At 38.5% G+C, this 144,179-nt stretch overlaps 1 pseudogene; it reads left to right on the top strand.

The window, feature by feature from the left end:
* CARM1P1 (coactivator associated arginine methyltransferase 1 pseudogene 1) lies at nucleotides 31,749-141,591 on the top strand (annotated as a pseudogene).

Raw genomic sequence — 144,179 nt, 5'->3', positions numbered from 1 at the left:
AACAAAGGTGGCCCTATTTCTTGGAATTGGACTTCTGCTAGTTGAGTTAATTCCTGTTGAAAGTGAGCCGGGGGCCAGGCATGGTGGCTCACGCCTGTAATCCCAGCACTCTGGGAGGCCGAGGCGGGCGGATCGCAAGGTCAAACTGGATCAGGACATTCTCACTTCTTTGTGTAGTAATTTTTTAAGCCTTAATTTAGAGTTTTCTCCTGCAAGTCTCCTGGAACCCCTGCCCTCTTCTCCAGATCTGGGCAGGGGCTCTTTTTCTGTGCACACTCTCACCATAACGCTATTCATATCGCAACACTTGACTTGCAAGTTGAGGTTATGAACACCTTGAAGCACAACTTCTTCCTGCTCTGTGTTATCCTCTTAGTTAGCAGAGAATGGCACATTACGGGGCTCCATCAATGCTTGCAGAATTGAACTAATGCCTACAAGCATTCATTCCTGCTAATATTTGTGTAACATTATATAAGGACTAAAGATCAGCTTGAGAAAGGAAATTAAAATACCAGAATATACCTTAGAGAAAAACGAGTAAGGTGGGGCTCTGTTAATAGGTCCATTATGGAGAATAATTATTTCTTAATTTGTTACCCCTCCAGAGTAACTTAAGGGCTTGCAGAAATGAGAAATATTTTCCACAAAACTGCAAATATGGTAAAATTAGGGCTTATCTTAATCTACTTATACAAAGAATAGTGTCTAATAAATGAAGGGGATCTAAGTTTAAAAATTTGTATGATTTGATGATTAGCTGGTAAACACATCCAAAGTTACTATTAAGTAATTTTCTGTTTATTGCCAAATACTACTTTAAACCTATATTATATGTATGTGTGGCATATTTTTATGACCCTAAATGTGTATGCATACATACATGTATTTTAGGACTGACTATTTCAAAAGCTGAGGATCTACAGTCTGAAAAGCCTGGTCCTCACAAGATGTCACAGTGATAGAAACTAGGTTAGAAATATGTCAGAGAAGAGAAAATAGGATAAAGAAAATTTTGGCCTCTGTGATTTCAGAAAGTGGCTTTAGTATGTAGGTAGGTGGACACTCAGGGTCTCTCATCTGTGCACAAGTCTCAAGTTCTGAATTTATTAGAAAAATTTAACAGGTGAAGACAGTTAAGGAAAAAAACTTCATAGAAACAGGATAAAATGGCAATTTTGTGAGGATAGGGGCTGGGAGAATTGGGAGATGTTGGTCAAAGGACACAAAATTTGTTAGGAGGAAGTTCACGAGATCTATTACACATCATGGTGACCATAGTTTTAATGTATTCTATACTTGAAAATTACTAAGCGAGTAAATTTTCAGTGTTCTCACCACACTCACACATACACACAAATAATTATGTAAGGTAATGCATATATAAAATAGCTTGATTTAGCCATTCCACAACGTACATATATATCAAAAAATTATGTTTTACACCATATAGACAATGTTTACTTATCAATTAAAAAAAGAAAGATACTAATAGTTAAAGAGGCTATCAGGTCCAGTAAATATAATGTGCCACTAAAGTAAATGAATGTAAAATACGTACTAAGGGCAGTTTTCCTATAAAGAGTAAGATAGGAATTTCAATGATTTAATAAATTCATCATCAGTTGTCCCCCCACAAAAAAATAAGAAAAGTAAAAAGAAGAAAAAAGCAGGTGGTCAGTTCAGGAAAGCTCACAGCTCAAAATACAGCATGGCAGTTTTAACTAAAAGTGAGTTTGGAAGATATGTATATAGACCATACTATTTATGAACTTACACTCATGTTTTTGGGGAATCTGTGAATTTTTAGGGAAATGTGGGAAATCAAGAACACTCAGCCTTGATTTTCTCATTTTTGAGGATGCACTTACCAAATTCAGTGTCAAATACTTTCTAATAATTCCCTAGAGGGCAAAATCTTAAGGCCTTATGCATACATGAGATTCACTTTCTGTGGCTTTCCATTTAAAATAGTACTAAGTTATTATTACCACTTCAAGGCATATGAGATATATGCTATATTGCTCTTTCTTTTTTGTAGAAATAACTTTTTTTGTCTTTTCTTACTAAAGAACAATGCATGTTAATTACTGGAAAAATTTTCATATGGAGACAAGCGAGAAGATAAATCATAATTTTACCTACCAAGAAAAAAAAACCACACTTTTAAAGCTTCATTGGCATGCTTCCAGACACTTTTTTGAAATGTATATATTTTTTCCTTATAGAGTTGTGTAAAACATTTTATTGTTTCGAAATACATGAGGAACAACTATCTGTGTTAACATTTTTGGCAATTTCATGGTATTCCTTTATGTAGAAGAACTAAAATCTATTTAATTAATCCCCTATTGCTTGACATTTAAAATTTTCTAATTTTTCAAAAGTGCAAGCAGCACTGTGATGAATAGAATTGCAATTAAATCTTTCCACACAATCTATATTGTATTCTGAGGATAAACTCACCAAACTGAAATTACTAGGTCAAAGGGCATGATTATTTAAAAACTTTTTATATATATTACCAAATTACCCTTATAAAATATTATATCATTTACCCTCTTATTGTATGAGAATGCTATTTCTCTGCATCTTCACCTACTCTCACTAAAATACTGAAAAATATCTTTACAAATTTGGTAGACAAAAGCTGTTATGTAACTCTTCATGAGCCTTTAAAGATATTATCCTTTTGTCATGTATTACAGCCTATTTTCCAGCTTGCAATTTGTCTTAAGTTTGTGTGCTTTTTAGGAACATGTTGCCAAAGGTATTCGGTTCGTTTTTCATGGCTATTGCCTGTAGTATCATGCCTGGAAAATATATAGTTATTATACAGCCCAAGTCGATATAGCCATTTACCTACATGTTATGTTTTTATGGTTTCATTTTTTTCTTCAAATGAATCTTTAATCTACTGATACTTATTTTGGGGGAAAAGTAACAGGTAAATATGTAATTATTTTTATTTCTCAAATGTTTATCCAATTGTCTCAACACAATAATTGAACAAATAATGCCATCCCCACTTATTTGTGTTCTCTAAAGTTGAAAAGTAATTCAAATTATTTGAAAAATTTCATTGTGTTTTATAAAAACATACTGATCTAAATATTTAATCATCTTTTTGTGGCTGCAGTAAAAATGCAAGTGCTGTATCAGATCACATCCCTTAATGCCTTTTATAAAGGGACTTTTGATTCCTTTCTAAAGTGACAACGTGGAGCTAAATTATCATTTCACTGACAGTGGGGACCCTCTGAGATAGTCATCTTGTCACTCTTTCTTTAAACCTAGGATTTCTTGAAAACTTGCAAGGAAAGTTTTCCTGCATTAGAAGAGCACTAGAAAAACATTGCCTAGTTGCTCCCTAATTGTGAAAGAACAATGAAAATGTTCTACATTTTAAAATTCTAAATGGGTTATCTGTCTACTTAGTAACCACTTTGAAAAATGAAACATTAGCTGCTTTTGCACAGATTAAAAAAACCTTAGTGCTATTAAGGAAACCTGGAAATGCCTCCAAAGTCATTGATTATTATGATAGCAAGTGGAACATACAGCTAAACTCACTCAATAACTGATTAGATTGTTTCTTGTTTTGCCTTTATGCACACAAAAAAGCAAAAACATTAAATTATCTATTCCTCAAGGGTAATTGAAGCAGTCATTGAATTAAGCCTAATTTAATGGTGTTAGAAATTACTTTTGAATGGGACAGAGATTTACTCAAATGTCTAATAGCTTTAATAGTATTTCCAAGTGTATGTTCACTTCTTAGGGATTCTATTTTTCAAAAAGCAAAGGTGCTGAGAATATATACATATATGTTACAAAGGAATGAATTAGCATAAAACAATAAGAAAATAATATATGTGGTATGGTATAAAAAACAGGATAAACAACCCTCACTTTTGGATGGTTGGAACAGTTTTTTTTCAAACTTTCTTATTCATACACATCACCCTGGGATCTTGATATACATGTTCTGACTCAGTATCCGGGGTGGGGTCTGAGATCTACCTTTCCAGCAAGCTTCCATGTAATGTGACGCTAATGGTCATGGAGAACACTTTGAGCAAAAGTAAAGGAATTTCAACAAGGAATTCGAGTTCTTTTCAGCTCTATGATTGTAGATTTAATTAACAATAAGAGCTTCTTCATTTAGTTGTTGAAGAGATACCTTGGATCTAATTTTTCCAAATATATTTCTGTTTTAATTATCTATGCTAACATCTAGAATCTTGACCGTCAAACAAATTACCACCTGAAAGTAATAAGGAAGGTGATTGTGTGTTCTCAGATTTCTCCAGGTAGAAATGGGAAAGCTACAACATAGCCAACAGAACCTTGCTAGTGCTGAGCAATGAAAATGCAATTATAGCAAATCCAAGGACAATGTGTACAATCTCTTAGATTACGTAAAAAATGCCAGTCACTGTGGAGTATCTCTGCAGTAAGCTCCCTAAAGTACACATGAGCTGCTTCTGATTGGCCAAGAGTTTCAAAAGGCCTGACCATTCTTTGGTCTCTTCTCTAATCTATGGTAATCACTATTGGTGTGCGAAAGAGGGTTTGTGAGGGAAATCTGTGTGTATATAAACTGGTGGATGATTTTAGGTTTTTTTGAATAAGTGTTTTAAGGCAAATGAAAGCAACTAAAGAAAATTTTAACTTTGCAGATTTCCACTTGCAAGGAGTGGAAGACGTTAAAGTTCTAGCTCCAGATCTGCTGTGAACTAACGACACAGTCATAAAATCACTTTACTCCCTGAGCTTCAGGTCCAAATTTTAAATGAGAAAGTTGAAGGAGATGACCTCTGGTGTCTTATACAGCTTTAAAGTCAATGATTTCATGGAAAGAGCTTGGCATAAAACTTAAACTTGGGGCCGGGCGTGGTGGCTCATACCTGTAATCCCAGCACCTTGGGAGGCCGAGGTGGGCAGATCACCCTGATGTCAGGAGTTCAAGACCAGCCTGGCCAACATGGTGAAACCCCATCTTTACTAAAAATTACAAAAATTAGCCGGGCATGGTGGTGTGCACCTGTAATCCCAGCTACTCGGGAGGCTGAGACAGGAGAATTGCTTGAACCTGGAAGGTGGCTGTCACAGTGAGCCGAGATCATGCCACTGTACTCTAGCCTGCACGACAGAGTGAGACTCCATCTCAAAACACAAAAACAAAACAAAACAATAACAAAGAAACTTAAACTTTGGCCTTGAGCCTTTTGTTTTCATTAGGAATTAGTAGATTCCATATTTTGTGACCATATAGTTAACTTTCCAAGCCAAAAGTATTTTTTAAAAATTTCTGATTCTGAAAATTGTTTATATAGGTACAGCTTCCTTTCTTTTGGCAATGCCAATATAATTTTCATTCTTTTATAATGGATTTGTGTTTTATTCTCTGACTGCTTTCTGATTTTACCTTTGATTGGATATGCCAAAGTTTCACCGCAATGTATCTAAAGATTGAATTTATTTTCCTTATCCTGCTGGCAACTTATGCTCCTAGTTTATGATGAGTCCTATTTCCCATTAGGTTTGGAAAGTTCTTATCCATTATATTTGCAAGTATGACTCTTCCCCTATTATCTCTATTCTCTCCTCATATAGCTTACATTAGATGTGTATTAGATCTTCTTGCTCTGGCATCAGTCTTCTAACTGCTTTTATGGTTTCTGTCTCTTTCTTTCTCTCATGCATTCAAGAAGATTGCCTAAGTTGTGTTTACAGTTCATTAATTCAGCTTTGTCTAATCTGTTTCCATACTGTTTTACGGGTTAGAGTGGTGCTAGACTTTAAGTCCTCTACCTGAGCCTGGAGAATGACACTACAGAGCAAAGCCCCATGCACCATCATAAAAGAGTTGATAAGAGACATGCACGATAGTTTGAGAAGGTATAACCTACAGTGAATTGGAGTTCCAGAAGGAGAAAAGAAGAAAAAATGAGCCAAGGGCTATATATGAAGAGATAAAGAGCTAATAATTTTCAGTAACTTCTGAAAGGTGAATCTTTGACTCAATAGACCCAATGAATTCTAAGCAGAACAAACCAAAAAGATATAAACTCCAAGATATAATATAGCATAATCACAGAAACCAGAGATTAAAGGAAAGTAAAATAAGCCAGAGAGGAGAGAAAAGGCATGTGCACTTACGCACGTGTGCAGCAATGTATGTAACATGAGTTCATTGCAGTTTTTTTGTAATAGCAAGTGGTATGAAAAAAACCTGATACAGTCATATGAGGGAATACCATACAGCCATTGGAAAGGATGAAACACTGCTATATGTACTGACATGGAATAATTGCCAAGATATATTGTTACATTTAAAAAATTCAAGGTGCAGAACCCAGGATATGCTTTTTTTTTTTTTTTTTTTTTTTTTTTGAGACGGAGTCTCGCTCTGTCGCCCAGGCCGGACTGCGGACTGCAGTGGCGCAATCTCGGCTCCCTGCAAGCTCCGCTTCCCGGGTTCACGCCATTCTCCTGCCTCAGCCTCCCGAGTAGCTGGGACTACAGGCGCCCGCCACCGCGCCCGGCTAATTTTTTGTAGTTTTAGTAGAGACGGGGTTTCACCTTGTTAGCCAGGATGGTCTCGATCTCCTGACCTCATGATCCACCCGCCTCGGCCTCCCAAAGTGCTGGGATTACAGGCGTGAGCCACCGCGCCCGGCCCAGGATATGCTTTTTAAGATGATATACAGCAAGACATTGGATAGAGCGAATGTTAAACCCAATGTCAATATAGCCAAACATGGATTGGTATGTGTATAAAGTATCTCTAGAAGGGTACACAACTGGTAACAGTGGTCACCTTTGGAGAGAGGAATTGGAGACTGGGGGTCAAAAGCATGAGGGAGACTTACTTTCACTGCATATTCTTTTCTACCTTTTGAATTTTATGAAGCATTTATATATTCATCCTCTTGAATTAATAAATGAATAAGAAGCAAATAAGCTAATAAGCAAATTGCCTAATTTCCCTTTCCCCACAACAACCAAATCCTTCGCCTCTCCCTGTACCTACTCATCCTTTTTTTTTTTTTTAAAGAGGCCATGATACAGAGAGATATTATGGATCTTGGATACTCAAAACGGGGAAGGTGGAAGGGGTTAGGGATAGAAACTACATACTGGGTACAATGTGCACTACTTGGGTGACGGGTGCACTAAAATCTCAGATTTCACCACTATACAATTCATCCATGTAACCAAAAACCACTTGTGCCCCAAAAGCTATTGAAATGAAAAAAAAAAACAGTGATTTTTTTTAAAAAAGAGGTCATGCTGGAAATAAGTATGTAAAGAAACATCTCCTAAGAGGGCAGGGGTCTTCGTACTGAGGGAGAGGAAAGATTTCTTTGTAGCTTTGCCTCCCCTTCTGAAAATGTTTTCCAAAAAGTGAGGGTATAAAGCATACCATATTGCTGTGTCTTTATTTCTAATGAATGGTTCAATTCTTCCTGCCCCTGACAACATGAGCTAGACAGTTCTCTTTTTCCAAGCACATTTTTCAAATGGATGATTATCTGTGTGTATTCAGATGTACATAGTTTTACTGAAGGAGCCCGTGGTAAGTCCTTTCTGTAATGGCCAGCAGGTCTTTGTTGAACCCAGCACCAGGTAGGACTGGCTCAGGGCATGAAGTGAGTGAAACTATGCACTCTGCCCAGAAGTAGATCTCCCTCCTAGACTCTTCCTCACTGCCCAAATTTCTAATTAGTCTCTTCTTTGGGTTAGTGAAATGGGTTAAGACATAATAACTAAGTCTCTTTGTCACTTAAAATGAATGACTTGGTTGTATATGGGTTTGTCTTTCTCTGGACTGCTTTGTTGCCCAGCTCAAGATGGAACTATTTGCTTGAAGTTTGTATGGATGGTGATTAATGAAGTTGCAGAAAAACAGCCTACACAATTGTAGGTAGTGGCCTTGTCTTATTTACTAAATTGTGCATCTCTTAGTGTCAGGACGGAGCCATATCCATCTTAACATCGTCATTATCTAGCACAACCCTCATAGTAGATGTCTAATAAATGTCAAAGTACAATGAATTATTATGAATTATACAGTTGCACACTTCAAACAGATGGGAGACAATGTTGAGGACAAAAAGAGCATGCGATCTGGGGTCAACTAGATTTAGAGATGAATCTGGATTCCATAATTTGCCAGTTGTGAACTTAGGCAAGTTGCTTTATCACTTTTAGCTCCAATTTTCTCATCTGTAAAGTAACAGCAGCCTTGAAGAGTTATTATGAAAATTAATTAAATGAATATATATAAAGTGCTCAGCACATATTAGGCACCCCATCATTGGAGACTTTTGTTGCTGCTGACATTGCAATCACATTTTATTGTTGCTGACTGATGTGATTATTGTCATCATTATTTATATAATAAAATTGTAAGTGTCTGAATAGCATAGAGTGCTTTTACAGTGGACCCTAGGTGGCGGGGAAATTCTAAGTATGGCTTTTCATTTGGACTGAACTTATCTACAGGCATATCACAGTGATTATTGTGAAATCCTTTTCCATCATATCCTTAGAATTTTTTAAAATCTGTTTTATTTAATGGCTCTTTAAGCTTCTAGAGCCTACTCAACTTTAGGGCAGGCTGCAGCTATTGCTTTAAAAATGAAGAGATCCCATGGACAGAGAAGTCGTTAGGATATGGCTGAGATAGTACGTGCACATGGAACAAGCACAGTCTTTGGGGTAGACGAGACAGCCAGCTTCTAATACCAGTTTCTCTGGTTTGAGGAAAAGTATCTGAGTCTCATGAAGCTCAGTCCCCTAACTGTAATGTTGAAAGTTTTCCATGAATGTCTGGTTTTTTGGTCGTTATTAATTTATTCCTTGCTGCCTTTTAGTAAGGATTGAAAATGATTGCAAAGATGCATAAGAAGCAATACAGTAAAAAAATAAAAATAAAAAATAAGTGAAGAGGTTTGCTATGGGCTAACTGTTTGTATCCTAAAATTCATATATTTGAAACCTAACCCCCAGTGTGATGGTATAAGGAGGTAGGACCTTTGTGAAGTTATTACGTCATGAGGATGGAGCCCTCATGAATGTGATTAGTGCCCTATAAAAGAATCCAGAGAGTTCTCTCCTGCTTCTGCCACATGAAGACGTAGTAGAATGACAGCTCTCTGAACCAGGAGGCAGCCCTTCAACAAACACTGAGTCTGCCAATATCTTGTATTTGAACTTTCCAGCCTTCAGAATTCCGAGAAATAAATTTCTGTTGTTTATAGCCACACAGTGTATGCTACTTTGTTAAAGCAGCCTGAACTGACCAAGACAACGTTGGGAGGATTATTATTTATTAATAATAGTAATTTCCTGTCATCCTTTTGCTCACCAAATCCTTATTGAATGTAAAGTACAATAGTTGGGCCTGAGGCATATAAAGACAAAATAGCCAAAAAGGCAAATTGTAAAGACCTATCTAGCATTTCAAGCTAATCTCAATATTTGCCTTAATGGAAATATAAGCAGTTTGTCCTGATTTGAAATAAGATAACTCCACAGCATGAAAGCTGGAAATAGAGCTTCAGAAGATACAGAAGGCATGAATGAGTGGCATGAGGGTGAAAGGGATAAAGGGAATCTCTTAAGCCCGGACATGGATGTGGGAAGTGCTGGTTTATTTTGGAGGTGGTACACAGTTGGATAGGGCTAAAATGTGAGTTGGAGGTTGGGAAATCAGTCTGAGAAGGTAGGCTGCAGCCAGACCATGGAGGATCAACATGAACTCCCTTTTATAGACTAACATTTTCCAAAGATCTTTATATAATTTTAGTCCTGAGGAATGTTTTCTAATAAAGGGATTTTGTGGCTAATAAGTTGATCAAATATTGCATATCTGCCTCTTACAGAAACACATGTGATGTTAATAAGTGTTTCTAGGAAAGAAAACTATTTTCCTGGGCAATGGATTTGAAAATTCTGGATTCAATAATGTTAAACTGTTTTATTGGCTGTTTTAGGACTTCTCAGAGTCTTGATAGTCTACGATACATGGAAATACTAGTCCAAGAAACTCAATATGGATAACATTTCTACAGGCAAAGAGGTGCCATACAAGGATACTGAGCACTATCCTACCAGTAGAAACTGTGCTAGTATCTTCCATTTCATCCTCAAATGATCCTCTCAGCCCCCATGAAGGATTAAGAGACCTATTTTACTTTTGGGAAAACTGGGGCTCAGAGTGGTTGCATTTTTTACCAAATCCACATGGCTAGTCAGCGATGGATTTAAGCCCAGTATTTGAGCTTATGATGCTCTGTCCCTAACCCTCATAATATTTGCTCCACTCACTATCTCTGGGGACAATGTGGAGGATGAATGGGGCGCCAAAAAACTCAAGAAAGGAAAAATAAGAAAGGTAGGAGGATGCTTCAGCATGCAGCTGAGGAGTAATGAGGGCCTGAACCAGGGCAGTGGCCATAGGTGTGGTGAGAAGGGTGTGGCAAGAGTTGTGGGGTGATCCTGAGCTAGTGTGTGGGGCTCTCTCCTTTCCGTAATTGTCTCTGTGGGGCACTGTAAAGTGGTCGCTAGAATTGCTCTCACTCCGTCTTTAAGCTTTCACTCATGGCCTGGAATGGCCCTGCCTGAAGCCTTGCGGATCCTTGGCTTGATTAGTCAGTTGCATTCAACTTGATGTCCAGCACCACGTGACCTGGCTGCATTAAGCACTTCCTGCATTGCTCACATTTGAGGTTCTGCTTATTTGTTTCCTCTTCCTTCTCTCCCTGAGTGTGGTTTTATTGTCATTCATAATAAGAGCATGGAGAGTGCTCTTTGGATCTGACTCTGTGCACACTGCAGTGAAGTGATAAGTTTTTGGTTTAACTGCCTTGGAAGGATTCCTCTGGCAAATAATTTTCATCAGCATGAACCGAGCTGTATCACTTATTTATATGTCAATCAGATTTAATCTGCTCTCTCCTGAGATGCATGTGGGTCACGGATTCAGGAGTATCATGTGAATGCCTCCATTCTTACACACCAAAAGAGGTTTCTCTTTAATGTGACTAAGTTTATTGTTCAAATAGATATCCTGCTTTTAGAATAACTTGTTGATTTGAAATTCTAGCTATTCCACTACATTCTAACCTTCCCAATAAGATCACGCCAAATAAATGCTTTGAAAGACAGACGGAAACTCAGTTCTTTTAAGCTTTACTGAGGTATAATTGATATATGAAAAAAAATGCATGCATTTAATGTATACATTTTGATGAGTTTGAACATACGCATGTACCCACAATACCATCACCGCAATCAAGGTACTAAACATATCCATCACCTCCAAAAATTTCCTTCTGTTCCTGTGTGTGTTTGTTTCATTTTGTTGTTTGGGTAAACACTTAACACAAGATCTATCCTCTTAACATATTTTCAAAAGCACAATATCCTATTTTTAACTATAGGTACTATGTTGTACAACAGATCTCTAGGACATGTCTATCTTGCATAACTGGAACTTTATGCCCATTGAGCAACAATTTGCCATTCCTGCCTCCCCTCAGGCCCTGGTAACCATCATTCTATTCTCTGTTCACTGCTTCTGTGAGTTTGACCTATTTTAAATACCTCATGTAAGTTGAGTCATGCAGTATTTGTCCTTTTGTGACTGGCACATTTTACTTAGCATAATGGTCTCCAAGTTCACTGATGATGTTGCAAATACTAGGATGTTCTTCCTTTTGAAGGCTGAACAATATTCCATTGTATGCATATATCACATTTTCTTTATCCATTCATCCATCACTGGACATTTGGGAATTCATCTATTCATCTGTTGATGGACATTTGGAATCTCAAGTCTAAAGATGATTTTTACCCTATTGTGATTGTCAATGGAAATAACTTATAAAGCCAAAAACTATGGTCCACTCTTATTCAATACAAAAGTTCCGCCTGGGTCTGATGTTTTAAAGAATAGTCTTAGTGAAAAATATGGGGCTCTAATTTAAGATTTATAAATTACAATCTTGATTCAGATCATTAGCATTCTTTTTCTGTTGCTTTTAAATTTTACTCAATTGTAAATTTAATATATACTAATGGCATAAAATTTTCAAGATGCAGGAAAACTCCAAAGGATGAATAAAATATCACCACATGGTTATAATTACTTTTGATATTTTGTGTATATGCTACTGTAAAAAATACAAAAAGATTACCCTGCAAATATTTTGTCTTTTTTGTTTTATATTACAATATATTGTGAATATTTTCTCGTGATTATTTTTTAACTAAATATTTCCAATGGTTGAATGATATTGTTTCATGTGTAGACTGCCTTTATTTAATTAGTCTTCTATTTGAACACTTAGTTTGCCTCACATTTGCACTGTTATACACTTTGGTACAGCAAAATGTTTTATCAGACACTGTCACACATTACCATAATAATTTCTCTAGGACAAATTGCTATAGATTTGTGAAATCAAATGTTGTAAATACTGTTAAGATTTTTGACAGATATTAATAAATTGCCCTATAGATCAAGTTATAATGATAATACTCCCACTAATATTGTATGAAGGTGACAATTTCCTTGAATATTCACTAATTCGGTATATTAAACATGTTTAAAAGAGTTAAATTTACAGGAAGAAAACAACCCCATTAAAAAGTGGGCAAAGGACATGAACAGACACTTCTCAAAAGACATTCATGCAACCAACAAACTTGAAAAAAATCTCATCATCACTGATCATTAGAGAAATGCAAATCAAAACCACGATGAGATACCATCTCATGCCAGTCAGAATAGTGGTTATTAAAAAGTCAAGAAACAACAGATGCTGGCAAGGTTGTGCAGAAATAGGAACACTTTTGCAGTGTTCATGGTAATGTAAATTAGTTTAACCATTGTGGAAGACTGTGTGGTGATTCCTTAAAGATCTAGAAACAGAAATACCATTTGACCCAGCAATCCCATTACTGGGTATATACCCAAAGGAATAGAAATCATTCTGTTACAAAGATATATGCACATGTATGTTCATTGCAGCACTATTCACAATAGCAAAGACATGGAATCAACCCAAATGCCCATCAATGATAGACTGGATAAAGAAAATGTGGTACATATACACCATGTTATACTATACAGCCATAAAAATGAACAAGATCATGTCCTTTGCAGGGACAGGATGGAGCCAGAAACCCTTATCCCCAGCAAACTAACACAGGGACAGAAAACCAAACACCACATGTTCTCACTTATAAGTGGGAGTTGAACATGAGAGCACATGGACACAGGGAGGGAAACAACACACACTAGTATTTTTATATGGTTCACATGTTAACAGGCCAAATGTTATTCTTCCTTAGAAATTGCCTCATAATATTATTTATTCGGTTATTTGGGAGCTTTTTCTTGTTGATGTATACAAAACTTTTCATTTGTTAAGATAATTGTGAATACCTTTTATATAACTATTTCCCAAGATGTACATTTTCCTGATTTTTGTATTTTAAAAAGTTTAATTCTTTGTCAATTTTTCTTTATATATTTTGCTCCTGTATATACACTTAAGCCTTCTCTTTCCTAAAATGTGAGAAATATTTCTCTATAATCTGCCTTATTTCTAAAACGTCTACTTATTCTTTAAAAAGGCAATGTTTATTTGGGTTTAAGTTGTTAGGAAGGAATCTGTATCAGGTAGAATTCAGCTCAATTTCATATGAGAGGAAACTCCCAAATCACAATATCTTTAAAAATATTGAAGTGCAGTTTTCTCTCACATAAAATAAGTTCCGTAGTTAACCAGTCCAGTGTTGGCTTCAGGACATTTTTAGATACTGACCTACCCTTCAACTCGCTAGTCTAGTCTACCTTTCAGCTCCCACTCATATTAATGGCCATAAAATGGCTGATAGAGCTCCAGCCATCACATTTGCTTTTGAGACAGCAGAGTTAGAGAAAGGGGGAAGAAGGGTGGATTTCCTCCACTGAAAGAAAATTTCCCCTCTGCCACGAGACTAAATTTCTTTATTATTTATTAAAAAATCAATTCATCCTATATTGACTTGAAATGCCATTTTTATAAAATACTAAATTATTTGATACAGTTATTTCTGTTTTTATTTTCCCTCTGTTACATTAATCTCTCTGTCCACTAATGTACTGTTACAACACAACTTTTATTTATAATCTGTGATAATATTATATCTGGGTTTTTATTCATTTCACTCCTATACTCCAAAAAAAGAAATCCGTAGGTTTTTTTTGTTTTTTTCATCTGTTTACCTTCTGGAACAAAATTTAGAAGCATAGAAAAATTTCCTCACAAAAACATTGAACTTCTTGTTGGAATTACAGGTAACTTCTAGACTTTGCATTTATTTGTCTTTCATGCTTCACAGATTTTGTAGTTCTTTTCTGTTTATATGGTCTGGTCCTTCACATATCTTGCTAAGTTTATTTCTAATTGTTTTATAATTGTGCTGCTATTTAAAATAGAATTCTTTGAATTAAACTTTTTATAGCTTTGGGTTTTTTGCAGACATGTAGAACTGTTGAGTAATTTTATTTTGTAACCAGTTCCCCTTACCAGCGTGAATAAGCTTTAAGTTGATTCTCTTGATACTTTCAGATCCATGATCGAACCATCTCCTTTACAATACTTAAACCTTGTTATAGTTTGGATTTTTGTCCCCTCTAAATCTCATGTTAAAATTTGCTCCCCATTGTTAAAGGCAGGGCCTGGTGGAAGGGATTTAGATCATGGGGGCAGATCCCTCATGAATGGCTTGAAGTCATTCTCACAGGATTGAGTTCCTGCTCTTACTTCCCTTGAGATCTGATTGTTAAAATGCATGGCAACTCCTCCCCTCTCTCTCACTTTCTGCCATGTGATTTATGTACACCAGCTCCCCTTAGCCTTCTGCCATGAGCAGAAGGCACCTGAAGCCCTCACCAGAAACAGATGCTGGTGCTATGCTTGTACAGCCTGCAGAACTGTAAGCCAGATAAACCTCTGTTCAATATAAATTACCCAACCTCAGGTATTGCTTTATAGCAATACAAATGGGCTGAGACAGACTTCTTGTTTATTTTCATGCCTTATTACATTGGCTACAATGCTCAGCATAATGATCATTAGAAATTCTAAGAACAATGTAAATTAATAGAAATTTCTGCAACTTGTTGGTCTTATTTGTGACTTTAAATGAATTTCAAAGTTAAGTCCAATATTGATCTTTGGTTCAATACAAATATTTTTTTTAATAAAGATGTACCCTAAATCGCTTAAAGTTTATTTTTCAATAAAAAGCTGTTGTTTTTTTTCTTGTTCATTTATTTTTCTGCATTGATAAAATATTGTACATATTTTCCTTTGCCATGTTAATATGACACTAATATTAATGACTAGAGGAGCTGCTAAGAGTATGAGACCTGGAACCAGTCTGCCTAGGTTCAAATCCTGACTCAGTTTAGTTTGTTTGGGCTGCTATAACAAAATACCATAGACTAGGAAGTTTGTAAACAAGAGAAATTTACTTCTCACAGTTATGGAGACTGGAAGGTGCTGGCAGATTCAGTGTCTGGTGAGGGCTGGTTCCTCACAGACAACACCTTCTCACTGCATGCTCACATAACAGAAAGGGAAAACAAGCTCCCTTGTGCCTATTTTATAGGGCATTAATCCCATTCATGAGGGCTTTGCCCTGATAATAGAGTTACTTCCCAAAGGTCCCACCTCTTAATCCCATCAAATTTCGGGTTGTAATTTCAATATACAGATTTTGGAGAGACACAGACATTCAGACCATAGTACTATCATTTACAAGTTGTGTAACTGTGGTACTTCTCTTCATGCTGTCACAGGTACTTCACTTGTAAAGTGGGGATTAGAGTAATACCTACCTCAGGGTTGTTGGGAAGATTAGGTATTCATGTATGCATGAATAGGTCTTAGAACAGTGCCAGACAAATAATAAATGTGAGCATCATCATTATCATGACAACTTTTGTTGAACCTGGAGTAGCCCTATATTATCATACTGTACTATTATTTTATTTATCTTACCATTAGTAAAACCATAGTTATGGAAAAGTTAAATCATACTACCAAGGAAATAAAGTGAGTAAGTGCTCTAACCCAGATGCAAAGCTGTGTTGTCTCCATTTTGCCTCAATATTCCTAATGGGACTTAAGCTTTATTTTGGGAGTATCTTTGTCAAGTTTTATTATTGTATTACATTGGCTTTGTAAATGATTTAGGATACATTCCATCTTTTCCTTTGCTCTGAAGCTGTTTAAATAGAAGAGAAACTACCTCTTCCTCAAATGTTTGATAAAATATTGTTTGTGAAACCATCTAGCTTCGAAATTTTCTTGGACAAAATTCTATAGAGTCTTTCCATTTTTTTCCTCAGAACCCGGCCAAAAAGTCCTGATTTACACCCAGGGAACCAACCTGTAGAGAATGTGTGTTGGGTGTAAGGCATTGAGGTGGGGGCTGCTGACAAAAGGCCACGAATAAGACATCTGAAGGAGCTTATCAACTAAGAGGGTGATAAGACTGGTTCAGAAATAGAAGATAACAATGTATGGCAAGAAATGAATGTAATGAAAGTTATGCTTAATTCCTGGTGAGGTGATACTCATGGGCCAGAGTGATTCTCTACCTTTCAAGGTAGGGCTTAAAATGGGCTTTTAAGAGTAGCTAAGATTAAATAGAAAGGGGGATGTTTATACCTACTTATAAACAAAACACCACTTTGAAAACAGGATCCTAGAACTCATATACCGAGAAATTTGAAGCCCCTTTCTTTGTCCTCCTCCCCCATTGACCTTTTTATTTTTATTTTTATTTTTTTTTAACTTATCAAGGGAGGAGATACATAATGCAGAGCAATGGGAACAGACTTTGAAGCAACACGGACTGGGGTGAGCTGATACAGAGACTTAATAACCTAGGGTCCTAGGTTTCTATATGTAGAATGGGCATAAGAAACCTCACCTCATAATGTAGCTGTGAGGCACAAATGAGGTAAAGGATTTGAAAACACTCAACACAGGCAGTTAGCTGCTCAGTTCTCCTAGATTTCACCATGTTTACTATGAGCAATTGTTGTCAATCAAAATAGAAACATTAACTGTGGTAAATCAAAACCTTTTAAAATCCCTGCTCCAATCTCCCTATGCAGACCAATGTTTTAAGACTCATTACTCCATCTGCAAACCACACGGAACCACTTATTCCTGGACCTGTCACGTTCATTTGTGATACATTTATTCACTTATTCACTAGCCTATTATATAGACTGTTTCCCCATCTTCCTTATATTTCCTTTCTACTTGGCAAGCTCTTACATTTCTTCCAAGGCTCAGATTCAATGTAATGTCTCCTATGAGGAGTCTTCCAGGCAAAATTCATTGCTTGTTTTTCTGAGGTACCATAGCATTTTGAATACACCTCTTCTCCTTGCACTGTGCACTCTCTCAAGGCTGTGGCTACAGTTTATTTATTTTTGCACCTTTCCTTAGTGCCAATTGACAGTGTCTGGCCTATATCAGATGCTCATAAATGTTAGTTGCATGTGCATGTAAGAGTCAATCTCCAAATCAAGGTTGCAGATGTCTGCTTTCACCATATCTACTGTGGGGCAAAAACCAAAATGAATTTCTAGAACAGCTTTTGACTGTGAAGTTATTTTATGTCTTTTCATTGGCAACTCCCACTTTTTTTGTTAGTATAACTGGTGAATCTACATCAGAGCAACTCTCCTTGAGTGGGTGACTACAAGAGGATAGTTAATAATTTCTAGAACCACAAGGAGAAATCTGTTGATCTGACAAAAACTCTACTCAGACAAGATGTAGACTCTACAGTACTTGGTTATCTTAAAGAGACTTTCACAATGAAACTACATTTACATTTGAGAGAGGCAGCATTTCAGGAAAAGTAGAAAGAATTTCACATTCCTATGGAGAAATACACTTTTTCTAGATATATTATTATAATGGGGAAAACATTTTTTATACACTAATAGATCCAAACCACTTGCCAGTGTTAAAAAAGTCAACTAAAAATACCAAGTTTTTGATATTTTGTTATCTGTAATGCTCTTTTATTCTTTTTGTTTCTAATGTGGTTTAGGAAGCTAAAAAGGCTTCAGTGACTGTGTTGATTCACTTGTTTAATTCAATGAGCATTTAAAAATTATAGTCTATGTGCTCAAAACAGATATGTATTTGATAAGAAAGAGTTGGGATTGTAAAAAGAAAAAGATCTATTACTCCTTTTCCTGGAAGTGCTAGCAACAATGGACTGTCTGACACCTCATTGCTTTTCTGCCTTGAATTGCAGGGGAGTTGAAGAATTGCCAAGATGGGAGTTGTAAGTAAATTCGAGGGAGTAGTAGGCTCCTAGAGAAGTTGTTAGAGGCATGGCACACTATTGCACTCAATACAGAATGAAAAGTTACTTACTTCTGATTTGAAAATATTGCTTATAGAGGTGTTTAAAATTTCAGTGTGAACAGGGCAACTAAAGTCAATAATACTTTAAATGTACATTTTAAAATAACTCAAAGAGTATAACTGGATTGCTTGTAACACAAAGAATAAATACTTCAGGGGATGGATTCTCCATTTTCCATGATGTGATTATTGCTTGTTGCACGCCTGTATCAAAGTATCTCATGTATACCATAAATATATACACTTACCTTGAACCCATAAAAATTGTTGAAAATTAACATATAACAAACAAACAAAATTTGGCAGGAGTCAGTGCCTTTTTCAGACCCAGGGGTCAAAGCTCTGTAAAAATAAATAAATAAATAAAATAAAATTTCCGTGTGGCATCAGCTTCAGCATTTATTTCTTTTTCTTCTTTTTGCTTTGGTTATGTGTAGAGGGAAGGATGTGGAAGAAAGGAGGGAATGGTTAGGAAAAAATCTTAAGGCTGGCCTGGAGGCTAGAAAGATGAGCATAGCTTGCCTTTTTATTTTGTTTTATACGGTGAATAGGCCATGTGCATCTGAACTGGAGTGATGCTGATGTGGTTCCAGTCAACTAAACAATTCTGGGTCCTTTTTGTGTACCAGGTCCTGCAGGGGAATCAAAGATGAGGAGGACACAACTCCTGCCCTTGGGCAGACCAACGTCTTGCAAAATGTATAAGACTGGGGTACAAATGGGAGAATAAAATAACTGCTGTAAGAGAGGTGCAATGTGCTGTTGGTTTAGTGGAGTGAGGGAGATAACACATGCCAGTTGGGTGCAATCAAGAGCAGTTCCATGGAGATGGTGGCATTTAAAATGGACATTGATAAGTTAGGTAGAATTTTCATTGGCAGAAATGGGGTTTTATGTATCACTTTAGAAGTCCATTCTTCCCAGTTCATATCCCTACCACTACCATAATTATAAGTGCTTCTTGGAGAGCAGCTAGTAGTTGTTTTGTCTAGAATATGACATGTTAAGGGGGAAGGGAGTTGGCTGGGCAGAACCAGAAAAAGTGGCAGGTAGGGGGCATGGGTTACAATTCTAGGCGGGAGAGATTGTACTTTAATATTCAGTGGGGACCTTTGAATGTTTGAGGACAGCATTTCTGTAATTGCACCTGTGCTACGTTAATTGCAATCTGGCAGTTTGGCGTAGGATGAATTCATTTTCAATGGCAGGAGCAGATAGCAGTGGAGAGACTATCATGGTTGTCCAGTTGAGATGCAATGAGACCACAGAATGGACAACATCAAGGGATTCAAGCAAAATGTTCTTAGACCTTGCACCAAAAGCACAATCCATAAAGAGAAAAATTGTTAAGTTGAACCTTATCAAAATCAAAAAGTTTAGGTCTGTAAAAGATTTTATTAAAAATAATGAAAAGATGAGGTACAGAATCAGTAAAAACATTTGCAAGCCACATACCAGACAAAGGGCTAGTATCTAGGCTATGTGAAGAATTCTTAAAACTCAACAGTAAAAAACAAACAATCCAATTTGAAAATGGGTAAAAGACATGAACAGAGATTCACCAAAGAGCATATACAGGTGACAAATAGCCATATGAAAAGATGCTCAGCATCGTAAGTCATCAGGGAAATGCAAATTAAACCCACAATGAGATATCACTATACAACTATCAGGATGTCTAAAATAAAAAAACAGTGACAATACCAAATGTTTCTGAGAATATGGAGAAATTGGATCATTCATTCATTCATTCCCATTGCTGACGGGAATGTTATGTGGCACAGTCACAATGAAAAACAATTTGGTGATTTCTTATAAAACTGTAAGTGTGGTTACCACACAACCCAGCAATTGCACCCTCAGGTTTTTATCCCAGGAAAATGGAAACTTACGTTCACACAAACTTGTATATAAATGTTCACAGCAATTTTATTAGTATTAGCCCAAAATGGAAATGACCCAGATAAATGGTTCAGCATCTGAATGATTCCACAAACTGTGGTAAATCCACATCATGGAATACTACTCAGAAATGAAAAGGAACGAAATATTGATACATGCAACAACTTGGCTGAATCTCCAGGGAACTTTGATATGTGAAAAAAAGACAATACTAAAAGGTTATTTACTATATAACTCCACTTATATAACATTTTTGAAATGATCAATTTTTAGAAATAGAGAATAGTTTAGTGGTTGACAGAGGTTACAGAAGTAGGGTGGGGTGGGAAGGAGGTGGTTTAGTTATAAACGGACAACATAAAGGATACTTGTGAGTATCTTGACTGTTGTAGTGAATGCACAGATTTACACATGTGATAAAATACACACATACACATAGAGGCATGCATATATGATTACAAGTAAAACTGAAGACATTTGAATAAGATTGGTGGATAGTATAAATGTCAATAAACTGATCGTGATAGTATACTAAATGTTATCATTGCAAAATGCTAAATATTACCATTGCAAGACATTATCATTTGAGGAAACTAGGTGATATGTACACAGTAACTTCATATTTCTTTTGTACAGCTGCATATAAACTTACTGATCTCAATAACATTTTCAATTAAAGTGTAAATGCAAGTGGACTAAAGTTTTGATAGAATATTTTTTCCTCCAAATAGTAGAAGCTTTCATATAACACCTAGATAGGATTTGGTCATAGGCTAGATCTAGTAAATGTTAAAGGGAAGACATCGTTCTGCATGACAAATGAACGGAAGTGGCCCTGAGATAGAGACTAGCACTGGCTGACCCTCATTCTAGTCCTGCAATACATGGGTATTAACGATACATCTGTATTAACCAAGGGAAGTAATTTTATATCTTTGAGGCTCAGTTTCTCCATTTGTAAAATTGGGCTAGGTTGTCTGTAAGGGTCAAGTAGAGCTTTGACATTCCAGGATGGTAGGGCATATCTGGGACATCTTTTCTCTGTACCATACTCCAGCCAGCATCTGCCTGAGCAGCTTCTCTTTTCTTTTTTTAGCCGTTTCACCAGCACCCTTCCTCTGTTCTCAAGCACTTATCTTTGTTTTAACAAGTAACCTCTTACTTTTCTTCCCTGTTGCCCATCAGCCTTCTTCCCTTGCATAAGGTATTAAGGCATTAACCTACTAGAAAGGAGCTTATGTTTTAGACAGAAAAGGTTCTTAAAGAGTGGGAAGTCCTAAAAATGAATTTTAAATGGTAGAATTTTCAGGTAGAATTTCAGAATCCATTTGAGCATAATCATTTTGGCAGGGGATGTCTTCCCAGCTGCACCTATCTTTTGTGATCTTAGACAAGTTATACAAATGTATGTGAGTCTCAGTTTCTTTATCCGTAACATGGAGCTATTATGACTTACCTTCCATAAACTGTTTATATTATGTTCCCTTTATGGTATCTGTGACACAGAAGCATGCAAAAAACCAAAACGCTTGCAATTCCTTCTGCTTCTCTCTCAAGTGACTCTCAAATAATAGAGTGTCTGACAAGATTGTCTTTGCTAACTTGATGTTCAGTTATAATGACATCACTTTTATTTTTCCACTTACTCATTTTGAGGCTCTTTTTAACCACATTAAGTAAACATTTTCCTCAATGTCTCTCTCACTTTTCATCTAAGAACGTCAAGGTTTTACTTATTATGAGGGGCCAACCCTACTTTGGCCAACCCTACTTTCAAGCGTGAGAAAGCCAAAGGGCCTGATTCAAAATGGGTCGTTCACCAATTTTGACTGTCATTGCTACCAGTACTAGTGCTGTTGCTTTTGAAAGCTGATGCCCCACAGTCTCGCCTGCCTTTATCCAATTGTTATGGTTACCTGCAGTGGCAGATGGACTACCAAGCTGTTTTGTGCAGATGTTGAGACTGACGACCCCACATACACCAACAGGCTATGCAAATATTTATCGCTTATGTAATTTAGATCTCTGACAAGAGCAGGGCAGACCTCTCAAGCCGTTCTGAATGGCTTGAAAGGAAGCAAGGAAAGGAGACTGGCCTAGGTTTTTATTGTGGTCAGGAGGTTGGACCAGGGTGGAAGTTCCTGCACGTGGGCAGGGGATTGCCTATTTGAATCAGGAGGGATAATCTAGGCTTTCTTATCAGTTTACCTAGATGTGGGGCACAAGAGGCAGATGGAGGGGTGGGGCTTAGAAGCTGTCAGCTGACAAATATCAAAAACTGAAGACCCCTCATTTCCGCATGGCTATGCAGGGAATCTCTATGTGTGCACACTCAAGGTGATAACTCACTGGCTGGCACTCAGCTGCTCAGTACTATGCCTGGGTATCAGACATAAAGAAGCTTCCAGATTCAGCCAAACTGTGCCAGAATCAGAATACCGCCAAACCCCACAATCTGCTATTGAACCCACGCTCCTGGTCCAGACTCTCCCTTTCCTCATGGTGAATTTCTCAGTGGAGAATTCACTGGCTTTTCCTGTCAAAGGAATCTGCCCACCTTCGTGCAGCAAATCATTATGGTAATATAGCATTTCAAAAAGAATAGAGTCTGGGGGTTCAAGGCTTTTCTCTTCAAAATGCATCTTGACCTCTATGCAAACGCATCCACTTAGTTCTCTACCTTCTCTCCCTACACTTGTTAAGAATGTGGCCTCTGGAGTGAAGCTTCCTGGGTTTAAATCATGGATCCACTAGCAGCTGTGTAATCCCGGGCTGGGAGATTAATCTCTGGATACTTCAGATCCGCAGTCTATAAAAAAATGGAGTAACATTTCCCATTTAAGAGGGGTTTCAGGATTACATGAGATTATGTACATGAAGGGTCTTGCACTGTGTTTAGCATAAAGTAAGCACTAAGTAGATGTTATTTATTATTAATTTAAATTGTTGTTTCAAAATAACACATACATGTAATTAAAAATCAAATAGGACTTTAGAGCTTATAATGAAAAATGGAAGTTCTTTGAATCATCACTTCTCCTGAGTTCACTCCCTAGAGGCAACCATTTTTAGCTAAACTAGCTGTTTTCTTTTTTTCTAGTGTTGACTCCATTTTCTAAAGAATATGATGATATTTGTTGATTTATCAGTGTTGGACATTCCCTAATGACTCTGGTGGGTGAAAATTCAACACCCTCACAGAATCCTCATAGCCTCACTTCTCTTCCTGCCCCTTTCCAGTATGGTTTTATTGTAATATTTGTGCACTTATGCAGATATCCTTCATTGCAGCTGCGAAATTTCCTATCTTGCAAACATTTTTTGTTTAAAGCTTCGACCTGTGACATGGCTGTCATCAGGATACTTTCCATTATTCATTTCTCATACTGGATATTAGAGAAAAATCTTCTCTCTGTTTTTTCCACTTACTTCTCTGTATTGGTTATTATTACTGGGATGTTCTCCAGTAGTTTCCTAATAAAAGGTTCTTGGGAGGTAAACCATTTGAATTATTTTATGCCTGGAAATATATTATCCTACCTTTGCATGATTGATTGGCTAATTGGGTATAGAAAATTATTTTACCCTATGATTTTAAAGAAATTCTTCAATTTACCTCAAGCCTCCAGGGTCACTATAGAAGTCCGCTGTCACTCTATTTCATTTCTTTCATCTGTGCCCTATTTTCTTTTTTCTTTCTCTGGAGGCTTTTAGGATTTTAATTTTATCTCTGATGCTCTGAACTTCACAACAATTTGCCTTGGTATATGTAATTTTTCATTCACTGATCTAGATACTTGAGGAGTCTTTATCATATGGAGACATGTGTCCTTGATTTCTGAAAAATTCCTGGTTTCTTTGCTAAATTCTTCCCCTCTGCTTTGTCTGTTCATTCATTCTGAATGAATGAATGAACTTCTATTGGTTGAATAGTGGAACATCAAAAGTAAGTCTTTAATATTCTTCTCTTTTCTCTCATCTTTTTTTTTGTCATTTTTCTTCTTGTTCTATTACTTTTTAGGTGATTTTCTTGACTTACCATTTAATTCTTCTATTGAATGTTTTATTTCAGCTACATTTAAAAATTCACTGTTTTTCTTGTGCTTTGTTTCTTTTTCATAGCATTCTGTTGGTAGTTTATTAACACAATATTTTTTCCTGATTTCTTAGCTTCTAAAATGCTACCTGACACTTAGCAGGTGCTTAATAAACAACTGTTGAACGAAAAAGGCTTCTATATTAATTATATTAAATTTTCTCTACTGTTTTCTGTTTGATCCTGTCTCCTTGAAGTTCTGTTTCTGTTTTTGCTTTTCTTTTCATTTTGGAGGCTTTCCTCAAAGAGGTAGTATACTTTGGTTGATCATTCATTTTGATGTGAGGTTCTAAGAAGCAGTTTTGAAGTTTTGATTATTGGTATGACTTCTAGGCTTCACTGTAAGGTAATCTGGTGACTAACTGCCTGTACCAGATTTTTACTGCTGCTTAACAGACTACCCCAATCTTAGTGGCTTAAAATAATACCCCAATATTAGCTCACAGTTTCAGTACGTCAGAAGTCTAGCAAAATGTAGCTGAATTCTCTGCAGGGTTTCAGAAGGCTGAATTCAATGTTCTGGCTGGATTGAGCTCTAGTCTGGAGGTTCTGAGAAAAAAAAAAATCTGCTTCCCAGCTCATCTTGTGCTTAGCTGAATTCAGTTCCTTGTGATTATAAGACTGAAGTTCCATTTCCTTTCTGGGTGTTAGCTGGGGTTGCTCTCACCATCTAAAGGCCACCCACATTCCTTGTTCCCTCTGTCTTCAAGCCTGCAACAACATGCTGAATTCTTCTCATACTTGAAACCTCTGACTTCCTGTATTTAACCTATAGACTCAGATTTAAAGGACTCATGAGTTTACCTCAAACTCACCTAAATAATCTCCCAAACCAAACCAATAACAAAGCCAAACAACCATTTCAGTACTCGTAATTGGTGGCGATATTATTAGTATCTGTATTTTGAGATTGACATATGCTCTTTAAAAGCCCTCTTTCCATCTCTTGTGGTAATCTCATATTTGGCTCAACCTCTTGTCTCAACTCTAAAACCTCTTCCAAATCTTTCTTTTCTGGTTTATTTTTCCATTCTCTTCATTTCTCTTCTGCTATTAACTTTTGGCCCCTTTCAATCCATTTTCAGTTTTTCTTCACTATCATCACTTCAGCAAAAAAACAAACAAAAAAACCTAAAATCTAATCTTAGAAACAAAATTCTGCTTACTAGGTAGAGGAGTGAAAGAAGCTGTGAATATGCAATTTATTACTCTTTTTGTCACCTCTCATAAAAAACTGTGTAATATGATTAGTATTGATAGCTAATTTTAATATTAGGATTTTTGGGAGTTGAATCATGCATTATGGAAGTTTCTTTCTTTTTGGATTATGGAACAAATCTTTCTTTTCATTCATTTTCTGTGGTTGTTTATTAAAAATAATAACTGCACAGTTATCTATATACTTTAATCCATCTGTATAAGTACTGCCTATGTAATTATTTTTAGTTACCGATTTCTAGGAAATACAGTCATTAGGTAGACTAACTTCCTATTTCTAGATAGGGAAATATTAAAAGGGTCACTTAGCATAGAGTTTGCATCTATACCGTGTTATTAGGTAATGAATTCTGTTCTGTTTTGTGTAATAATTTATGAATAAAAATATTTTGTAGAACCCCTGTTCTAGACTTTGCCTGATATCTAATATTCTTGGTCAACTAGTGTTGTAGTTTTCCTATGAAGATTGGACTTTTGCATTTGTATAGGCTGAAAGGAAAGGAGTATATATTTAAAAAGTAGAGAAATGTTGGTTAAGAGAAGCAAGGACAATACTCTTGACCTTACCCCGTGGCATTTTCTGTGGTTACTCATCTGCACTTGTAAAATGAGTGAATCCTGGATTTCTTGGTGTGCCTTTGGAAGTTTTGTAAGATGAGACTGAGGGAGAGGGTAGAGTAAGGGGTCTGGAGTCACCATCATTATAATTTTCTTTGAGAGACCTCTGGGCAAATGTGATTTTTCATCAAGGCTCTGGGCTTTCCTGAAGCTGACTACGTTCTGTGCACATGGACTTTTTCTGCTTGTTCCTTTGCTGCTACTTGGCAGCTCAGGCCTTGCCCTTTGAAGAAGTAGCAGAGTGCTGCTGATGGAAGCAAAGTTCAAAAGTAAAATGATAGTAAATATACAGAGGCAGTCAGCCAATTGGGCCACCGAAAAGATGAAATGAGATGATTGTGAAAGGGAGTCAGAGTGTTCTGCAAATGTAGTTATTCATGGTTATTCATACTAGTAGCAGCAATAATAAAGTCATAGAAAGATAGTTGCCCTGAGCCTCAGCCTAAGGCACCTGGGAGAGAGTCCCCACCACTTCATTCTCCACCAGGGTTGTGGCGTGTCTTGTTGTTGGATTTATGTGTGTTCTGCAATAATTTTTAAATCATATTTCATTTTTCTAATGTAAATTTTTTAACTAAAGAAGATACATTTCTCATTTGATAATACATTTTCCCTTAAAATAGCTGCACTTTAATCTTGATTCCATTAGTTAACAGAAATCATTTAGAATGTTTGTTTTATGTATTAACCTGGTTAGTACAGGACAGAAAAAAATATATAACACAAGAAGTTATACGATTAGCAAAATACATGGGAAGGGGTTCGTTCTTAGGGAGAATTAAAAATGGGAATTAGGCCAGGCATGGTGGCTCACACCTGTATTCCCAGTACTTTGAGAGGTTGGGGTAGGCCGATCACTTGAGCCCAGGAGTTGGACAGCAGCCCGGGCAACATGGTGAAACCCCATCTCTGCCAAAAAAAAAAAAAAATTCAAAAACAATTAGCCAGGCAAGGCGATGTGTGCCTGTAGTCCCCGCTACTCAGGAGGCTGAGGTGGGAGGATGGCTTCAGCACAGGAATGGGAGGTGCAGTGAGCTGTGATCCTGCTACCACACTTCAGAATAATAGTAATATTGGATGCAGTAATTCCTTAATAAATATGTTTAAGTGAAGTACCAATGAATATCTAATAAATGAAAAAATTAAAAGAATGAGACTGGTGAAATGCCCTAAATGGTAGTTTGTTTTTTGTTTGATTGCTTTTTACCAAATGAAAATAGTTTTCTCATTTTTTTTTCTGATTGTAAAAATAAGTAGTCACTTAGAAATTTCAAACAAGACAGAACTGTATAGAAGGACAAATTAAAATGACCCCAAATCTCTCCATCAAGAGGGAACCACTGTTGACATTTTGGTCAGTATCTTTTTTATTATTACTATTATACTTTAAGTTCTGGGGTACATGTGCAGAACGTGCAGGTTTGTTACATAGGCAAACACGTGCCACGGTGGTTTGCTGCACCCATCAACCCGTCATCTACATTAGGTATTTCTCCTAATGATATCCCTTCCCTAGTCCCCCACCCCCTGACAGGCCCTGGTGTGTGATATTCCCCTCCCTGTGTCCATGTGTTTTCACTGTTCAAGTCCCACTTTGGTGAGTATCTTTTAAAACAGCTTTCTTTTCTTTTCTTTTTTTCCTTTTCGAGACAGAGTCTCGCTCTGTCGCCCAGGCTGGAGTTCAATCAATGGCTCGATCTCGGCTCACTGCAACCTCCGCCTCCCATATTCAAGCGATTTCCTGCCTCAGCCTCCCGAGTGGCTGGGACTACAGGCACCCACCATCATGTCCGGCTAATTTTTGTATTTTTATGGAGACAGGGTTTCGCCATGTTGGCCAGGCTGGTCTTGAACTCCTGATCTCAGGTGATCCGCCTGCCTCGGCCTCCCAAAATGCTGGGGTTACAGGTGTGAGCCACGGTGCCTGGCCTTAAACAGCTTTCTGTGAAGATAAACACAAAATTAAATTGTTACTAAGATAGATAAATGCTGTCTGCAACCTGAACATGGAGGTATACTGTATTCGGTTTAACCAACTGTGTTAAGTGATGGACTCAGCTTCTTTGAATTTTCTAGTAGTAAACAACTCTAAGAACATCCTTGAATATGCATCCATCCACACTCGAAAAAGTACAGCCTGGAAGAAATAATGATAAGTAGAATGTCTAGCAAAGAATATATAAATTTTAAATTTTGATTCATAAGGGCAGAATACATTCCAGAAATACAGAAATGTACAGTTCCAATAATAGTCATTCACTGTTTTCTTATATCCTCTCCAACATTTGATATTATCAATATATTTTTAAAATTTTAATGAGATAAAAAGACTTCATTTTTAAAATTTATTATTACTGAGATTGTTTTTTCACTGTTTTTGCTATTAGCATTTTTCTAGTTGCTAATGCCTCTTACTAACTTTTATTCTATTTTTATTTTTACTTTTTTGAGACAGGGTTTCATTCTCTTGCCGAGGCTGGAGGGCAGTGCCCAATCACAGCTCACTGCAGCCTCCACCTCCCAAGGCTCAGGTGATCCTCTCACCTCAGCCCCCACGGGCCACCACACTCAGTTATTTTTTGTATTTTTAGTAGAGATGGGGTTTCAATGTGTTGCCCAGGCTGGTCTTGAGCTCCTGGGCTCAAAAGATCCACCAGCCTTGGTCTCCCAAAGTGCTGGGATTACAGGAGTGAGCCACTGCACCCAGCCTCTTACTGACTTTTCAATAGGGATGCTTGCTTCTTATTTTTTAGAGCTAATCGCATATTGGGAATATTAAGTCTTTATACATGTTGAAAATATTTTCCCAGCTTATCACTGTTTTTCAATTTTGTTTAAAGTATTTAAATTTTTTTTACATAAGTATATTTTAAATTTTTGAGTAGTTACTTGTATTTCCTGGATTTTATGGCATGCTTGAAAATACCTTCTCCACCCATATGTTAACAGAGGACAGGGAGAGGTGAAAAAAGAGAATAATATATAGATAGACATTTTACAATTTATAAAGATAGGGAAAAAACTCAATTTATATTTTAATCAAATCACAACAAAACAAACAACTACAAAACAAAAATTCTGAGCCTTTCTGGATAAAGAAAATTGAACCAGATAAATTTTGAAGGTTTTTATCTCTTCTGGGATGGTACCAATACCTGGAGAAATGCTTTTACTGATTCAACAAATATCTGTTAAGTATCAGGCACTGTGCTTTAGTTTTGACTCAGAAAAAAAAGCATTGATTCTGAAAATAAAGTAAAATTACTACTGCCAGCAAAGAGCTTACAGACTACAATAGTCATGTATGTACAAGGCACAGCAGGAGCCTAGAACCCGCCTCCCTTCTTTATCTTATTCTACTTCTAAAACATAGGAGGAACAGTTGGCAAAATGCTAAAAATTCTAATTTCTTCAAAAATATTTCTTATGATTTCAAGAGAACATACTTAGAAGAGCCCCAAAGTCCCTTCTTCTGCATCTGCATCCACAGTTACTTCCCTGAGAGGAGGCAATGTTGCCTTTGAGACATTGACTGGGCTGTAATACTTAAACCTGTAATCATGTTTGATGCCAGGAAAATGTTTTCAAAACTCTGCACTATTTAACCAGCCAAGACATTTTGTGAAAAATATTTGTGAATGATTTCATCAAGAGATACTCGTTCACTTGAAGTAACAGATGAAAGCATTTGAAAATATTTGGTCATCTTAACTCTGTGTATGTGTGTGTGTGTTGAGTGTGTGAGAATGAAGGTGCATATGCTCATGTGTAGCAGTAGAATTTTACATATAATCATGTTTTGAAGTTAATACACTTTCTGTATTTGATTTTATAAGAAAGAATGAAAGGACATAAGAATCTATCTTGGCAGCCGGGCGCGGTGGCTCATGCCTGTAATCCCAGCACTTTGGGAGGCTGAGGCAGGTGGATCACCTGAGGTCAGGAGTTTGAGACCAGCCTGGCCAACATGGAGAAACCCTGTCTCTACTAAAAATACAAAAAAATTAGCTGGGTGTAGTGGTACATGCCTGTAATCCCAGCTACTTGGGAGACTGAGGCAGGAGAATCACTTGAACCTGGGAGGTGGAGGTTGTGGTGAGCCAAGATCGCGCCACCGCACTGCAGCCTGGGCAACAAGAGCAAAACTCTGTCTCAAAAGAAAAAAAAAAAAGAATCTATCTTAAAAATGAATGAAATAATAATAATCCCTTATTATTTTAATAGTTGTTTAGAAATTATTTTACCTTTATTATTCAGTCTTCACCAAAGCCTATGAAATAAGCACCAATATTTTCATTTTACATGATTGATTAAAAAATATGACTCAGTGTGATTAGGTAATTGAAGTTCAAAGGTAAAAGTAAAGCCCCAAGTTCATTGCTGTTTCCACCACACTACATCACACTATGCTAAATGCCTGTCTAACCTGTAAAAGGAGGTTTAGCAAGTTAGTTCTCAGCTATCTAAGCTCTGTCTTTATCATGATTTCATCGGCACATTGTGGTAGAAGGAACATGAACTTTGGAGTCAAATACTGTTCAGTTTAGCCTAAAGCTGCCTCCTTGTAAATTCAGCCTAAAGGTTTCTCTGGACATAGTGAATTGTAACGTAACGGGATGTGTGAACAGACTGTAATCTACTCTTGTACCAACCACCAAGTTTCAGCCAGTCACAGGCGACCAACTATTCAGATAAGACCAAAGCCAAGCTCGAATCAATCCAGCTGTTGATGCACCTCACTTCGTTCCTTTCTCTGTACATCACTTTGCTGTTTTCTGTCAGTAAATCCTGCCCAACCACATCACAGAGCCACAGTGGCTCTGAACCTATTCTAGTTTTGGAATTGTCTGATTTATGAAGGATTCCTTGCTTAATTAAACACTGTTGGATTTCATTTGTTTAAAGTTTTTCTTTTAACAATACCTAGGTTTGAATTCCAGTTCTGCCACTTACTAGCTGTGCATATTTGGGCCTAAACTCTCTGCCTTGCCTTCACTAGGAACCTTGGCAATGATAACACAATGGAGATTTGTTGTGATAGCTCTGGCAAATAACAGGTGATCGAGAATGTCTTTGAGACATAGACTGAACTCTCCTGGGATGCTGTCAAGAGACACACAATTGACTTGGGCAATGTAAGAATTGTGGGCAATGGGGCCCTGGACATATAGGCAAGAGCCAATAAATAGGAGTCAGTGTTGAGCTTTGCACTGATCCACATGCAGAGAATTGGTATTTGGCCATGATTAGATTTTTCTCATCTCTGATTCTCATATTCACATACGTCTAGGAGGCATTATATCAAGAAGACGGAAGTGGAATCTTGGGAACATGAGAGAAAAGTAGGAATGACACTTGTGAATACTTTTTACGAAGGCCAAAGTGAGTTTATCTAATCCTTTTTTTTTTTTTTTTTTTTTTTACTCTTTATAGCCAGTGGCGTCTGTGTCTTTAAATGCTTACTCAACAGAGACACTGAGTGTTGCTGTGTGTGGAAGGAGTCCATCTTGATGACTCTGGGGTACAGCAGTGCTTTACTGAAGGTTGAGTCTCATGCTGGTAAGTTTTGTGCATATCCAGGCCCTCTGTCTTATCCAAAGAAGAATCTCCTGATTCTTCTCACTTTCAGTGGTTACTGATTAGTTGGCTTTTGAAGCATGTTTCCTGATACCAGTCAATTCTCATGCATTGATGAAATGATTTTAAGCTGGTCTTGGTACTTACTTGATACCATAGCTAGAGAAAAATCAATCTTTTCCTAGAGTATGAGAATGTTTTTATTCTTTTATTATTATTATTATTATTATAATACTTTGAGTTTTAGGGTACATGTGCACAACGTGCAGGTTAGTTACATATGTATACATGTGCCATGCTGGTGTGCTGCACCCATTAACTCGTCATTTAGCATTAGGTATATATCCTAATGCTATCCCTCCCCCATCCCCCAACCCCACAACAGTCCCCTTCCTGTGTCCATGTGTTGTCATTCTTCAATTCCCATCTATGAGTGAGAACATGCGGTGTTTGGTTTTTTGTCCTTGCAATAGTTTACTGAGAATGATGATTTCCAATTTCATCCCTGTCCCTACAAAGGACATGAATTCATCATTTTTTATGGCTGCATAGTATTCCATGGTGTATATGTGCCACATTTTCTTAATCCAGTCTATCATTGTTGGACATTTGGCTTGGTTCCAAGTCTTTGCTATTGTGAATAGTGCCGCAATAAACATACGTGTGCATGTGTCTTTATAGCAGCATGATTTATAGTCCTTTGGGTATATACCCAGTAATGGGATGGCTGGGTCAAATGGTATTTCTAGTTCTAGATCCCTGAGGATTCGCCACACTGACTTCCACAATGGTTGAACTAGTTTACAGTCCCACCAACAGTGTAAAAGTGTTCCTATTTCTCCACATCCTCTCCAGCACCTGTTGTTTCCTGACTTTTTAATGATAGCCATTCTAACTGGTGTGAGATGGTATCTCATTGTGGTTTTGATTTGCATGTCTCCGATGGCCAGTGATGATGAGCATTTTTTCATGTGTCTTTTGGCTGCATAAATGTCTTCTTTTGAGAAGTGTCTGTTCATATCCTTTGCCCAGTTTTTGATGAGGTTATTTGTTTTTTTCTTGTAAATTTGTTTGAGTTCATTGTAGATTCTGGATATTAGCCCTTTGTCAGATGAGTAGGTTGCGAAAATTTTCTCCCATTTTGTAGGTTGCCTGTTCACTCTGATGGTAGTTTCTGTTGCTGTGCAGAAGCTCTTTAGTTTAATTAGATCCCATTTGTCAATTTTGGCTTTTGTTGCCATTGCTTTTGGTGTTTTAGACATGAAGCCCTTGCCCATGCGTATGTCCTGAATGGTAATGCCTAGGTTTTCTTCTAGGGTTTTTATGGTTTTAGGTCTAAGGTTTAAGTCTTCAATCCATCTTGAATTAATTTTTGTATAAGGTGTAAGGAAGGGATCCAGTTTCAGCTTTCTACATATGGCTAGCCAGTTTTCCCAGCACCATTTATTAAATAGGGAATCCTTTCCCCATTGCTTGTTTTTCTCAGGTTTGTCAAAGATCAGATAGTTGTAGATATGCGGCATTATTTCTGAGGGCTCTGTTCTGTTCCATGGATCTATATCTCTGTTTTGGTACCAGTACCATGCTGTTTTGGTTACTGTAGCCTTGTAGTATAGTTTGAAGTCAGGTAGCCTGATGCCTCCAGCTTTGTTCTTTTGGCTTAGGATTGACTTGGCGATGCAGGCTCTTTTTTGGTTCCATATGAACTTTAAAGTAGTTTTTTCCAGTTCTGTGAAGAAAGTCATTAGTAGCTTGATGGGGATGGCACTGAATCTATAAATTACCTTGGGCAGTATGGCCATTTTCACGATATTGATTCTTCCTATCCACGAGCATGGAATGTTCTTCCATTTGTTTGTATCCTCTTTTATTTCGTTGAGCAGTGGTTTGTAGTTCTCCTTGAAGAGGTCCTTCACATCCCTTGTAAGTTGGATTCCTAAGTATTTTATTCTCTTTGAAGCAATTGTGAATGGGAGTTCACTCATGATTTGGCTCTCTGTTTGTCTGTTATTGGTGTATAAGAATGGTTGTGATTTTTGTACATTGATTATGTATCCTGAGACTTTGCTGAAGTTGCTTATCAGCTTAAGGAGATTTTGGGCTGAGACAATGGGGTTTTCTAGATATACAATCATGTCATCTGCAAACAGGGACAATTCGACTTCCTCTTTTCCTAATTGAATAATGTTTTTATTCTTAGCCCTCCTTTTGGTCTTCCTTCATCCTAAGCTGCAGGAGAGACTACCAAAGGTTGTCCAGATCTTCACCACTGTTGTCAATTCTCCTTGAAGATGAGGTTGTTTGCAGAAATGCGACTTTCAGTTTGAGCGGTGGTCAGAATGATTTCATCCTGTTTTTGTCTTTGAATCATTTACTGAGCATTTTTTGACTCTGGGCAATAAAAATCAAGCAACAGAGAAGTAAATTAAAGTGTAACTAGAAGTATTTTAAGAAAGTACTGAACCACCCTCTGAAAGATTTCCAGCCTGATAAAGAAAATTAGAACTAACAGTGCCTTGGGTCAACCTTGGATGGTTGAGTGTCATTTCTTTAACTTAGATATAAGTTGTTCCATCTCACATATGGTGTTAATCCACATACAGTGTAAAATGCTAGCAATGGTATGGATTCTTCTCTGGTTAACTAAAATATCCAAGGCTCTTTTATTATTAACTACCTTGGGATAAAGAAGTTAAACTGATTTCTAAACTGACTCTGGAGTCAGCCAGAGTGAGGAACTTTCTTTATCATATATCTATCCATACATCTGTCTCTGAATCCATCAGTCTACCTTATCTTTAATCATGAATTTCAGAGTAAATTTTAATAGTCAGCATGTTTCACCCCCGTATATTGTGCATATCATTAATTAGAATTCAAAATTTGTTGATGATTTTTATTTGTTTCTATTGAGGTTAAATTTACAAATTGTCCATTGAAGTACACAAATCTTAAGACACTATCGTTCCTGAAAATTACCTCATGCCCTTTCCCAGTCATTCCCCACTGCCATTCTGCCAGGGGTAATCATCACTCTTCTGATATTTTTCCCACCATAGAGTAGCTTTGTCTTTTCTAGAACTTCCTATAAATGAAATAATTCAATATATACTCTCTTTATTAAGGTCACTCAGCATAGTGTTTTCAGGCTCGTCTGTGTTGTTACAAGTATTAGCAATTTGTTCATCTTTCTTGCTAAGTAGTAGTCACAATTTGTTTATTCTCATTTTGATGGATATTGAGGCTGTTTCCAGATTTTGTCTATTATGAATATGGCTGCTATAAATATTCTCATTCCAATATATTTCTATACATATTTTTTTCATTTCTCGAGTCAAAAATCTAAGAGTAAAATTCCTGGGTCATACAGTAAGTGCATGATGAGTTTTACAGGAAATAGCCAGAATTTTTTTTCCAAAGTGGTTATAGCATTTTACACTCCCAGCAACAAATAATGAATGAGAGTTCTGGTTGTTCCACGTTCTTGCTAAAATTTGCTCTTGCATGAGATATGAGTTATATCTCATTACAGTTTCAATTTCCATTTTCCTGATGTCTAATGATGTTAAGCACTTTTTCATGTGCTTATGAGTTCAAATTGTTTGCCTGTTACTAACTGGCTGTGTGTCCATAGAGTAGTTGTTCTGTATATATCCAGGATACCACGCTTGTATCAGATATGTAATTTATGGATGCTTTGTAGTTGCTTATTCATTACCATAATGTTGTCTTATGTTGAGCAGAAGTTTTAAAATTTGAAGTCTAATTAATCATTCTTCTTCTTTGTTTATTGCTCTCTGTGTCCTAAGAACCCTTTGCTACTTTCAGTACTAAATGATTTGTCCTATGTTTCCTTCTAGAAGTTTCCTAGCTTTAGCTTTTATATTTTAGGTATGTAATTCATCTAAATTATTTTTCATATGATATGAAGTATGAGGCCAAGAATTATTTTTAGTTCATACAGATATCCCGCTATTCTAATAATGTTTACTGAAAAGATATTTTCAAGTCAAATGACCATATAAAAGTCTTGAACTTTATTCTGTGCCTTTGATTATCCTTATACCAATATCGCATTGTCTGGATTACCTTTAAAGTAACTCTTGAGGTCAGATAGTCTATGTCCTTGAACTTAGTTCTTCTTTGACATGATTGTTCTGGATCTTTTGGTCCTTTGCATTTCTGTATCCATTTATAATTAAGTTGTCAATTTCTACAAAAATGCTTGATCCGATTATAATTGAGATTGATCAGTTTGGTGAGAATTGTACTTTTAACAATTTATTGAATGTATTGAGCAATTTATTGAAAAGGCAAAAGAGAGCAACTGTCCCTGACAGTTTCCAAATTATAGATAAAAGTCCAGTATGCTACCATGAAGTATAATATTTGTTGTATTTTTTTGTGGATGATCTTTCTCAGATTCAGGAAATTCCCTTCTATCCTTAGTTTGCAGAAAATTTTTATCATTATTAGGCATTGGATTTTGTCAAACTTTTTTAAAACTATTGATATGATAATATTCTATAACTTTGGTTAATTGCTTTGAATGATGTGCTTTGTGTAGAATTGATATTATTTGTCTGTTAAATGTTTGATAGAATCCACCTGTGAATTTATTGAGGCTTGAGATTTTATTCATGGGAATATTCATGGCAATTCTTTAATAGATATGGGGCTCTTCAGATTTTCTTCTTGTTTCAATTTGATATTTTATATCCTTTCATGGAATTTTCCATTTCATCAAAGATGTCAGATTCATTGGCAAAATTGTTCATAATTTGCATGTTATCCTTTTAATTTTGTAAGATTTGTAATAATTTCTGCTATTTGTTTTCTGATAGTTGTTATTAATGTTTCCTCTTTTTTTCTTTGATCAGCGTAGGTAGGGGTTTATCAATTTTATTAGTTTCTCAACAAATCAAATTTGGCTGTATTCGTTTCTCTATAGTTTTTCTATTTTTTATTTCATTGATTTCTAGTCTTATTTTTATTATTTTCTTCATTCTACATTCTTTGGGCTTGCTTTGCTCTTTTGTTACAGCTTCTTATAGTGAAAACCTAGGTCACTAACTTCATTCTTTTACTTTTTCTAATACAGTTTCTTAAAACCATTAGATTTCCACTAAGCATGGATTATCTATATAACCAAATTTTGGTATGTTGCATCATCATTATTATTCAGTTCAAAATATATACTACTTTCTATTGTAATTACTTCTTTGACCCCTGGGATAATGAGAAGTGGTTTAATTTCCATGTACTTGGGAATTTTTCGTATATTTTTTGGTTATCGAAGCTGGACATTCTAAATGTTGTGCGTCAAGTGTCTGGATTTTGTAACCTTCCTTTAAGGAATATTGAGGTTTGCTCAGGTAGGCAGATTACCTAGTATAGGTCAGCTTCATTATTCTGAGGCTTATTTTTAGTTGTGCTATGGCTAAGAAATCTTTATTCCAGGTCCAGTTTAGATATGCTACTAAAGTGTGAACAAACTGTGTTTTCTGATGTATGTCTGAAGTGTTCAACAAGGTCTTCTCACACTGACTTGTTGGAACTATAAACTTTCTCCATGTTATATTATCTCTGGCAATTGTTCAGCTTAGAAAAATTAGAGCTCCTTGAAGTTATTCTTTTCCCATAGAGGTTTTTGTCCACTTGCGGAAACTTACCATATATATGCGCTGCTTAGAATTTATCAAGCTAGAAACTCAAGGGGAGCCTTTTGTAGATATTTTGAGCTCCTTCTTGATATAACTCCTTTCTGTTTGACAATCCACTGTAGAAATTCCAGCAGCAGCTTCAGCCTCCCTGAATGCCATTCTTTGTATTTTTAACTCAGCAAGACCATTTTGCTCTATTTTGCTTCCCACACCCTACGCTGAAGTCTGGATAGTGCCTCAAGACAGAAAACCAAGTTAATCATAGCACTGACCTTATTGGTTTAGCTTCTTTTAAAGATCACAGTTTGGCATGGACTGTTCTCCATTGTGTGACAGCTATTGTTTCACATATTTTGCTTAGTTTTCTTATGGCAATGGGTGGGAAGGTATGGTAGCAGTTAATGTCATGATTATGAGTAGAAGTCCTCCATATTTCTTTGAAGAAAAAGAGATTCATACACTTAGAACCCTTTAGATTTGGATGAAAAGCCAGACTCGATCAACATTTCCATTCCTCTGTATTCTCATTCTGACACACATTCTTGCCCGTTCATGCAATTGAACAGAGTCAGAAACTTCTGCTCTCTGAGCCAGGCAAAACAGTCTTCAACTCAAAATATTTGCAAATGCTTCCTTCCAATTAATGATAGATCAGCCTTTTTGACTTCGATATTCCTATAATGTATGCAAATGACATGTTTCTATTATCTTCAGGAATCCTCCTGTGATCTTAAAGTGTGCCTCCAAAATACTGACTACTGATACATAGGGCTACCATTACAGACCATATCGAAAAGCCAATTTTTTTTGGATCAAGATTTGTGAAGAATCTGAGATTTTATCCTATTTGCAAGGTAACAAGTTACATTGCCTCTGTTTCATGGGTGCTGACAAAGGACATAGGGATCCTGGTTCAGAGATAAAGGCTTTATTACTCAGAGAAAGAGCATTAGCCAGAGTGTCAGCACATTGTCAGTTCTGTGAGCTCCAGTTCCCACAGGCAGATGCAGAGGCCAGGTGGTTACCTATAGATGTAGTCAGTTGCATTATAGGAGAGGACCACTGAACTTGGAGAACCTGCTATTTTATAGCAAGAAGTAAGAAAGCCTGCTGTTTATTCCAGAGGAAGATGTCACTTCATCCCTTGAGATTGCTTGCTGCATACATAACTCTGAGAAATAGCCCAGACAAAGAGTGGTCGAAGTCTTGCATTCTTGGCATACTCAGCAAGACAGGTATGAATCCCAGTATGAGACTGACAGAGAAACGTCTCCCAGCATTTTTGTTCCATGTGGAGGAGGGAAAAGATACTCTTACGTATAGACACAAACACTGAGACAATGGTAGTATAGGAAGCTTAATTCATACATCAGATCAAACTAGACACAAACACATACATGAACAATCTTTGTAGGAAATACAGACATGGTTGAGGCAATTTAGAATTTCCTCTACAGCTAAGATAAAATGATATTTGTAGTATAAGATATTCCATAGTATACCTCTCTTAATAATTCAATTGCGACAAGCCTCACACCTTGAAAAATTATGCCCCCACCAACCTGGTTATAGAGAAGTAGGTGCTTCAGTCATTCAAGATATCCTGAAAACTACAGAGAAACAACACTGAATGAGGATAAATACCAGCCTCAGGGCTTTTCACTTATTTGAGGGGACCAGATATCCATTAGATAAAAATAATTTAAGTAGGCTTGAGACAGAAATACAACCAGGTATTCGGATAGCAATAAACCGGAAATAATTTAGAAACAGACTCAGTGAGAGCAAAATCACTCTCTCGGTTCAGTTAGCTGCACCCCAGAAGCCAAGGAAGACAGGCCTAGTTATAAGGGGTTTGTAGGTTGTACTTCTTGGGCAGTGCAGCTTGGTTAGCCCTGGTGGATCAGTCCATGTGGACATCTTGGTGGGTCCTTTATGTTAAAAGTCAAAAAAATAAAAAACATTTTTTTAATACTGAGTTTTATCTGCAACAGTAAAACATATATGAAGGAATTCTGCCTTCACAACAAATGGCTCCCAGATAAAGAGAGCCATGTTTACTTATATTTATAGGTCAAATATAACATCTTGCAATCCTGATTGGATTACATTTGGGTCAGTTTTAATAAAAGCAAGAAATTCCTATCTTCGGTAATGAAAATCAGGATAAGCCTTATCTCAGGATGTGACTTGGAAGGTCCCAGATGGCCCAGATCCCAGGTGGCAGTGGATCTTGATTGTCATTTGTCAGCCTGGGTGTTGACAGAAGGCTGTCTACTTATATCACTGCCTATCAGATACAATCACTGAGTTTTCAAGATGTGTGCTGATTTCCTGGAATAAGAGGATGTGGAGTTTGAAATGCAAGGCTTTTGTTTTATATTTAGAAATGAGTGAACAGCTGCCAAGTATCTGTAACTTGGGTAAAAAATAAATCCACCTTCACTGGGGGGTTGACCTGTGTTGATAATTAGGAGGCACTACTAGGAAAGAAATGATCAAATATACAAATATGACAGTGTGAGGACTATTTCTTCCCTCTCTTCCTTCTTCAGAATTGTGACTCAGTGATTTCCAAGCCTGATTTGGTCATATGTCAGATAATCTCCAGTAATCTCAAATACTGGTATGAAATCCTAAAAATAAAATATATTTTAATTCAGTGTATTTTGGAAGCAGTGGGAATATTTAATGAGTGTCATAAAAAAAAAAAAAGAGTCTCACTCTGTCACCCAGGCTGGAGTGCAATGGCACAATCTCGCTCAGTGCAACCACTGCCTCCCGGGTTCAAGTGGTTCTCGTGCCTCAGTCTCCTGAGTAGCTGGGATTACGGGCGCGTGCCACCACACCCAGCTAATTTTTGTGTTTTTAGTAGAGATGGGGTTTTATCATGTAGTCCAAACTGGTCTTGAACTCCTGATCTCAGGTGATCCACTTGCCTTGGCCTCCTAAATTGCTGGGATTATAGGTGTGAGCCACCGCACCTGGCCAAGTGTCAAAAATTTTTTTAAGTTTTTTTTTTTTAAAGTTTAATTAATGGACTTACAGTAATATCTGTGAAGCATTGACTATGTACTTACAAGATATCTGCAAGGTTAATTCTTGTTCATCTATCCATTCATCCAGTCATTCAACAAATACTTATTGAGAGTCAGTTATGTGCCAAGTACTTCTTTATGTGCTGAAGATACAGCACTGAAGAAATAGAAGTTCTTACAATTACAAAGCTGACATTTTCAGGAAGGGACACAGACAATAAGCAAATAAACATATAGTGGGTTACGTGCGATAAGTGTGGAAAAGACAAACCAGAATAAGAAACAGAGAATAGCTGGGAATTAAGTCAATGTACTACATATAGGTAATTTTGGAGGGGGTAGCCTCATAATAAGATGACATCTGAGTAGAAAACTACAATGGGGATGGGGAGGAGCCGTGTGCATCTGTGCTAAGGGTGGTCCAGACAGAGGGAGCAGAACTACAAGGCCCTTGAAGCAAGATGTGTTCAAAGGATGGAGGAGAAGGCAGGAGACAGGATCAGATTGCTAGAGGCCTGGTCAGGTGAGACACTAGGGACCATAATGAGGACTTTAGCTATGTTTTGAGGGAGATGAGAAGCTTTGGAGAACTTGTAGCAGGGGCTTGACATGGTCTGGGAATGATATCATTTTTATATACTTTTTAAAGGTACGCATTTATACCCTCTCTCACTGTAATTCTCATAGCAGACCCATGAGGTTGGTATATTTCATTATTCCCATTTTTCAGCAAAGACACTAAGGCTCACAAATATTAAGAAAATTGCCTAGGTGACAAAAATAAAATACAAGGCCCCTTCTCTTTCTATGTCCTCCAGACTTCCCCTTCACCTTTCATTGCATTGGCTGCTGCCGTCTAACGTAGAAAACTCATGTCATTATATGGGATGATATCAAGAACATGGGAAAACCAACTTTTATCAACGTTTCACTAACTGTCAAAAACAAATAGAGACACCGGCAGACTTCATTCTGGGGACTTATGAGTCATGGAAAGGTTTCTTCAGGAATTTGAAAAATTTTCAAACTTACAGAACAGTTACATAAACATAACAGAGAACTTATGAATACCCTTTAAATAGATTCATTAATGTGTAGTGTTTTGTCACATTGGGTTTATCTCTTTCTCTGTATGTGTGTGTGCACATATATAATCACATAATTTTATTTCTGAACCTTTTGAGAATAATTTGCATATGACACATTCCTTTACCCTTTGTACTTCATTGGGCATTGCCTGTGAATAAGAATATTCTCTTACGTAACCATAGTAGAGTTATCAAATTCAGGAATTTAACATTTATATAATATTTGCTTGATCTATAGCCCATAGTCCAATTTCATAAATGGTCCCAATTTATGCCTTTATAGCATATTTTTCCCTCTCCATTACTGGATCTGGCCCAGGACCAAGTCTTGCATTTAGTTGTCATGTTTCTTTAGTCTCCTTTAATTTGAAACAGTTCTTCAGCCTTTTCTTTCTTTTATGACATGGATATATTCAAAGAATATGGACCAGTTATGTTATAGAATATTCCCCATTTGTGTTTCTTTTCTGGTTTCCTCATGAAAAGATTAGTTTACACATCCCCAGGCAGAAAACTACCCAAGTTCTATTGTGTCCTTCTCAGGATATCACATCAGGGAGCACCAAAGCCCATCTACCCCTCATTGGTTTTGATCACCAGATCAGGATGTTTTCCAGTTCCTCCACTGCAAAGTTACTCTTCTTTCCCTGTTAGCCATAACTCATAAGCAATCTGTGCAAAAGCACTTTGAGATCCCACAAATATCCTGTTCCTCATCATATAGCCTCCTACCTCAAATTTAGTATCCGATTGTTATCCATTGCTTTGGAAAGACAGTTGATCTTTTTGTGTGTTAGCCTTGTATCCTGCAACCTTGCTAAGTCACTTAGTTCTTATATGATTTTTTGGATAGATTCCTAGAAGTTTCTACATAAGTGGTTATATCAGCTGTGATTAGAGACAGTTTTACTTTCTTCCTATCCTGTCTGTATGTCTCGCCTTCCTTCCTTTTTTTTCTTTTTTTTTTTTTTGCCTTATTGCATCAGCTAGGTGCTCTAGTACAATGTACAATGTTGTATAGAAGAGAGTGAGCATCCTTGCCTCTTTCATGAACTCGAGAGTATTTACTTTCCCTCGTGTTAGCTGTAGGTTTTTTTTAAAATAGATGCCCTTTATTAAGCTGAGAAAGGTCTATTATATTTCTAATTTGCCGAGAGTTTCTACTTTGAATGTATGTTTCATGAAATGCTTTTTCTGAATCTACAGAGATGATTATATCATTTTTATTTTAGTCTGTTAATATATGGATTTTTCAATGCTAAAACAACCTTGAATTTCTGAGTTAAACCTCATTGTCATGATGTATGACCCTTTTAACATATTGCTAGATGAAGTTTGCTAGAATTTTATAAATGATTTTTGTGTCTGTGTTTATTTGGTATTGCTTTGTAGTTTTCTTAATGCCTTTGTGGGGCTTGGGTATCAGAGTAATATTGGCCTTATAAAATGAGCTGGGACATGCTCCCTAATCTTTGGGGAACTGTATAGAATTGGTGTCATTTCTTCAAATATCTCATGTTTTATATTGATAATAGGTCTTATCTTTTTATTTTCTTGATTAGCCTAACAAGAGGCTTATCAATTTTGTTGATCTTTTCAATGAAACAGCTTTTGGTTTCATTCATTTTTCTCTATTTTGTCCATTTTCTATCTTATTGATTCTTTCTCTCATCTTTGTTATTTTCTTTTCTCTGATTACTTTGTTTCTCTGATTACACTTCTCTAACTTAAGCTTAGATTGTTAAATTCTTTCCTTTGTTGTAATGCACTCCTTTAATGCTGGACATTTCTTTCCACACTCTGCTCTAGCAACATCTCATAAATTTGGGTATGTTGTGGTTTCCTTGCTATACAGTTCAATATATTTTCTAATTTTTATTGTTATTTTCTCTTTGACCTATGGATTTATTTTTTGATCCATGGATTATTTGGGGATGTTTAATTTCCAATCATTTGGGGATTTTCCAGATATCTCTTGGTTATGATTTCTAGTTGAATTCTTTCTTGATCTGGGAAAATGCTCTGTACGATATTAATGGTTTCACATTTGTTGGAGTCTGTTTTATGGCCCACAATATGGTCCATGTTGGTGAATGTTCCATGAGCACTTAAAAAGAATGTGTGTTTTGTTCTTGTTGGGTGGCGTTTTCTCTAAATATCAGTTGGGTCAAGTTGGTTGATCCCTAATGGTTCTTGGTCTACTTGTTCTATTAATTATTGAGGGAGGAGAATTGGAATTACAAGCTATAACTGTTTATGTTTTATGTCCCTTTTCCATATCATAGATGATATTTCATTGAGTATATGTGAAGTTATGCTTCAGACGATTACAAAAGAAGGCAAAAAGTAAAAACTCCAACTTTCTACCAGCTGTTTTTCAATTTTTTTCTTCTAGCAGCTGTTTTTCAATTTTTTTCTCTTATAGGGAAAACTCATACTTCATTTAAACCCAGCTGGAGCATGACTGCTGTATGCCTCTCTGCTCTCAGTATTTATTATAGCAACCATCTTCTCTGGTCCCTGTTTCCTGCTGAGCAAGTGCACAAAATATGCGTTCTACTGAAAGATTTATGGGTAAAATAACATGATGTCTGGAATTAGCTTTAAAATGTACAGCAAAAAAAAAAATTCCCCAAAAGGCACGGCAGTACAGATGAATTAAGATGAAAAAAATCTTAACAAATTTTAAATCTTGGGAATAGGATTCTGTATATTAATCTAACTGTGTACATTTGAGATTTTTCATAACAAAAGTTGAAAAAACTCATAATGCTTGAAAAGTTCACAAAAACATGACTTGGGGTATGAGGAGCTACAAAGAAAGGATGTCACTCATCTACAAGTTGATTAATCTGCTGGTCGTCTAAAGTGTAATGATCAAAAGTATTGGAGCTGCCTTGAAATACTCTCTTAACAATTACAGTAGCAAGAGCAGGAGGCTGGGGTGGCTGACTAGTGGAACTTGAGAATCTTTATAGTTTGCAATTTGCTGCATGTGACTATTAGCTTCCAGGTGAAGTAGAACATAGTTATTTGTTATAGGACACACTGTGCTCAGCATTAACATTTGTATCCCCCTCTTTCTTCTTCAAAATGCATTCAAATCTCTCAGCTCTCTTAGGAGCATGAAAGGAATAAATATCATTTAATAAATTAAAACAAAAGAAAATGTTCTGGCAGCGTGCCGTGGCTCACGCCTTTGATCCCAGCACTCTGAGAAGCCAAGATGGGAGAATTGCTTGAGGCTGGGAGTTTGAGACCAGCCTGGGCAACACAGGCAGACCCTGACTCTACCAAAAAAAAAAAATTAAAAGTGATCCGGGCATAGTGGTAGTCCCCTATGCCCCAAATATAATGTGTATAGATATTACATATATTATATATTTTACATATATAATAAATTATTTATATTATATATTATACATTTTATGTATATAATAAATTATTTATATTATATATTATATATGTTAAATATATAATATATTATTTATATTATATATTATATATAACATATAATATATATTATTTATATTATATATTATATGTAACATATAATATATATTATTTACATTATATATTATATGTAACATATATAATATATATTATTTACATTATATATTATATGTAACATATAATATATATTATTTACATTATATATTACATGTAACATATATTATATATTATTTACATTATATATTACATGTAACATATAATATATATTATTTACATTATATATTACATGTAACATATATAATATATATTATTTATATTATATATTATATGTAACATATTATATATTATTCATATTATATATTATACATAACATTATATATTATTTATATTATATATTATATAACATATTTTATATATAAAAATAACATATATAATATAACATATATGTTATATATGTTATATATATTATATATGTATATGTAACATATATAATATATGTTATATATGTAACATATATAATATATGTTATATATGTTACATATATAAATTACATATGGGGCATAGGGGAATACCATTATGCCTAGCTGATTTTTAATTTCATATATATATATATATAGAGAGAGAGAGAGAGAGACCGACAGACAGACACAGAGACAGACAGACAGACAGACAGACAGAGACAGAGTCTCACTCTGTTGCCCAGGCTGGAGTGCAATAGTGTGATCTCGTCTCACTGCAACCACCACCTCCGGGGCACAGGTGATTCTCCTGCCTCAGCCTCCTGAGTAACTGGGATTACAGGCACCTGCCACCACACGTGGCTAATTTTTGTATACTTAGTAGAAATGGGGGCTTTACCATGTTGGCCAAGCTGGTTTCGAACTCCTGACCTAAGCGATCCGCCCACCTCAGCCTCCCAAAGTGCTGGGATTACAGGTGTGAGCCACTGCACCTGGCTGGCAATATATTTTACAATTAAAAAAAAAAAAAAATATATATATATATATATATATATATATATATATACACACACACATATATATATATGTATGTCTTTTGATCTGACTTCTAGGAATTTAACCTAAACATATTCATAAATGAGCAAAATGAAATTTAAGAAACTATTAACATTAAATCATTATTCGTAATAGCAATATACTGAAAACAACAAAAGTGTTCATCTTCAGGCGATGGGTGGTTTGGAATACCATACAGCTATTTTAAAAATTTTTACTTATGAAAAGAACTTCTAGTTCAATTAAAATTTTCTGTTCTTGGCTAAAATTAAAGCAAGTTTATTACGAAAGCAAAGGAATAATAAAAAAAGTCTAATCCATAGGCAGAGCAGCGGCATGAGCTGCTTGACTGAGTATACTTATAGTTACTTCTTGAGTATATGCTAAACGGGGTGGATTATTCATGAGTTTTCTGGGAAAGGGGTGGATATTTCCTGGAACTGAGGGTCCTTCTCTTTTTTAGACTTAACTAGGGGAAACTGTTTATACTGTCTGTTACTCAGTTTAAGAAATATTTATTCAGTGTTTAGAACTCCCAGCCCTTCAGGTACTGTGCTGGGTGCTAAGGATGTAATATTTTATTTTATTGATTTTCCATTTTTTGAGCACTTTGTCACCAGATAAGTGCCTCCCACAACTCTCTCAACTTCTCTTTGTAAGAGAAACCTCCCTATGCTTCCCAGATAAGGTAGTGATACCTCCAAACCAGTTTGATTCATGGAATCTCAGGAGAGTATATTGCATCCTATGGTCCCACTGACCATGTATGAAGAGGCAGTGTGCTATATTAAACCCACCTCGGGGAAGGAAACTCTTTATTAATAATTTATTGATGAGACAATATATTGTTTGTCCACTTATAGAATTTCCATATTGGGAAATTTCCATATTGTGCCCTCCAATGTAGCTTTTTACAACCCTCCCTCCTTTCTAAAGATACACATACTTGGCCTTCTTCACCTATTTATGGCACCTGTGTGACCGTGAAGGACTTGAGTATGCCACCCCTTTCCAGGGTAGACCATGGAAGAACAGGCAAGGACTAATCGGTGTGCTCAAGGACTATCATAGTCCACATGGCACCTTGTCCAAATTGGGGAGAAAAAACCCAACCTTCCTTAAGACAGGTTTTTTCTTTCATCTGTCATAAAGTTATGATATACTGATTTTGTTAGAAAAATGAATTCACTGCCATTTGCTAAAGAATTTATAATAAATAAATCTATGATGCTTTTGATAAAAAAAAAACATGGTCCCAGGGTTGTGCAATGCACATCCTGCACAACTGTACATGGCTGTCTTGTATATTTAAATTAAGTATGGTCTGTATTTCATAAGGAAACTTATGGAAAACTTACAGGCTTTCCTGGGCATTCCATTAAGTGATCTGAGTTTGGAGCAGATCATTAAAAGAACAAGGAAGATCACAGAGTGACAGTAAGATCACCCTTATCTCATTTTCTCTTTGGTTAAGAGAAAACACCTTGTTCTTTCTAACAGGCAGCTTTTCAGCTCAAACTCTGTTCTGGACCAGTCTTGGGGGTAGGAGGAGCAAAATCCAGGGAGGAATGGTTGAATGGGAGAAGGAAACCAAAGTGGAGGAGATTTTTGAGAGGTAATGTCAAGGAGGTGAAGAGTTTTTTCCATTTGGTTTGTGGCCGCTAGACCTTCTTGCCCATACAGAACTGACCCTGGGAAGCTGTTCTTTCTGGGCCTGAAAATGACTTCTCTCATTAGTGATTAATGTTACCTATTCAGGGGTCTTAAGAGAGATGGCCCTTCGACTTTCATGTTCTCAGCTCAACATTCATTTATTCCTTTTCTATTTTTTCTTTATTCATCTTTTTCCTTTTATTTATACAATAACTGTTTTTGAGCACCTACTAAGAAAAGGCACTATTACAGATCCCTGTTCTCATGGACAGACCATGTTCTAAATAGAGCTTCTGCCCAAGCAGCTGCTTCAGAGAACCCCTCTCAACTGAAGATACATTTTAGTTTGTTCCGATTCCATGTTAAAGTTTATTTTTCATTATTATATTTGAGATAAAAATAAGGCTAATATATCACTGTTAGCATTTTGGTTTAATTATTTTCAGCATTTTTGTTTTGTATCCATTTTTGAATAGTTGTGATCATTATTTAAATGTTATTTTATATTCACCATCTTCATTTAATGCTCTATAATAAGCATATTTTCATGTTTGTTAGACTTTATGACTTCAAAAATATATAAATAATAGTCCACATGAGAATTCCTGTAATTTGCTTAACCAATCGCCTGTAGTAGAACATTTAAATAGTTTCTGCTTTTTTCTATCATAAATAATATTTTTTCTATTATAATTAGTAGTAGCAACTTTGAAAATTATAAATAAATAGACGTCTTTGGGAGGGGTAGCTTTTGGATGGTTTCATTCAGATCAATCCTAAGAGGTTGGACAACTCTGCCAAAGGATATGAACTTTTTGTTTTTTGCTCTGCTACATGCTGCCAAATTGCTTCCCAAAACACATGTTCTGTTTTGTGATTTATGATGATTCCAGCAGTGTTTGAAAGTATCATTTCACTGAAACCTCATAAAAATTGGACATTGGAAGTTTTTAAATACTGCCTAATTCAGTTGTTCTGAAAAAAAAATAAGTAGATCCTTTAAATTTGTATTTCTTTATATTCTATTGATGTGAAACTGAGGAGGATTTTGTTAACATACCAGAATTTGATCTTGGGACACTGGGTGGCATCATCTCTCTGCCATCGTGAAACCATCTACTCAGGCAGTGGCGGTCATCAGAGCTGTTCATGGGCATTCATTCTTGTCTCCTTCTTCTAGTCACATGATGAGATTACACTTCCCTACTCCCTCAAGTTAGGCGCGGACATATGGCTTGCTTTGTCTAATGAGTGTGAGTGAGAGCAACGTGTCACTTCTGGCTGAAGATTTTACACATCATTGTGAGAATCACCATGTTCCTGTTTTCTTGCGTCCATGATCCCAGGCACTTTCTAGCCTGGGTTTTTGGGTGAGGATAACATGAAGCAAAGGCCCTACAGTGGTCTGTGATGGACAGGCAGAATAACTGAGAAGTAAATTTGTTCTAGGCCACTGAGATTTGAAGATTGTGTGTTACAAAGCACAGCCACCTGTCCTGACTGATTTGGCCAACATGAACAGTTCAGTTGCCTGCATTGCCGTGCCACAGCACTAGGGTGCCAGGCCATTGCAACACTACAGAGCACTGCAGCAGATCTTGGAGTCAGGTGCTTTTCCAAACAAGGAAAGAGTTCAGCGGTATTTATGTATAATCCATTCAATTCCAAGCAACAAAGTGGGTGACAACACTATGCCATCTGCCAGCTCAAATTATTTTTGTCATCTCAGATTAAAAATTCTGTTTTAATATTCAGCAGGGAAATGACTTAATGCTGGTTGGCTGCGGGCAACTTTTTAAAAATGGCTTTTCTTTTACAACAGGCCCATAAAAGCTAATAAAAAGAGCCAGCATGTATTGATCATTCATTATGCTTCAGGGGCCATGCCAAGCATCCTGCCAACATAATCCCCTTCATTTCTTTTCAAAAGGTCATGGGGTCAGTGCTATAATCATTGCTGGTTTACAGATGAAGAGGGAGGCTCAGAGTCAGTATCTCTTGTCAAGGTCATTTGATGGTTAATGGAAGTGCCAGGATTTGAACAAAGCCACTTGTAATTCCAGGGGCTGTGTAGCAGCCACTGCACAATAGGGGACACACTGGTTCTTCTGAAGCTTTCTCAAGGCCTCTTGTGTGGCCCATTTGATTCTGCCAGGTTGTTGTCCTTTGCTGCTATCTTCTTTCCCTATTTCCTGCCTTTGCTACATTGGCACCAAGACTTTTATCCTATGCATGATTTCATCCATCCAACACTCACCAAACGGACACCATGCAGATGCTAGAGACACAAAAATCAATAGAACCTAGTTCCTGCCCTCTAGGAGCTTACACTCCAACCAACAGAAATACAACATAAGCCATAAATGCAAGCCGCAGAAGTACATGTTAAAATAACCAAAAGAAACAGGTGACCTTCCTTTAACTAATATATTTCATTTAACCCAGTATCTCTAAAGTGTTATCATTTAAATATGAAAGCAGTATAGAAAATTATTAATGAGACATTTTACATTGTTTTTCTTTTTACTATGTTTTTGAAATCTAGTACATTTTATTTTGTACTTGACACCCCATGTGAATTTTGACTAGCCCCATTTCAAGGGCTCCGTCACCTCCTGTGACTACTGGCTATCGTAGTGCTCAGTGCAGGTCTTGAGGGAAAGATAAAGGCATAGATGGTTATTTCAAAGTAATGGGGAGAGTGATGGGACAGAAGTCCAGCGGGCATTGTGAGACCACAGCAAAGGGACACTTAGCCCAACCTGGAACTCCAGGGAAGCTTCCAGAGGAAGACACCTGGGCTGAGTAAAAGCAGAATGAGGCTCAGTCATGAAGGGCCTTGTAGGAGGAGCCAAGGAGTATGATTTTCTGTGCATGACCCTCTTCAGCTTTACAGTGTTCTTCCATGTACACTAGGACATTTGGGAAGAGCAGCGGCCCTCAAAGTAGGCATTTGTGGTGACCAAGACTGCTAGTTGTCTCCCCGTTCTATTCTCTCCTTCCACACTAACAGAAGTCCTATATTTTTAGGTGTGGCAATGGGTGGAGTTAAAAATCTGCACCTCCCAGTGAGCCTTGCAAGTAAAGACAGTAGCTAAAGTTGGGTAGGGTTTCTGCAAAATTTCCTTAACACAGGCTAACTCAGAGAAAAGGTATGTCATTTCTTCATTGCCTCTTCCTGCTGCTTGCTGCCGGGAATGTAGACATGATTTCCAGAGCTGCAGCAGTCACTTTGTGACTTCCAGGCACTCTCAGATGGAAAGTGTGCTCTAAGCACATCGGAGAAGTATGCCTTTGCCTTGTCCTTCCTTGTGTCTGCATAACTGTGGAACTGCTGAACTGTCTAATTCTGGACTTCTGTTATGAGAGAGAAAAATAAATTACTAATTCATTTAATCTACTATAATTTTGGGGAGCTTTTTGTTGTTATATGCATACAAATCTAATCTTGACTCATATACAATACATAACTCACAAATGAGCTAATATTAACTATATTAACTCATTTTATAGGGAAGTTCATAATATTAACTATCTTAGCTCATTTTGCAGGGAAGTTCACCAAAAATCTGAAAAATTAAGTGACCAAACAATAATCATACAAGGAGTAGTAGTGTCAGAGGTAAAACTCAAGCCTGGGGCTTCTGGTCCCCAAAGCCTGTGTTTTACTTATTGTACCATTTTGTTTTCCAAGGAGGTGGTTTCTGCTACTCTCTTCCCTCTATTACTGCACATTTTCAGGATAGCTGTGCAGAACAGTGGCTGTAGAGTACCAGATCACCATGAGTTACCCTCCTGTATGGAGCATCTGGTATGAACTAGTGTAGTGGCCACTTTGTCCCAGCCCCTACTAGGACATGCGTGGCCTTTGGCTTGACCATCGGCAGGAGGTCCATAAAATATCGGGGCAATCATGCGACCATCTCTTCCCCTTACCTGAGCCCCCAAACCCTGGCCTTCAGGGTTCCCTTCTGCTTCCACTGGGTTCTCTTGGCTGAGCAGAGAGAAGGTTCAACTGAGCCCTTCTCATCCTGCAGGTACTGGATTGTGCAGGCACCTGGCTTGTACCTCTCTCTCCCTTCCTGCTATCTGCCTCCTGGCTATGGCATTCCTCAATTACCATCCCTAGCACAGGGTGATAATACTCAAATCTGTCAATTCTGCAACTTGTCAGCTGCTCTACAGAGGGCTTGGTGGGAAAGGAGGTTGCTGACTCAAAGCTAAACGTAATTTTATATCATCTGCAGAACTCAGTCAACCGCAAGACACATATTGCTTGCAAGTTGACCACATCAGTCAATGGTTTATTGAGCATCTTCATTGACCTTCAGAACTACCATTAGCTCTATCCTCGCTGCCAAGAAATGGCCTGAGCCAACTGCCTGGTGCTGCCTGCCTCACTGGTTTCAGGTGCGGTCAGGCTGTAGCCATGGCCTTTGGGATAGGATGTAAGTAAGCTGTCCTGGCACTCATCACTCCAGGATTTCTCTAGCCTTGCATGTCAATCTGTCTTCACTTTTGGACAGAGGAGCATGTCTGCCTCTTAGTGCGTCTGGACCTAGAGCAGGGATGAAAATTTTTTTTCTGTAAAGGGTCAGACAGTAAATACTTTAGGCTCCATGGGCCATGGGCTTAGTTGCAACCACTCAGCTCTGTCATTGTAGCATGAAAGCAGCCATAGACAATATGCGTAGAAATGAATGTGGCTGTGCTACCGTAACACTTTATTTATGGACACTGAAATTTGAATTTCATATGATTTTCATTTGTCACAAAATATTATTCTTACTTTGATTTTTTAAACCATGTAAAAAACATGAAAACTATTCTTGACTAATATGCTATACAGAAAGAGACAAGGGGCTGGATTTGGCCTGTGGGCTGTAATTTGCCAATCCCTGATCTAGAAGCAGAGGAATATGGTGGTTAAAAGGGATGGCCTTTTGCAAAGCCTGTGGATGTCTGCAATCAGCTGTGTAACTTAACGTCTGCTGCCTCATCTTTCTAATCTTCAGTGTCCTCATTTGTGAGATGGGGACAGTTCCAATACATAGTACAGAGGGCTACTGGTTGATTAAATGAGATAATCCAGCTACTCTGGAGGATCTCCTGAGCCCAGGAGTTCAAGGCTGCAGTGAGCTGTGATTCTGCCACTGCACTGCAGCCTCGGTGACAGAGCAAGACCCTGTCTCAAAAAAAAAAAAAAAAAGAAAAGAAAAAAGAAAAAGATGTATATCACTCAGGACACTGTGAGGCTCCACTATGGGCCCAGTGGTGAGCGAGGCACTCTAGGAGATCAAAAAATGAACCAGACACAGCTGCACACTCCCCAGGAACGTGGTGTCTAGTAGGGAGGTGGCCGTGTGCCCCAATAATTGTCACGCATGGCAGAGTGAGCTTGTCTGCAAGAGAGGCACAGCAGTGACAATTTGTCATCTCACTGTGTGCAGTACTGCTTCCTAGGGTTTTGGAATGCTCAGGGTGTTTGCTCAAAGAGACAGCAGACCCACCTGGGACTGCCACACAAGCTCAGTCCTTGCACTTCTGCTAATCTCCTACAGCCCACAACTGTGCTGCAGCATTCTCAATCCAGCATCACCATTACCTTTGCCAGCACCCCTTGCCCTTTCATCTGCTCACAGTCCCTTGGCAGCCACAGGGGTAGAACTTCCACTTTCCATCGTTTGTAATGTAGTCCAGTTCAGCTTATGGCAGATAGCACCTTGTCACTGATGAATTTCTATTAAATAGAAGGTATTCTAATAAAATATATATAGTTTTTTGATAAGTCATTTACAAGCGAGGTGAGAAATATGGTAATCTATGTTTTTATGTGTTAGCATTATTTTAACTTCTACTTAGAAATGAATCATACCCTTACCTCTTTCTGTAAGATAACTTATTTCACCCAATCTGGCCACCAACCAGAATCCTAACGGGGCTATCACCTGGGGACCACCTAGACTTTGTTCCTGTCTTTAGTTATAGAATTTTTAAGCTCAGCCCTTAAAGACGAAGATAACAAAGTGACTTCTTGTAAATTACTGGAACCTCCATATGGTTTTAATAGCATACAGTTCTCCAAATTGTTTTCTGTTATATTACGTATAAATCATAGGACATACTTCTGAGACTAAAATAATAAAAAGTGATATTCAGATGCTAACAGCTAATCTCACTTCCAGAAAGAATTGATAAATCCTATAACAACAGTACTGATAAATTCAGTTTGTTTGTCTCCTGAAGTCTTCCTGGATCAACATTACCCACGAATTCTTTCATGTGCTGTCTGCTCATGTCCTGTGCTGTTGCATGCCCCATTCACCTCTCAGGATCTTGAATCAGGGATTTTATAACAATCGCAGAGCTTTTTTATGTGTCTTCGACTGTAGTTACTCAAGTTCATGCTTTTAAAGTAGTGATCTCTCCACTCTTCCTTTTTGCAAACCCTTTAGGAGAGTTCTTTTCTTCCAATACACTTTTAAAATGCTGCTGCAGCTACCAGTTACCTTGGGAATTACTTCTCTCATTTTTGCACTGTTACAGTTTCTTTCTGCTCTGTCCACTCTTTGATCTGCCTTCTGCTGTGATGGCAGGAAGGGTTTTTGAGGTTATTCTAGGATGTTGAAGTATGAAAGGAGCTTCCAAGTTGGGTATGACATGAAAAGCTTGTCTGCACAGGGCTGCTGTGTAACATAGTTCCAAGGAACACTATTCTCTTCATAGCCTATGTGAGTGTTGTAAACTGGAGTTGTACAGTGCACAATCTGTATGGTGATATCCAGCTGCCCTGGGATCCCAAGGGACAGGACTCATTTGAGACCATGATGAGTACTCTGTATTCTATTGGCTTACTCATGAAGAAAAAGGAGGAAGAGGAAGAGGAGGAGGAGGAGGATGCAGATAAAGAGGATAAAAGAATAGCAGTACTTTGATGGAGCTTCTTTTGTGCTAGGCACTCCGCCAAGCGCTTTATATATATATATATGTGATGGTTAATATTGAGTGTCAACTTGATTGGATTGAAGGATGCAAAGTATTGTTCCTGGGTGTGTCTGTGAGGCTGTTGCCAAAGAAGATTAACATCTGAGTCAGTAGACTGGGAGAGGCAGACCCACCCTCATTCTGGGTGGGCACCATCCAATCAGCCGACAGCATAAAAGCAGGCATGGAAAGAGCAGACTTGCTGAGTCTTCGGGCCTCCATCCTTCTCCCATGCTGAATGCATCCTGCCTTCAAACATCGGACTCCAAGTTATTCAGCTTTTGGACTCTTGGGCTTACACCAGTGATTTGCCAGGGGCTCTTGGACCTTCGACCACAGACTGAAGGCTGCACTGTCAGCTTCCCTACTTTTGAGGTTTTGGGATTCAGACAGGCTTCCTTGCCCCTCAATTTGCAGACAGCCTATTGCAGACACAATCACAATCACCTTGTGATTGTGTGAGTCAATAAAATCTCCTTCATGTATACATCTATCCTATTAGTCCTGTCTCTCTACAGAACCTTTACTAATACAATATATTAAATTTTAATTACTAAATAGGTGGCTGGTTGTGGTGGCTCACACCTGTATTCCAGCCCTTTGGGAGGCTGAGGTGGGAGAATCACTTCAGCTCAGGAGTTTGAGATCAGCCTGGGCAACATAATGAGACCTCATCTCTACTAAAAAATAAAAAATAAAAATAATTAGCTGGGTGTGATGGCACATGCCTGTAATCCCAGCTACTCTGGAAGCTGAGGCAGGAGGATTGCTTGAGCACAGGAGGCCAAGGTTGCAATGGGCCCTGATGGTGCCACTGCACTCCAGCCTGGATGACAAAATGAGACTCCTGTCTCAATAAATAAACTAATTAATTAATTAATAGGGGATTTTTTTCTTATTCATCATGGGAATGATTGGTTTTCTGGAGTACACCAGTTACTGACCTTGGTAATGGTGAGCAAGCCAGAAACAGGCTTCCTTCCCTCATGTAGGCTGCAACCTAATGAATTTTGATGGAAGTGATCATAAAGTCAGCTATGCTATTCATGGCAGGACCAAAGTTCAGCACAAAGAAAACTGCTAAAATTGCCATCAGAACCTTCTCAAAAACCCACACAGGCTACCAGTTGCGTAAAATGACAAATCCAACCTTACATTTAACATTACATCACCAACTGGGCTTTCTGTTTAGCCTTTATTTTTTTCTGTAACTCTGCATCTCAGTTCTTTCACACTGGAAAATCAGGCTACACCTTTGCCTGCATAGGAACTCCAAATTTCCCCGCTGGAAGCTTTGCCTCAAGTCCTTGTCCCCCTTCCTCCTTTCTGCCTACCCAAATGTCTCCTTCTTCCTTTGGTTCACAGTTCACCTCCTCTAAGCAGCCTTCCCTGATGGAACACACAGAGCTCCGTCCCCTGGATCTTTGAATACAAATTATTCTAAAAACATTTTGTGTGTAACAATGTATTGCTTTGCAGTAGTTCTCGTGTGTGTCCGTTTCTTCTGTCTCTCTCTCTCTCTCTCCTCTCTCTCTCCTCGTCACATATTCCTTGATGGGGGAAGTCTCATTTCTAATTTTGTTTGTAGCCATCCTCCATATCCCCTACTCCTGTGCCTAGCACACAGCAGGTGATCAATAAATCTTTTTAATAAGGAGCTGACTCACCGCCAGCACTCTGGCCCCCTTGGCTCAGGTTGTTCTGAGGCATGCAGCCTTCCAAGAAAAGCTGGCTTTCTTGGCTTCCTTCCATAGTGCTGGTATGAATTTCAATGCTAGATCTTCAAAGAAAAAACTCAGAAAGGGCCATCCTACCCTGGGGTAATTGTGAAAGAAACAGATCCCCAGTAGAGACCTGGGGGCCAGTTGGATAAAATTCACACTTATGTCCATTTTCCTTTATCAAAATGAAACAGAATTTCCAACCTAAATTAACACTCTTTTAAGTTCTTACTATATGATATCTATATGGGTGTGTGCATGCACACATGTACTCATGTATAAATAGGTATTAACATATAACACATGTACATATAGTATGTATGCATGTGGATTTTATCTATCTGTCTACCTAGCAAGAGAGAAAGAGAGAGAGAGTCTGAGCTCTCTGCCTCTGCACTGAATACTTCTATACTACACCTCTTAGAATTAATTTATGTATTTGTTTGTGTGTGTTGTGTGTGTGTGTACATGTGTATATGTACCTGTGTATAGGCAACACAGGGAGCAATTTAAGGTGCAGTATTTTATAAACATGGTGTTCTTGTTGCTTTACGGTGATAAATCACACATTGTATAATTGATAGATACCTGCTTTATAAGTACAGGAGGAGTTCAGCTAGAGTATTTTTCATAAATTTCTGGCAACACTTTACCAGCCCAGAATAATAGATAACTAGTTTTCAAATAATTATCTCCAAAGAAAAAACGTCTGCAGTTACACAGAGAAATTTTCACTGTCTTGATTTTGTAAACTTTGGGATCAGAAAACCTTTCCCTGTCTAGCCAATCTTTCTGGTTGGAGCTGAAGCCACTTCCCTGTTAGTTACGTTACATGAATATGTTACATCTTAATTTTGTGTGTATCTTTTCTTCTCAGCCATCGTCAACTGATTCACTAACAGCTTATTCCGAGGTAGAACATGCCCCTCAGTGTTGTCCTAGGTTTCAGAATTTCCCACTTTCTGGAATGCAGATATTGGTGCTGGAATGAACAGTGGCCTGGCTGGTTTGTCTCAGAGCAAACTGTGTCTGTAGTTCTCTTCCATCTGTATGATGGAGATCGTAATATCTCTTGGCAATGGGGATTGGATTAAGTGGCACTATGAATGTGAAAATGGTACTAAATGGAGCACTTCCTGAGTGCGTGTTTGCTTTTGACCCTGGCTGAGACTGGCAGCAGGAAGTATCTCCTCTCCACTCCCGATTGTTCTTTTGTGTTTCCCCTTGTGCTCCTTTCCCCCAGCCTCCTCCTCTTCACTTTGGTTCCTGGGCAGCTGCTACTGTGAAGACAGTGCAGCTCCCATCTGCTTTCAGCATATGGGACCAAGGCTGTTGCTTCCAAAGTCCTCATGTTTGCTGTTCAGAGCAGGGTGGGTTATTGTGTGGAAAGTGAGGCAGAAAAATTGCAGCATGATTTAATCAGTCTCTGTTAAAGCTTCATGTAGTATTGATGGGATTAATTGATCAGTCTTTCTACCTATCTGTTCATCTATCCATCCGTCCATTCATCCATCTATCCATCCATGTATCCATCTCCTAACTTTTACCACAGAAAGTTTGAGTTTCCTCACACATCTCTATAGTAAAATATAAACAGATAAAGTTCAAAATTAGAGAACATATAGAAAGCACAGAAGTCTGAGGCCAAGAGCAAATTAAAACACAGATCTGCATATTAGAGGACTCGTAAGTATTACTGCCAACCCATGATTTTGACTCTGGGCATCTTGACATTCAAGCAAAAGGGGAAACACTGTGAATTTACATGATCTCCAGAGTCCATAAAAGATAGAGCAGTGGCAGGAGGGCAGAATATGTCAAACAAAGCTTCTTTTGGCATTTGGATCTGAAGAAAATTTTTATATGGGTTCCCAATAGGACTTGGAATATGCCTTCATACCAGAGTGTCAAGGAATCTAGACTCAACAGTCACTCAATAGCTACATTCTCAATAAGATTTAGAATATCCCTTTTTATCAAAGTATCAAAAAATTATAGATTTGACACTCATTCTAGAGCTGGATTGCAGTTAAAGCTGAAGGTAAGCCGTATATATACAAAGATCTGCTGGTTGTGGTTATAAAAATATTGAATGATAACCAATATCCCTGGATTGAATCCTCCTGGCTTTCAGTCCATGTTATCCCCTCTTCTGTGTAAGGAAAGTGCAGATGGATGTCAACCAGGAAGCACTAATTTAACTATTGCTGGATCTATTAGTTGCTTGTCATAGAGTAGATGGTTGATCACTTTGTTAGGGAAGGATGATAAAGCGGTGGGTGGCATAGGCATCCTCTCTGAGTGGAATCACTCTTCAATGTAGATGCCATACTCCAGGATCCCATGGATCATTAGTAATTATACAGGAAGGGTGGGGAAATGAATGGTTTGAGAAAAACTCGTTTTCATAGCTGAAATCAGTCAACAGTACCATATTCATATAAAAATATGTTGTTTGGGAATGATAGTGACTGACTCACCAGAACTTATCTGATAGCTCTAGATTTAAGTTTGAACCTGCCCTAATGAGTGTCTGCACAAAATGACCAAATAAGGTCATTGCCAAGAAACACAACTACTTCTCATACACATTTAAAATAAAACCGTCAATTGATTGAAATAAGCATACAATACTATGTTTGGCTATCATTTTTCTTAGTTTTTATGATTTTGTGGTGCTCAAAAATAGAAGGGAAGTACTTGATATTTTAAGTTGCAGACTTTTTGTCCATGAAGTTTTGTAATGGGGCCTTGAGTATATGGGAAGCACAGACTCAAATGCCTATGCAGCCCAAGCAAGTCATGGAAATGCATGAAGAGGGCTGGTTGCAAAGAAGAGAGAATGGGGCAACTATGGCAACTGGAGGTCTCATGTCCATTCAAAAGGTTGCAGTAGCTACTTCCCTCATGTCGGTTGTTGCTACACAGTAATTCAGACCCCTGTGTGCCCTGTCATACTATTTAAGGTAGAAATCCTTGTTTCCTGTGACATTCTTCTGACTTTTAAAACACATCATGGCCAAATTAAATATTCCTACAGACCAGATTTAGCCTCTGCTCATTTTGCACCCAGTTGACTATCAATATAAATATGAAAGAGAAAACAAGATAAAAGCAAAGAGATTGAGCTAAGAAGACAGATGCACATCACGCTTTTAGCCAATTATAGATTCACTTCACTGAGAACTACCGTGGGTACATTTTGCTCTCTAAAAGAATGAATACAAGATGAATTTCTTAAATAGGATTAGGTAGCACAACCATGCCGAATTATTGTTAAATGCGTGTTAGAATGGGAAGAGAGCTAGATCTTAAAAATCGCATGGCAAAACTAACAAAGCAGTTACTTGTCATCCAAAGTGGTCTTTTTAAATTTGAAATCTCAAGTCTTCCAGGTACAAAATACTTTCTTTCCTCTGTCTTGTACCAGCTATAGCATTTCTCAACTGAGTTTGTAAGTGTTTTTGTCTGATTCATTTATGGATAATATATAAAGGGAAAGCCCAGAGAGATTTTGAAGTCTACGTATTATGCAAAGTTTCCTCTTGGCAAAATAAAGTGCCCCAAGCATTATGTAGTGAAGGTACAGACTGCTGTTTCAGTTTTTTAAACTGAATGCTATATAGGATTACACTAATGCTTCTCCAAAGTTATTTGTTAGGGGAATGGAGGGAGTATGGCATAAGCAATCATGAAAATGTTCATTTCAGTTGTCAAATGTCATTTTTTAAACAGTGTAAATCTAATCAAATTGGAAATGTGCCTGTATGCCACCTGTTTGGTGTTTACCTGTGCTGCTTTACTTGCTGGGAGGCATGCAGAGGCCTCAGGAGGCTATGAGAACTAATTGAATAATAGCTCATGCTACAACATAAATAAATTAGTCCCTCTGTGAATACATGTTAAATGCTCCAGAAGGTGCATTCTGGCCTTACGTAGTGAATGAAGGTACCATTTATCTTTCTATAAGTCTGGTGACCTTCAAATGACTAGGAGGTTGTCTGAAATTCCATCTTCATCCCAAGTAATATTAATATGGGGTGGTCTTCACTGGATTGGTTAAAGCACAGTGGTAGAAATAGGCCTAATTGCAAATAGACTGATTCACCTCTAGCGTTCAGAAAAGCATGGTGCAGATTTTAAAAGCACATGAAATGAGTAAGACATTAAAATATATAAAATTTTTAGTAAAAACAAATGAAAATAATACACTCTCAGCAAACTCTAGTGTCTGGCAATGACCCAGGAAAAAAATACATTATTGTAAATTGGGGGAATTTCTGTTTTAATCAAAGCTACCTATACAAAGTAGCTCAAGTCAAAAAGAAAAAGTTATCGAAGTGAAGTGTCTCCTGGAATGTAAGGCATTCAGGCCCAGACAGTGTCTTGGTACCATGGTGGGGAAGGAGGTATATCGTCTCCAGCTTTCAAGTATTGCATGGTCTCCTCATAATCATCTTTCTGTTTCCCCATCTCTCTCAGTTGTGAGTGGCTACCTCCCCCAAAATTACATGAACTTATAGGCAGGACGACTCAAATCATTTCTCATCCAAATCATGAATCTTTTGAATATGAAAGGCAGTAGGATTGATTATTTCTCCAGGACAGCAGGTATAAACTGAGATGTTCCGGGTGAACCAAGACATAGGATTGCCTGACTACCACCAACAACATTAGAGCTTCAGAACCTGTCCCTCTTTGGTTACAGTGCCTTAGTCTTTTGCTTCAGGCTGAGTTACCCTCTGGTCAACAGCTCATTCTTAATCTACTGGTTGGCTATGGGGTCCAATGGTGTAAGCAGAACATCAGAAGCTTGGAGCAGGGCCAGCTATTCTTAGTGAGTGTGGACAGAGAAACAGTGCTGGCAACTGTGGCAGTGTCAGAGACTCAACATGTTATATGACCAGAAATTTTCCACCAATTGGCTTGTAGTAGCCTGTCACAACAACCACCGGCTGCTGGAAGCAAAATCGGGGTTTAAGCTAATGCAAGCTTCAAGATTTCAGAAGCTGATGAGCTGAGTGGGTGTTTTCCATGACTCACCTTCCTCCCATTTGCCCCTGAAGCATGCAGATTTTCTCAGTCCTGTTTCCTTTCTTTTAGCTTAGTCTACAATGTTTCTACCTGTTTTTCAGTAGTAGTTAACTGTGATTTTGCTTACCTTTAATATATGCTCCTTTCTTCGGATAATGGAAGCCCAGTCTTCCTTTTGGGTTAGATAAGGCTGGCTCAAGGCTAGTCCATTGGCATTGATCCCCTGGCCACAGAAATGGATTCAGAGATGGGTCTTTAATTGAACGTGGTTCAACAAGACTCAATATGGGGCTTTTGTTGGAACACTTTGGAGGGACTGAGGTTGCTGAGCTTGTAGCAGTGTTGTTTTAGAGTTGCTGGTAATCATCTTGTTCTATGAGGGGGAAGCCTGCCTAACGGGGAGGCAAAAACAGAGAAATGCAGAGCAAGAAAACAAGAAAAAACGAAAAAGAGCAAGAGAGTGACAGCACACACAAGTGAGAGAACAAGTCCTAACAACAGCACAGGAGAGCTTGAAAATAACTATTCTTGAAAATGGAACTTTAATCCTGTATTTTTCGGTTTTTTGAGCCATAAAGCTCCTATTCAAGTTATACGTAGTTGAGTTTTCCACCACTTGTTAATAAAAGAGTTTTCACAGATATACCTTAGAATCTTGGTTCTGTTCTGGTTCAGTCAATTATTCCTCTATTTAAGGTTGACCTCCTGTTCCATCTGTTTATTGGAGACCATGAAGTTCTTACATCTTGAGCCTTCTTTGTTGATGGGTAGAGCATCAGGGCAAGTCTACCAGGATTCTACAGGGATTAGGGATCTCACTCAATGTTCAAACAAATGAACAAACTGCCCTTGCCTTTATAAATGTTTAACATTACTATTTTACTAATGTTTAGGTCACTACTTGTCATCTCAATAAGTGTTCTTTGGTTTTGAAGATATGCATGAAGATCATCTCTGATTTGAAAAAACATGATCTCAATTGTTTTGCCATAAGATTCTTGACAGTTAAAGACTTGACTAATACACAAAATACTCCCAACAATAGTCCTACCCAGTGCTTTGCACCAATCTTTTGGTTGGACAAAAATAGTGTTAGGTTAGTGTTACACAACTTATGAACTGTAGGCTTGGTTGTTAATTGTAAGGCTTTGAGTGAAGAGGAAACCCAAATAATATATTCAGTTTCTTAGAACTTATAAGTAACTTTGTTTTAAGAGAGTTTGATTCGATGGCTGCTTTTGCTGACAAATTCTTTTTAAAGAGGAGAAAAAAGCACTAAAAGGGGGAAATTAGCTTGAAGTTTGATGAAGCTGTGCATTTTTCTAGTTTTTTCATGTATCAGTAGGAAAATACAGTGTCTTATAATAATGCTATTTATGTTGGGCACTCAGAGAATCTGCTTTATATCTAAACGCTTTTTGCTACTTTACTAAGTAAACAAACCCTTGTATAAAGTGTAAGAAGGGCCACCCGTATGTTGAATTTCACTCAGCAGCAGAGTCCCCTGTCTATATATACATTTGGAACGTATTCATTTTCCTATACTACTTCAACTCTTACCACCTGAGATATCTGTGCCTTTCTCTGGAAAAACACACACAGCATATCTGTATAGGAAAATTCCTAAAATTTGGTTTATGTTTATCTAACTTTGAGAGTTGGGATGAAGAAGGTGTGGGAACTGTCTTATGCAAATATGTCCCTATCCATTGAAAAAAAGAGAAGCAAAAATATATTGTCATATTTAGGAGTTTAGGTAATAAATGGATTTTGACTTGAAAAATATAATGGATCAGATAATTTGGTTTTGCTACTGAGACACTAACTCAAAGAACTTTATGATTAGACTTTTTAAGTAAATAGATGGAGCCCAAATATTTAAGTTTACACACCTATGATTAGGGAAGAAATAAGTAAATGAGAAAATAAACTCCTTATCCTGAAGTAATTGCTTTAGAAGACGTGAACCAGTCAAGAGGTAGAAGTCGAAATGGATCAAAAAAGGAGAAAGAGGATGAGGAGGAAAAATAAAGAGAAGAATAAAAAAGGAGAAAGAGGACGAGGAGGAAAAATAAAGAGAGAGAAGAATAAAAAAGGAGGAGGAGGAGGAAAAGAAGAAAAAGGAGTAGGAAGAAGAAGAAAAGAAGAGATGAGGAAGAAGAAGAGGTAGAAGAAGAAGGAGAGGAGCAGAAGCAGGAGAAAAGGAAGAAGAAGGAGAAGGAAGAGGAAAGGAAGCAAGAAAAAGAAAGAATGCTTTCATTAATTCATTTACTTACGCATTCAATGATATTTATTGCATACTTACTATGTGCCAGGTATCATAACTTGATCTAGGATTTGATGGTGAATGAATCTTTGTACTCTCTAAATCTTTTAAGCTTACATTCCATGGAGCAAGATAGAAAAAACTAAGTAACTAGACAAAATAGTAATTATTATCCTATATGTTATACGAAGAACTAATAAGAGGCAGACACAGAGAAAAAGACAAGTATTCCAGCTGTAGATATCACATCCATCCTGCTTGAATGATGTTCTGAGTGTAATTCCACTTCTCTCAGCACTGACCAGGTCAGGAGATCGAGACCATCCTGGTAAACACGTTGAAACCCCGTCTCTACTAAAAATACAAAAACAAAATTAGCCGGGCCTGGTGGCGGACGCCTGTAGTCCCAGCTGCTCGGGAGGCTGAGGTGGGAGGATGGTGTGAACCCAGGAGGCAGAGCTTGCAGTGAGCCGAGATCACACCACTGCACTCCAGCCTGGGTGACAGAGCAAGACTCCGTCTCAAAAAAAAAAAAAAAAAAAAAAAAATGGGGGAAGAAGAATTAAATGAAGCAAGTGGTTAGTGTTGCTCTCTTCTTTGTACACTGATTAAAATGGTATCTTTTTCTTCCTTGAGTGTCCAGTAAAGAGAGCTTAATTGGGGAAGCTCAATCTGATGGACTAGAGAGAACTGAAATGAGCTGTCGGCAAATTCTTCCAGATAGCCCAGAATCAGTTTTGCAGCAATGTCTAGAGTTTGACATTATTTTATAAAAATCCACACCATGACTATTCTATTGTCAGTTGTATATTTTCTGGTATAATGTTGGGACATGTGGCCAGAACAGCTGGGGTAGTCAGACAGGTATTACCCTTTCCTGGCACGGAAAGAAGCTAGTGTCTTGGTAAATAATCTCTTTGTATGGAAAGCACCACAGACAGTGTGACTTGTAAATAGCAGCTATTTAAGAGAAGCAAGCAAACAAAAACAGATCCCTTCAATCTGGTCTTTTAGGAGTAGCAGAACAGAAAGAAAATGGTACATCTGAGTAGTCTGTATTGATTCGTGAGTAGAAATACATACTAAAATTGAAAAGTAATGGTTTGTTATGAAGAAGCCTAAATCAAGCCTGAGAAGGGAAGGAAAGTAATTGGAATCATGGCTGTAGCATGGAGCTGCTATGTCCTTGGTAAAATATCTACATGACAGAGAAAATTACATTTGTGTATTTGTGATCAAAAAAATTACAAGACACAATGGTTTACAGCCTGAGAGCTTATAATAGTAGTTCCACCAGGTCATTCCTTTTAGAAACAGTGTGGGTAGATGTGTCCTTTGAAAGGAGTTCTCATTTTACTCATGATGTGTGCTCTAGGCATAGGAACTGGGCTTTTACGAATAACTGAGGGCAGTTCCCCATCCTTATATACTCAGCCCACTGCCCTCAGGCTTCTAGACAATATCCCCATAGGGACCTCTTTATTCCAGAGCAGCAATTCTAATCCATGTCTTCCCACCTCTCTACCCTGAGCAGCTGAAGGAGCCACTGTGCAAATGTGGACATCCATTTTGACTTTCTTATACTCTAAATAGCTGGCCTTTCTTCCCTCTCCTCTGGTAAACATTCCAGCTCTACAGAATTAACAGCGTTTTTCAAACAAATGGTACCTGCAGATCAAAAGCCTCCTCCACATCAAAAAAAAAAAAGAAAAAAAAAAAGCACTCCTTGCCAAAATCTTCTCCAAAGGCAAAATTACCTGCTGGATTTAAAGAGCCCTTCACTTCTCTTACCCCAAATTCTGTCCGCCAGTTTGGAGAACTGAGGAGGAGAGGAGGATAGGCTATTACTGCTCCTTTCCTTTTGGGTTCTCCAAAGTCGCTGAGGAGAGGGGAGAAATCAACAATTAAGTTTCTTTTCCTTTTTACAGAGGTTTTTTTATTTATTAATTTTTTTGACTCTTTACACACCATGTGGAAACATAGACACTTTTCTTTATTTATACACATTTATTTAACCATTAAAATAAAAGTGAGGGTAAATTGTGAAAAAACAAAAACAAAAACAAAAACCTTTTGACAGAATTCCCCACGGGGAGGAATTAGCTGATGATGGTTCCTGGACTTGCCAGGATATTCCTGATTTTCTAAATCCCATCAATCCCATAAATACATCTTAAACTTGTCAAACAAGAGGCTGTGATTTTCGGTTTGTTAAATGTGGCCCCTGTATTAAGATTATAAATAGCTGTGACTATAGTGTCTGCCGTGGACTGAATTGTGTCCCGTCCAGATTCACATGTTGAAATCCTAACCCCAGTGTGGCTGTATTTGGAGTAAGGAAGCAATTAAGTTTAAACGAGGTCATGAGGTGGAGCCTTGGTTCTGCAGAATTCACGTCCTTATAAAAAGAGACATCAGAGAGCTCAATAGCTTGCTGTCTCTGCCATGTGAGGATGCAGTGGAAAAGGCAGAAAACTGCAAGCCAGAAAGGGAACCCTTGCCAGGAACCTAACCATCTGGCACCTTGACCTTGGACTTCCCAGTCTCCAAAACTTTGAGAAAATAAATTTCTGTTGTTTAAGCCACCCAATCTGTGGCATTTTATTATGGCAGCCTAAGCAGACTAACATTGTTAATAATATAATAAAATTGGATTTTTAAAATATCAAACACAATAGAACTGACACATCCAGCTCAGTACTTACTTTGTAGGCTATTTATGTATTGCATGGATGCTCGTGTAACACAAAACTTTGTTGGAGCTTCTCTTTTACATTTTCTTTTTGGAGATAATTGGCGAGCCATACAAGACCAGCTGTGTAACTTTATAGTCAAAATCTTGTTTTTTAACCAAAAATGATATTTTTCAACTTGCCATATATCCTACTAACTTAATTGGGCAGCCATTATTTTGGGTTGTATTAAGGTCTCAAATTTCCCCCAAAGGATAGAGACTTGCAACTGTTGAGAATATTCAAAAGATTATTTGTTAAACAAATTAATTTACCGTAGGCTTTGAAAGCCCAAACAACAGAGACTCAAAGAACTCACAGATGGGTGACAAAAACCACTGCTGGCAATCTCTGAGAACTCAGAGAGAATTGGAGAGGTGCCAGGAAACTAGAGCTGGGTAAATATTGTCCAATATCTTTTTAAAAGAGAAAAACGCAAATATAGGAAATTGTAGCTTAACAGACTTGATATTTTTGACTCCCAATCAAATTTTATAAGCAAATAGTTGGGTCCAGAATTTAAGGGAACATAGTCAAAAAACATTGTTGAAATTAAGATAAATTAAGTTCTACTTAGTCTCTGATGTTGCCTCTGAGAACAAATTGGAGAAATGAGCAAAATGACATGACAATTAAAGAGCTTTGAAGCTTTATGTGTAGTTGAGTGAATCTCTATGAAAAGTGTTGACACAGAATAAAGCTGACAGTATATTGTTAATAGTGAAAAAGCAGGTTGTAAACCAATGGAGTACAATACTATTGTTGTATATATTATAGAGATAGATGTGAAAATGTAAAGAAAAATTCCTGGGAAAATCCCAAAATGTTATCAGTGATTATATCTGGGAATTATTTTTCCTTTTTGACTTTTCTGCATTTCTAAATTTTATACGGTTAAGTAAGAGACAAATTTTTTCAATTGCAAAAGAAAATGGTTAAGGCCGGGTGTGGTGGCTCACACCTGTAATCCCAGCACTTTGGGAGGCTGAGAAGGATGGATCATTTGAGGTCAGGAGTTCAAGACCAGCCTGTCCAACATGGTGAAACCCTGTCTCTACTAAAAATACAAAAATTAGCCAGGCGGTAGTGGCACACAGCCATAATCCCAGCTACTTGGGAGGCCGAAGCAGGAGAATTGCTTGAACCTAGGAGGCAGAGGTTGTGGTGAGCTGAGATCGTGCCACTGCACTCCAGTCTGGGGGACAGAGTGAGACTGTATCTCAAAAAAAAAAAAAAAAAAAAAAAAATAGAAAAGAAAAGGTCAAAAGAAAAAATATAATGGGAGAACAGAAATATCAACCAATACATTGATTTTTATGTGTAGGAAGATGCTGTGAAGAAATGGCATTGCTTTTACTGTAATAGGATATTCTTACTATATGAATGTTGCCATACTTTATTGGCTGAAACTCTCTTGTTACCAGAATCACCGGGAATACAGATTCTGGGTTTTATCATTCTGATACAATAGACTTGGAGTGAGGCTTGGAAATTTAGCCACAGGGAATTGGTCAAATTATGGCACATTACTGAGTTGAAATCATATATCCATTAGCAGTGAGGTGGAGAAGACTACTTAATGGCCTAGGACGTTATTCATAGCATCTTAAATAAAAAGTGCTGGTTATAAAATAATACAATGTAATTTTATAAGTAAGAGGCATTTTTACATACACACAAACGTACCCAGAATGTTAAGCATAATTAGTCACTTGTATAATGGAATTATTCTTTTTATTGTATTCTTTTTGATTTGTGGCATTTTTCTAAATTTTTTATACTTTTCATTTGTTGGTTTTGTAGTTATTTTTAAACCATCATTTGCATCCTTTCCTTTATAGGGATATAACTGCAAAAGATAGAGTTGAGAGAAATTTTATAATGAAGATACATTTTTAACCAAAGAATCCTTCTGTTTTCATTTAAAAAAATCCACATGGAAACATTAGCTAGGTGAGGTTAATTATTTGGGATGAGCCCTTACAAATTGGTGAAATAGTGATTGTTCAGGGTATACTGTAAATTTAATCCTGATCTACATTTCCACCTAGAACTGCTCCCTTTATCCCTTTCCGGGTCCTTTGGAGGAGATGGCATTCCCCTGTGCAGGAGGGGCAGTGGTTATATGTGTTTGCATGTTTATTTTTCAACAAGGTCTTTTTTTCAAACTATCTGTCCTTACATGGGATGGACCCAGGGCCTTACAGGGCTGCTTCTCAAATTAAATAGTTTCACCAAGTTCATTAGTCATTTTTCCAAATGTATTGAATTTACATTTCAGACTTATTTATTGGGATGGCTGCTACATTAGCACTGTGTTCTAGAGACTAGCGATAAATGAGGCTTAAACTTCTGCTACGGTTTAAGTGTCACCTGCAAAACTCATATTAAAAGTTAATTGCCATTGTGACAGTATTAATAAGTGTGACTTTGGCTAGGCATGGTGGCTCATGCCTATAAACCCAGCACTTTGGGAAACCGAGGTGGGTGGATCATCTGAGGTCAGGAGTTCAAGACCAGCCTGGCCAACATGGTGAAAACCCATCTCTACTAAAAACACAAAAATTAGCTGGGCATGGTGGCAGGTGCTTGTAATCCCAGCTACTTGGGAGGCTGAGGCAGGAGAATTGCTTGAAACCAGGAGGTGGAGGTTGCAGTGAGCTGAGATGGTGCCATTGCACTCTACCCTGAGTGACAAGAGTGAACTTCGACTCAAAAAAATAAATTAAAAAAAGAAGTATGACTTTTAAGAAGTGAGTAAGCCATGAGGGCTCCACTCGCATGAAATGGTTAATGTCAATAGAGTGGGTTGTTATAAAAGTGGCCCTCTCTGTCTCTTGCTCTTGCACTTGCTTGCCCTCTGCCTTCTGCCGTGGTAAGACACAGCAAGAAGGTCCTCACCAGATGTAGTTCCTCAGCCTTGGACTTCCCAGACTCCAGAACTGTAAGAAATTAACTACTCTTCTTTATAAATTACCCAGTCTGTGGTATTCTGATATAGCAACACAAAATGGACTAAGACACCCCCTAAACAGTTTCCCAAAAACTTGATTTAGGTAGAGAAATGGAGATTTTTTTAAAAAAACTATAAGTTCAGTATAACATGAATGATGATGGTAAGCTTAGAACATGAGGTTGGAGGGATATTTGTCATCCTTGGCTCCACGGGAGAATTTACTCTGGAGGCTTTTTTAAAAATAGAGATGCCTTGTCTCTACCACTAGAACATTTAATTACTAGATGTAGGGTGAGGGCCCATTATCCATAGGTTAAAAACACTTCCCAGGTGATTCGGATCTAGAGCTGAGTTTGAGATCCACTCTATTACAGCAACTAATTTTGTCTGTGATGTTCCAGAATATAGCAGTGAAGAAATGCTAGTTGAATAGAATCTGGGAGGATGAATAGAAGTTTGACATCAAAAGATAATCTAACAGAAAAAAATAGGGGGATTCAAAATCAAGATGCCTGGCCAGGACTGGGTTGATGTGGGAATTTGTAAGTGTTCAGCATGGTGGAAGCATGGAGGTCACAGGGCAGGTCTCATGTGTGCAGGAAGAGAGCACAGAGAGGGTTCTGGAAAGTGCGTACAGGTTACTGGACAAGATCATCTAGAACGCTAGGTTGGGTCTAGAATGTGAGGGGCCAGAGCTTATCATGAACCAAGAGTGTGTGGGCATTAGGGATCCAGCCAAGGCTATAATATAAGGGAGAGACCGGGTCACAGTGCCTGTGGTGGAGTGGAAAGAGGCCACAGACAGTAGAGACTGCTGGGCAGTATTCAGGAGACATCTCTGAGGCAGAAGTCACAGGAACTGGCCACTGTGAACACTGTGTTGTCTATCAGCAATATCACTTCTGGAATTTTTTGAGCTTTCACTTCTATATTCTTTCCTCAAATGACAGAGCATTTCTTTGTGTTCACATATTCCCAGTTATTTTACCTTTTCTCTATAAATCTAGATAATACTAAATGAGAGAGAAAAAACTGTCATGACAATAGAATGAGATTAGATGAATGTATATATAAAATATATGTGTGTATATGTACGTATATATTCTATTTTTTTGTATTCACATATATGTTTTTTTTTCTTATCATCAACAATCACCTTCCCTAGAGCACTTTCTGAGTATAAATCTGTGAGCTTTGTTAAGCACAGCACTGGGAGAATTTCTGGAGCCCAGTCTCTGCCTGTGTTTCTTTGTGCTCTCTCACTTGACATTTCTGAATGCAAATATGTCTGACAAGTGTAAATAAGGGTGTCACAGCTCGGAATAGTACCCATTTCCGCCTTGCCATCTCTTATCATGTATGTGTTCAGGGATGAATGTGCCATTTTCATCTTCTAATATTTTCACAGTTAGAATTTTTTACAGAGTGCAATGGTGAGCTCTATGGTTTCCAAGGTGAAGAAATGGATCTACTTTTTATCCTTGCAGAATTCAGTGCATTTGCAAATACTTTGAAAATATGCCAAAATAAAAAAAAGGAATACTCAGCGTTCAGCCAGTGGACCGAAGCAGCGTCTGTTGCACAGTACTTCCAGGTCAGGAGGGTGATCCTGGGTGGAATAAACTGATTTGTTTCAAGGTGTGCCTCTGAACACATCGAGGCAGGGTGGGTGGAGAGGAGATAATTTCTATTCTATTGCAGTGGTTCTCAAAATGTGGTCACCAGGCCAGCAGCATCAGCCTTACATAGATTTAAATCCCCATTCTGCCACTTATTACATTGTCAGGACTTGGGCAAGTTGCTGGATCTTTCTGAGCCTCAGCTTCCTCATCTGAGGAACATAATTCACCTGATTGTCATGATGCTTTAATTTAATTAGATGAGACTGTGAAGCACTTAGCATGGTACCTGGCCCATAGAAAGCTCCACAAAATGGTGGCAATTACAACAATAATATTTCTTACCAGCGTTCAGCGCTGGATTTATATGCACCAGATCACCCAACTGGCTTGCCTCTGTTTCCATCAGGATTACCACAATCATTGCCTTCTGCCCCACTTCCACCTCCACCAGGATTTCTATCCAAGTTCTGTTTTCCTGTCGAGGCTAATGGGGCTCATCAGGGCAGGCCATCCCTTTTGGTCCTGGCTATTTTCTCTCTTGCCTCTTTTCTTTTTTTTTTTTTTGACAGAGTCTCGCTCTCTTGCCTAGGCTGGATCACACTTGTGTGATTATAGCTCACTGCAGCCTCCAACTCTTGGGCTCAAGTGATCCTCCTACTTTAACCTCCCGAAGTTCTGGGATTGCAGGTGTCAACCATCCCAACTTGTCTATTATTCTCAATATGTGCTCTCTCACAACCTCTGATTTAGGAAGGGACCTTGAGTACTTATCTCATCAATACCTAGGTCCAAATCTATTGAATCTATGTAGTCAGAAGTCTGGGATCTACTTAGAATTCTATGCTTTACATATAGGGCCAACGTGGCCAGGTCACTATGTCTCTCAGAGCCTCAGCTTCTCTGTTTGTGAAAGATCATGCCTTCCCTGACCAAAGTGCCTGTCAGAACCAGATGCTCATGATCGTGCTGACTTTGTGGGTTGTTTACTCCCCCTCTTTTCTCTTTCCCTTATAGTTTTATGGCTGCATTTCTCAACAGCAGAACATGATGCAAGATTTTGTGAGGACAGCCACTTACCACAGAGCCGTCCTCCAGAATCACATTGACTTTAGAGACAAGGTAATGCCGGCAGCAGGTTATGAATCTCATGCATTTCAGAAACGTTTTCAAGACCAGAATCAAAATGAAGCTTTAGTAGAATTACCATATGACCCAGCAATTCCCCTCCTAGCTATACACCCAAAAGAATTGAAACAGGCATTCAAACAAATACTTGTGCACAAATGTTCATAACAGCGCTATTCAAAATAGCCAGAAAGTGGAAACAATCCAAATGCCCATCAACTGAAGAATATATAAGCAAAATGTGGTATATTTACACATGGAGTATTATGACTATTATTCACATTTGTATTATTCATAAGAAGGGATGCAGTGCTGATACATGCATCACCATGGGTGAACCCCCAAAAAAATGCTAAGTGAAAGAAGTCAGTCACAAAAGGTCATGTGATTCCATTTATGCGAAGCATCAGAGTAGATAAATTTATAGAGATGGAAAGTGCACTAGTGGTGTGGCTGCCAGGGTTGAGGGAGGAAGGGAAGTAGGAAGTGACTGCTTAACGGGGACGGAGCTTCCTTTTGGGGTGATAAAAATATCTTATAACCAGATAAAGGTAATGGTCGCCCAATGTAATGAACGTCTGAAATGACGCCATACTGTATACTTTAAAATAGTTAATGGTTAATTGGATGTTATGTGAATTCATCTCACTAAAATTATTAACCTTTGAGTGCCAGGAACTCGAGAGACTGAATGCACTGTTTTGGTGCATCGAACAGTTTAGGAGCTTTATTGCTACATAATAAATAGCTCTTCATGAGACACTCTATTTCAATTTTTTCATAGACTCCACAAGTACATGCGTTTATTTCCTTAATGAAATGGATATGAATGATGAATGGTTGCCAGCACATTATACACCTGTTGTCCAGGGTTATTCTACCTGTTAAAGAGACAAACTGTTCAGAACACTCAACAGCTTATCTCTCAGGCAACAGTACTAGTCCAAAGACTCGGCAGTATGGGATCTAGTTTCATATTTTCTCCTTAACTAGCTGTGTGATCTTAGGCAAAATGCTGAAGTTCTCTCAGCCTCACAGTCTAGTCTACTGACATAACAATTGTAGATCCATGGTCCTTTAGCTTTGCAGCATTACTTCCCAGGGAGGTTGTTGTAGAATATTGAAATAATTATTCCAATAATCATGCCTCCCTGTATCCACACATACATAGTCATGTAGCTGCTTCTCTCATCAAGAGCATTCTAATTTTTTGGCCCTTATCTCTGTGCTGGCTTTGTGACTTGCTTTGACCAATAGAATATGACAGTGGTGATGTTGTGTGAGTTCCAGAGCCTAGGCCCTAATGAGCCTTATAGCTTTTGCTCTCCATTTCTTGGAACCCAGTGATTACCATACTGTGAAGGAGTCTAGCCTGCTAGAGTTCAGAGGTCACAGGGAGAACTGAAGCACCTCAGCCAACAGCCATCACCAACAACTGCCAGACCTGTGAGCGAGGCCATCTTGGGTCTTCCAGTCCAACCCACCCTCCTGCCGGATGCAGAGGAATGAACAAATCCAAGCAAGACCAGGAGAGAAACTGCCCAGCCCTCCCACAGAATTGAGAGAATTCATAAATTGTTCCTGGTTTAAGTCACTAAATATTCTTGCATCTTTCCCTCTGTTTTCACTAACTATTGTTGCATAACAGTAGTTATAGTTGTATACAATACAATTATACAACCGCATACAAGTATATACAACTGTACAGTATTATTATACAACAATATTTAATGAAAACAGAGGGAAAGATGCATGAAAGGTAGTGATAAATAGGCCCCCAGCCAGAAGCTGGTTTGCACATGGCTTTCTATTCTTTGTCATGTCCATTCTGCTATTGAGCCCATCAGTGAAGTTTTTATTTTGGTTATCATATTTTTCAGTGCCAAAATTTCCATTGGGCACTTTGTTATATCATCTGTTTCTTGGCTGACACTTTCTATTTTCCATTGGTTTTAGTGGTATTCATGATTGCCGGTTGGAACTTTTTAAATAATAGCTGCTTTAAAAGTCTTTGTCAGATTGTTCTGACCTCTATGTCATGGCAGTGTTAGTTTCAGCTGATTATCTTTTCCCATAGGAATTGAGGTTTTCCCATTTCTTCTTGATTGGGTTCGGGCTGCAAGTTCCTTCCCCATAGTTGGTCTTCTGAGGGCTATGTTTCCTATGTCAGTTCATTTTTCAAAGCCTTGGCGGTGCTATTTGGATCTGTCCTCTGTGTATGTCACCCAGTGGTCAGCCTGGCACCTGGGCAGAGTTCTCAAAGTTTTGGTATGCTAATTAGTACCAGATCCATGCATGCACCGGCTGAGGATGACCCCAGGAACTTATAAAAGAAACTGTATGGAGCTGCTTTGCCAAGCTCCTTCCTCTCTGTGATACTTTTTGGTTCCCTGTGACCACTTTTCAGTCTCTTGCCAACAAGTTTACTCTGCCATGTACTTCCACGACTTTGCCTGCATATTGGCCAAGCAGAGAGAGACCAAGAGAGAAAAAAAAGCACTGGGGGTCAGCCCAGGCTTGGGAATGACAGCTCCACTGAATGGGGAGAAAGGTTTCCTTCCCTTATAGTTTTGGTTAATGCAGGCTGATGTTGCCAATACCACAAGATTCTTGGGGACGGGAGTGTGGAAGAAGGAAGGAAAGGGAAGGGAAATAGAGGGAAGAGAGGAGGGGGAGAAGAGAGCAACACAGAGAATTTTCACACCCTGACTATTAGAAATTTACTTTTCTGCTGCTAAAGCCAGAACTACAGGGTGTCTCAGGAGCTCTCTTTGTACCCTGGTGCTCATTTCTGGTGTGTTGACTTTAGGCCAGGGTTTACTGGGGGAAGAAAGGAGTTAACTCACTGTTGGTTGGGTAATATTTCAAATCCCAGTCTTATTTCCTGATATGGTTTGGCTGTGTCCCTACCCAAATCTCATCTTGAATTGTAGTTCCCATAATCCCCACATGTCCTGGGAGGGACCCAGTGGAGGTAATTTAATCATGAGGTGGCTACCCTCATGCTGTTCTTGGGATAGTGAATGAATTTTCATGAGCTGTGATGGTTTTATAAGAGGCTTTTCCCCTTTTGCTCGGCACTTCTCCTTCCTGTCATCATGTGAAGAAGGATGTGTTTGCTTCCCCTTCTGCCATGATTACAAGTTTCCTGAGGCCTCCCCAGCCATGTGGAATTGTGAGTCAATTAAACCTCTTTCCTTTGTAAATTACCCAGTCTCAGGTAGGTCTTTAGTAGCAGCGTGAGAACGGACTAATGCATTTCCTAATCTGCCTGACGTTCTTAACTCTTCGGAGTCCTCAAGTAGTTGCTCTAGGCATTCTGTCCAGGTGTTACAGCTGTATTCAATTCAGTGCGAGAGAGAGAGAGAGAGAGAGAGAGAGAGAGAGAGAGAGAGAAAGAGAGAAAGAGAGAAAGAGAGGGTGAAGTGGGCCTTGTCCAACCCACCTAGGACTGGACTCTATCTAAAAGCCACCTCTGTGTGCTCTGATGGGTGAGAGTAATGGGTAAAAGGCAAAGGTGAGACCAGAAATGGCGGGGTTTAGCCAAAGAGTCTTATATATCATATGTCTTGAGGTGCCCAGCAAACAACCTTACTTTGCCAGTGGGACAAGCCTGTTAACAGTTACGAAGTAAACATTCCCAGTGAAGAGGATCTGCTAGGATAGATGGGCAGGATGAAGACAAAGGAGAAAAACTAGTTCATTTTTGAGCTTATCTGGCCTTTAAGGTTGTAAGTAAGCAATCTTGTCAACCTAAGGTAGGTTTTTTCCGATTAAAATAAAATTTAGCTCTGAATTGCTGATTTCTTCTTCACGGTTTGAGCATGTTTCCTGGAGGTATTAGTTTTATTTAGGGAATATTCTCTTTCTGTATAGGGACTTAGTTTTAATCTACAATCTATTTTCTATGTTATCTATGATCTATTTTAAATTCTGGTTACAATTTTAAAGACCACTCCCTAAACTACTAATGACACTGATAACTTACATTATAAAAGTCTTTCACAGACTTTTCACATGGATCGTATCACTTGGCCATTTCATTTTTGTATCTTTTCATCTATAACAATGAAGATATTGGGCTAGATTATCTTTAAGGTCACTCCCAGCTCTAACTTCCTTTGATTTTACAAAATACCCTTTCCCTGCCTGCCTGAAATAGTTTCATCTGCCAATGAAATGAAATAGGCATCCATCTGTTAGGGGTTATGAAGGTGATAATTAATCACATGGTTGATAATTAATTATATCCCTTTCCTTCTTTGAGTTCTGAACCAATTTAGAAATAGACACAGATGTCATGAAGAAATCACAATATCAATGTTATTGTTGCTGTTTGGAGAACAGGGTTCAGACCTATTGCCAAATGCAGTTTCCTAAATCTTCTGCTCCGAAACCGAACTTTTCCACTCACTTACATGCTGAACTACTGGTCTCCCAAACAAGTCCAGAGCCTGCCCCATAAGGTTCTCACATGGGGGACTCAAGGGCACACACTTGGTTTGGAGTGGGCAGGCCGACCCCTCCCAAGCGCATGCACTATGCTTGCTCCATCCTATTTCCCAATGTCACCATCAAGGTGAATCATTCCTGCTAAGGGGAAAAAAGAGGGAGGGTAAATGACCACTCTTAATTCCATTACTGCCCTCTCCTGGGAGTAAATATTTCCTCCATTCTGAAAATGAATGAGAAAACTGACCCACTTTAGTGTCCCGGGAATCCTCTGGTTCTGAACAAACCAGGATGGTTGGGACCCCTCACTCCAAATCCACCAAATCCATCGCAAATGCAAAATCTTTTTTAGTCCTTTTTTTGTTTGCTTACATCATACTGAAGAGCATTCTGGAATAACGCCTGGGGGTCTGTGGAGGATGCTCCTTTTTCACTAAATCCTTGTGTTCTTCCTCATTGAAATTGACTATTTAAAAGGGCATTGAAATTGACTGCCTAAAAGCACAGGGGTTTAGAATGATCAATAACAATAGTTATTATTTATTGAGGAGCTTAGTATGGGCAAGCACCATGCTAAGGGCTTTCCACACACCGTTTCTTTTAATCTTCATCACAACTTTATGAGATAAATACTAATATTATTGCCCTTTTACAGATGAGAGAATAAGGGCCCAGGAAGGTTGATAGTTTACCTGATTTTATACAACTAGAAATAAAAAGGCCAGAATAAGACCCACTTAGTCTAACTTTGGAGCCTGTACACATAATCCCTGAAAGGCATTGCCCATGGGAAGGTTGGCTAAAATTGCTAAGGGAGATTTTTGTTGCTCCAGGCCTAAGGATGGGATAAAAACATTTTGGTTACTTAAACATTCCCATGAATACATGAGGTTGCCTTGCACAATGGTTACATTCATGAGTTCTGGAGCCGGAGAGCTGAGTGGAAACTCCTGCTTGACCACTTACCATATACCTGCCATAGACCTTTGTCCTGTTTGTCTTGAGATCTTGGGCAGGTTGTCTACAGTTTCTGGGCTTTGGCTTCTTTGTCTATAAAAGTAGGAAAATGATAAGAGTAGTAGCTACTTTCTAGAGCTCTTACAAGTTCAAGATGATATAGTGTCTATGAACTCTGTATTAGCAAGGATTATTATTATTGATGGTCACGGGTTTCCACCTCTGCTATAACTTTAAAGCTTCCAAATCTTGATTTTTCATTCTGCCTCCTCCATGTAGTTTTAATGAAAATCATTTCTTGGCCAGAGCACACTGCTGGCTGAGAACTCCATTTGGAATCCTTCCAGGAAACTGACCCCACTAGAATCCAACCCATCTCCCCTTCTTGGAGTTTCTGTTAATTGCCATCTGGCTATTTTTAGTTTCTTTAAGTGTGCACTGGGCACAAGCAGGGAAAGTCCATCCTGCTGAGGGTTTGGGGCTGTGTGAGCTGTGGGGTTTTAATTTGAAAATGTTTTGACACTTCATTTGTCAGGGCACCAGTTGCTGGAAACTTGTGAGAGTGAGCAGGAGCTGAGAGCTTATTATTTTTTAAAATCAGTGTTTTCACAGAGGAGAGAATCCCCAGTTGCAACAGCTGCTTAGTGCCTCCAAATGTGAGTTTGGCTTAGGCAGAAGGGATTTAGGGATTTGAAAGCTTAAAAGAAAACATAAATAACAACAAACATGGAAAGCAACCTGTTCAGACTGTCAGCTGATATTCAGATTTGCAGAGCCTGAGCTTTGGTTCTTCTGATGTGAGTTTTCTTTGGTGTGGGCTTATCATCAGTTTGGTCAAAGGCCTTTGAGTCCATTTCTAATCCTGTTCTGAAATGATCCCTCACTTTAACACACCGCACACACTAATGAGGCCTGACCTTCATCACTGACTGGAATAAAGGCTATAGCCTAGATCTGCCGCATAGGGCTGTCTGTAAGTGCTTGCTTCCCTCCATTTCTACTGACCCTCTACTTCTTGACCAGCATAGATGTTAACCCTGTGGTGGCAGAATCCTTGTTCAGAGCCTGTGGGTAGGAGTAGAAAGAAAAGGAAATTACTTATGATTCCTGCTAGGGGCTTCACATATCCTATCTAATTTCATCTTTGTGTGTTAGTCAAGGTTCTTAGTTGCCAGCATCAGAAACTAATTCTATTAATTTAAGGTGGGGTGAGAGGATTTCTTTAAATGTTACAGGAACATCAGAAAATGAGTCTTAGAAGCTAAGTATCTGGAATAATTTTCAAAATCGTGTTGCAGAATTGATCTCAGGAAGACAGCAATGCAGCCAGACATAGACACTGCAACGTGCACAGCTTTCACTAAATACCAATCTTGAGTGTTGTCCTAAGAACTTTCCCTCTGATGCTCTAGGGTCTGGAGGTTACTGTGACCTCACCATAGTGGACTCCATGTAGTCCCTACATCTTCACCGTCTGAGCTCCCATGCAAAGCACGTCTTCCTGGCAGAGCCTGGGTCATGCTTGTGCTTTAGCTGACACCTTCGCTTCCCTAGCAAGAGGCTGGTGCTGCCTTAGAATGTGGGGCATTCCCCAAACATAGGAAGGGAGTTCTGATGCTGAGAGGCACCAAAGAATGGCAAATGCCCACTGCGCTGTACAACAAACAAATGCAATACATATTGTTAGGCTAATAGTATAGACAAAGAGATTGGAGCTACAGAAAGTTAACTAACTTGCTTTAGCATAAACAACTGCTATGTGGCAGAGCTACATACAAACTCAGTTCTGTCTGTATGCAAAGCCTGTACTGCAGGGTGATTTTAGGGGTGACAGAAAGTCATTTGTTTTGTGTTCTAGGTTGATAAACTGACATTTCGCTATGTGATTTTTGGAATGTGAGGGGAGCAGGCTGTGATGGTAAAAAACAGTATCTGCTTACATATATATATATATATATAATTTTTTTCTATAGCTTGGGATTTTAAGTCTGATTCAGTTTTCCAGGGCTACCATAACAAATTACCACAAAGTCAGTAGCTAAGCGCAACTGAAATTTGTTCTCTCATTGTTCTGGAGGCTAGAAGTCTGAAATCAAGATGTCTGCAGGGCCATGCTCCCTCTTAAGGCTTTAGGAGAGGATCCTTCCTTACCTCTTCCTGGCTTCTGCTGGTTGCTGGCAGTCTTTGGTGCTCCTTGGCTTATAGATGCATCATTCCAAGTGCTGCCTCTGTGGTTACATGGCATTCTCCCAGTACGTGTTTCTGTGTAAATTTCTCTCCTCTCATAGTGACACCAGCCATATGGGATTTAGGGCCCACCCTAATTCATTACAACCTTATCTTAACTTGATTACATCTGTAAAGACCCTATTTCCACATAAGGTCACATTCACAGGTTCTGGATAGACATGAATTTTGGGGAGGTAGACACTATTCAGTGCAGTATAGAGACTAGTTTCATTAAGTTAGATATCACAATAACTCATTTCTGAGACTAATTCTCTGTAATAAAGGTAAAGAGAAAGTGATAGAAAATGAGTCTAGGTTTAACTGATCTCTTTGGTCCCTTAAGCCCAAAGGGGACCCTCTGAACAGATCTTCTGCCTGTGAGTGAAGCAGGAGTATATCTGTGCCAGCATCCTGAGCTTGAGTAGATTTGCTTCCTGAAAGGTTACTAGAGAAAGATGCCAGAGTCAGCAAAAGGAAATGCTTTCATTTGGTATGAAAGCAAAGTGCAGCTCTCCAGGAGAGCCAAGAAGACTGTGAATAAGCATTGGTCACAGACTGATTTTTAGGGTAATTGTGAAAAAGGAAGCTGAGGGCTTTAGGGTACAATGCAATAGGTGGCTTTCTAACCAAGATATGTGCACTCAAAGCACATCTCTGGTCCTTTCAAGATGGCGACATGTGACCTTGATCTTTTTGAGGTTAATTTTAAATTGCGGTAAAAACACTTAACCACATGGTGGCTGGAAAAATTTAGTAAGCAACTTCTTGGAGAGTCTCAGCACAGCTCTGGAATGCTGCCACACAACTGGGGAATCAGAATCAGAAATCATGAAATCATCGGACCCTCAAAGATACAGCTTATCCAGGCTTGTGAGTCAGGGCTATGCTGCTGTAACAATCAACTCCTAAATGTCAGCAGCTTAATCCAACAGAGCTTTATTTCTCTAATCTGTATCATTCTCACTCCAGGACCCAGGCTGATGGAACAGCCTCCATGAAAAGCGCTACTAGTTCCTGTTGTAGAGGAAAGGAGGACCTAGCAAATCACACAGCTAGTTCTTAAATCTTCCACCTGAAAATGGCCAGTGTTACTTATAACTACATTACGTTGGCCAAAGCAAGTCATATGGTCACTCCTAATTTCAACAAAGCAGGGAAATGCAAATCTACATCTACCCATAAGAAGAAACAGAAATATTTGGTAAATGGCACTATATATTACCTTTGCAAACTCATTAAGGTAGGGACAGGTTGATAAGGTGATATTCTCAGTGCACCAGCTGTGCGTGGGAGGGGGTTAGAAAAAAGAGGGACTTGATGGATTAATACTTCACTTATAGGATTTCATTGAAATTAACTTCTGCCTGGTGGATTGCCTAGCCACTGAACACAAAGCATTTTAGAAAGTTCCTAGAGTTGAATTTCCAACACTTTCACTCTTCCTCTAAGACAGTGCCATGAAGTGCCAATTTGGGGCAACTACTGACTTTCTAAAGGCTTATATAGAAGGCTCTGTATGACATAGTAATATCTAATATAGATGACTTTGTTTTAATGTCTGCTTGCAGGCTAAGAATGTAAGAAAATAAAGAGGATAAAATCATTAAAAAGCAGTTCAGTTGGATGAAGCAACCAACTAATAAGCTCTTTAAAATATTGTATTTTCATCCCTTGGTATCCATGGGAGGTTGGTTCTAGGATACACACATACCCCCCAAATTAAAATTTGTGGGTGCTCAAGTTTCTTGTATAAAATGGCATGATATTTGCATACAATCTATGCACATCCTCCTGTATGCTTTAAATCATCTCTAGATTAATATCTAATACAGTGTAAATGCTATATGAATAATTTTTACTGTATTTTTATTTGTATTATTTTAATTGTTGTATGGTTATTTTTATGGGGTGTTTTGTTTTTAATATTTTTGATGTATTGGTTGAATCCTTGGATGCAGAACTCACAGATGCTGAGGGCTGAGTGTGCTAGACCCTGGTCTTTTTTTGGCACTGAACCAGAAAAATTCTGATGAATTTACAGCTTCTGCCTAAATCCTCTTTTCACTTAATTTCCTGAGTCTGTAGTATTGGCATGTCCACTTTAACTTCAGAGTGGTGGCTTAGCTTTGGAATTGAGAAGTTCCAGAAACCCAGAAAAAGACAGAATCACAGGGAAACGTCAATAAACGTGTTGATTTTCCTGTAACTACCGCCAATTTCTTAGCCTAGATTCCCTAAATTGCAGAGCACGAGGCAAAGACTTCTGGGCTGGCACTTTATCAGGGAGTATTAATCTCAGGAAAACAGGAGTAGGAGAAAGGAGAGTGAGGCAGAGAAGGAGGGAGAGCAAGTGGAAGGCAGTACATTACTGAGCAGGCCACAGCTTTATGAAAAACTGATTGCTTGGTGTCATAGGACATCTTCAAAGGGGCAACATGAAGCTACTTCATCCTCAAATAGTTCTTCCAAGGGGAGAAAGGGAAAATGATTTATTCATTAGCTGCCATCTCCCATTGGTCAAAGTATTCCCTCACTGGGTATTAACTCCCTTACACTTCAAGGGTACACATGCATGAGCATCAAGTAGGTGCTGCAGTGCTTTCTCTGCCTTGACAGAAACAAGGGAATTCCACTATAGGAAGCACATGGCACAAACAAATTGTGCACTGTTTTTTGTGCTAATGAACGATATGAGGACCTAGAAGAAACCATTGCAACAAGTTCCTCAGGCAGTAGTGAATATAGCAGCAACAGCAGCAGCAGCAGCAGCATCAGCAATAAAACCCAGCTCCAGGATTCAAAGATCAGTGCAAGCAATTTCTAGGACCCCTCTGCTACATAGCAAGGCAAGCGTTCTCTTCTGGCATGAGGCAAAACCAGAAGGCATTATAACCAGCCACTCAAACCAGGAACCTAGGAGTCAATCTATACTTTTAGTCTCCTTTCAAATCTAAATCCCTTAGATTCAATGGTCTCAGCATTTCTGCAACCTTTCCACTTCTCCTGTCCCACAGCAAGTCCCTAGTTCTCATTCTTATTGTGTCTTTCCTGGAGTATTGCAAAAGTTTTGCAACTACTTTTCCTGCTTGTACCAGTTAAGATATCTTTGACTCGAAATAGGAAAAATCCTGACTCAAATTGGCTAAAACAGTCAAAGGTAATGCGACTTCATGGTGTTTTAATCCATGAAGTCACATTACCTTTGACTGTTTTAACCAATTACTTTGAGCTTTGAGCATCACATCCGAATTTAACCACATTCAGGAAATAGGAGGCATCTTTTCTGTCTCTTTAAGAGGGAGGAAATCTTTCCCAAGAAGTCTTTCTCAGTAGACTCATAAAGAAAGTCATATCACATCCCCAAGCCTAAACCCATCACTGGCAAGAGGAATAGAACCACTTATGATTGCCCTAAACCAATCAAGATCCCCTCCCTGGATCTGCAGATGGTTAACCACATACAGGAGGGTAAATAATAAAACTGAAGTTCTGATTGGAAGGAGGAAGGGAGAGGGGACTGATGCTGGTTAGGAATTACTAGGTTCTGTTACCTTTGATGTTGTGGCCCTCCAATCCATGCCATTAGTATGATGTTGCTGAAATGCAACTATGACATAATCCTATGAAATAATACTTCTATTTAAAACTTCCTGATGATTCTTCTTTGCTGAAGAATCAAGCCAAGTCTTGCACAAAAGACTATTTATGATCAAGCATCTGCCAGTTTCTCCAGATTTTGCTCTTGCCATGTTCATGTCTTAACCATGCCCCACTTCTACCTCTAATACTCACATCATGCTCCTGATGCAATTTACTGCCTTCCTTATGCAACTGGCTCTATCATTCTTAGATGCCTTTGTCCACACTTCCTGGAGCTCCTGCATTTCCCATCATTTAAATGGCACAATATTGACTCACTTTTCAATTTCCAGTACCCAGGTCACCTCAATGAAATCTTTCCAGACCCTGCGGTAAAGTAGCCTCTTTGTCCTTCTGCTCACACTGTGCCCTTATATAATTCTGTTATTGCCACTGTAGCACATGATTGTACTTCTTTATTAATGCCTATTCCTCCTCCCAGACAGTCCTGCTCTATTCATCTTTGCATTCTCAGCACCTGGCAGTGCTTGGCACATTGGTCAATGAATGAAGGAGTGTTTAAGGATCTAGAGCTGAGTGATCATGCCCAGGTCTAAAGCAGGGTTAATTGTGAGGAGATAAGCTAAGCATGATCACATGTTTTGAATATTCCCTAATTAGAGAGGAAAATAGTTACAGAACTGGTAGAAGGGTGGTTAAAAGGTTGGTAATAAGTTTTTCTGTCCTCTGCCAGAAGACCAAGCAAAATGTGCTCATAAGCATTAATTCTGCATTATTTAAATACAGGCAACCCTCTGGGTGCAAGCAAGTTTCACTGCACAGCAGATGTAGAGTTCTGTCTTAGGAGGAGCTATCACTGCAGAATTTTCCTGCCATAATGAAAGTGCTAAGTATCTGAACAAGATTTAAGTCCAAGCTGCAAAGGCCATAAGAGGATGTCTTCTGTAGTCCTTGAGATGCTTTGGACATTTTCTTCTCTGATAAAAGCTGGAGTAGGAGATGCGATGCACTGCAAAAGTCTGTGCAGCCTCCTCTTTCTGTTACTGCCCAGAAGTTGCTCAGTTAACCTGTCAGTCCATAGTTCGGATATTGGAAGATCTGGATACTGGATGCAGTCTATGGGGGTTGGCAACCTGTGGCAGCCAACAGTGATGATGAAGCACATGATACTGGGCACGAGCCTGAGCCACATGTGGTTTTGGGCTGTCTAGTGAGCTGACTAAAGATGGAATAAAATGAGGGCAGGAAGGAGTGATGGCTGTGGAAGTAGGACACAGAACGTAGGAATATAAGGCATACAACAATAACAGGTATAGCAATTCAGAGCAGCCACTGATGTGCTCAAAAAATAAAGAAGAATTAGTAAATGATAACTGATGTCACTTGAGGAACCAATTGTGGGATAATCAAAACCTTCATATTTGAAGACAATTATAAAAAGCTGGAGTGAAAAATAAGACTAAATGTGGCCAGTATTACTCTAGTCTGAATAGAACAAATAATAATTTAGAATTGAAGTTGAGACAACGATAGACTGGATTAAGAAAATGTGGCACCTATACACCATGGAATACTATGCAGCCATAAAAAATGATGGGTTCATGTCCTTTGTAGGGACATGGATGAAACTGGAAATCATCATTCTCAGCAAACTATCGCAAGGACAAAAAACCAAACACTGCATGTTCTCACTCATAGGTGGGAATTGAACAACGAGAACACATGGACACAGGAAGGGGGACATCACACTCTGGGGACTGTTGTGGGGTGGGGGGAGGGGGGAGGGATAGCATTAGGAGATATACCTAATGCTAAATGACGAGTTAATGGGTGCAGTACACCAACATGGCACATGTATATACATGTAACAAACCTGCGCATTGTGCACATGTACCCTAAAACTTAAAGTATAATAATAATAAAATAAAATAAAAAAAGAATTGAAGTTGAGAGAGTGGCTAATAGTTTAGGACTCAACTTAGATAATTTAAAAAATCTCATCTCTGATTCTCAGCCTCCTTATCTACAAAATGGAGAAAATAATAATTGTTATCACAAGTTTAAAAGGTAATGCCTACACAGTACTAAACAGGCATAGCATATAATAAGTATACAAGAAGTGGTAGATACAATAGGTCCTCCATATTCGTGTGCTCTGTTTCTGTGGGTTCTACGTCATGGATACAGCCAACTGTGGAACAAAAATACTTGGAAAAAAGATGGGTGGTTGTGTCTGTACTGAACATGTATGGACACTTTTTTCTTGTCATTATTCCCTAAACAATATAGTACAACAACTATTTACATAGCACTTACATTGCACTAGGTATCCCTTTATAAGTAATCTAGAGACTCAAGGTATTCAGGAGGATGTGCATATGTCATATGCAAATACCACACTATTTTATATAAGGGACTTGAGCATCCAAGGATTTGGGTATCCAAGGGGATTCCTGGAACAAATTCCCCATGTATACCAACAGATGACTGTATTTATTTTTGCTCTTTTATTCAAGGGTAATTTTGTTTCATGCTTTCATAAGGATCTATATATTCCTTGTTAATTTTAACCTACTAAATCCAAATGAATAGTTTTGAATCTACTTGGAGCTATGTAAGCCCTGTCCAAGTACTTTGCAGGATTTCTTTGCCCAGGAAGCCACAAGAACATGTAATTAAAATAATCCGGAAAGCAAAACGATAACTCTTTCTCTCTAATATTTTTAAAACTTTTCTTACCAATAAATTCCCAGGACATTTGGCCACGATTACATGGACCAGTTGTTGACTTTTCCCAGTTAGTCCTGCCAGGGATTTCATACTATTTTCGGGTGCCACTATGTATAAGCCAAAAAAGAGCCATATCTACCATCACTGCCTGTGTATCCAACAGGGAGCTGAGGATGAATTCCCTCTCTAGAAGGTAATTGTCCACAAGACGTAACTGGATGGTAATATAGGGAGAATATGGCAAGGTCAAAAGAAAGTCATCCTTTGAAAGATTCTTAATTTAACTAGGTTGGAGAGGACTTATGCTGGTATAAGGTGGCTTCTCAGCAAGGTAACAGATTTTTACCATATTTTCTGGATCATGAATCTGTCCTCTATTTGTGGTAGTGAGGGATATTTTCATACCTCAGTTTGTTCAATAAAGATTTAGTGAGTGTCTCTACTGTGCACAAGATCCTGTACTACATTCAGATTCAATAGTGAGAAACAGATGGGGTCTCTCCTTTAATGAAGATTACTATCCAGGAGAGAGAGCAGATATTAATCAAATAATCACTCATTACATGAAAAATTATAATTCTGGTGAATTTATGAAGAAAGAGTATGAAGAGATGCTGATAAGAAAGTATACAACAGGAGGACCTAGCATGGTAGGACAGCAAAGACCAGGGGAGATGTTTGTGACTTAGCCAAGACAACATCTCCCCACCTCCTTGCACCTACATGCGTGGCCAATGGAATGTAAGAGGAAGTGATTTGGGAGGCCGAGGCGGGCGGATCACGAGGTCAGGAGATCGAGACCATCCCGGCTAAAACGGTGAAACCCCGTCTCTACTAAAAATACAAAAAATTAGCCGGGCGTAGTGGCGGGCGCCTGTAGTCCCAGCTACTTGGGAGGCTGAGGCAGGAGAATGGCGTGAACCCGGGAGGCGGAGCTTGCAGTGAGCCGAGATCCCGCCACTGCACTCCAGCCTGGGCGACAGAGCGAGACTCCGTCTCAAAAAAAAAAAAAAAAAAAAAAAAGAGGAAGTGATGAGTGTCACTTCTGGGCCAAGGTGGTTAATGGTCCAGCATACTTTCCCTACACTGATGATTAAAAGATGGAGGTGTTTGTGACATTAAGGATGAGTTGGTTTAACAGCCAGGGTCCCTGCAGGAGAGAGACAGCACACATGACAGGGTGTATTAGGGTCCTCTGAGAGGGAGAGAGCTAATTGGAAATATATCCATATCTATATCTATATAATCTACCTATGTATCTATGCATCTATCTATCTATGTATCTATCTATCTAAAAGGGAGTTTATTAAGTATTAACTTACATGATCACAAGGTCCCACAACAGGCTCTCTGCAAGCTGAGGGGCAAGGAGAGCCAGTCTGAGTCCCAAAACTGAAGAACTTGGAGTCTGATGTCCAAGGGCAGGAAGCATCCAGCACAGGAGAAAGACGTAGGCTGGGGGGCTAGGCCAGTCTCTCCTTTTCAAGTTTTTCTGGCTACTTTATATTTGCTGGAAGCTGATTAGATTGTGCCTACCAGATTAGGGGTGAATCCACCTTCACCAGACCACTGACTCAAATGTTAATATCTTTTGGCAACACCCACACAAACACACCCAGGATGAATACTTTGTATTCTTCAAGCAAGTTCACACTCAGTATTAACCATCACACAGGGTGTTTTATGAGAGTTAAAAATAACATGACTATTTACAAAGATGTAGGCAGAGTTAGGAGAATAAAGAAGGGGTAGTGAAGCACTCTGTTACCAGCAAGAATGTGGACCTGTTATTCTATCTGGACCTAAAGGTATTTACTGGAAATGTGACATAATATCAGAGCTGTAAGACATGGGAGTCCAACAGGAACTGTGACTTCAGTAAAGTCACAATCCATGGAGACACAGAAGAAAGGGAGCCAAAAGAATAAATAATCTGACCTCACTGTCCTCACCCCCTCTGATCTCCTATTGTCATTTCTCTTGACGTATCCCAACTAGAATCCAGTGGCAAGGAAGCCCATTGTAACAGTCTATATAGATCAGGCTCCTGCCAAAGACCAGGATGAGAAGAGTGGAGGATAGATCTGGAGAAGCAAATAGAAAATATCCAGCACAATAGTCACTGAGTAGGTGAAAGAAAATGACCGCAGACTGAAAGCAGATGGTGCGTAATGGAGAGCATAGCAAGCAAAAGGAACAGTATGTACTAAGGCCTGTGGCAGGAATGAGCCTAAAGTCTTCTAAGAAGGCCTGTGTTCAGGCAGGAAGACCTGGCAGAAGGCTACCTCAGCTCGTCAGAAGGGTGATCGTGTTCCAATGATAGTCAAGGAAGAAGAGTAGAGATCATGAAGATCAAGAGTGAAAAGTGTCAGATGCATGGGGTGATTTGGAGGCCAAGAAATAAGAAAGAGGCCCGAATGCAGAAGACATGGAAGGTTGAGTGAAACATCATAGGCTGTGAATCTTGAATAAGGCAAGGGCATCCTGAGCTCAACCTCTTTGGGTGCTGCCTTGTGATGCAAGAGCATTCCCGGAGTCCAAATGTTAGACAAAAGTCATAGGCCTTTTCCAAAGATATTTCAAAGTGATGTTGGAATTAAAAGACTGCTATCTTGGGCCATCCCATTCAGCCATTTAGGCAACAAGTATTTATTAATGGTTTTTATATTTCCTACTGTGCTCACTAGGTTCTGAGAGGTGATGTGATTCCTGTCTTTGGTAAGCTCACAGGCTAAGCAGGAAAGACAACCATGTAAAGAACTACTTGTCATATCCTGTGATAAGTGCTGTTAGAGAGTGACATGCAAAGGTGCCAGAGGGCCCAGCCTACCCTGACTGGGGAATCAGGCATCCCTGAGATATGAGATTTGAGCTAGGTCTTGAAGGGTGTTTCCCAGGTAGAAAAATGAGAGGAGGGAATGTTATCTAGGGGAAATGTATTGATCAATGGATGCCAACTACTACTAAAATGATCCCCAAATCTCAGCTGTTTATCATAATAAAATTTATTTCTTGCTCATGACATGTCCAGTGTGTTCTGAGTGGCTCTTCCCAAAGTGGTGATCCAGAGATTCAGGCTGTTTTCATCTTCAGTGCAGGGAATGTATGCTGGAACTTTAACCACCTTGGTCCAGAAGTGACACTCATCATTTTGCCTCACATTCCACTGGCCACGCATGTAGATGCAAAGGGGTGGAGAGATGTAGTCTTGGGTAGGCAGCTGCTTCCTGGCAGCTGCATTCTGAGAGAGCGTGAACATTTGGTATGGGGTAATGGCTCCCACTGCCACAGAGAATTGCTCATGAGGGAGCACAGAATGAAGTAAAGGGACATGATTCCTGGCCCAGGGTGTGTGTGGAAGAAGGGAGAGAAGTACAAAAGAAGAGGCCAGAAAGGTCAGTCATTACTGGATGGCTCAGGACTAAGGACAACGTACCAGAGAGACCTTCTCCTTCTTCTCCTCCAGATGTGTGGAACTATTAGAAGTGTGACATGGCCAGATATGCATCTCTTCACAGTCCACTCATTTCTTTTTTTTTTTTTTCTGCACAAAAAGAGAGCAAGAGTGGTGCAAAGAGCTAAACACTGGATTTTCATCCCAATTCTGCCAATGCTACCTACTTGGGCTGGCTACTTAGTATCTCTGAGCCTCAGCTTATCAATAAAATGGGCACAAAACTATATGTACTCTGTATTCCCGAGAGGCATGAGGATCTGATAGATAATGTCAGGCAAACATCCTTTGGAAACTGTAAACTGCTCTACATATACAAGGATATTTAGTTACTCTATTTTGCCTCTGACTGAGGGGAGATATTTTTTCCCAGAGCATGAAAGTATAACTTAATGTCTGCCAAGTTCCTGAAATATATCCACTTCTGTGATGATCTACCAATGGTAGAATAAGAAATGAGCTCAATATTATCTCTATAAGAACAAATAAATACAATTAGATGCAGCTCCAATGCTTCCTAAGGTGCTATGTAAGAAAGCATAATGGAATAATGTTAATGACTTTTCTTCTTCCACAGTCTTGGAAACCACAGGTGGAAAGGGCTGAGGTGGTGTATTTCCATTAGAGCCTAAATATTTGCTTTGACTATTAGTTTTTTTTTTTTCACACAGAATTTATCCTTGGTCCTCCAAGGCTTTGTTTTCCAAAGTTGCATGGCTTATGTAGAGAAGGGGAAATGTCCCTCTACCTCCTCACTGTCTCTTCCCATTGCATGACTGAAAATTTACTTGTCAAGATTTTTTAATATCCACATAAGTGGGCAGCAGATGGACTTATCTGGACAGTGCTAGCAAAGGATTGGATTCTTTTTCAAGGCCTAACTCTGTTTTGAAATAGCCAAATGATTAAAGTTACTTTGGCTTGCATTTTTAGAAAATTTTCTCAACTTATGATTTGTCACTACTTCTCTAGATATGGCCTGGGTCTGTTGAAGTATCTTTTTACCAAATGGACCAATTTTCCAAAAGCCTAACCACATAAGGCTCCCTCCCATCTCTGTCTCTTTTTCTTTCTCCCTGTTTCCTTTCCCCCATCTCTCTGCTAATGGTAAGATGTTCCTTTAGTTTTTAGTCTGCAGCATCACGAGAACTGGAAAACACTGCTCTAAGATGTGCTTCGTGCCATTTTAATAAATTAGATAAAGAACTTCATTTACACATTCCAGGGCACCTGTTCCCAGAGCATCCAGGTGCAATTTCCATTGTCTCTTAACTTTGCATCCATACCTTGGGCTGAACTTGAAATCTAGGGTGTTGTACTTTTAATTGAAGAAAGTTCTAGAAAGTTTCTTCTGAATGTAGTACATTTTTCTTTGGGACCATGGATTGCATTCTCCAACTTAACAGCCTCCATTTCTTAAATGGCAGTTGTGAGCGTTCTTGTAACAGACCATGGCCACATGAAGATGATGTATTTCCTGGGGAGGATGAGGAAAAGAGAATACTAAAATTTCTAAAAGTATAGACAGCCTGATAGCCAATTTTGGAGTCTGGATGACATTTTAAATTGGTAATGCTCCTAATTACCCAAACCCTAGGAAACTGTATGGAATACAGCCACAGCTCTAGATTAATATAAGTGAGCACTGTGAACCCATTACTAACAGCATGTTATCTTAGAATAATGGCACAGTATCTGTGTCATCACAGTGTGATATTGCAGTTAAAATGCGCACACACACACACACACACACACACCCCTTAATATTTCTTGTTTTTTGGCAAATTTTTCCTGCTATAATTTTTTTAACTTTTCTAAATTTTCCAACAGAACATATTACTTTGTTTCCTTGTCAACCATTGTCTAATTGGTATTGCCGTGTTGAAATGTCAGTTTTATAGAAGATGAATGTCAGCAAGCAATGTATTATAATACAAAACATGAGCATGAAGGCAGACATGTTCAGAGTCAACTCTTAGCCTCCCTATTTATTGCCAGCTGAACTTGAGGTGATTGTTCGATGTCTCCGATTTTCAGGGTTTATTTTTTTTCCTATTACATCGGCATAATAATGTTGTCTATTCATATTGTTATTGTGAGGAGGTAAAGCCAAGGAAAATGTCTTGTTCAAAGCTAGTGCCAAAAGATGCTGAGACTAAAAGGCATCAATGCGACAGAAATACAGTAACTTGAAATTTCAATGATCAGGCTGAGATTCAGGCCTTAGCTCCAGCAGTGCTTGCGGAGGGGGGTTGACCACATACCATCCACCCCTTGCATGCAGGGTTAAGTGTTGGCCTTTTTATGCCAGTAAATGGTGGTTTTCTTGATCTAAGATCCAGGTCTGAACACAGAGAGTGGAAGACAAATTTCGTCACTTCACTACCTTCATCTGCTCCTACCCTCCATAGAAACCTCCCCAGCTTTATGGAGAGGGCCTGGTATAAAAGCGCACCCTTCATTTTTGAATTTTTCAAGACTATCTTCAGTGATTTCTAAACCTAGGTATATCATTCCAAAAGTTATTTGCCACAGTTTTCATTTGTTCATGCTGATAGAATTGGTGGAGCAAGCCCATTTGTGACACTACTTCTCTTGGCCCTAAGCATCCTCAAAGCAATCCATGTTACAAAGAAACTATAATAATAGCAATAATTTGTGAAACACCAATTATGTGCCAAGTGCTTTGCATACTTTCATATTATTTAATCTCTATATCCAATTCTAAGAGTGTTTGTTATTAACCCCATTTAACATGTGAGAAAAACAAGTCTCACAAAGATTCATAACCTTGCCAAGGTAACGCCACTAGAAACATCAAAGCTAGTGTTATTATAATAAGTCTGACCTCAACACCCAAAGCTGGCTTTGTGCCAGTAAGCCAAGCCCTTGTTTGTGTTTTCACACTTTTTTTTTTTTTTTTGTCTTCTTTCCTTTTAGGTGGTTCTAGATGTTGGTTGTGGATCAGGAATCCTGTCATTTTTTGCTGTACAGGCTGGAGCTAGGACAGTTTATGCAGTTGAAGCCAGTTCAGTACAGTAGCACAGTATGCTGAGGTAAGTGGTTGTATTTTTTTTTTTTTTTTTTTTTTTTGAGACGGAGTCTGGCTCTGTCACCCAGGCTGGAGTGCAGTGGCGTGATCTAGGCTCACTGCAAGTTCCACCTCCTGGGTTCATGCCATTCTCCTGCCTCAGCCTCCCGAGTAGCTGGGACTACAGGGGCCCATCACCACGCCCGGCTAATTTTTTGTATTTTTTTTTTTTTTTTTAGTAGAGACAGCGTTTCACTGTGTTAGCCAGGATGGTCGCGATCTCCTGACCTCGTGATCCACCCGCCTCAGCCTCCCAGAGTGCTGGGATTACAGGCGTGAGCCACGGTGCCTGGCCAGTGGTTGTATTTTTAAGGCAATTACCAAGTGGGTCTTTAGTATACCTCAGGGTACCCAGTGATGGAGTCTTCCAGGTAGGTCATTTAGAATAATTTATTTTATTTAACCAGTGATATGGTTTGGCTATGTCTCCACCCCAATCTCATCTTGAATTGTAGTTCCCTTTATTGCCATGTGTTGTAGGAGGGACCCGGTGGGAGATAACTGAATCATGGGAGCAGTTTTCTCCATACTGTTTCATGGTAGTGAATAAGTCTCACAAGAGCTGATGATTTTATAACGGGAAACCCCTTTTGCTTGGCTCTCGTTCTCTCTTGTCTGCCACCATGTAAGACATGCCTTTTGCCTTCCACCATGATTGTGAGGCCTCCCCAGCTACATGGAACTGTGAGTCCATTAAACCTCTTTATCTTTATAAATTATGCAGTCTTAGGTATGTCTTTATCAGCAGTGTGAAAATGGACTAATAAAACCAGTTTCTAATTTTTGCTGTATTGGAATGTTACTGCCAATCAAGCCTGATTTCCCTGTAGTGATTGATATGAAAAAATTAATTTTTTTAATTGTCAGGATACTGAAATTGTAGCAAAACCTTCTCCCTTCCCATCCACTGGGTGGCAGATGGTGCTGGGGCAGAGGAAGGGAGACATGAATGTTTTCTTTAATTATCTGGGTGAGGAGTAATGTTTCACTGCAGCTAGATTTATTTTTTTCTTTTTAAGTGCTGTAATGACAATAGCTACACCATTCACTTTAAATTTTGCTTTTGGTTTAAGGGGCTGTTGCTACATGGTTGTAGTAAGAGGAAGAGACAGGTGTCTGTGTTTCGAGGAGCTTTTTAAGATTTCAGGTTCTGACTGGAGGAGAGGGAGAAGATTTGTTTTAAATGTAGTGCTCTATTATCATTCTGAAATGTGTACAAATATTATAAAATAAATCAAAGTCAAGAGTCAGGTAATAATGGCTTTCAGTAATATTTGGATGTAATAATAACCCAATCAAACTGCAGAAATTGGTTATGTGTGCACCCGTGTGAACAGGGTAATGTGCTTGTCATTCATACCTGGAGGAGGCCTGAATTTTAATGAGGGATAGGATGACAGATAGAGAGAAAAGCTTGGCTGCTGCTTCAGATGAGCATCATGAAACCCTCCTCCAGGCCCGGACAACTGGTACCTCTGAGTGATGGTTGGTTTTGACGTAAGTGAGCAAACAGGAACCAAGAGACAAGTAGACAACTCTGGCATGTTTGGAGGGAAAGATTGTCAGAGCCTAATGGATGGGTAGGTTGTTGTATTCTCTTTTCTGCTTCCAGCAAGTCCTGAAGAAAATATTTTCAGTTATTTGTTTCTTTACTAGTTCTTAAATGTCATTTTTATTAAATATTGACGACACTGCAAACAATATTTGTAAACATATATAGTGTAAAGAATAGCAATACAATGAATGTGTGCCTACTTCCTGTTTTAAGAAATAGACCATTAGCATTTTCTTTAAAGGCCCATGTACCTTGTCCTGATCGCATTACTTTTTTGCCCTGAACAGAGGTAGTCACTACTGTGAATTTTTGTTTATTGTTCTCTTATTCTTTATACTTTTACCACATATATTTCTATTCCTAAAAACATATCACTTATGAACTTTCCATGAATGGGCTCATAATGTATGCATTCTCCTGCAATTTGCTTTTTTTTCACCCAACATCGTGTTCCTGAGGGCCATATTTGTTGATGCATACGGCTGTTGTTTACACATTTTCAGTGCTGTAGAGTGTCTCGTGATATGATATGCCTCAAGTTGTTAGTCCTGTTGGCAGACTTTGGATGGCTTCCATTATAAAAGTATTATTATGAATATTTTTGAACACAGTCTCCACTGCGTCTTTGCTGAAGTTTCTCAGGCATACACAGGAGTGGAATTGTTGGATCCTAGGGTGTGCATACCTTCGACTTTGCTATATAATGCCAAATTGTTTTCCAAAGTGGCTGTGCCAATTTTTATTCCCTCCCGCAGTATATGGGTGCCATCGTTCCATGTCTTTGTTAGCACTTTGATATTGTCAGACTTTGAAATTTTTGCCAATCTAGTGGTTATGACAGGATCTTTGTGGTTTTGTTTTTTCCACTTGCTTATGACTTTGAACATATTTGCAAGTATTTTGGCCATTTGTGCTTTCTCTTCAGTAAAATGCCTATTCAGGCTTTTGACAATTTTTCTTTTGAATTGTTTGTCTAATTCTAATTTATTTGTAGGAACGAATTCTATTTTCTAGATATTAATCCTATGTCAGTTATGTATGTAGCAAATATCTTCTCCCAGTTTGTACCTTACATTTTCACTGTCCTAATGGCCCTAGTAAGCTTTAGATAGAGAGGTCTAAAAAAGAATAGAGAAGAGGAGGATAAAAATATGTAGAGAGAACTTCATAGATAACAACGCCTCTGCTTAGATATTAGTAGATTTTAAAATGAATTTTTAAGGTGAGGGGTTGTTTAGGACTTTGTTTTAGGTGCTGCTTATTCATTTATTCATATCTTTACTCAATTGCACTCTACATTTCTGTTGTTGGGCAATACAGGAGAAACAGTAATAATCAAGGTCTCTTCCTATATTCAAAGAGATTTGATTTTTAATAAGGTATTGATCCTGTTGTATCTTATACAAGAGACCAAAAAATAAAATAAAAGAGTGGCGTAAATAATTTGGGAGTTTTCTTTCCTTCATATAGTTTGTTTTTCATATATTTTAAAGTGGTTGGAGATACTTTAGTTACTTTTAAAACCTTAAACATCTAATATCCTTGGATATGGTACTTTAAGGAAAAAGAGGAAGGAATTAGCTAGAGATATTCTCACCTTTCTGAGCCATAATCCTGTCTCCAGCCATAGCAGGTGCAAGTACACTGTGACTGTGCCTGTGAATAGCCACTGTACTCCAGCGTCAGCAGCATAGCAAATCCCTATCTCTAATAAGCAAATAAATAAATAAAAATAGCTCAAAGACTACTCAAATTCCCTTTACCTAGATTCACCTATTGTTTACATTTCACCCCGTTTGCTTTATCTTTTGTTCTAGTTTGTCTTCCCACCACATGCAAACATACATTAATATTAATGTGTATACAGATATGTATATGATCACACACGTTTATGAACATATACACACATTTATATGAACATGAATGTATATATGAAAAATACACACATGTATATGAACACATGAGCACACGTGTATGTATATGAACACACATGTAAGTATATGAACATATATACATGTATGTATATGAAAACATACATATATGTCCAGAGATATAGAGACACACGCTTTTTCTATGGGTCAGTTATATATATCATAGCCATAGCCCTTTATCATTAAGCATTTCAGTGTGTATTTCCTAAAAACGAGGCTTTTCTCTTATATAACCAAAAGAGAATTTGATTTAAAGCTGAAAAAGAAGCTATATGATGACTTGCTCATTGAGTCTTTCAGTTTTGGTGGTAAAAGGTGTTTGGGGTGGTCCCAGCATGAGCAGGGAGACTGTCACCATGGTGCTGAGGTGAAAGGAGTCTATACTTAACTGCCTCTTCCCTTCCCTTACCTAGTATTTCTAGGAAGGCTTGATTTTTTGGGTAGGGGCAGTGGGGGGACGGAGTCTTGCTCTTTCACCCAGGTTGGAGTGCAGTGGTGCGATCTTGGCTCACTGCAAACTCTGCCTCCCAGGTTCAAGCGATTCTCCTGCCTCAGTCTCCTGGAGGCTTGATTTTTAAAACATTAAAACCAAAGTTCTAATGAATTCCAAAGCATCATAGTTTATCTTTGGTTTTAGCTTCTGTAGAGGATGTGTGTGTTACAGTAATCTTTCTTTTCTATGTACAACTGGGGCAGGTTGGGGACAGGGGTGGCTTTCCAAATGCTGTCAGGGACTGCCGGGAGCCCTTGAAATCCTCGCTCGCAAGTCTGTTTTGCTCCCGAGGCTTCCCCTGCATGTGGTCCTGAGAACAGGCTGGTTAAAAATGTATTCGGCACCAAGGATGATTAGAATCTTCTCAAAGTGTGGATTTAACAACAGACTGGTCCCTCCTGAAATCCATGGCCTCTACTCTGCCCATCACTCCTGCGTGGGTGTCATGAGATGCTCCCCAGGGACCAAGACCCTTTCACCTTGTGGAGGACGATCTGTACCAGCTCGTGGTTTTTGCTTCTCACACCAACACTCATCTGTACAGTTTGTGGGTGGCAAAATGCGACTGTGAACAGCACGGAAAAGAATTTTACTCTAAGAATAGGCTGATCTAGCAGCACAGCACACAGTGCATGGTGCTCCTTTCGACCTTTTCATTATTTGGTAATTGAACCAGCAGACATTTAATTCTTTTCTCTGGAGTCTTCATTAAATTTCTCGGAAAAGATAAAATTGCAACAAGAAAGAAAAATGTACAAATTTAACTACCATCTCCTGTCCCTGGATTCTTCTTCACACACCAGCCTTCTAGGCTTTAAGTAAATAAAATATTTTCAAATTGCATTGAATTCAACTTCAGTTTCACTTAGTAGAACAGCCTGATTTTGTAAGGGTTGGTCCTTGGTAGGCAGGCTGATGCCAACGACTTCTTATCTATACGGTATGCATGTACATGTTTTTGCAGGAGTGGTCACAAGGTTGGCAAGGTGTGGCTACGTGCTCTCACTGTGGGTCCCATGTGACATTTCTGGGTCAGTAAAAAGATACCATTCCTGTTTAAGGAACAGGGCAGGACTAAAGGTCTCCCGTGGGTCTCCAAGCTGTGAAACTTCCCACCTCAAGCTGGAAGCTATCTCTTGCTCCTTTTTTCCTTTTCTTATATACAAAACATAAAGCAAAGTCCCCGAGATTATAGAGACCAAATGGAAAAGAAGTAAGCATTCATCAAATCTATACAAGTATAAAATCGAGAAAAGGGAATTCCTTAATTTAAATTTATACACAGATAGATGTTACATCTCTCTACCTAAATGAGAAACTCCTTTAAGGGCCACCAGGATAATAGAAATTAAAGTGAGTGATTATTACTAGATTTTTGCGCTGCAATCAACTTAAACTTACAACAAAGTTCTCTGGGACTCAGATTTAACAATGTTCAGAATCATTATTGGGCCACTTTATAATTAGACATCACTAGTACACAGATCCTAGATATGCCTCATTAGAATGATTTTTAAGGGTCAGACCAAGTGTTTCCAGATCATGGGGTGGTGGAAGTAAAGGCATATGGAAATGGAGCTGTTGTGACATTCCCTCTGTAAAGCAGCTCATCATCTTAAGCTGCTCTGTGCAATATGGTAACCATCACACACGTGTGGCTATTTAAATATAAATTAATTAACAATAAAATTTAAATTCCTAGCTGGGTGTAGTTGCTCACGCCTATAATCTCAGCACTCTGGGAGGCTAAGGCGGGTGGATCACTTTAGGTCAGGCATTTGAGACCATCCTGGCCAACATGGCAAAACCTTTTCTCTACTATAAATACAAAAAATCAGGCGGATTGCCTGAGGTCAGGAGGTCGAGACCAATCTGGCCAACGTGGTAAAACCCTGTCTGCACTAAAAATACAAAAAATTAGCTGGATGTGGTGGCATGTGCCTGCAATCCCAGCTACTTGGGAGGCTGAGGCAGGGGAATTGCTTGAATTAGGGAGGTGGAGGTTACAGTGACCCGAGATCATGCCACTGTACTCCAGCCTGGGTGCAGAGTGAGACTCCACCTCAAAAAAAAAAAAAAATAGCTATGTATGGTGGCAAGCACTTGTAGTCCCAGCTACTCGGGAGACTGAGGCATGAGAATCACTTGAACCCAGGAAGTAGGGGTTGCAGTGAGCCGAGATCACACCACTGCCCTCCAGTCTGGGCAACAAAGTGAGACTAAAATAAAATAAAAATGAAAGTAAAAAATTAAATTCCTTAGTCACCATAGCATTTCTAGTGCTCAGTAGCCACAAGTAGCTATTGGTTATTGCATTGGACAGGAAAGATGTAGAATACGTTTCCATTGGCACAGAAAGTTCTACTGGGCAGCAGTGATGGAGACCAGGAGTAGCCAAACTTCACCTTTCTGGCATGTGATGGCCAGGATGATGGCTGTGTTCACTGCGAGGAATTGGTAGCTGTGGCCAGATTGGTCTGGCTTGACTTTAGGTGAGGCAGGCATCCAACAATCCTTGTTGCTGTGGACACTGTTTGTCTTCTCATTTATACGTAAGATCTGTCACAGAGCAGCTTCTCTAGGAAACAGACTCAACGTGGAGGTTTGTAAGCAGGAAGCATATTGGGAAGAGCTCTCAGGAGCCTCACTTCTGGGGAAGTGAAGGAAGCAGGATAGATTGGCTGAGGGGGGAGTTAAGCTGCAATATAGTCATACTAAAGTACTCAGCCAATCGCACAGGGAGTTCTTGAGCTGGGGTGGCCCTTCAGAGTTGAACCACCTTGAGGTGGGGGACTTTATGTTCCACATTTTTTTAATGCACACACACTGAGGAAGAAGTGTGACCTTGGGTAAGGTGGCTCTCCTGGGCAGCACTTAGAACATGACTCACCGAGAGCCATCATCTGCCAATGTTCCCAGCAGTTGGGGAAATGGGTGCCTTGGTCCAGAAGCAAGGATTTGTCTGGTATGCCACAGCATGTGCTTCAAGATCCAGGATTCTGACTTTGGGCTACCAAAAGGAAGCTGATAGAGGATAAAGAAAAAGTGACAGTAAATCAAAGGAAAAGAGTTAGAATGAGGGAGCCAGCAGGATGATACCAAAAGCTTAGGAAAAGCCACAAGGCGACAGGTTGTGAGTCCTTTAGTTGTAAGCAAAAGCTTTCTAGAAATTGAATACATCACCTGATCCAATGTAGTCTGTATTATTCTAAGCCCTGGGAGGACATAGAGCACACAGCTTAAAATCCAGTTGGTTTTCAAACAAATAAAATTCCTGACACACAGTGAATGCCAAGTGCCCATGAATGGCAGAGATGAAACATGGCATGTCTACACAATGAACCATTCCCGTGAGCTGGGGTGGTTAGGGAATCCTTCAGAAAAGATATGTGACTTCAATTAGATCCTGAAAGATGAGAAGAAATTAAATGTTCCTCTTTTCATTTTTCACATCTTACTGCCAGCAATGAGATTTTTGAAAATGCTTAGGTTCCCATGGGGTTCCCCATCTTAAATGTGTTGATAATGTCTTCATAAATGCTTTGAAGGCCAATTATTGGAAAGGTACTTCTCATTTTCAATCTTGAACACTAGAAAAAGCATATACTTTGAAGTTTTTCTGTATGAATTTATCCTGATTTCAACTCTTTGAGCTAGGGTTTTTCTCCAATTTCTTAAGTGTCTCCAATTGCTAACTTCTCCTTCCTCCTCACTCTCCCACAGACACCAAATGCCTGAGTCACAAGATTCCATCCAGCCTGTCAACACTTTTTATTTTTGCACTGACAATGAAGTTAAAAGGTGGCAATAAGGAATCTGTTAAGGAAACAATAATAAGCATTTGGCAGAGCTGAAGTTTTTGAGTTTTGAAAGCATTTCCACATCTATAAACTCATAGATCTTCAGGAAGAGTCTGTGTGGTGCTTGGAGCAAACAATACCATCCCCACATTACAGTTAAGAAAGAACCTCAGAGAAGATAGCCATGAAGGTGGGACGTGACTTGTGAAAACAATTCCTTGCTGCTTCCTTCTAGAATGTTCAGGTAAGCAGGAACTGGTGATTCCCTTGAAAGTGAAGAAGTGAATGTGTTTGACTAGCACCTACCCCTGTAGATTGTTCATTCAGGAAGCAAGAGAAAAACCATCTTTCACTTAGCAAGCAACCTATTGTGAAGCACTTAAACATGGAGACAGTTCTACTACCCAAAGAGGAATCCTGCTCCATTTGCAAATTCAGCTAGTAACACATTTAGAGGAGGAGTTAAAGTAATCCATGTGGAATGTCCCCGTTTGCCACAAAGCCTCATCCAAGAAATAAAGAGCCTTCTCATAGCTAGATTGGGGATTGATGAGGAAAGAAGACGACATGGGAGAGAATATCCATGTGTCCTCATCTCACTTGACATTCACATCCCTGTAGGGTAGATCCTAAATACCTTTGCAAGGATTCAAATTGAGGGTGGGTTCTGGAATCAGACAGTGTGAGGTTATATCCCTGCCCCTATGACCTAATGGCTGTGTGACCTTGACAAATGTATTATGTTTCCTATTGCTGCTGTAAAAAATTAATGCAAACAGTAGCTTAAAAAAATACAGTTGTATTACTTTACAACTCTGGAGGTCAGAAGTCAGAAATGGGTCTCATGTGGCGAAAATGAAGATGTTGCAGAAATCTGTTCTTTCTGGACGCTGTAGGGGAGAATCAGCTTCTTGCCTTTTCCAGCCTTTAGAGGTTGCCCACATTACTTGGATTGTGGCTACATCACTCTGACTTTTGCTTCCATTATCATATCTCCTTCTCTGATTATGACCCTCCTGCCTCCCTCTTACAAGGACTCTTGTGACTGTTTTGGACCCTTCTAGATAATCTAAGGTAATCTCCCCATTTCACCATTTTTAGTAACATCTGCAAAGTCCCTTTGATAGGTAATATAACAATTCACAGTTTTCAGGCATCAGGATGTGGGCATCTTTGGGAAACCATTATTTTGCCTACTACACAAGTTACTTGACCTTTCCCAACCTTGTTTTTTTTAACCTATAAAACTGTAGATAACAATAGTCCCTCATAAAGATATTATAAGGTTTGAATAAGAAAACCCATATAAAATTAGCACAGTGCCTGCCATTCTCTAGCTAGTGCTATTATTGTCATCACAGTTATCATCGACATTATTATGGGGCCTCATTTCATCCATATCTCTGTATAAATTAACCAAACAAACATCATGGAAGGGGGATCACTAGGCAACAGTGGGGAGGACAGGGCCAGGCAGGGCACATTTTTTTCAAGAGCATGTTGTTTCAATTGCATGTTGAAATGTCCTTTGTCACTGCTTTTTAAAACCCAGACATTACAGATGCTGAGGATGTACTTGTTTCCCAACTCTTCTTATAGGATCTAAAGACTTGGCAGGGCAGTGTCTTGAGCAGCTCTCTGGTATCCGATTCTCAGGAGAAATTCACAGTTGTTCCTAAGTTCTTTCTCCACTTACTTCTTCCCTTGCTCACCCCAGTCTACTCACTTCTCTTTGGTTGGTCTCAGTATTGGCAACTGTTCAGAAGGAACACAGCTCTTTAGCATCAGGGAGCAATACAATGGCTCTCAAAGAGGTGCACTACAATCCCCTGAGGGGCTTTTAAAACACAGATTGCTGGGGCCCATCCCTAGAGTGTCTGACTCATTAAGTATGGGGAGTCACTTGAAAATTTGCAGGTCTGATAATGATCCTTCTGGGATCACACTTTGAGAACCACTAGGATTATATAACATTGAAACTGAAACAACCCCTAAAAGTGATTTACCACAGTGCTATTGAAAGATGCACCAAGAAGTCCCTTCTGGGACTAAGTTAGAGAGGTAAGGGAGCTTGAACTTCAACAGCAAGCCTACCTCCCCAAAAACCTCTATCATGAGAACAACACCCCTTCTATCTGTTTTACTTATTGGGCTTCTGGATTAACTTTTGCTTGCAGAAGGAGATCAAGAAAAACTTTAGAAGCTGAGACCCGATTTCCTCAATTAACAGAGGGAGCCTAGAGAAGTTAAGTGGTTTGTCCAAACCCACAGTTGGTTTTCCTTTTTCTATAGTATCAGTGCCCCCAATATTCACTATTGAAACTTAATCTCCATTGTGATGGTATTAAGAGGTGGGGAAGACCTTTTAGGCAGTGATCAAGTCATGAGGGGTCTGCCTTTATGAATGTATTTGCACCCTAGAAAAGGGCTGGGGATAACTAGTTTAGGGTGTTCCCTTTTGCCCTTTCATTTCTTTGATGCATGAGGACGCTGTTCATCCCCTTTTGCCCCTATCCATCCCTTCCACCATACGAGGACACCTAGACAGAGCTATCTTTGTAAAATGGGCCTTCACCAGACACCAAACCTGCAGCACCTGGATCTTGGACTCCCCAGACTCCAGAACTGGGAGCAATAAGTTTCTTTATACTCAGTTTCAGGTATTTTGTATAAGCAGCACAAACAGACTAAGACACCTCTGCCAAGGGAAGTTGTTCTTGTTTCCAACATTGACATACCTGTCATTTCAGTATTTAAACCACAATTCAAGAAACTTCCTTAGCTCACTTTGTAGCTTCTGAAATCTACTTTTCTTAAGCCAAAGTCTTTCTCTTAGCCACCTACCTTCTTCTTTTAGTTCTCTCCTTACCCATCTGCTCCTAGAAGCCACTATTGTGCATTGCTGTCATGGGGCCCTATTTAAGGACCCATTTCATTCTAGGCATTAGAGGAGAGAAGCAGCGTGTTTAGAGAAAATACTTGTTGATCTAAAGCATTTTTCTACTGCAGCAGCCACACATTCTAGGGGGATTGTGATTAGGCCACATGTTTTCTTGGCAAGAAAAGAAGGAACGTTGGGACGGACTATAATTTAAGTACACTAAATAATTGATATGGCTTCAATGACTGGAGGAATACTAAGGTCCTTGGTCTCACACCAATTTAGATAAAACAACACAACACGGATACACATGGAGTGGTTTCAAGGAGCAGAGAGTTTATTAGGCAAGAAGAAGGAAGGAAGAAGAAAACAGCTCCCCTGTACAGAGACAGAGAGAGGGGAGACTCGAGTAAAGAGAAACCTCATGTGCGGTGGAAAAGTGATTGCTTATACTGGGATGCTGTAGGAGGCGGTGTCTGGTTTGCACAGGGCCCAGGGTATTGGTTTTGATGAGGTGTGTCATTTATGTAGCCTGTGAAAAACCTGGCCCTCCTACCTTACCCTTTTAATGTGCAAATATGAGTCGCCATGATGTTCTGAACACACGGTGTTATTTGGAGGTGGCCATGACTCCTTGGCACACCTGGTGACAAGAAGGAGGCAGGAATCGCCATATTGGGTGGACCATTTCTAATGGCCATGATTTGCATATCAAATCTTGCCAGCCTGGCCCTTCAAGCCATTTTCTGTTAGAAAATAAATGGTTTGGGGATTGCTTTTATTAAAAGGAAAAGCCTTTATAAGAACTCCTTTTGCCCTTTCTATCTGCCTAAAAATTATTTCTTAATAATTCCTGTATTATAATGAAACTAAAAAGCGTTCAGATGGTTGATCACTAATTATTGCTAACAATGTCTTGGAACTCTTTTCACCCTAGCAGGGAACTGGCCTCACATCCCCTCAACTTTTCCTTTTCCAGCTGGGTACCTCAAGAGTTTTATCCTATATGTACAAGGTGCTGCAAGAGAGAGAAAAACAGGATCAGTGAGTTTGGGTGTATGAGACTTTTCAAGACTAGATCAACATCTGAAAAGCAAAATCAGTCAAATCAACAGGTTGGCACCTGCACAATGCCAAGTAATCACGTTGACTCCATATTTTCCACGGAATTGATGAACCCTCTTTTGCTCTGGGCTGATGGTTTTGCCATCATGTAGCCACAGATTGGTGTCCAATCTTGCTCTTTTATCTACTGCAGCTGAGAAAATGATAACTGGTTTTGCCACCTGGGTCACTTTTTAATGATCTGAAAGACCACAAGGAGCCAGCATTTCTTTTGTGCAGTTCCTCATTCAACAACCTAATAGCTATCTGAAAAGCGCTTTCTTGAAAAGAAAAAAGTCTCTTCCTCTCAGGCAGAAGCAATAATACCGCATGATTCTCTGATTAAACTATCACACTGCGCATATTACAGGGCATCTGACCTGCTTGAAACTGACTTACTGCTGAGGTTTCTTGGTATTTGCACTGTTGTTTTTCTGCCAACAAGCCGTCAAATGACAGATGAGTGTCCCTAAACTTTAGTGTGAATGGCAAGTAAAGTGCCCAAGAAACTGCTGGGGCCCAGCTGCCTCCTGGGCAATGCTGGAAGGGGAAATGTGTTTTTCTTCAGGGGCACCCTCTGTGCAAATGAACTTCAATCACAGGTGAAACCAAAGCTGTCACTACAGGGTGCAACTCTGGAGCAAAAACACGCTGCATAGTCTCCTCACTACCCCAGCGGACAGGCAGCCTCTGCCAGCACCTACCACAGTTAGAAGTAAAACCAAGAAAATCATTCTTTCTCCTCCCTAAACTCCTTAAAAATATAATATTTTAAACTCTAAAACCTTCATGCTGTAGTATCTGAAAAAACAAATTCGTAAGTGCTGTGGTAGCTGGCACTTAAGGCAGTGACCTGGACATTACTGCGTATATCTCCAAGGGTTTTGTTGTGTGTCATGACCAGTGAACATTTGGGGCGATCCTGCCAATATATATATAGTGATTTATTTTGGAAGCTGTATGTGTATTACCGTATTCACACTTTATGTATGTTAGAAACATTCTCCAAAGTTAAAATGTTGAGATGCCACTGTATACCCACAAATGGCTAAAATTTAAAAGAATGACAATAAGCAAGTAGACAAGGATGTGGGGCCAGTGGAAGCCTCATATATTGCTGGTAGAAATAGAAAATGACACACTTTCAAAAACAACTGGGCGGTTTCTCACAAAATTAAACACCCACTCCCCTATGACCCAGCAATTCTACTCCTTTGTGTTTCCCTAAGAGAAATGAACATTTATGTCCACACAAAGATTTGTACTTGAAAACATGGAAACAACCGAAATGCCTATTAACAAATGAAAGAATAAATCAGTTGTGGTGAATCTAAACAATGGAATATTGTTAAGCAACAAAAGTGAACTATCTATGCACATAACAATATAGATGAATCTTAAAAACATGATGCCAGTTGAAAGAAGCGTATATTGTATGGGAATCATTTGTATTAAATTCTAAAACAGGGAAAACTAATCCACAGGGACAGAAAGCAGATCAGTGGTGGCTGAGGGATGGTGGATGGGTAAAGGGGGGTGGGATGAACTGTGAAGAGGCACGTAGGAAGTTTGAGGGGGACAGGTATTTTCTATATCTTGATTGTGGTGGTGGTTACATGGATATATATATAGTTATTAAAACATTGAACTATACACTTAAAATTAGTGTTTCATTATATGTAAATCATACCTCATAAACATGATTTGAAAAAACAAAAGCAAACTTCTGGTCAACATGTACTTCTAGTCATCCATGTTGTAGCCTGTGTCAGTATTAGTGCAATAATGTACAAAATTAAAGGATTTAAAGAGGGAGAAAATATAAGAATAAAATGACAATATTTTAAAAATCTATAGATTTCACTAATGGCACACAAAAACCTATAGTGTTATGTAATTTAACATATTGATCGACTGGTGATATTATGATTTAAAGATCTGGTTGCATGTTAAGTTTATTTTGACACTTGGTTATAAGGGCTGTTGCAGCTGTTAAAAAACAAACATCAGATATACAAATTCAAATGGAAGAAAAGTAAAATAGTTTGAGCTAAGTAAATAATAATATTCACTTTTCAACCCATCCACCATTATGCAAAGCATGTGAAATTCAGTTAATACATTTCTCTTTGCCCTGATGTCAGTCAGAAGCTCTTACAAATGAATCAGGATATGTGGCATTTTTACATTTTTAAGAAATAGATTTAAAATTATTTATTCTTTTGGAAGATTGTTTTAAGTTATAAAATTATATTGCCAAGTTTTTAAAATTTGCAGATATAAGGTTTTTATATCATTTTTAGCAACAAAACCGTATAACAGTGAAATATTCCAATGAGCCACTTTCAAAATGTTCTTTCCACAGCATGAGGTTTCTTTTGAAAAATAGTTCCTCTTGCATTCATTACTAAAAAATCATCATTTCAGAATGGCAAAAGAAGTTTATTTTTTCAAAAATACTTCCTGGATGGGATAATTTTGACAGCTACTTGTCATTACAGAAACTTTCAACTCTTATCTTTAACAAGAAAATTCCATGATTGATTTGTAAGTGGAGCAACTCTCCTAAATACTTTGCTGTTAAACAGCCAGTAAAGGCCCATTCCTGAAAAGATTTTCAAGGACATCTACACATTATTCCAAAGTACTGTAAACAGTCTACTATCTCTTAAAGGCCATTTTTTTCAGCATTCTTGTTGTGATAAAGCACACACACCATAAAATTTACCATCTTAACCATTTTTAAGTGTACAGTTCGGTGATAATTACTACATTCATGTTGTTATGCAACCATCACCACCATCCATCCACAGAACTTTTTTCATCTCGCAAAATGAAACCTCTCTGTCCATTAAACAGTAAGTCACTATTCCTCTTCCTCTCAGCCCCTAGTAACGACTGTCTCTATAATTTTGACTACTGTAGGTACTTCATATATGTGGTATCATACAGTATTTTTCTTTTTGTGATTAATTTATTTCACTTAGAATAATGTTCTCAAAGTTCATCCATGTTGTAGCATGTGTCAGAATTTCCTTGCTTTTTAAGGCTAAGCAATAATCCATTTTAGGTATATGCCACGTTTTGCCTGTTCATGCATCTGTTGGTGAACACTTAGGTTGCATCTTAGTCCATTTTATGCTGCTGAGGTACTTTCTGCTCAACATATGGAGACTAGGTAATTTATAAAGGACAAATTTATTTCTCATAGGCCTGGAGTCTGGTAAGTCCAAGATAAAGGTGCCAGTCAGTCTGGTTGTCTGGTGAAGGCTACATCCTCTGGAGGGGAGAAACACTTGTGTTCTCACATGGTGGAAGGCAGGTGGAAGGACAAATGAGCTGAATACTGTGTGAAATCTCTTTTATAAAGGCCTTAATCCCATTCACAAGGGAAAGGTCCTCATGGCCTAATCACCTTGTAAAGGGCCCGCCTGTTAATACCATCCCAACTGAATTATAGAGGGCACACATTCAAGTCATAGCAGGTTTTTTCACTGTTTCACCTATATGAATAATGCTGCTATGAACATGGGGGTACAAATATATCTTCAAGATTGTGCTTTCAGTTCTTTTGGGCATATACTCAGATATGGAATTGCTGGATCATATGGTAATTCTACATTTAACTTTTTGAGGAACTGCCATATTGCCTTCAACAACAGCTGTATCATTCCCACCAACAGTGCTCAAGGGTTCCAATTTTCCCACATCTTCACCAATACTTGTTATTTTCTTTTTTATATATATCCATTTTAATTGTGGTTTTGATTTGAATTTCTCTAATGACTGGTAATGTTGAGCATCTTTTTATATGCTTAGTTGCCATTCATATATCTTCTTGGGAGAAATGTCTATTCAAGTCCCTTGCCTTTGCTGAATATGTTCATTAGTTTTAACAGTTTTTTGTAGAATACTTAAGATTTCTACATAGAAAGTCATATTTCCTGTGAACAGAGATCATTTTGCTTTTTTATTTCCAACTTGGATGTCTTTTGTTTCTTTTTATTGCCAAATTACTTGTTAGGACTTCTAGTACTATATAGAATAGAAATGATGAAAATGGGCATCCTTGCCCTGTTCCTTGTCTTAGAAGAAAACCTTTCCATCTTTCACCATTAAGTATGATGTTTGCTATGGGATGTTGATATATGGCTTCCATTATGCTGAGGCACTTTCCTTCTATTCCTGTTTTCTTGAGTGTTTTTATCATAAAAGAGTGTTGAATTTTGTCAAATATTGTTTCTGCATCAATTGAGATGATCACGTGGGTTTTCTCCCTTTTATTCTTTTATAATAATATGGTGAATTATTATACATTGATCAGTTTTCTTATGTTGAACCACCCTTCCATTCAAGGAATAAATCTCACTTGGTTGTGGTGTATAGTACTTTTAATATGCTGGTGAATTTTGTTTGCTAGTATTTTGTGTTGTTGTATCAGACCAGGATCAATGTTCATGATACTGGTTTATTTTTCTTGTTTTATTTTCTTGTGGTTTCTTTGTCAGGCTTTGGCATTCAGATAATAGTAGCTTCATAAACTGTGTTATGAAGTGTTTCCTCCTCTTCAGTGTTTTGGAAAACTTTGAGAAAGATTGCTGTTAGTTCACTAGTGAAGCCATCTGGTCCAGGGCACATTTTTGTTCAACGATTTTTTATTGCTAATTCAATCTCCTAACTAGTTACAGGTCTACTCAGATTTTCTATTCCTTCATGATTCTGTCCTTGTAGGTTTTATGTTTGTAGGAATTTGTCTATTTCATCTAGGTTATCCAATTTGTTGCCATATGTTTGCTCATAGTATTCTCTTATAATACTTTATATTTCTATAAATTCAGTAGTAATATACCAATTTCATTTCTGATTATAATAACTTGAGACTTCTCCTTTTCTTTTTCTTAGTCAGCGTGATGGTTATTATTGAGTGTCAACTTGATTGGATTGAAGGATGCAAAGTATTGTTCCTGGGTGTGTCTGTGAGGGTGTTGCCAAAAGAGATTAACATTTGAGTCAGTGCGGTGGGAAAGGCAGACTCACCCTCAATTTAGGTGGGCACTTTAGTCAGCTGCCAGCATGGCTAGAATAAAGCAGGCAGAAGAAATTGGAAAGAGCAGACTTGCTGAGTCTTCTGGCCTTCATCTTTCTCCCATGCTGGATGCTTCCTGCCCTCGAACATTGGACTCCAAGTTCTTCAGCTTTTGGACTCTTGGACTTACACCAGTGGTTTGCCAGGGTTCTCAGGCCTTTCGCCACTGAAGGCTGTACTGTCAGCATCCATATTTTTGAGGTTTGGGGACTCAGACTGGCTTCCTTGACAGCCTATTGTGGGACTTCACCTTGTGATTATGTGAGTCAATATTCTTTAATAAACTCCCCATCATATATACATCTATCCTATTAGTCCTGTCCCTAATAGGATAGATGCTATTGCTCTCCAGACTGGGTGACAGAGTGAGACCCTGTCTTAAAAATAATTCTCTCTTCGGCTTTGATTTTCCACAGCTTGATTATAATGTGTCTCAGTGTGGGTTTCTTTGAGTTCATCTTATTTGGAGATGAACCCTGACTAATACAGTCAGTCTAGATAACAATTTGTCAATTTTGTTTATCTTTTTAAAGAATCAAATTTTTTATTTTGTTGATTGTCCTCTATTGTTTTCCTATTATCTATTTCATTTATCTCTGCTGTAATCTTTATTGTTTTTTATTTTATTTTTATTTTTTGCTAGCTTTAAGGCTAGTCCTTCTTTTTCTAGTTCCTTGTCATTAAGGTAGGTTGTTGATTTGAGATTTTGATTGTTTTTAATGTAAGAATATATAGCTATAAATTTTCCATCAGCATTGGTTTCACTGTATTTCATAAGTTTTGGTATGTCGTGTTTTCATTTTCTTTCAACTCTGATTGTTTTCTGCTTTTCCTTCTGACTTTTTAAAAATCCATTGGTTGTTTAAGATGGTGTTCTTCAATTTGCTCAAATTTGTGATTTTCTTGTTTTCCTTTGATTATTGATTTCTAACTTTGTATCATTGTGGTTGGAGAAGAAGCTTTGTATAATATCTCTATTTTTAAATGTTTGAGACTTAATTTGTGACATAACATCTGATGTATACTGGAGAATGTCTCATCTCCACTAAAGAATAATATGTATTCTGTTGGTGGGTAGAGTGTTCTGTATATGTATGTTAGAGCTAGTTGGATTATTGTGTTGTTCAAATGCTCTATTTCCAGCTTTGTCTCCACTCCTTTTGATTCATTGATGTCACTAAATTACATCCTTGTTATATTAATTTGCTTGATTATGACAGTAACTCACAATGTATATACATATTAAGCCATCATGTTGTATACATTAAATACCTGCAATTTTTATTTGTCAATCATACCTCAATAAAGCTGAAGGGGATGATTGCATCCCCTTCCCATTTATTGTAATTGTAATGATTACGATTACATTATTGTGCGTCCAAAAACATAAATTAGGCCAGGCGTGGTGGCTCATGCCTATTATCCCAGCACTTTGGGAGGCCAATGTTGGCAGATTGCTTGAGCTCAGGAATTCAAGACCAGGCTGACCAATGTGGTGAAACCCCATCTCTACTAAAAATACAAAAATTAGCCAGGCATGGTGGCAGGCACCTGTAATCCCAGCTTCTTGGGAGGCTGAGGCAGGAGAATCGCTTGAGCCTGGGAGGTGGAGGCTGCAGTGAGCCAAGATCATGCCACTGCACTCTAGGCTGGGTGAAAGAGCAAGACTCCATCTTAAAAAACAACAACAACAAAACATAAACTAGAAATTTTTTTAAGTTAATTATCCTCTTAAATCATGTAGAAAATGAAAAGTAGAGTTACAACTATTGTTAAAACAACGCTGGATTTTATAAATCTCCGTGTATTTACCTACATTGATATGTTTTTCTTCATACGACTTTGTGCCCCTGTCTAATATCTTTTCATTTTAACCTGCAAGACCCCCTTTGGATTTCTGGTAGGACATGTCTAGTGGTAACAAATTCCTTCAGCTTTTGTTTATCTGAGAATGTCTTAATTTCTCCCTAATATTTGAAGGACAGATTTTTTGGGTATAAAATTCTTGGTTAACAATTTTTTTTTATTTTTAATTTTAGCACATTAAATATATCCACCAATGCCTTCTGGCCTGCAAAGTTTCTGATGAGAAATCTACTTGTAATCTTATTGATGATCTATTGTATGTAATGAGTCACTTCTGTCTTGCTTTCTTTTCTTTTTTTTTTTTTTGTTTTTTGTTTGTTTGTTTGTTTGTTTGAGACAGAGTCTTGCTCTGTCACCCAGGCTAGAGTGCAGGGGTGCCATCTCAGCTCACTGCAACCTCCACCTCCCAGGTTCAAGCGATTCTCCTGCCTCAGCCTCCCAAGTGGCTGGGATTACAGGCATGCACCAGCAGGCTTGGCTAATTTTTGTATTTTTAGTAGAGATGGGGTTTCACCGTGTAGGCCAGGTTGGTTTCAAACTCCTGGCCTCAAGTGATACACCCACATTGGCTTCCCAAAGTGCTGGGATTACAGGTGTGAGCCACCATGCCTGTACCCTCTTGCTGCTTTCAAGACTTTCTCTTTGAGACTGGATGCAGTGGCTTACATCTGTAATACCAGCACTTTGGGAAGCTGAGGTGAGTGGATCACCTGAGACCTGGTCTCTACAAAAAATACAATAATTAGGCATATGTGGTGGCACATGCCTGTAGTCCCAGCTACTTGAAAGTCTGAGGTGGGAGGATTGACTGAGCCTGGGAGTTCAAGGCTGCAGTTAGCTGTGATCGTGCCATTGCCCTCCAGCCTGGGTGACAGAGTGATACCCTGTCTTAAAAAAATTCTCTCTTTGTCTTTGATTTTCCACAGTTTGATTATAATGTGTCTCAGTGTGGGTCTCTTTGAGTTCATCTTATTTGGAGTTTGTTGAGCTTCTTGGATATTTATATTCATATCTTTCATCAAATTTGGAAAGTTTTCTATGACTTTTTTTTTTCAGATAATCTCTCCATCCATTTCTGTTTCTCTTTCTGAACTCCATCAGTGCCCACGTTGGTCTGCTTGAGGGTGCTGTATAGGTCCCTTAGGCTTTAGTTTTGTTCAATCTTTTTCCATTTTGTTCTTTAAACTTGATAATTTCAGTTGTCCTATCTTCAAGTTTGCCGATTCTTTCTTTGGCTTGCTTCAATCTGCTTTGAATCCCTCTAACAAATTTTTTATTTCAATTGTTGTGCTGTTGAGTTCTAAAAATTTTTTTGGTTTCTTCTTGGTTCCCCCATCATTTTACTGATATCTCAGTTTTGTTCATACATTTTTTTTACTTTCTCAATTTCTTCTTTAGTTTTTTGAGCATCTTTAAGACACTTGCTGTAAAGTCTTTGTCTTGTATGTCTGTTTCTAGCTTTTCTTGGGGACAATTTCTGTCCCCAAGAAACTGAACATTTGAATTTAATAGTGTGGTAGTAGGAAATCAGATTACGCTCTTTCCCCAGGGTTTGCTGTTTTTAAAATTTGTGTTTTTTATTATTTTAATCTGTCTCCATACCAAGAATCAGCCTGAAGTGTAAACTTTCACTGGGCATATGCAGTAACTTACTAATTTCCCCTATGTATGCAGATGCTTTTGAATGCCCTAGGCTTTAATGTCTGACTCCCAAAAGGGGAAAATAGAAAAATGATGGAAATCAGGGTGTCAACCTTTGAAATCTCCTGGAAGTTTTGGAGAGAGAAGCTTATGAAAATTGGAAGGAAGGGGCCACAGTGACTGCCTGCCTCTGTGTCTGCACCTCCATAATCAGAAGCAAAAATCAATTATCAGAACATAGAACCCTGATATTTGGAGGACAGAGTTTCTATTGCTCACCCTTGCTCCCACAGGCTGCATAAAAGCTTCTTCAGCAACACTTGCACAGCTGCCTGCTACTAGGCTGGAGGTAGGGAATGGATAGCTGTTGCTGAGCTAAAAGTTCCAACTGACCAAAATTAACCACAATTTACCATCTAAGCCTTCTCCTGGAAATTGCAAGCCTTCAATTTACACCAGAATTTTAATATAGTTACATAAAGCAGATTTTGCCTATGCAATTATTTTCTAGGTGGGGACGTTGGATTCATGGTGCTTCCTACTTCTTCATCTTTCAAAAATTCTCTTGAATATAAAACTAACCACATCACATAGTCCCCTATGGACTTGTAACCTTAAATTCTTATCTCTAATAACATGATGCTGTGAATAAATATCACATGTAGAGCTATCTCTACAACTTTCTCTTTGTGTGAGTTTTTCAAAATTTCCATCCAAGTCATTGCTCTATCAGTAGTTATGGTTATACAGTTTTCCCATGAAACACTGAGTTTATTAAAGCTCATGAGATCTTCTTCCAGAACTCCTTCATTTAGTTGAGTCACAAAAAAGCAGTTGTTCTTATATTTGTTATTGAAACACATTTTTCTTAAGAAGATCTATACTAAATACAAATATATATATATCAAACCTCCCACATAACATATATCTGAATTTTTCTAAAATCATCAGTAATGCTTTCTCTGCATCATCAATAATATTTGCTGACAAATGAATTTATTTCTGTTTTTTGCCACATTGATTCCATGTATTATTTTAGCCATTTTTACTACAAGGAGAACAAGTATTTCTCATTGATATTTGGCTTGTTGTCTTTTTTTCTTATGTAAGGAATATCAAAACTGGCTTATAAAGTTTGGGGAAATTTTATGAAGAATTGAACTGAGTAATACAAAACTTTCAACATTGCTTTAAAATCTTAAGTTTGTCTTCATATCTCAGATGATAAGTTGTTTAAATGTCTTGCAAATTCTGATGATTTTTAATGGCACAATATGTACCCTTAAGCTAAGATTTGTTGTTAATGATATTTAGTGTAAATATATATTTCAAATAAGTTTTTTTATAATATCGAATATTTTCAACTGTATTCTTGTGACAGATATCCATGACCTTTGGATCAAAATGGGCCTAAGAGCCAATAATGAAAAGGGTCAACTCTGCCATTTTTTTATTGTTGCTTACTTTTGTATTATGACTATATAGATAATGTCTTAGATGTCTTTGAGCCAGAAAGTGGGTGAATAAAGTGCTATATAGGAGGAAAATAGGTGCCTAGAGCACCTCAATTTGCTTTGTTCCCCCACCTAGGCTGCCAGCTTTTTATTGGCAATATAATATAGACATGAAGAGTATAAGCTTGAAATAAGTGTCTGGGTATCATTTACTAGCTCTGTGGTCCTACAAAACTGCTTAAACTCTTGCTCTTTGGTTTCCTCATCTGTAAAATGAGGACAATCATAGTGCAGCCTTATCATCAACTCCTTTTCCTCTTTCTCCATATTCAACACATCAAATCTAACAAACTCCACCTTTAAAACATACCCAGAATTCAGCCACTTCTCAAGCCCTCTACCATTCCCCTTCAGGCTAAGTCATCTCCTACCTAAAATACTACAGGAGCCTCCTAACTAGTCTACTTGCTTCATTCCTGGCTCCTCTTATTCTGCTTTCCACAAAACAGCCAGATAAATTCTTTAAAATGTAAGTTAGGACCTGACACTTTTGTTCTGGAACTTTCTGGTGGTTTCCCATTCTAATCTGGATAAAATCCAGAGTCCTTGCTGTAGCCTGCAAAGCCATTCATGGTTGACCATCCATTCCTTCTGTTTACTCTCATGCTTCCCTCACTCACTCTGCTCCAGCATTTCTGGCCTTATTGCTCTTCTCAAACACAGCAAGGACACTTCTACCACATGGACCTTGCTCTAACTCTTCCCTTTTCTAGAAAAATTCTTCCCCCATGTAGCCACAAGGCTAGCATTTACTCTATTCAGTTCCCTTCAAATGTTCACTTAGAAGGTCTTCTCTAATCACTCTGTGTAAAGAAGAATCTCCCTTTGGATCATTCTCTTTTCCTTTATCCTGCTTTATTTTTATTAATGGCACTTTTATATCAAACACATTTCAAATCAATACTCTGCTTATCTGTCTCCTACCACTAGCCCACTGGTTCTCAATTTTGGGTGACTTTGCCTCCTGGAAGACATTTGGTAATGTCTGGAAACATTTTTGTCTGTCACACTGAGGGAAGGAGTAGAGGCCAGACATGCGGTTAAGCACCCTAAAATGCTCAGAGAAGTTCCCTACAGCAAAAAAAAAAAAAAAAAAATTATCTGGTCTAAAATATCAATATTGAGAAGGCCAGCTGTAGGGTTCAGCAGCATGAGAGCAGGAACCTGGTCTATGTTGTCCCAGGTATTTACAACCTGGCACATAGGAGGTCCACAATACATTTCTGTTAAGTAGCTGAATCAGATGAGAATATGGTAAAGAATTTAGTACAAAATCTGGCAAATAGTAACTATTTCTTTTAACACTGAACAAATATTTATTGAGTTTTATGATGTGCCAGACACTGCACTAACTTCTTAGGACAAAACATTAAGCAAAACATCCTAGGCCCCTGTTCACATAAAGGTTGCCTCTTACTGGATGTTAATATTAGTTGTTATTAACAGTGTTATCACTTTAATTTACATCAGTCCTCCTAGCTTTACCCAGGATTTGCCATGAGACCAGGGTTTTTTGTTTTATTTTGCTTTGTGTTTTGATAGGATTCTTATTTTTCAGAGATGCACTGGAAGACTTGGAGAGTAGGTTTGCCAGTAGCAGCTTGGTATGGTGTAAATAAGAACTGGAGAATTTGAAATCCAATAAGCTAGGTCGATGTTGGGGTAGCACTTAGTATAGGTGTTATCAGTCAGGATAGGCAAGGTCTGCTACATATCAAAGGTCTTCAACTTCTTAGGCCTAAAGCCCATTTTTTGCTCACATACATGTCCATGCCTATGGCTTATTTTACTGACTAAAGCAAGTCATGTGGCTCAGGCTGATGTGAATGGGGCAAGAACGTATGACTTTACCTGGGGGAAGGGAAGAGAATATTTTTAGATGATGGGAAAACCCTCTGGTTTTTTCATCTTCAAAAATCTGTCTGATTTTCTAAAATCCATCGGCTAGATATTTGGTTGCAAGTCACAGAAAGGTATATTGGCGTAGAAAAAAGAAAATGTACTGGGTCATGTAACCAGGCAGTCTAGAGAGGGAGTGGTTAGCAACTCAAATGAGTTTTTCTCCCCAGCCCTGCATCTCTCCCCCGACCTTGTTATTGAGGAAGAGGCTCGCTGCCCAACACACATAGGAGCCACTACTGCAGCACCGACTTTCAAGAAAAAGAAAGGTTGGGGGGTTGTGTTGCAAGCTGACTAGCAAGGAAACAGGAGGCAACAGTCAAATCTGTCTCCCTAATCTAAGGGTGGGTCAAGCTTTTATGGCATTTCTAACTAGTTCTAGATAATACCAATGTAGCCAATCTGCCAGGCTGATGGTGTTAGCAATCAGAAGGCACGTGCCCAGGCAATTTTGGCTCTGTATCATCTGTAACAACTTAAGCAATGGTTAATTGGTTTGAGCTGGTCCTGTGGTTACAACCTTAGCTCTGTCTCCTTCTCTCTCTGTTGGATTCATTCTTTTACTATAGACAGTCCATCTACATGTGGAGGAGATGACTGACAATCTCTGAATAACATCCTTTCAGATCCATGACTCAGAAAACAAGTCATCTTCTCCTCCACATCTACAATGAAAAAAATCTGGGGAAGGATTTTGATTAGCCTGGCTGCCTACCCTCCCAGTCATTATTCTGGGAGGAATGGGAGTACAGTGATTGCCTGGACCTGAATCACATGTCCATTTCTGTGGCCAGGGTAAGGGAAGTTGTCTGTAATTAGCAGCCTCCCCAGCATCATATGATCAGAATAGGGGAGAAAGAATTTACCAGAATTTACCAGTGGAAGAACAGATCCTGTACAGGTGAAGTTAGCTGCAACATTGAACCCATACCTACCCTACTCTAAATACAATGAAGCATGTAAAAGCCTTTTTTTTTTAAGCTTTAAAGCATTGTTCACATGCTAATTGCTGTTATTATTCTTTTCAGGTTGAATAAAAAGCCACATTATTTACTAGGGTAAATTAATGTTGGTGGCAGCCAACTATTGTTCTATACACATAGTTAGTTGGAAGTAAAGCTGTAATAAATAGGCAAGAGGTTACCAGCAAATGGAGTAAGTCAATGACAAAAGCTGTTTAGTATTAAACCTAGAAGTGGTGCTTGTTACTTAGGAATGACACTACATCTGCAAGACTGTACCTATACAGCTGTAATGTGAAAAATTCTGCGGTATGTATTTTCTGAGTGCTATTATGTTTCTGGCTGGTGCTAGGGGATATTCAAGAAGAGTAATACACAGCCCTTCTCTTGGAGCAATGTTCAACTCCAACCAGATCCCAATAGCTCCGAATATGCAGATTATGTCAAGGAAGGATCAGGACAAATTGACTGAATTTTTCACTTTTCCTCCTGATGCCTTGACAGCCTGTTTCTCATGCTTACTGAATGATGTTTAATTTAATTCATGTGCTCGAGGCAGCACACTCTGTGTTGCAGCTGTGCACAGTTTGTTTGAAAGGGCTTTCACGGCAAGGCCAAAGGCAGGAAGCACACTGCCGTGATGCCTTGATGAATAGACCCCTTGGGAAAGAAGCGCCTTTATAATGAAGTCACAAAAGAAATCTTCATAAATCCTCAGAAGCCCAGCGGCTTGCATGTGTGAGTGCAACTAAAATACTTCCAAAACGACCCTGCCAAAGGTAAATAAGGCCAATAGTAGGCAGAATTTTTATAAATCTGACTGCTGTGTCTCCAGGCACCATTCCTATAGTCATTTCTCTGTACACAGCCACACATGCACGCACACGGACATGCATAAACACATATGTGCATGCACACACACTGTATCCATCACTGTTATGAACCCTGCTCCCATTTCTAGGTCCCAATGCCTCCTGCTTTTCCAATCAAAACAGAGAAAAAGAAATAATTGTCACTCTCCCTTGATGATTGATCAACTGGGTTACTCTTGTGTTAATGAATTTGACCTTCGCAATCAGTGTTGCAATTTTAGGCCTTGAACTCTAACTGTGATAGATGACAGCCTCTGAGAAAAGGAGAGAGGTGGGTTGATGGGAATCATACTTAACAATATCATGACAGCAGTCCTGAAGGTGAAACTGATTCAGTCTTTTTAGCAAGAGCGGGGTACAGTGATATGGGATCCATCTCTCTGTGAGCCCATATCACTTAGATATATTCCTTCTAGATGCCCAGTTCCAGGAAAATGTCCCCAGCCTTACTTAGCTGAAGTCCTCAGGTGCTAACATTTAGACTTATTAGCTGGAGGCTTTTTCCTGAAACCGGCATCAAAAGGGCACTGTCTCTTGATCTTCACTCCAGGAACCGGAGCTGCCTCAGAGGTAGTGAGGCTGCACTGATGAACAGCTTCCTTTCCTGTCCTTTATTACTGTGGGTTAGTTTGCTGGGCCTGCCATAACCAAGTACCACAGGGTGGTGGCTTAGACAACAGAAATTTATTTTCTCTCAGTTCTGGAGGCTGGGAGTCCAAGCTTAAGGCATCAGCAGGGTTCGTTTCTTCAGAGGCCTCTCTCCTTGGCTTGAAGATTGCCTTCTTTTCTCTGTGTCTTCCCATAAGCTGTCCTCTGTAGTTGCCTGTGTCCTAATCTCCTCTTCTTATAAGGACACCAGTCGTATTGAATTGGGGCCCACTCTAATGACTTTATTTTAACTTAATCTCTTTAAAGACCCTGTCTCTAAATTCAGTCACATTCTGAGCCACCAGGGGTTAGAACTTCAGCATATGAATTTGGGGAACTGCAATTCAACCCATACTGACCTGCCACTCTCTCCTTACCCTGACTGGTGGCCTGGGTACTGGTGGACTGGTTCCCTTCACCTGCCTTAACTGCCTCATGCAGGGCAGGTTTGGCTGACCCAGGCTCCGTGGAACCCAAGAGAAGAATTGAAAGGTGTCCCCCTGAAAAAAGCCAAGGGACAAAGCCAAGAAGCCTTCCAAAGCAGGAGGTAAGAAACTTGGCAAGCTGGAGAGGGTCCTCAGGTGCTAACACTTAGCTGGAAAGAGGCTGCCAGAGGGAGGAAGACGGAGAAGGTTAAATCCAAATGACAAAAGAGGGTGGTCTCGGTCAGCGCCACAGCTGGCAGGCTCCAGTCCCTGGCTGCTTTCTGGATGTTTGTGGCAGCAAAACACTAAGATCACATGGACACAAAGGAGGAAACAGCAGACACCAAGGCCTGTGTGAGGTTGAAGGCTGGGAGGAGGGAGAAGAGCAAAAACTACCTATTGGATACTATGTTCGCTTCCTGGGTGATGAAATAATCTGTACACCAAACTCCCACCACACACAGTTTACCTATGTAACAAGCCTGCACATGTACCCTGAACCTAAAATAAACGTTTTTGTAAAAAGAGAACCTGAGAGAGCATAGGCATTAACCCAGCTTTACACAATTTATTCAAAATCTGGGCATTCCCGTCTTTGCCTTGCTGTCTCTAGCTTGTGATTCTGTAACGTTACACACTTTGCTTTCTCTGTTCAACCTTCTTTCTCCCCATAGTTACTGAGTGAGCTCATCATCCTTCCAGATTTTACTAACATGTCACTTCTGGTGTAAAGGTTTCTTGACTCCATATATTTTAGTAGTTCAGAGATCCAACTAAATTTTCATGAGAATAGAGACATGTCTTTGCACTTTGAGTCCCCACATTTGTAAATTATCAACAAATGTTTATTCAGTGAATGTTTTCAATTGGGAAGATTAAAATCTTTGAACTCAGTTTATGTGCTCCTTCCTGTGTCTCCCGTCCTTATATGTAGGGAAGTGCTTGTTATAATACATAGGTCGATGCCTTCAGCAGTGCGAGCAGTTTAATGATTGCGAAGGCAGATTCTGGTGCCTCATTGCTTGAACTTGAATACTGATTTCACTGTTTCTTGGCTTGGTGACCGTTTCAGTTTGCTAGGGCTGCCAAAAGAAAGTAGTACAGACTGAGTGGCTTCAAGAGACATTTATTGTCTCACAGTTCAGGAGGTGAGAAGTCCAAGACTAAGGGGTCAGCAGGTTGGTTCCCTCTGAGGACTGTGATGGAGAATCCGTTCCAGGCCTCCCTCCCAGCTACTGGAAGATTGCTGGAATCTTTGGCATTCCTCAGCTTCTGCTGTATCACACTGGACCCTGCCTTCGTCTTCACATGATGCACTCGCTGTGTGTGCAGCTATCTCCAAATTTCCACTTTTTGTAAAGACAAGAGGTATATTGTATTAGGGGCCCACCAGACCCCAGTACAACTTAACTAATTACATATACAACAACCGTATATTCAGATAAGGTCACATTCTACAGTCCTGGGGGTTAGGACTTCAACATATGAATTTTGGGGGAACACAATTCAACCCAGTAACGGTGACCTTTGACACACTGCCTAGTTTCAGTTCCCATATTAGTAAAATAGAATAATAATATATCCTACCTTATGAGGTTGTTGAGCAATTAAGTGAATTAATATATATAAAGCGCTTAAGACAGTACAAGGCACAAGTAAGCCCTACTTGGCATTAGCTGTTATTTCTGGTGTGTATATGTCTGTCTATTCCACTAACCTATCACAGGTAGAGACTATGCTTAGTCCTACGTACAACGGTATTGCATCACATATAGTACAACACATAGCAGAGCACTTTGTGCCTGATACACAATCTTTGATTAAATGTAAGGCAGAGATAGTTCAGAGTGATACTGGGGCAGGAACTGAAAGTCTGTCTGCATGTATGAGACAGTATAGTCGGTATATTAGGCTTTGTCATCCCATTTATATAGTTAGATCTCAAAGCCTTCCCCTAGGAGGAATTTGAAACTGCTCCTCTTTCTTGGTCTCTCCCTGAGGTTTCCTTGCTTTCTTAAAAATGTGTAGGGATTTTGGTACTGCATACACAAATGCTGTTTTGTCTTCAGGTATAGAGAGATAATTCAGCTTGAGCATCTTACCTTTAGTTATTGGCATAACTGAATGCGGCAGTTATGTGGTGCTTTCTCAATTGTGATATTATCAGTGCAAGGCAGGATAAAGAAGGGAAGAGCAATGTGATATTTCTTCCTCAGAGGCCTGGGTGGGCCATCTGGCAATCTTTAAATCTGGGTGCCAGATTGAATAACATGCTTTGGGTGACTTTTTAAATGCATTATTCAGGGGAGATGTTGTTTTAACCTCTGCACTTCACACAGCTTTCTAGCTGATGGAAATCTTTTCTCCCCTTTGCTTGAAAATTACATGGAACGTAGCCCAGTAGAGACTAACAAATCAGCAGGAGAATTCCTCAGCTGGTCTGAATAGTACCTAATGATGGAAAAGGTGGTTGAATCAAGCTACCTAAAGCAAGAGCAAGGAAACGATGTGCAATTGTTCATTCCCCAAATATGTGAGACACAGTCTGGTTCCTGATTCGGCAACTCCTCTTGTTCCAAAAATAGGGGAGGTCCAAGTAGTGGAATGAGAAAATAGCTGCACGGGGCACAGTGGGTTTGGCTTCTAGCCTTGATCGGATTGCTCATTGGTTTCTTGAAATCAATAAGATGTATCACTTCTCTAGGTGTCAGTTTTCCTTTTTGTACAATGCGATTGTTGAACTATGACTGCAATCTTTGAGGTCCTGCCTCTGCTTTTACTTCCTCTATAACATTGTGCAAACCTATAGATTCTCGGTCTTCTGGCTCCAGGGTAAATACTTTTACTCTAGTTTCTGACAGCCCACCACTTAATTACTCTGTTGAAGCTCAGTACCAATACCTGTGTTTTCTATATTTTATTGTCTCAAACTGAACTCTAGGTTTGAATGAGACTCTGATCTTGCTTTACAAGTAAATGAAACAAAGGACAGGTGGGGTCAACCCTATTTCTTAATTCTGAGAAATTGTCTTAATGACTCAGGAAAGAAGCATTTCTACATGAAAGATAGAGGACTATTCATCATCATTATGCATGTGTGTTTTTTGTGAGGTCTTGGCATGAAACAGAAACTGATAGAAGGAAATATAAAAAGTGAAAAGCATGCCTGGACCTTCCCTTTAACTTAAGGCATCCTAGCCGGAAGGCTAAGGTCACTGATAACTGACTGAAACAGAAGAAGGGACTGTCAGAAATACATCAGCTGCTCACTTTTCAAGTACAGATCTTGTTTAAATGCTTTGAGGTGGTCACAAGTCAGTTAAGGGACTAACTGGCTAGGGATGAAATGATCTTTGGCACACTTACCCAAGACAATGTGTTTTGATTATCTTGGAAGAAAGATGCTTTGTAAGGGTGCAGTGATCTGGGTCACCCTACCCAAATCATCACCAAATATTTCTCTGAAGCAAGAGGGGATGTGGATGTGGAGGAAATTCTGAAACCTCCAGTCTTGCTGAACAATCCCTGTAACACAAGTGGGGTGGCGTGGAGAAGGAGGACGGACACATACCAAGATCCAGATTCTAAAAGCCCATGATTTTTGAGACTTGTAGTAAGTGTATTTTCATTCAGACCTAGTTTCTTATTAGAGCCTTGCTGCCGTAGTGTGTTTATTCTATTAATCCTAACGGTATTTACTTCATAATGGAGTTCCACGTGAGTTAACGCTTCCTTAGGTGGGTTTTCTCTTACCGTGAATATTTCCAACCATTCATAGCACTACTTGCTTGACCTTTCAGAAAAATGATTTTTTCATGAGCAGCTTTCTTATACTAGGTACTCTTTTTCTTAAGAAGGGCCTAGAGAAAAGAAAATTCAGAATGCCTTAGTTATGTTTTTGTGGTATATGCATTTTATCAGCCCTTACTGTGGAGGAGCAATTCCATTTATTTAGCTGTGGCCTCCTCAACGCTTCATAGAACTGGTTGCAGATTGGACTTCTAGATATTCGTGTCACTGGTGGCCATTAAAGCCAGGGATGGGCTAATTAGCTGAATTGTACATTTGAGGAGAAATCACTTAAGAAGATGAAACATGTGAGGTTTGATAAAAACCAAAGACAGTTTTTATACTTACATAACATTTGATGGAAAATAAAATCCAGATAATCCCAATTTCTTCATATTTAAATTGTCAAAATATTGCTTTGTCAGAATTGTTTCATAGACATACAGTTTTTTTTTTTTTTCCAACAAAGCTCCTCATTTTGTTTGGTCCTATCACCAGTACTTTATTATTTGTATAAAAGTTTGAAACTAGCAGGGTCAAACATAAAATTTAGCAGTCATTTATATTATCAAAACTCCAACTTCAACTAGTCCTTTGGTAAAAATTTTATATTCACATTAGCTATAAAAAAAAACCCAGTTGAGTCAAGAGCTTTGTAAAGTGACTCATTGCTATAAAGAAACTGAGTAACCTTAATAGAATTGATTTGAATTTCAGTTTTCCTATCTAAAAAATGAAGATAATAATAACGCATCTCCCATAGTGTCATGGGGTAGACATGAGATAATTAAGGGAACACATTTTGTGAAAGGTAAAAGTCTAATATTATCATTGATTTTTAACCAAAAGCAAATCTACCAACTATAATGATGTAACTAAACTCTAATATTATTGATTTTATCCAAAGCAAAGCCACTAAAATATCATATAACTGTAAAATCACATAACCTAACTATAACTCTAGTTATATAATTACATACTGATTTAGCTGCCCAGAGGAGGCAAATCAGAAATTTTTTTATGTATTAATATTTAGCATTTCTCTAAACTCCATAGTTATACTGGTTACTCACAGTCCTCTACCCCTTGAAAATTGCTCTTGGGTGGAAAAAAATCTCCAGTGGGGAAATTTACACATTTGTGTCAAAGGGGGCTGTAGGTAGAAGAGACTCTCCACTCTTTAAGACAAAGTTCTCTAGCACTGCACGTTCTCTTGAAGCCCTAAGGTAACACAGCTACAGATGGCAAAAGGGTAGAAATTGGGGCATGCGTGGGGGCTCACACCTGTAATCCCAAAAACTTTGGGAGGCCAAGGCAGGAAGATTGCTTGGGTACAGGAGTTTGAGACCAGTCCAGGCAACATGGCAAGACCCCATCTCTACAAAAAATACAAAAATTAGCCTGGTGTAGCGGTGTGTGCCTGTAATCCCAGCCACTTGGGAGGCTGAGGCAGGAAGATGGCTTGAGCCCCAGGAGGTCAAGGCTGCAGTGAGCTGTGACTGTGCCACTGCACTCCAGCCTGGGTGATAGCGTGAGTCCGTGTCTCCAAAAAAAAAAAAAAAAAGTCGGTCTGAGTTCTGAGTTCTCAGACCATATGGTTCTGTTATGACTACCTACCATGGGTAAGAGGCTCCTTTGGTTAAATAAGACACCCAGCATCTGTCCATTGGTTCAGCTGTATCTAACAGAAAACCCAAATTAACACTGGCTTAAATGCACAAGGACTTTTTTTTTTATCTCTTGCAAAAGAAATCTGTAGGAGGGAGCCTAAGGCAATGTGGCAGCCCCACAAAATTCATAGAGCCCCAGCTTCCTGTTATGTTTTCCTGGTGTACGGTATATGGCTTATCTGAAGGTCAGTCACCTCAAGGTTCAAGATGGCTCTTGGAACTTCAGTCAACGAATTCATGTTCTGGAAAATAGGATAAAGAAAGGGAGGACCCAAAAATGTCTTCCCTTAGCTTTTTTTCCTCCTTTTAAGTAACCTTCCTGGAAGCCCTTCCCAACAATGTATGCTATCTTGAAGGCCAGAACTGACTAAATAGATAGCTGCAGAGGAGACTAGGAATGTAATATTTTAGTTAGTGCATTTTTGCCCCCAGTAATATAGGCATTTTATTAATAAGATAAAAGGCAAGAATAGGTGTTGGATGGGCAACTAGTAGCAGCTGCCACACAAGGTATAAATTATTTTGGACTCTGGGTAAAGTGTACAAAGGAGAACCTATGGTCAAGGAGAATTGCTGCCAGTGGCTTGACCAACAGTCTACGTCCACACTCCCGTTTCTGCTGGGAACCGATCACTAATAACCTGGCTCGCCTACCATAGGAAAAAAGAAGGAGTAATAGCTCATATCTATTGTGTGCTTACTATTTGACAAAAAATGCGTAATCGTTTTGCATGCATTATTTCATTAAAGCCTCAGGTCAAGCCATAAAGTAGGTACTAGCACTATTCCTATTTTACATATATGGGAACTGAGGCTCTGTGGTTAATTAACTTGACCAAGATTACTAGGAAGTGTGAAAGTAGAGACTTGAACTCAGGTTCTTTCGTCTTAGAAGCAAGTGCTCTACCACTGCACTGTGCTATACACACACACACACACACACACAAAAGGGAAAAGGAAGAAAAAAAGAGTTATAAAGAGGTAACAGAATAAATTAAATCCCTGAACTAAAATGAAAAATTGTATATTAAAATGCTAAAAGTTAATTTTTAAAAGGTAAAATGATGACTTATACAAACATAAAATTAACATGTGTCAAATATTTTAATTAACTGAGTGAACCAATAGGATGTCAAACATGTTCAAAAGAGAATTCAATGAAATGCAGATATATAGGCAATGAGGAATGCTGGGAAGAATTTTCAAATAGATACAAGACTGGTCTATTCATTGGGCAATAATCAATTGCATTCCACCAGGCACAATTTCTTTCCATTTCTAAGGATGAGAATGACTTTCTATTATCTGTTTTACATACAGAGTGAAGGAACCAAAAGATAAAAAATAACCTGGAAAGGTGTGCTAGAAAGGACACTCAGTAACTTTTTGTCTAGTTCAAAGTTTTTCATAATTTAAAAGTTTTTCTAGTGAACCTAGATTATCTTCTCCCCATTGCCTGATATACCAGTGTTTAGGGGGATGTAAAGAATATCTCAGAGATTCCTTTTTCCTACCTACCCTCCAATTTATTCACTACTAGATGTCCAGCAGAGAGAGAGGGAAGGTCAAAGAATGATCTTTTCTCTTTGAACTGTCCTAGTGTGTTGGTAATAACTTTCCAAACTAAGATGGAAAATTGGATTCCAGTGGCTGTCATGTCATCTTTCGTGAAGTAATTAGCAAATGTATGTTGGATGCCTTCAATGTGCCAGAGACTCTGCTAGATGGACAAAGTAGGCATGGTTCCTGCTGTCAGATACTTACCGTATACAGGGGAAAACTTACCTTCCAGTAGAGGGCAAATATGCTGTCCAATATAACCTACAAATGTGCACTCCACCCAACCCTGTGAATTGCTTCTATGCACATTATGTATTTTTTAGGTCTTACATTATAACTTGTTCAAAACATCCTTTCCAAGCCTGGACAGCTTGTCTGCCTCCTTGTTCTTCCCCAATTGTTGAGCAGTTTGTAGCATCATCAGAGGAAAAACACTATTGCATTAAAATTGCCAGTGTGGTTTTTTGCTGACAGCCAAACTATGGGTTTGGCAGCATTTCCCTCTTAAAAGCTTCACATGACTTCCCTCTGTCACCTTTAGAGTTTCTGCAGTGATAAAGAGGCATCAACTTGCTCAGTACAGGGAAGCCTTCTGGACTCCTCAAATTCTGCCCTTAAATCGGCTCAAAGACAAACAGGGAAGGATGTTTCTGTCTTTGCCTCTCTTCCCCTCCCTTCCACTCTCTCATCTGTCATCCTCTGTCTGTGTGTTGTCCTCATTGCCCTGCCTACTAATTCTCATTTGCAAAGGTTTTTTTGTTTTGTTTTGTTTTGTTTTGTTTTTTTACAGTCAGATCTCAGGCTGCTTCCTCCAGGGATTCATTTACTCTTTCCTGGCAGCAGATTTCGGAGGGCTCTGCCTTCTGCACACTGATAATTAAGAACCAGTGGGCCAAGAGGCATCTTGCGCAGTGCTGAGCAATTCCCCTGAATTCCAGGCAGGAGGCAGGTGTACACTGAGGGAGAGAAAGGAAAGAGAGAGACAGCGACCACGACCACATCTATTTCTTCCTTCGACCTTTCTCAGAAAGGAGCCAAGCCATAATGTTACTGTTGCCAGTTAATAGTCATGAGCTCAACTGATGTAAACACTGATGATAGTCACTTTCCTTCAAGTCTGCCACTGCCTATAGTATTTCCTTGTTTTGAACACTGACCTCTCTAGGACTCAGTTTCCTGATTTATAAAATGACAACGTCGGAACAGTTAGTTAGGAAAGAGCTTCAGCTTAAGCATTCTGTTTAACTAAAATAAAGCTGTTGAGTTTTTTTGACAGTAAAGTTAATGTTGCTTTTTATAAATGTTCAAGCAGATGTTCAGAATTGCCTATTAAGGAGTGGGATTTGAAAGGAGAGAATAAAAGGATTGGTTAGGTATTCTGTTGTTTGGGGAGCTTCTGACTTTTTTCTTTTAAATGAAAGTAAACACCCGTACATGGGGAAGAGAATCAAACAACATAGGAAGGTCTAAAATTTAAAAATAAATCGTCCCCCACCTACCCCACTCCTGCCTGTCCACATTCTCCAGCGTTAACCATTCTGAGCTTATGTCTTTTTAGTTCTTCCATTGATTACTATGACTTTATGTCATAATGTATGTATTTCTGTTTTCTGAATTACCAACTTTGGATATATTGTTGACTCCCAAAAGATAAACTTCCCTCTTCTGGTGTGACTCCCAATTTTGTTTGGTTATATTATTTCTAGGTTGTCAAGATATGGAATACATCACTGTCTTTGATGCTTTGTCTATAGATTGCTTCTGAAAATCTAAGCCCCTAAAAAGTCATATTAAGTATAATGATTATATAAATACTCTTCACTATGGAATGAAGTTGATTCCTTGGACCCATAGAAAAGGAAATGGGATCCTTTGTCACTGAACTCTTGCCACTCCAAGAGGAATGTTCTAGGGCTGGGTGCGGTGGCTCATGCCTGTAATCCCAGCATTTTGGGAGGCTGAGGCAGGTGGGTCATCTGAGGTCAGGAGTTCGAGACTAGCCTGGCCAACAAGATGAAACCCCATCTCTACTAAAAATATAAAAATTAGCTGGGTGTGGTGATGCACGCCTGTTACCCAAGTACTCGGAGGCTGAGGCAGGAGAATCGCTTGAAACCAGGAGGCAGAGGCTGCAGTAAGCCGATATTGCGCCACTGCACTCCAGCCTGGGTGACAGAGTGGGACTCTCTCAAAAAAAAGAAAAAAAATGTTCTATATATCAAAAACAGATAAAACTTTTCCCTGTCAGATTGCGTCCCTTCTTTCCCTTCATAGTCTGGTTGCCACTGTTTCTTTTATATTTCTCTTTTCCTTATATTTTTCCTTGTATGTTGTCATTTGTCTTATATGATTTTAAAATCTTTGAGGTTTTTCATGTGTGAAAATGTTTTATATTCCCTTATGATTTACAAGTTTTTGACTGGGTATACAATTCAAGCCTCAAAATCGTTTTCCTTCAGAAGTTGCTTCATTATCTGCTAATATCCTGAGATGCTGATGAGATTTCTGGGATTAGTGTGATTTTAGTTCACCCAAAGCTTAGTGTAACTTTTTTTTAACCATGTAAGATTTAAGGACTTTTCTCTTTATCTCTAGGGTTGTCCAGTGTTGCCGTGATGTATTTAGATGTGGACTAAGGAACTTTATCCTCTCTGCTTCATATTTAGTGGGCCCTTTCCATCTAAAGACGAGTATCTTTCTTGATTTCTGGGAATTGTTTAATATTATTTATTTATCTATTATGTACATGTCAACTTGACTGTTTCTTTTACGGTTTTGGTTGCTACATTCTCAGATTTTCTCAAATTTACCTTCTCTATTAGTGTCTTAGCCTTAAGCTTTGACAATTCACCAAATAAGAGTTTTGTTCACAGGACTGAAACTTTAGGTGGTGCTGTTTGATAGTTTTCTTCTCTCAGAGTCTGAAACTAGACTCTAAAGTTACCCCAAGCTCTACTCTGTTAACGTTTCTGGCTTCAGTATCCTAAGATCTCTTCTAAGGCATTTCATCAAAAAAACAGTGCCAAGAGCTTTAGCCAGGGGACAAAACCCAGTGATATCAGCCTCACATACTCCAAAGACCCAAGGTGAGGGAACTGGAACATGCCAGCTCCAATGATAGTCCTGGGGGTTTCTTCTGCTCCTGGAATTTGATGATTCAAAATTTCCATTTTACTCCCAAACTCCTTTACAGGGAATCTTTCTTAGCTCTGATATTTAGGAGTTCAGAATAATATGTTCTGGTTTTTTCCATCAATCCAATTCAGTCTGCTTTCTGTCTTTTAGAGTTCCCTCAAAATTTCTCCTCCTATGCTAGCTTTTTAAATATACATGCATATTAAGGTTTTCTTCTGATTTATAACATTTCCTACATTGCTGGGCAATATAAGAAAAGAGAGGAGGTAGATACATTTGCTTAGACCTCTGCTTTTACTAATATTTTTTAAAGAAAAATAAATTTGCTATTTTCATAAAATAATATCTTATTATAAAGAAAGTAAGCAATTCAGAAATTTAATAAAGAACAAAAAATGTAAACCAACCATAATAATCATTATTAATATTGGTGAACAGCACTGCAGACATTTCTAATGCAAATATAGAGAAGAACAGATAGAGAAAAGTACTTGTAGGAAATTTAACAGAAGGAAAAGAAACTGAGATAAAAGAAGAGAAATTGCTAAACTTTAAACAAATGCTTCTTCACCATAAAAGAAATCACTTTCTAAAGGATTCCTCTAAAGTTATGGAAAACATTAGGGAATTTGAATTATTTTTTCTACTTTATGATAAAAATGTTATTTTCTATGAAAGAGATGAAGTCATGAACACTCTCATATATTTCCCTTCCTCCTCTCCCTTTTGTTAGCTATATATCATTTTTATATTGTCAAAGTGTAAGGTAATTCCCATTGAAATATGACCAAATATAACAAAACTCCATGTAATTGTTTAGTATTTGTTCTATAATTTGATAGGTTAATTTATAACCATTGGTTTTTAAATTATAGCTTCTTTATTACTAATTTCTTTAGATTCATCTCTTATTTATGTAGATTTTGTTGCCACTTTGGTTCAGCATTTTTTAAAGGAGGTCTCATGTGTGCTACATGTCCTGAGTTCTTTCATGTTGACAATGTCCATTTATTATCTTTATAGGTGAATAACACCTTCTCTGGATTTAATCTTTTGGCCACACTTTTGTTTTTTCTAAATATTGTAAACGTTGTTTTATTGCCTTCATAGAAGAGGCTAATGACAGCCTGATTTTCTTTCAGTTTTTAGGTGATTTATTTTTCTGCCTGGGTGCTCAAGGAATTAATTCTTTATTCTTTAAACCCAAAATCTTTAGCAGAATATATTTTCATAATGCATAGGAACATTACTGTAGGAAATGTTCTTATGGCCCTTATGTATTTTGTCTATCAGCAAATCGCTTTTTTATTTTAATAAAACTTTCTTTTAATATATCAAGTTATTTTTCTATTCTATTTTTCTGTCATTCTGAGACATTAACTTTATGCTACCTCATTTTAATCTACATGTTGTCTGTTAATTTCTTGTTACAGAAATCAGTTTGCTTTTTTAAAATCTGCACTCCTTATGATTATCTCAAACTTTTCTACTAACAGCATAGTTTAAAATTTTCAAGTATTCATACATACACAGAGGAAGTGAGTCTAAATATAAGGAACAAAGAGTAATAACTAAATGAACTCCCATATCTCTACAACCCAGCCTAAGAACTAGAATAATATTACTATATATTAAAATTCCTATATATGAATACCTCTCCTAGATTCCGTGCTCCTCTGTTTATTCCCCAAAGTTACTAACATCTTAAGTTTTATCTATAGCATAAGAGTTTTAAAAAATTATACCCTAATTAATACAGTTTACTTTTGAATACGTTTGACCATTTTTATAAAATAAATCACACTATATATTCTTCAGCAACCTGTCTTTCTTCTCCTTAAAATTCTGCTTGTGAAATTTATTTATATTAATACATGTGCCTTTAGTTATTTCTTTATCACTGTTAAATACTATTCATAGACAGGGTGTGTGGTTCATGCCTGTAATCCCAACACTTTGGGAGGCTGAGGTGAGAGGATTATTTGAGGCCAGGAGTTCAAGACTAGCCTGAGCAACATAACAAGACCCCATCTCTAATTTTCAAAAAATAAGTTAAAAATAATATTCATAGGATGGATACAGTATCATTTATGCATTCATTTCCCTATTAATGACTTCTAGTTTGTTTCAACATTTTATTATTATCAATATTATATATATTATATATTATATAGTACACATGTTCAAATTTTTTCTAGAATGTATGCTTCTGGGGGGTGGTATTTCCAAATTATAAGTACATCTTTAACTTGACAATAATGCCAAGTGATTTTCTAAAATAGTTACATATATTTGAACGTAATATATTCTCTACCTGGTTGATGGCTATTATTCTTTTATTATGTCACTTTGCTTCTTGATTTGTTTCCTTGAGTCAAATCTTCCTTTTAATCTGAGTTCTATTGCTTTATCATCTTTTCTTGAAATTCTTGTTTTATTTCATCTATATTCTTTGACTTATGTATTCCTTTGCACTTTCTCATTTGATTTGATCCTTGAAATAACACTGAAGAATAGGTACTATTATGATTCCCATTTTATAGGTAAAGTAATGGACTCCAAGGAAATTATGCATCTTGGCCACAGGCCACAGCTAGTAAATGGAGAATCTAAACTAGCAACCGAGGCCTTCACCTCCAAAATGCTTGCTTCTTTTCATGCTTTGAGACAGACTATAATTACGTGCTATATTGTGTAGTACAGCCTCTAAGACTAATTCAGCTTCTAAACTGAACAGGAATAAGTAAACAACCATCTATAGTACATGTAAGTTATTGAAAACCCTTCTAAATGAGACAAGAACAGCAGCATATCAGGTGGAATTACTGCCCTGATCTCTCTTGGAACTTACCCCTGTACCTAAAAGGATGAATTCTGCTGCTACCACCTGAAGTGTGTGTGTGTATGTGTACGTGTATGTGTATGCATACGTGTATGTGCATGTGTGTGTTTTAAGCAGCTGATACAAGTGACAGTACTATTGACATAGACTTTAGAAACCCAATTTAATCACAAGGAAACAGGATTAAAACAAGAATATGATGTGCGTTTGCTTGGGCCTCGATGATGTCTGAGAAGAGCCTTTATTTGGAATATCCCTCCATCCTGAGCTCTTAGAAAAAAACCAGGTCACACAGGGTAAACGTGTGCAGCAATTAATGTGGTGGATGGTAGAACTTTGCCCTGTGTTAGGGGACTTTTCTAGCACTTGGAGGGGCATAGTGAAGTTCATTTATTCCTGGAAAGGATCTCTCTCTTGAGTTACAGTTTTAGAAGAATGGCGTATGAAATGACAGGCTACCCGAAGATAATCTATACTGAGAATGTTGTAAACCAAAGATGAGGGGAGACAGCAAGACTGACTCAAAGAACAGTCATGCATCTAGACTTAGCTGCCCTTCTGTATTAGATCAATTGCTGGTTGAGTTTATGTCTTATTTTCAAATATCTTTGTCAAGGAATTTAATCAAACCTAGGATAATCAAATAATTATTTTCATTGTTTCCTAAAGATTGATCTAAAGAGATGCATATATATCTGGTGGGGAAAAAATACCTGCAAAGTATTCAAATAAGTTTGGGTGTTTTTAATTTAACCAAGCCAAGAGTTTTCTCTTCTGTAGAATTTCTCAAAGCTATTAATATGCTGATGTACTCTGAATTTGTAAGAGGGATGTATATTACAAAGAAATTCTAAGTTATTTGATCATGAAGCCCTTGTATTCATGGACTCCTGGAACATATTTCAAGAAATTTTGCTTTCTTCTAATTATAAAATATTCAAACTAGAGCATGCCTCAAAACAACTCCAGTTTTAAACCCTAATTTTACAAGAAGGGAAACTAAATTTTAGAGGCTTTAAGTGACTTCCCCAAGGTCACATAGCTCTTTGGTGATAAAGGTAGAACTAAAATTTGTATCTTCAGATTCCTGATCTTGTGTGAAACTGATCAAAAATAGATTAAGTCACAAGATGCAATGACCTGAAGGCAGGCCTATTTGCTCCCTTCCAGGCATGTGATGTGTCCTTCTTTGCCAGTGAGAATAATGAGACCTAAAATTATTTCCTGTGGACCCAAAATTGCACTTCTGACAGCTCCTGAAATCCTCTCTCTGAAACCTTATTACATCTCTGCTCTCCCTAAAGATTCAAGAGTCTAGGGATGTCCTCTCTAAATTCTGCATATAAGGCCTACATCACAGATATTCACCTGAATGTCTTATTATGTTGTGCCCTCCAGCAACACTTAGAGAGCAACTCCCCTTCCAGCGTCCTGTTCCAAGTTGACAAGTCTGTGGCAAGAGGCAATTTCTTATCCTGAGGTTATCTGGACAGCCTCAGACCCCATAAGCAGAATTTAGAGAGGGCTTGAAATTTAGAAAAGGGACCACCTTTCTGGTAAGCAGTGGGGCAGTGTATATCAAAAACCCTTACCAGCTTCATGCCCTTTAACTTTGAAGGAAATAGCAGAAAGTGTATTTTCAGATTTAATTGCACTAGTATTTGTCAATGCACTATTTTAATAGAAATTTGAAATAACCTGAGTATCCAATAATAGGAGATACCAAACAAATCAATATACATCTATTAAATACTATATAGCCAATAAATGTATGTTACAGAACCACTCATGGAAAGATGTCTAGAACAGAGCTTCCCAACAACTTTGCTAGGTATTGAAATTTTGATGTCCTTTGCCCTCATGGCAGGTAGTCAGGGTCTAGTGTGGCCAGAGTCCCCCACTCAAATGTCTCAAAATGCAAGCAGGCTCTTCTTTCACCCAAGTGTACCGTAAAATTATTTGGTTTTAAAAATGTGTGCCATAATGTAAAAATGTTCAGAAAACTGATCTAAAACATATTGCTGGGAAAAAATTATAAAGTATTATTACATTGAGTTTTGAGATATACTCCAATGTCTGATTGAAAACATACCTTGCCTATATCTGGAATACTAGTAATTTTTATGTTTTTGTTTATTTGTTAATTTACATTTCTCTTTTTAAGTAAAAACGTTTTTTTTTTCTTGACAGAGTCTCACTCTGTCACCTAGGCTGGAGTGCAGTGGCAAGATCTCAGCTCACTACAACCTCCCTCCCCTGAGTTCAAGGGACCATCCCACCTCAGCCTCCTGAGTAGCTGATTACAGGCGTACTCCACCACGTCCGACTAACTTTTTTTGTATATTTAGTAGAATCGAGTTTCACCATGTTAGCCAGGCTAGTCTCAAACTCCTGACCTCAAGTGATCTGCCCACCTCAGCTTCCCAAAGTGCTGGGATTACAGGTGTAAGCCACCACACCTGGCCAAAAGTATTATTTAATAAGAATAATATAATAATAATTTTAATGCTTACATAGCTCTTAATATATTTTATTTGGTTTGATCCTCAAACCTATGAAGTAGTCACGGCCATCATTGTTTTCATTACATAAATGTCATTTTTTAAGTCCATATTTGAAGCTAGTAGGAACTGGACAAGTTGATGCTGGCAGAAGAAGGTAGAAACAAAATATATCTGAAAGGTAGAAATAAGAAAATATAATAACTAATTACCTGTGGGAACTAAGTACACCTCCAGGACACTGGGGATTGTGGTATTAATGACCAAAACAGAATCATGGAAATGCAGTATTTTACAAAGGTTTTAAGGGCAAACTCAGGGAATGATTCATGTTCAAGAAGCGGCTGAGTTTTGCTGTTTACTTGTTATTTAGGAGGTGCAAAACTCACTGGTGAAAATGTCCAAGTTATTGTTGAAACTCAGCTGAGAGGACGAAACAAAAGATGCAATCTGGATAGTCATTCACAATGGAGCCACAGTCAGAGCTGTGCAGGAGAATTGATTCTCCTGGGAAGAGTGTAGAGAGAAAAGCAGGACACCAAAAGCTCGAACCTTTAGTCTTTGTCTCTGCAGAACTCCCAGGGACTTGACTTCTATGTGTGGAATGATGATAGAATAGCATTCCAAGAGTCGCTGGCCATGGATGAATACTGACAATGGATGACATGTTCAAATAGTTTTCTTCGTTATTCCTCCATAGATCAGAGATTACTTGATTTTAAAAAACAAAGTAAGAAAGACATTTTGTATGCTCACAGGGGATTTGTTGGTGAGCAGCACCCTAGAAGATAGGATTAATGTGAAAGGTATCCTAGCCATTTGAAGAAGTGATCAGAAATTAAGAAGGTGCCACTGAATTATAACAAGTGCATAGTACATTGCACTTAGGATGGGTAAAGGGATTAAGCTACAACAGTACAAAATGGAAGGACTCAGACAGGCTGTAAATACAATGAGCAAAGATCTACAAGTCTCAGAGAGGAACAACTCTCTGAGTTGTTTATATATTTATGCTGGCAAATATAAGATGTTTACTAGAAAATATGTTTTCAGGCAGTAGAAAGACATAAATATAATAATTCAATCACCCTGTCATATTTGGCATTCAGAAGAAATACATTAGAAACATAATAAATGTATTTCTCTTCAGGGTGCCTCTTTTAAAAGAGTTTAAATTTATTAAATAAAATATCAAGGACATCAAAAAATTAATACATGACTGTAAAAATGTATTCCTAAAGAAAGGTCAGTAATCATGGTATTTATTTTTGACATCAAAAGACCAAGGAAAAATTTAATAAGGATCAAGATCATTGGCCTGCGTGCAGTGGCTCACACCTGTAATCCCAGCACTTTGGGAGGCTGAGGTGGCAGGATCACTCGAGCTCAGGAGGTTGAGACTGCAGTGAGCCATGATCACACCACTGCACTCCAGTCTAGGCTACAAACTGAGACCCTATCTCAAAACCAAGAAAAATAAAAAAGATCATTAATCTGTAGAAGATTATTGTACAGAGTTGTTTGGCATCTCTATTGCAAGTAGAACAATGGGAAATAAACTGAAGCCATGAATTTAAAAAATCCCCCCAAATATATATTTATATGTATACACTCACACACAGACCACACATACTGGCATACATACACATATATGTGTATGTTTGTGTAAAGAGTCTAGAAGAGAATGCAGCAAAATATTAATAGTTATTATTTCTATGCAATAGGATTGTAGGTGTTTTATATCTGTATCTTTTCCAAAATTATCTACATTAAACATGCAATTTTTGTGTAGTAAGACAAATAAGTTCTTTTTCTTTAGAAGTGTTTCTAGAAACAAATGTTACTTCTTTCTCCTTCCTGTCACATTCTCAGCCCTTAATCGATAAAACTCATTTTTCATAAGATCCTGAATAACAACAGTTCTGGCACCCCATTTTATCTTTTTCAGATGCTAGTGAAAAACAATCACCTTTCAGACAAGATCATTGTTTTGCCAGGAAAAACTGAAGACGTCTCACTTCCTGAGGCTGTAGATGTGATCATTTCCGAACCAATGGGATACATGCTGTTCAATGAACGGATGCTAGAGAGTTATCTTCATTCCAAAAAATGGCTAAAATCAAATGGTAAGTTGGCCCATTCTTGGTTTAAAAAACAGTCTAACTTCTCTGTAAAATTTTGCCACTCTCTGTCCCCTACATCTGGTTCTGTACAGAAAGAAGGAGAGAGCATTTCTGTTATACTCAATTATTTGTTTTTCTCATCTCATTCTTCCATAACAAATTAACTCATCTCCAATCGTAAGAACACAGGTATGCTGCACAGTATTCAACATGGTGTAGAGAGCCAGGTCTGAGTTCTGTGTTTTTTGTCCTAGTTCAATCCCTTCATTCCTTAATTAACTTGGGCTAACACTTGACCTTTTGGCCTTGGTTTCCTCATCTGTATAATGACATTATTACACATAATCTCCAATGTCCTTTCAAGTGTTGGCCTTCTGTAATTGAGGAACTGTCTGGGGTCTGCTTGTTCTTTTTGGTATATTTTTTCCCTACTGTATTTCTCTCTCTGTCTATGATCACTACACATAGTCAAGATAATATTAAATCTAATATGCTTTTTGTGCTTTCCAAGTGACTGCATGTGCTAAGCAATTTGAATAAATTATTTTATAAAATCCTTATAAAGTCTGAATGATGAAGGTTTTCAATTTATTTGAGGGGTTATCCTTGAAGCTAATTTTGCAACCTTCCCCAGGGACATTTGACAATGTCTGGAGACATTTTGGTTGTCACAATGGCAGCAGGGGCTGGGATCCTAGCATCTAGTGAATAGGGGCAAAGATGCTGTGAAGCATCCTTCGATGCACAAGGCAGTCCCTTACATCAAAGAATTATCTAGCCCAAAATGTCAATGGTATACGATTGAGATCTGGGTTAGCGGGGGACGTTGTTATCATCCCATTTTATAAAGAGAAAACTGAGACTCAATGAGGAAAAGTAACATGGCGAGAACAAACATCTAACAATTGGCAGGCCAAGAATTTCAGCCTACATCCATCTGACACTGAAGCCTACACTCATAACTTGGGCACACACACTAGCTTTCCACTCTTCACCAGAGAAAGTTGGCACATTCCAACAGCAGGTGTTTTCAATTAAAGCATGGCAGATAACTTGCCAATTTTAAGTTGCATCTCATGAGAATTTCAGCTCCTTCCCCAGTTGTATTTACTTAAATTACCAATGTTGTAGCTCCGTACCTTGATATTCAATGAAAACGAAATAGTGAACAACCATGCAACTCATACATACCAACATGCATATAAGTGAAGTTTGAAGTTTATAATTTCCTACATGCTTCAAACTTCAGAAATAGGCACTAAAAGAAAACTCATGTATAAATAAATAAATAAGCTCAGGCAAAGTATACCTAACATCAAGAACTTCATTAGCAATCTTGCTGTAAAACAGCTCAGGACGCTCTTGGAAGCCTTGTGTGTATGCGATAAAATTGAACTGTGGGAGATGAAAGTGAAGGTACAAAGTGGCTTGGATTTCCTCCTCAATGCCTCCAGGAAGAATTTGTATGTTTTTTTCCTGGACATTTTCAGATGGTTAGGTGCTTCTGTATGATGAGATTTGTAATGTAGTTAATTCACGTGCATCACCTGAGCCCCTCTTAAACTGAGTATTTAGATAATATCTAGGTATCTTTTCTCCCCGGGTATTTGAAATGAATATGACATTTTATACTGGGCTATATATCTTTAGGCAAGTAGAAATGAATACTGATTTTATTGGCTTTCTAGGCTATGTATTCCTCAGGGAAGGGTGATTGATTTTTTTCTAATTATTTATATATTCCATCAAAATAAGACATAGTTTAAAACATCAATTAATAATAAAAAGGCTTATAATGAAAAATAGTAGCCTTCTGCCACGCCTCCTTCTATCATCAGACTGCTCCCCAAAGGCAACTGCTTTCAACTCTATCTGTTGTTTCTTCTATTATTTACCTACATATTCCTGTCTAAGATGATTACATTGCTATTCTCGTCACTCTCTGCTTGAGAATTTAGCTTTCCTGAATAGCAGCTCCTTCCTTCCTGATGCACCTACCCCACCCCCATTCTCTCAGTATATTTAGATAGGTCCTCAGTTCCTTTATCCCAACCCTTGGTGCCAGATATGTTTCAGAATTCAGAAGAAGGACTTTGGAAAGTTAATATCACCTACCATGCATTACTTAATTCTCCCCAGTGGGATCTGAGGCAACACTCTGTAATGAAAGACATTATATTGCTGCAACAAAACATAAGAATATTGATACAAAGTGGAATAAATAAAGACTACAAATAAACTGTCCTGTCAGTTCAGGTCAGGTTTTGCCATGAAATGATGCTGCTGCAAACTTATAAAAACCTGTTGCTTTTCAGATCTCAGAATTTAGCATAAAGAAATATAGGCCTAGATCATTATTTGGTTAAATTAAGAATCAGCGTTTCCAGTGTTATGATGTAATGTAACTATTGTTGAACTCTGAGTCAGTTGGTATAGTAGATGCTCTATGCTTATGTATGTTTTCTCATATAGTCTTTTGTTTTTCCTGGAGTTAATTGTCTTGGTTTCTTTCATTAGCTTAGCTTTTATATATTTGTGGCTAAATGTTTCTACGCTCCAGTAGATCTGACAGATGCCAATCAATATGTGTTCCTCTGTTGCTCCCCTCTATTCAGTAGTCCTCTGGCCTTCCCTAGCAACATGAACTGAGTGTTCTCCAGCCCCATCTCATGACTGTCATACATTGACTTTCTATCATCATCCTTTTGTCTTCCTCTTTGTTGGTTTACGACATCATTTCGGCAAAGGATATTCTCTACCAGCTTCTGCAGAAAAGGAGCTTGAGAAGTTACTTTTTATCGAGCCCTTGTATTATTATTTGGTCAAGAATATAACTTAAAAACAATTTTTACTCAATATTTTTAAAGCTTGGTGTTTTGGTTTTTGTGTTTTGTTTCTGTCTGCAAATCTTGCTATTGAGAATTCCAATGCCATTCTGACTCCTGCTCCTTTAGAGTAACAAAGTTTTCCCCTCTAGATGCTTTTAGTATCTTCTCTTTATTTCTAGTGTTCTAATGAGAATCTTTTTTCAGTTCTTGTGCTGGAAATTCAGTGAACATGTTTAATCAGGAGTCTGATTTTCTTCTGCTCTCAGAATTTTCAAAATATTTTACATTTGATTTTCTCCCCTCCATTTTATCTGACATTCTTAGAATTCCTATTAGGTTGAGGCTCATAACATCATCCTCTAAATCTTCCCAAGTTTACACAAGCAGAGATACATATTACTTCTCTGAGGTTATTTAATATCCTTCTATCATCTCGAAATTGAAAAACCACTAAGCAATCATTATTGTTTTGATACCAATGCCTGAGATTTAGATGGGGACATATTAATGAGGTTATGATCATGCTTTGCCCCTGACCACTTCTGAAAATACCCCAAGTAAAATAATCTGTTTTAACAGATATGGAAAGCCACATAGTTTCAGGATGGGGCACTGACTATCAGATGAGATTCCACTCCCTGGATTTTGCTCCGCTATTTGTTAGCTCTGTGATCGTGACCAAGTAATGTAAATTTCTCTGTTTTCTTGTTTATAAAATGCACATAATAATAGAACCCACTTTATCTTAGTATGAGAATTACATAAATTAATGCATGGGAAGCCCTTGGAAAAGTACATGACAGGGTTATCATAACTGAGAAATTTTAGCTATTATTGTTGTTTTTATGACAACATCTCTGGTGTCTTAAGTCAGCCTTATTTCTGAAATATAGTTAATAGTTCCTCTTTCTTTCATGTGCAATTTAATAAATGGCTATAAAAAGATTTTCCCTAAAATTGCAAGAGTAACAATGCTGATCATCAGGTCTGCCTACTCAGAAAGGCCCGACTTCAGGCATGCCAATCTAGGTGCTCATTTGCCCACTGAAGAATCTACCTTTCCTGTGGTGATTGTGGATGCCAAGAAATAAGCACAAATGTGTATTTCCCAGCATAAAGATTGGTGAGCATCCATAAAAACATAAATCCCAACAGCACCTAAGAAGACAGGTGGTCGATCTGATTCTACATGGACAAAGTCTGAGAATGAGAATAATAATGTGATGGAAGGATGGGATTGTGATTATTTTTAAAGCTAAATTATTGTTACAATAAATAAGAGATTAAATAAATAAATAAACATATCCAGAATTCATAGGACATACAGAAAGGAAAAAAAAAGCCAGTAGCTGAGAAGGCAACTGCCAGGTTAAACGGCTTGCCTAAGTCTCTACAAGCTTTTATCATTGTATTGCTTTCTGACTTGCTTTGATATTCTTTTCTATAGCCCCTCTACTCTTCTGCCTAATTTTTTATACTTGCATTGAGACAAAATTATATTTTATGCTGTCATGTCATAACTGAAGCAAAAGAATGGAATTGCTCTCAGGTGGCAGGTGAGTATAGCCTTCAATCAGAAAGCAATAGAAACTGACTTCTGGGTCTGTTGTGTTTTGCTCATTAGGAATGATGTTCCCGACATTCAGCGACATCCACTTGGCCCCTTTTTCTGATGAACAGCTCTACGTGGAACACTTCTCCAGAGCCAATTTTTGGTAATGTTCTTTTCTCCTCCCTTCCTTTCCCTTCAAAGTAAACCAGTTTTTAAAACTATTGCTAATTGGGGTCATATGCCTCTTGTTTGGTGGGGAGAGGGGAGGCGGCGGCAGTGAGGCACCTATCCCGTACACTGTAGAATGTTTAGCAGTATCCCTGGTCTCTACCTACTAGATATCATCTTCCCCCCAGAGTTATGACAACCACAAACGCTCTCCAGACATTGCCAAATGTCCCCTTGCAGGTCAAAATCACCCCCAGTTGAGACCACTACTCATAAATCAGAGACAGGTGAATCAAGGAGCCGTTCATGCAACATCAAACATCCGGAAAGCTATCCTGCTGCTAAAACAATATCCTCCCCTGCCTGCTGTTGCTCTCTTCCCATTTTTCACCATCCACTTCTTTGACTCAGGGCAATGGCTTCTGTTAGGACTTGACCTTGTCAGAGAACATATCAATCAGTACACCTGATAAATGAGTTGATCAAACCCTTTTTGAGTTTTAATTGGCGGTTGGCTTTTACACCCACCTCACCCGTCTGAGATTGAATTTCTTTATGTGTAGAATGGGAACTGATACAAAAGCTCCTGCCAGTTTTAAACCACCATTGTTTCTGGGATTCCTTTCTGAGAACTGGTTTTTACAAGAAGAAGGAAGGAACGAGAATGGGAGGGAGAAAGAGAGCAGATCTCATCCTTGTTGGAATGTTACATGTGTGGGAGCACAGGCATGGCCTGCAGGGGGGTCAGGATCCTCAAATTTAAGGTTTGACTTTGGTCTGAGGTATACAGGGCCTTATAATACAAAGAGGTCCAAAGTTGATTTCTGGGTTTTTCTCTTTGTAATCCTAGAGAAGGGACAGCAAATAGGAGGTACTTTGGTTTCCTGGGCTACTAAACTCTTTGAGGAGTGGGGTCAAATGGCTGATTTTTCTTTCCATTTTTTTTTTGGCAAAGTAGACTTTCCTAGCACAGATTCAGGGCATTTTGTGGTTTTGTTGAATCTACAATTCTGAGATTCTAAGCCACAGGCTTTCCCGTGGGGGTGAATGGCTTCTTGGTGTATATATGTGTCAGTTGGGGCAGGGGGACGGTGGGGGAGCTTTTACCTTAATAATCATTGTTCTGTGAGATTATGCTGACCCTAAATGATTACATTTGAATTATGACCTCCTGAGGAAATGCAGAGATGAAAGGGTTACGAATTTTAAGTAGCAGAATAGACCAGACCAACAAACTAGTGGTTTGTTGTCCAGGCAGTCCTTGCGTGACCTTCCAACCATACCATCTGCTGCCATCTTACTAACTTGAGGATATTAATGATCACAGTGGTTTGGCTCAGATTTCCACCACGTACCAACATGCTGCTATTTATTGCATCTAAAAATGAAAAACAGAAACAAAAACGAAAACATAATCTTCTCTAGATGTCGCTTTCCCAGTCAGCCATGGCCAATTCTCTAAGCCCCTTTCAGCAAAATTCCTCAAAAGAGTTGTCTATACTCAGTGTCCAACTCCCCCCTTCTGTTTCTCACTGGAGCCATTTCTCCAAAACCACTCTTTTCGAGGTCACCAGTGCCCTGACCTCCACATTGCTAATTCCAGTGATCAACTGTCACTTCTCAACTTATTTAACTTACCGGCATCATTTGAAACACTCTTTTTGCCCCATGATCTTTTGATTTTTCTCCTCCCTTGCTGGAACTTTCTCAACCAGCTATCCCTTCGCTGTTACTTGTCTCCATAAGACCCTGATGTTGGAGTGCCCCAAGACGCAGTGTTTGGATCTTTTCTCTGTGCAGGCTCACTTGGTGAGCTCACCCATTCTCATAACTACAAATACCATCCATAGACTAATGGTTCCCAAGTGTCCCTCTCCAGTGCAGACGTATCCTCCAAACTTTGTATTTTCCTAGCCAATTGCCTCCTGGATGTTTCCCCCCTTGCAGAAATTTACTGTGTGCAAAATTCAACTTCTGATCTCCCAATGTCTACCCAAAACCTACTGTACTCACAGTTTTTCTGTCTCAGTTGATAACAACTTTATCCTCTCCATCATTCAAGCCAAGAATTTTGAAGGCCTCTCTTTCTTTATCTCCTGAATCCAAACCGTCAAGTAATTATATTGGTTCTATTTTCAAAATGTATCCAGAATCACACCAATTTTTATTATATTCTCTGTTTCCTCGTTTTCTCAACACCATCATCTCTCATCTAGATTACTGCAATAGCTTCTTACCTGTCTCTTCTCAACAGAGCCAAAGCCTCGCAGGAGCTTCTTCATAGTCTGGCTCCTAGGTACTCTCTAGTCTCATTTCCTACTACCATGTTCATTTGGCTCCTGCTGCACAGGCCTGTGTGCTGATCCTCAGACACATCAGGCATGCTCCTAAGTTAGGGCCTTCGCATTTGCAGTTTTTTTTGTTTTTTTTTTTTACTTTGAATACTTTTTCCTCAATGTTCACATGGTCAATTCTTTTAACTCCATGAAGTCTTTGTCAAATGCCACCTTCTCAATGAGATCTACCCTGACCATCCTATTTTAAATTGTACCCATACCATGCCCAACCCTTCTTTTTCAATTCTGT

The sequence above is a fragment of the Homo sapiens genome, chromosome 9 (genome assembly GCF_000001405.40).
Source record: "Homo sapiens chromosome 9, GRCh38.p14 Primary Assembly".
Taxonomy (NCBI): domain Eukaryota; kingdom Metazoa; phylum Chordata; class Mammalia; order Primates; family Hominidae; genus Homo; species Homo sapiens.
Note: the sequence above shows the minus strand (reverse complement) of the source record. Positions and strands in the feature narration are given on the sequence as shown.